Source organism: Paralichthys olivaceus, chromosome 16 (genome assembly GCF_024713975.1).
Source record: "Paralichthys olivaceus isolate ysfri-2021 chromosome 16, ASM2471397v2, whole genome shotgun sequence".
Lineage (NCBI taxonomy): Eukaryota > Metazoa > Chordata > Actinopteri > Pleuronectiformes > Paralichthyidae > Paralichthys > Paralichthys olivaceus.
Window position 1 is genome coordinate 14,359,256 of NC_091108.1, and position 142,885 is coordinate 14,502,140.

At 41.5% G+C, this 142,885-nt stretch overlaps 9 protein-coding genes and 2 long non-coding RNA genes across 18 annotated transcripts in view; 9 read left to right on the top strand and 2 right to left on the bottom strand.

Annotated features, from left to right (window-relative positions):
• The first annotated feature begins 1,195 nt into the window (after positions 1–1,195).
• crsp7 (cofactor required for Sp1 transcriptional activation, subunit 7) lies at positions 1,196–6,402 on the top strand. The gene is made up of 3 exons (XM_020111282.2): positions 1,196–1,627; positions 2,594–2,668; positions 2,760–6,402. The coding sequence occupies exons 1-3, from the start codon at positions 1,556–1,558 to the stop codon at positions 4,470–4,472; spliced, it is 1,860 nt and encodes a 619-aa protein (XP_019966841.2). The 5' UTR covers positions 1,196–1,555; the 3' UTR covers positions 4,473–6,402.
• Positions 6,403–10,098: 3,696 nt separating this feature from the next.
• cnn2 (calponin 2) lies at positions 10,099–17,596 on the top strand. Its single transcript, XM_069511886.1, has 7 exons — positions 10,099–10,549; positions 13,391–13,512; positions 13,612–13,678; positions 14,131–14,268; positions 14,382–14,498; positions 15,834–15,980; positions 16,213–17,596. Exons 1-7 carry the CDS (start codon positions 10,493–10,495, stop codon positions 16,519–16,521), a joined length of 957 nt encoding a protein of 318 aa, XP_069367987.1. The 5' UTR covers positions 10,099–10,492; the 3' UTR covers positions 16,522–17,596.
• A 1,132-nt stretch (positions 17,597–18,728) lies between these two features.
• rps15 (ribosomal protein S15) lies at positions 18,729–21,981 on the top strand. Its single transcript, XM_020099774.2, has 4 exons — positions 18,729–19,086; positions 19,480–19,565; positions 20,615–20,849; positions 21,824–21,981. Exons 1-4 carry the CDS (start codon positions 19,084–19,086, stop codon positions 21,935–21,937), a joined length of 438 nt encoding a protein of 145 aa, XP_019955333.1. The 5' UTR covers positions 18,729–19,083; the 3' UTR covers positions 21,938–21,981.
• Positions 21,982–22,491: 510 nt separating this feature from the next.
• On the top strand, positions 22,492–34,215 carry LOC109646183 (dipeptidyl peptidase 9-like). Of its 4 annotated transcripts, none has more exons than XM_020111904.2 (21): positions 22,492–22,662; positions 24,149–24,239; positions 24,364–24,602; positions 24,809–24,921; positions 25,248–25,421; positions 26,477–26,648; positions 26,976–27,086; positions 27,592–27,720; positions 27,808–27,869; positions 27,948–28,048; positions 28,280–28,457; positions 28,575–28,734; positions 28,879–28,958; positions 29,419–29,571; positions 30,006–30,141; positions 30,558–30,703; positions 30,802–30,948; positions 31,037–31,189; positions 31,620–31,762; positions 32,370–32,481; positions 33,087–34,215. In XM_020111904.2, the coding sequence occupies exons 2-21, from the start codon at positions 24,184–24,186 to the stop codon at positions 33,177–33,179; spliced, it is 2,658 nt and encodes an 885-aa protein (XP_019967463.1). In that variant the 5' UTR covers positions 22,492–22,662; positions 24,149–24,183; the 3' UTR covers positions 33,180–34,215. The 4 variants fall into 4 exon arrangements, with proteins under 4 accessions (XP_019967463.1, XP_019967478.1, XP_069367988.1 ...); XM_020111919.2 differs by having other exon boundaries at positions 22,494–22,662; positions 26,480–26,648; XM_069511887.1 differs by having other exon boundaries at positions 22,515–22,658; positions 26,480–26,648.
• Positions 34,216–35,383: 1,168 nt separating this feature from the next.
• On the top strand, positions 35,384–37,235 carry LOC109642235 (uncharacterized). The gene is made up of 3 exons (XR_002203647.2): positions 35,384–35,464; positions 35,616–35,926; positions 36,803–37,235. It is a non-coding gene; the product is annotated as an uncharacterized lncRNA (long non-coding RNA).
• A 426-nt stretch (positions 37,236–37,661) lies between these two features.
• On the bottom strand, positions 37,662–44,212 carry angptl4 (angiopoietin-like 4). The gene is made up of 7 exons (XM_020110764.2): positions 43,568–44,212; positions 42,661–42,771; positions 42,467–42,551; positions 39,811–39,924; positions 39,574–39,669; positions 39,073–39,357; positions 37,662–38,978 (listed from the first exon to the last, which is right to left on the bottom strand). Exons 1-7 carry the CDS (start codon positions 44,093–44,095, stop codon positions 38,794–38,796), a joined length of 1,404 nt encoding a protein of 467 aa, XP_019966323.2. The 5' UTR covers positions 44,096–44,212; the 3' UTR covers positions 37,662–38,793.
• On the top strand, positions 38,864–58,366 carry LOC138405191 (uncharacterized). Of its 2 annotated transcripts, none has more exons than XR_011238876.1 (3): positions 38,864–39,003; positions 45,003–45,107; positions 58,006–58,366. It is a non-coding gene; the product is annotated as an uncharacterized lncRNA (long non-coding RNA). The 2 variants fall into 2 exon arrangements; XR_011238875.1 differs by having other exon boundaries at positions 45,003–45,096.
• Positions 57,661–59,623, bottom strand: rps28 (ribosomal protein S28). 2 transcript variants are annotated; one of them, XM_020110781.2, is made up of 4 exons: positions 59,511–59,623; positions 59,177–59,224; positions 58,374–58,542; positions 57,661–57,787 (listed from the first exon to the last, which is right to left on the bottom strand). In XM_020110781.2, the coding sequence occupies exons 1-3, from the start codon at positions 59,547–59,549 to the stop codon at positions 58,420–58,422; spliced, it is 210 nt and encodes a 69-aa protein (XP_019966340.1). In that variant the 5' UTR covers positions 59,550–59,623; the 3' UTR covers positions 57,661–57,787; positions 58,374–58,419. The 2 variants fall into 2 exon arrangements, with proteins under 2 accessions (XP_019966340.1, XP_019966334.1); XM_020110775.2 differs by having other exon boundaries at positions 58,420–58,542; positions 59,511–59,619.
• Positions 59,624–60,265: 642 nt separating this feature from the next.
• On the top strand, positions 60,266–66,533 carry LOC109638082 (potassium voltage-gated channel subfamily V member 2). The gene is made up of 4 exons (XM_020100874.2): positions 60,266–61,360; positions 61,473–62,106; positions 62,644–62,769; positions 64,484–66,533. The coding sequence occupies exons 1-4, from the start codon at positions 60,822–60,824 to the stop codon at positions 64,799–64,801; spliced, it is 1,617 nt and encodes a 538-aa protein (XP_019956433.1). The 5' UTR covers positions 60,266–60,821; the 3' UTR covers positions 64,802–66,533.
• Positions 66,534–68,775: 2,242 nt separating this feature from the next.
• On the top strand, positions 68,776–69,760 carry insl3 (insulin-like 3 (Leydig cell)). Its single transcript, XM_020107278.2, has 2 exons — positions 68,776–69,044; positions 69,424–69,760. The coding sequence occupies exons 1-2, from the start codon at positions 68,852–68,854 to the stop codon at positions 69,606–69,608; spliced, it is 378 nt and encodes a 125-aa protein (XP_019962837.2). The 5' UTR covers positions 68,776–68,851; the 3' UTR covers positions 69,609–69,760.
• Positions 69,761–96,662: 26,902 nt separating this feature from the next.
• kcnn1a (potassium intermediate/small conductance calcium-activated channel, subfamily N, member 1a) overlaps positions 96,663–142,885 on the top strand; it is a 48,608-nt gene continuing 2,385 nt past the window's right edge. Inside the window, exons 1-10 of one of the 3 annotated variants that reach the window (XM_069511919.1) lie at positions 96,663–98,168; positions 117,492–117,965; positions 120,847–120,942; positions 121,965–122,383; positions 133,557–133,698; positions 134,630–134,740; positions 135,818–135,945; positions 136,399–136,498; positions 138,542–138,611; positions 140,602–140,740. In XM_069511919.1, coding sequence (XP_069368020.1) covers positions 96,870–98,168; positions 117,492–117,965; positions 120,847–120,942; positions 121,965–122,383; positions 133,557–133,698; positions 134,630–134,740; positions 135,818–135,945; positions 136,399–136,498; positions 138,542–138,580 — 2,808 coding nt within the window. In that variant the 5' untranslated portion in view covers positions 96,663–96,869 and the 3' untranslated portion in view covers positions 138,581–138,611; positions 140,602–140,740. Of the gene's footprint in view, positions 98,169–102,887; positions 103,033–117,491; positions 117,966–120,846; positions 120,943–121,964; positions 122,384–133,556; positions 133,699–134,629; positions 134,741–135,817; positions 135,946–136,398; positions 136,499–138,541; positions 138,612–140,601 lie in introns of those variants that run through there. The other 2 variants (XM_069511918.1, XM_069511920.1) reach the window with 2 other exon arrangements.

Below are 142,885 nucleotides of genomic sequence, written 5' to 3' on the forward strand. Positions count from 1 at the left end.
AACCCCCCCTGTCTGCTCTCTCAGAGGCACCCTGGTTTTCAAACTGCACAACTCCATCTGCTGGCTGAATGCTGTAATAAAATGTAAGCACTGAACCAATACATCCATTTTTATAAATATACATGTTAAAGTGGAGAGAGATGATGGCTGATGCAATAATGTGGAAAATAAATAGTTAGCCTGAGTTGATTTCAAGGAGCTTCCTCAGCTGATTTTGATTTAATGAATATTGAAATGAAATTAGAGTTTGTCATGTTTCTTATTTCTTCCACATATCTTATTTGTTTTGTCTTGTCTGGTTCTGTTTGATTTATTCCCATGTAAAGCACCTGTTAACTATTATTATTATCATTATCATTATTGTTGTCGTTAGTGTTATTATTATTTGACTCAGGCATATTATGATCCTTTTGACAGCAGATAAATCTAGAGCTGAAATATGGAGTCAATTTATCAATGACAGAGTAAATCGGCAGAAAGACAATTAACAACAATGTTGTTTTTCAATACTCAAGAGACTCAAGATTCAGGAGACTTTTTATGTATAATATTTTAGACAAAAAACACAGAAATAAGGACTACAAATATAGAATCAAATAAAGTTAAGTTAAGATTTAATATATGGAGATACATTACATATACACATATCTATCCATCCATCCATCTATCTACCTATCTATCTTTCTATCAATTCATCCATCTATCTATCTATGTATTCATCTATCCATCCATCCATCATCCATCATCCATCTATCTATCTATCTATCTATCTATCTATCCATCCATCCATCCCATCTATTCATCTATCCATCCATCTATCTTATCTATCCATCCATCCATCTATTCATCCATCTAACTATCTATATTTCCATCTATTTATCTATCTATCTATCTATCTATCCATTTATCCATCTATCTTATCTATACATCCATCCATGTAACTATCTATCTTTCCATCCATCTATCTATCTATCTATCTATCTATCTATCTATCTATCTATCTATCTATCTATCTATCTATCTATCTATCTATCCAATTATTCATCCATCTATCTATCTATCTATCTATCTATCTATCTATCTATCCATTTATTCATCCATCTATCTATCTGAATCCTGAAAACACTGGACCATGGTGATGGTATTTAAAACACAGGTATCAACATTGCCTGATGGATCGCATGCAGACAGCGGAGGGAGGAGCAGCATCATCCAGGAGTGCAGGTGAACGCCAGGGATGTTTACTTGACTACGTGCGGACGTCAAAAGCGCACACACGGTATCCCAGCATGCAGCAGGAGGCCGTTGAGAGATCCAGCAGCTGGTAGTGAGTTGCTACAGCGCCGAGCAGGCAGCAGCTAGCGGCCAACACAGCGCCGAGCATTTCCCACTTCCATGTGAGACAACCCGAGCCGTCTTACCCCACAGGCGACTGAAGAATATGCTGTTCGGGCGCCGGACGTGTCACCGCAGCGGCGTTTGAGTCCCCACTGTCACCCTGCTCTTCATTTCGGAGGATTCCTCCCTCCACCCTCCGAATCGCACCGAACGGGCAATGACAACGGTCTCAGAAACCCCGCAGCAGATGAGGGACCGGCTGCTGCAGGCCATCGACAGTCAGAGCAATGTGAGTGACACTGAAGCTAGCGGGCTAGCCAGCGAGTGTTAGCTTGTTTACCTGCACCGCAGCACAGTCGACAGGGCAGTAAAAACCTACGGCTGTCAGTAAACCCTTTTCATATTTACCAAAGCGTGTGTCGTGTCCTATGTGAGGGAGGAGACGCTGAGCTCTTCAGCTGACAGCTCGGATGCTCACTTAGCACCACGGCTGCCTTGGTTAGTCTGCCGTTAGCTGGGTTATGTAGCATGCTAGCTGCTAGCCTACCCGCAACACCGAGGCGGTTTTATGTCTTCAACGATATGAATGTGGATCATACATGTCCCCTAGGAATACTGGTTTCATTAAGATTTGTCTACGTGCTCTGTCAATTGGCCATGGTTTCTTTTTAGATTGTTTTTGTGCTAAAATGTTGTGTAGCTAGCTTAGTCTCAGCTTGAACAGCTAAAGCTACATTGTAGGAAATAGTCGGATCCTTCCTTCTCAAGTTAGTTTATTCTAGCCAGAGAAGCTAACACAGGTAAGTGTGCCGACACTCAAACGCAGATTGACTTTGTCGACAGAATAAGAATCTCACGTAGATTTAAATTCAGGTTTTTTCTCAGTTTGTAGTTTTTCTTCACATGCTACACTTCTGTTGCAGCGCTTGGAATTATGAAGGTTTTTTTGAGTTGACACACTGCCATCTTTACTTTTCAGCGTAGCAGACAGACAAGCTAGTGTTTCCCTGGCTAACTTGAAAGCTAACGTAAATGTTGCCTAATTCACATGATGCAGACACGATTCAATATATTAGGTTTAGGTGATTTGGCGTTACACTTATTTGGTTTCATCTTGTGAGGAGTGTTTTCCCAGATAAATCATTGCCATTATCAATCATTTCCACATTATTGAACCTGCCAATTAAACAATTTAGGCTAATACCGAATGTGCTGAGGTGATGTCACAATCAATCTGTGTATTTCCCTCCTGCAGATACGCAATATGGTTGTAGTATTGGAGGTGATTGCCTGTCTGGAAAAATGTCCTATCACCAAAGAAGCACTTGAGGTAAGATATTTAACCATACCTAAAATACTACTTGATGTATGAATTGTGTTGCTTGAATTCTGTCCAACTCTCACACACATTATCTATGCAGGAAACTCGCCTAGGAAAGCTGATCAACGACGTGAGGAAGAAGACCAAGGATGAAGACCTTGCGAAGCGTGCAAAGAAACTCTTAAGAAACTGGCAGAAGCTGATTGAACCTGGGCCAGCTGTGGCTGCAAGTGCCCCCGGGTCGACCAATGGCAGTTCTCATCCTTGCAGAACCGACGCCTCTCCCCCTGACATCTCGGTGTCTGGGAAGGGTGTCACTGAAGTCAAGATCAGAAATGATGTTCACAACACATACTCGCCAAAAGCAGAAAAATCAAGCCGCAAGCGCCGGGCAGAGCACAGAGACAGTGGAGTGCACTTACCAGAAAAAATCTCCAAGCTGTCTTCGTTCGAAAATTCTGTGTCACCACCGCCCACCAATGGGATTGCAGGCAGTCCAGATGCCATGCCTGAGCAGGAGGTCGTGCCATCTCCTGACCGATCGCGAATAGAGCACCTTGATAACGATAAAATCAACAGAATTCCAGTAAATGCTGTCAAGCCTCGCCCTAGCTCCCCTGGAGTGGCCAAACTACCTAGCACTTCATCTTTGATCAAGGTTGCCGTAATGCAGCAACAGGCTAGATTGGATGAAGGTGGAGGGGGCTACTATCAAGCCAAAAGTCCCCGTGGTCTCACTACCAGTCCAAGGAGCATGAAGCAAGACACAGTGACCAAGCGCTCTTCAGTATATGCACCGAAAGGAACGCCAGTCCCAAGCCCTTCCTCGAGAGACTCTCCCATGTCTTTATCCCAGCCTGTGTCCTCCCCAGCCCAAGCATCTTACGCTGACAAGCTGCCACATTCTTCACATAGGTCCTCAATGCACTGGGCCAGTTCGTCAGAAGTCTCCTCTCATTGCCCACCACAAGACACATCTGCAACACTGGAATCCCCGTCAACCTCCCCTTCCACCTCTCTCCCCCAACAGAACTCAGAACTACACAGACCGACATCTGAGGGAGCCATGGCCGCGTCTGACGACACAGACGGGTCAATGGCTCCTAACTCGGAGCATAAAAGGAGAAAGTACAGGTCTAGAGACTACTCTGTCAATTTAGATGGCCAGAAAATAGAAGACATGACTAAACCTGTACGGTTAAAAGAACGCAGACTAACTTTTGACCCTGTCACAGGTCAGATTAAACCTCTGGTACATAAAGAACCTTCTCAAACAGAGGAACCCCCCACTCCTGACCCCTCTGAGTCTAGGCAAAGAACTAAAAGCACTGTACAACAGCCCGCTCCCTTGGCCCTTGCCCCAGCCCCTGTCCTGGCCCCAATCCTGGCCCCGGCCCCAGCCCCAGGCCCCAGCCCCAATCCATTTCATCAAACAAACTGGAAGGAGCTGTCCAGAAATGATATCATCCAGTCCTACTTGAACCTTCAGAGCAATGTGCTCAACTCCTCAGGGGTCCAGGCCCCTAGTGCACACTTTTTCATGTCAGAGTATTTGAAAAGGGAAGAACAGGAGATCAAGGAGTCGAGGAAGACGCACGTTTTGCAGAAGGACATCGCAGTAGAGGCGTTACCAGGTGTGAGCCGGGAGGTGACGGACGAGGACCTGGACAGGATACACACACAGCACTGGCCAGGAGTGAATGGATGTTATGATACCATGGGCACCTGGTATGACTGGACAGAGTGCATATCATTGGACCCTCATGGCAACGAAAGCAGATTGAACATCCTGCCATATGTTTGCTTAGACTGAGGGGTTTGGAACGGATGATGACTTTTTCCACTCCCCGTTGTCTCTCCAAAGAGACAAGATACTTTGTGATTTTGTTTGTCCACTGTGAGTTTGGCAAAAGCCAGGTCTGCTAAACTCCCCCCACGCCTCTTCATCTTTCTGTGATAATCTAATTGAGATTTTGGTTGAAAAAAAAAAAAAAGAGAGAAAAGGATTAAAAGAATAGTTGAGTTTCTAATACCAAGGGCTGTTTCTGGTTTTTTTTTTCAAACTGAAAGCCACAGGTTGGTTGAGGCCCGAGCTGCAGAGTGCTGGTACTAACGCAGAAGGCAAAAAAGGGAGGGTGGCGTTATCCCACACAACCAGAAATGTTGTAATGATGTGAATTTTTAATGTTCTTAATTGTACCCCATGTTTCAGGCTCTTGGGGATGATGCTGCCCTCTTCTTTTACCTTCTAGTTTCTAATGAGGAATCACAATCTGGCATTCACTTTGAGCGAAGGCATGTTGGGGTTTAGCTGTCCTGTCCAGAGCGCCATGTTGGCGCCCAGAAGAGGTTGTTGATAGAGTTCATCTAGCACAGGTAGAGCTGAACATGTCCAGAGTGTGACGTACTGGAGCATATTTGGCAGTTACAAGAAGCTTTATGTGAGATATAAAGAGTAAATTATAAATTTCGTATCATGTATACATCTATTTATTTTTGACCAGTTCATCAAAGCAGATGTTGAAAAACCTATAGATTTCTTTTTTCTCTTCCCCTGCTTCCATCAGAATGTTGTCAGCCTAATCTTCAATGTAAAAGGGGGCCTACACATGTTTTGTTGCATTGGTTTTTCTGTCAAGTTTGGCCGATTTGGTTATTAACATTCCATAATCCACCCTTCACCCACTTCCTCTGTCTCATCACACAGCTATTATATCTCCAGGAAATCTCTCAAGAAGAAATGTATTCTGGACAAACTATTTGGTTTCCATAAAAAACAAACATTTTGAGCTTTAATACAGTGAAAACTCTCACAACACACTCATTCTCTCCCAAGTGATGCAGAATGTCATATCAGATGAGGCTGATCAATACTTGTATCCGATGTACTCAATGCTGGAACTCGCCTTGTTTCCATTCCTTTAGATTTTTGTTTGCCTTTTGAAATTCCCTCTTGATATTTTTCTAAGTTAAACAGCCTTTGTGAATGTACGGGATCGAGGCCTCTTACGCACTTGTACATCCGTTGACAACTTGTCAGTCATTTCATTGCTGACTTGATTGAAGTGTGACTCGTGACTTACGCACCCACAAGTTACAATTATGTGCTTATAGTTATTCAGACACGTTTAAACTTCTGCAAGCTGCTATCAGGAGTTTATAAAAACATCTAGGACGTTGTCTGAGGTATAATTTGTTTAGCTTCCTTAACTAAATACAGTAAACAAAATGGGAGAGAGAAAGCTGTGTGCATGAGATATTCTTGACATTCTCCACGTGACGACTAATACTTAATTTTGATTTCCCTTTATACTCATCCGTCACTACCACTTTTTTCCTCACATGATTTGAATTAAGATTGGATTTTTGTGCGGCCTCTCTGTTCATTCTTTCAGTCACTCATCCCTACCAATGTGCCTTGGTAAATGGTTAATCTGGATTTGCTTCCACATTAAACGCGCCTGTCCGCGGAGCCGGGTTTACATGCGAGACTCAAATCCCAATGATCAATATGACGCTGGTATATGCACCGTTTCTGTTGACTTTTTGTACACATTGGTCGAAGCAAGGGTGAAGCTGCAGACAATGAAAAAACTGCACAACAACACAGCTGGCAATAAAGGAAAAGTGCTACAACTGGTTGATGAGAATCTGTTTTCTGGAGTTTTGACTGGGGGCATCTTTATTTGTTCAGTGTTTAACATCTCTCAATTGTTTGAAAAATAAAATGATCTAAATCTGAAGCTCAGTCGACTGACTGGTGGCTCTTTTAAAGTGCGATCATGCTCAACAAGTCATATCGACACTGATTGTTCCTGAAAACTAAATTCTGAGCTCTGTACACTTCTGATTTATTATTTTCTTATCTGTCTCTAAAAAATGTTGCTTTAATTTGTTGTACTACACAGTTCATCCACGTGGGGGTGCACATCATCCATTAGAATCCTCAGGATGTGATGTAACGGTGGTAAGATATGAGTAATTTCAGCTCACTGGTAATTACTGGATCAGACTTTTTTATAGGCCCACAAAGAATATGAAGTCATGTATTTTTAAATTAAACGATCATACTAAACATTCAGATCATCCATTGGTGGAAGTCTGGAAATTTCCCCTCAGTAAAGACAGTCTTGTGAGTCCACAAGTGACATTTTTTATCAGCACTATCTGCCTCAACAGAGATTGTATATGAGTCTCTACATGTCTGACAGTTTGAGAGACTCAGGAGTGTCGTTAGCAGCAGCACTTCCTGCCATGACGCTGTGAGCTTATCTCATCTTATTGCAGTTGAATGAGTAATGGACGCTCCTCAGGGCGTGTTCACTCTCACTTTGAAACAGCCTTCCACTGCACACCTGTATGATGTAATTATAGTCTGTTAAAGGTAAGAAATGCATGTGTTTTCATGACCAAACAGTCAGAGGCTGAGGTGAGACACCTGGGCTCACGTCACTGTTACCGTCTGCACGATTTTACATCCCAGCATGTCTGGAGAATGATTGATAGGCAACTGTGTGTCATGAAGGGTTGAAACTCAGCACGACGCTACGTCAGGCCAAAGCGTTTCATTGATGTCTGCTGATGTTGCTATAAGAGCTGCAAATATAGTGATTATTTTCATTTTGTTTCATCCAATGACTTTTGGACTCATGGGTGAACAGATTTTTTGGGGTGGTCAAAGGTCAAAGTCACAATGGCCTCACAAAACATGTTCTGGCCTCATGAACATTATGTCTCAACTCTGCCTCTAGGGAATTTCTTCAAATTTTGACCAGTCGTCACTTGAACTCCATTAACTGATTAAATTTCAGTGGTCCAAGGTTAAAGGTCACAGTGACTTCATATTATTGTGAATGCAATATGTCAGGAACACCTGGAGAGAATGAAACTGCATCGGTTGGTGGAGACATACAATGGCAGGGCTATCATTCTAGTTCTATTCAATTCAAATATAAGCAAATACATTCTCCCAGAGCTCAATTTGATTCTTCAACTTGTTTTTTAATCAAACCATTTTATTTGTGTATTACCAAATCACAAAATTATTATCTCAAGGCACTTATGAAGTCCAGACCACACAGTATTGTAGAGAAACCCAATAGTTTCCACTATTTTTATAATCATATGTGATTAAAATCAAAAGCATCAAAACTTTTCACATTTAAAAAAAGTGAGAAATGGGAAATATTTAGCTCTTGTTTTCTTGAAGAATTATGAAAAGTTACTAAAAGTCAACAAATCAATAGGACTGTGGGGCCTTAGTGTTAGTTGGACTCTACAGCCATTCATTTTTTTATTGATTTGTTGTGAATCATTTTAGCTCTAGTTAAAATGAACAATGGCTGAAACACGAAGACGTCACAAAATGCCCTCATCTTTTTAGAGGATGATTTGCTATCAGAGGACATCCTTCCTATATTTAATTCTAATAACGCTGTGTTTGACATCCAGCTCTAGACCTCTCTGTCAGACGTTACATAACCTCAATCATGCTGTGCCTCAAAATCACACCCGTCATGAGTTCCCTGCAGAAATCAAAGTTTACTTGTTGAACAAACCAGGAGAATGCTCAGTGGAGAGGAAGCAGCTGGGACACATGTCAGATTTGCACGTTTGCCCAGTTTTCCTGACATTTCAAGAAGCTCCATGGCTTCTCTTTAACCAACAGCACCATTGTCCTTAACTAGATCACACAGCTGCCCTGGAAAAGCAGCCGGGTGTGTGTGTCACAGCGTGGATGGCTTCCTGTTGATAATGAGAATGAAAACAAATGTAGAAATACAATAAAAGATTTAGATGATTTCTCCAGATGTTCATGTTGGGAATGTTGCATTTTTATTCTTTCAGCGGTTTAATCTCCTGGCTTTTAAGTTTTAAAAAAGAAAATATATTTGATATATAACTTGAAAGTGATGAAGCAGGAACATGGTACAGACCAGTCCTGCAGTTAAAATCAATGGAGATAATGAACTAAAAGATGTTGTGACATCACATCTGTCTCCTCTCCACTGATGCCTCATGCTCAACATCTGGAACAGAAGACATCATTCTGGATGAGTTTGAGTAATCCTGACAGAACGTGTTATCTAAAACCCGCACAGCAGCCACATGACGTCACCTCAGCAGCTCATTGTGCTTCACTTTAGCTCCTCCAAACTCCTCCCCCCCCCCCCCCCCCCCCCCCAACCCGATGTGAGTCAAAGAAGTGCGACAGCTCGTCTCGTCCAGTGCACGTCTGGAATGCGGGGTGGGACCCGCCGATCACTCCCACCATTCAGGAATCTGGGAAGTTTCCTTCCATATAAGGACTTTTTGATATCTATCGCGACCTAAGGAAGCGCAGGAGAGGGGCGGAGCCTAGATCGATTCACGAAGAGCACGAGCAGAGAGGCTGCAGGAGGAGCGAGAGGAGTCAGGCCCGAGCACTTCCGCCATCGTCGGAAATCAACGTGTACTTTTATATTGTCGATGAATAGGTAGATACAATTTGATTATATATATATAAATCTAATCTGTGGCAAAAACTGTAACATGCAGAGGATTATACAAATATATAGAATATATATAAAAGGGAGGGATATATATATCTATGGAAATGTGAGGATACAATCTGACTTGTGTTTATAACTGAATGGACGGAAATGATACAATAAGAAATATAGATCAAAATGAGGTGCATGACATGCACTTGTTGGATGCTCAGTGGGAGAAGGATAAGCACAGGGTAAATTCACTTGTGAATAAATTCAGTTAGTCTAACGTATGATGCGGTTTGTAGTGTGATTCCATGTTTTATTTGTAGCTATTAGTCAACAGGTTATGCTGAACATCTTTCTGGTCTACAATGTTTTAAAATCCTTGTTCCATGTGCCCCTCCAAATACTAAAGAATCAGAATAAATGTATAACAGTAAAACAAATCAATGACAATTAGTTCAGGGGTAATTTCCTTTTGACCCCTGCTGGCTTGGTTTATATGCAAACAAAATGGAACAAAAACTTCTGGATGGATTACCATAAAACTTAATACAGTATGGGTCAGTGAAGGACTTTTTAAATTTCGGTGATGATCCAGATTTATTTTGCATGATTAGGCGTTTTTCAACATTTTATGTTGATTTCTCAGATAATTATGTCTGAATTTTGATGACAAAAATATTTAGGGGGTTGGTATCAATCCCCCAAAAATCTGGATTACGTGGATTTGAACGGTTATCCACTGGAGCGCTGGTATTTTCAGTGGCATTTTTTTGCTGGTTAAGAAAAATAGCCAGAAACCTGTAACCTTTGGTTAAGAAACAAAACCTGGCCTTCGCTGTAAGGATTGTTTTAATTGAAGTGGAGCGGAGGTATGAGGGTTACTGGGTGACCTCATAGTAATATTATAATGTAATGAACGGTCTAAATAAATGTTGACATATAAGATATCTCTCTTTATAGATGACCCACCTCTGGTAGCTATCTCCCCTATTTGCTCCAAACGAAGTAAAAACAAATAACTTTGGTGGGTTTCCTGTTGGACTTGTAATTCCCATACCCCTGGCATTGTTGACATTGCACACTTCACCTCGTTGACGTCTTGTGTTGAACGTGAAGGAGGGGTATAAAGGTGGTGGTGGGGAACTCTCAGCAGTGAACCATCTTGCCTCGTCGGGTCCTGGTCTTCGACAGAAACCGTGGGAGCGCTGTAATTGGCGGCAGTGACAGAGAAAGGAAGTATTTAGTTCTCACCGACGTTTCATTGGAAGAGAAAGTCCCAGAGAGTTTGGAGCAGATTTGATCCTCAGCTCTCATCGTCCGCTCAGTAAGAAAAACTCTCTCGACCCCTCCGACCATGTCTGGGTTCACCAAAGGTCCTGCCTACGGGCTGTCTGCGGAAGTCAAAAACAAGGTGCGTGTATTTGGTTTACTTTGGATCGATCGTGAAATAACTTAGTCGCGTTGGGGAAAAAACTTCTTCTTTTCTTCATCGGGGGTTTTTCCTGTGTCGCAGTCACCTGGCCTCCATTTTGATGTGAGCGCGCACAGGTTGAAAGGTTCAGAGAGGAAAAGATGTCAACACGGATAAAAGTTTTTCATTAGTTTCACTAACTTTTAAAACCCCCACTTAACTTTCTTTGACTAGTTGGTAAAGTTAGCGTCCACTTCAACATTCAGTTTTACACCTGGACGAGCTGGGTTTGTAATTTCCTACAGAGCAGCTTAAAAAAAAAAAAAAAAAACAGGAGCATGGGCGTTGTCCCCTTTCTTCTTGGCACAGAAGTGTCTGTCTGTCTGTCTGTGTGTGTGTGTCTGTCTGTCTGTGTGTGTCTGTGTGTGTGTGTGTGTTATCCCTGTTTGTTTCCAGCATTCTCTGCTCAGCTGCCTGTTGTGACCCGCATTAGCAGATAATGGAAGATAATTAGATTGGCATAAAACTTCCTTCCCCTCAGTCTAACATCTCCCTGTGTCCTCCACCATCTCTAACCATGGCAGGGACACTTTCCTACATTCCCCCACGATCACAGCTTTTCTTTCCACATGTCCATGCACACAAACCATGGTCCGCAGTGACCCTGGCTCTGTAGTGATGTGTGTAACTTTCTCAGCCTCGATCACCTTGTTTGTTTTGACCTGTCTGCACAGATCCACTGCACACCCGGATCCACTTAAAATACCAGGCCTGATGCTGGAGATTACTCTCCCTGACTGCCAGCTCTGTAACCTTCAGACCGTTCCCTTTAAAATAATGAGACGATTGTCTCTACCCAGGCCTGGGCAGTGAAGCAGTATCAGTAATTATGGCAGGATAATTGTCATCAGTAACATTATAACCTTGATATGTTTCGCATGCAATGTTCTTGGGGAGAACACATTATCGCAAAAGTTTATCAAGCCAAATGTATTGATAAGGCACGTATAAAAACAAGCAGAGTTGACCAAAGTGCTGAACAATAAAAGAGGAGACGATGCAAAATGCTAGAAAAGATTAAATAAAAATGTGAATTAAAAAACGACTCTAGATGAAGATGGGCGTTCTTCAGTTTTGTCTTAAATGTGTCGACAGAAGTGGATTTCAAAGTGACTGACATAGAAAATTTAAAACCACAATCTTTACTCCATACACTTTGAAAAGAAATAATGTCATTCTGACAATTGGCAACATTGTCTTGATATGAATTTATATCCAGACATATTTCAAACTTGGCTTTTCAGAGATATATTCTTAAACTCACACCTTCAGCTGATTTATTATTGTGTCGTTCCCCCCCCCCCCCATCTGCATTCCTGAGCTGTGCCCTTGTATGGGAGAGAAAGGGTCACCCCCCCACACCCCAACACCCCCACCACTCTCCCCCAAAGTCTCCACAGAACAACATGTCCCGGCCGTAAAGAAAAACGTGTCTGTTTCCTGTGTGTTACCTTGACTGTGGAGGGTGGCTGGGTGGGGCAGGGGTCTTAAAGAGATGCTTACTTGAGTGGTATTTCCTGCCACCGGTGACGTAGCTGTGAAATGCTAGGCATTTGCACTTCTCCTCAGAATCCCCCCTCCCTCCCCACTCCTCCTTTTTTTTTATCCTCCGTAAAACTCATACATGCAGACGTTTACCTGCAATAAGTGTGGACACTGAGCTTAAAGCTGCAGTATAAATCTTTTTTCTAAGTGTCCCCCCACTGCCTTATGCTCATTCATCGGTGCAACACACACACGCACTCCTGCCCCCCTCCCTCGCTGTCTCTGTCTGCTCTTTTTATCTGAGCACCGCAGAACAAATTCCTGGTGTTCAGCTTGTCTCTGTAAATTACATCTGTAGACTTCTTTGTGGGCAATTAAAACAGGCCAATATTGTTTTTTAATAAGGGGATAACCAAACGAAGGAAATGTAATTAGAAGACAGAAATTCCTTCAGACTGCAACCAGCTGTGAGTTGAGTGTGGCCGACTTCTATGGATCTAGTAGGTCAAGCTCTGCGGTTCAGTCTCTTTCACTCGAGGGAACACAGGGAGATTGTTGGCTGGTGGAGAGTTTGCACGCAGCACATTCTGACACCTGATCCTAAACAGCAGGAGAAGAAATGTCGATCTTACTGACTTTTTTTCCCCCTTCGTCTCATTTCTGCTCTCCAGGCTGAGCTGCTGTTTACGTGATCACAATCCTCCTCCTAAATGGCGTCTTTCAGAGCCAGTGTTTGGGTTTCTTGCACTTTCTTACACCTATGTCATTCAACCAAAACAGGATATAAATCAAGCTCAGACCTGAACAGTGATACCTTCACTATAGAGTCTATCTTTGTGCCATGTTTAGCCCTGTTAAACTCACCCCCCCTCACTCTTTTCAGCTACGGCCTTCCTGTGCAGAATTCTGCAGTTTACCAAACAGGATATCCTTCTGTGTGTGTTAGTGTGTGTGTGTGTGCGCGTGTGTGTTGGGTCGTGTCAGTGTCACCTTATTTATGAGGGCTGGATAAGACAAAACCCACTCTGTAGACATAGCTCACTATACTGAAACTCAGAGGTGACCATGAAACAAGATTTCTTGCAGTCATAACACTCTTCTGAGGACCAGTGTTAACGATATGTGATATATATTTAAAAAAAAAAAACTTCTGTCGTTATAGATGGAGCTTTGTTATCAACATCTTTATGTCATTTGTGCGAGTGGGAGGTCAATGTGGGCAGGAAGGAACAAAAATAAGACCTTGACAAAAAGAAAGCGTTAACTGTTTAACAAACCAGCTCTCTTTCCCACCAGATCGCTCAGAAGTATGACCTTCAGAAAGAAGAGGAGCTGAGGAGCTGGATCGAGGAGGTTACCGGCGAATCCATCGGTCCTGACTTCCAGAAAGGCCTGAAGGACGGAGTCATTCTGTGCAAGTAAGCAGAGATCATCCACTTGTTGGATAACACGAGCACCTTAATCTGCTGGTTTGATATGTACAGTGGTTTAGAGAACTTGAATCTTTTCCGTTTCAGACTTATCAACACACTTCAACCAGGCTCAGTGAAAAAGATCAACCACTCAGCGCTGAACTGGCCTCAGGTGAGTAAGAGGATGATAAATGCTTTCTAACAAAATTAAATGGTGGTTAAATCATGCTTATTGTTTCCGACTGACATCAGTTTGTGCTCTTTGGTACCACCGGTTCTCACACCGGTGATTTTTTTGACACACTATGTCATTAACAAATGGCTCTCTGTGCTGTTGTATTGTGTTTAACATGTTTTCTACCAGTTAGCATGTGAGCACGCTGAATCATGCTGGCTAATAATTGCACTTGTATGGTGGCAGTGATTCATTTGAACTGGTTTCTTCACTGAGGTGTAACCAGTCACTGCAAACACACTCCCATATTCGAGACTGCAAACTTGTTTTTACAGATTAGTGACTGGTAAAGTGATAGTTCACAAACAGAAAACAAATCCTACATCTGTCGTTAGAAATCTTTTTTTAAACAATGTTGCTGATCGTCTTCAAATTGGTGCGGTTTTAAGATGGAGAATCTGACGAACTTCATCAAAGCCATCACCGTGTACAACCTGAAGCCTCATGACCTCTTCGAATGCAACGACCTGTTTGAGTGCGGCAACATGACGCAGGTGCAGACGACGCTGCTCGCACTGGCCAGCATGGTGAGTCTTAAATATGAACGCACTTACAGTAATGTTTTCTTATCACCTGTGTGTGTGTGTGTGGTTTTACAAAGTCCACACTGACAACTGGCTCTACTTTTTTCTCTTTTAAGGCCAAGACCAAGGGCTGCAACTCACGGGTGGACATCGGGGTGAAGTACGCAGACAAGCAGGAGAGGATGTTTGATGAGGAGAAGATGAAGGCTGGACAGTGCGTCATTGGCCTGCAGGTACACATTTGTTTGCAGGCTTGTTCATGTACAGAGTCCAGATTTAGATCTGAGACTAACTCAAACCAGCAGAAACTGAAGGATGTGGACCGTAAATCTTCGGTATCACATGACTGAAGTTGATGTTGGTACAGGTACAGGTTTGACAGTTATATTCAAGGCTGCAGAAGACAAATTAATCCAGTGAGACGGAACAAACTTGTTCTTACTTTGTGAGAATTGGCATTCCACAGAAAACTGTTGTGAAACTAGAGTTTGTCATGTTCCAAATCAGGCACAGCATACTTCTCTGTGAGAGCTGCTCATTGTTCTCACAGCCTCTTAAGTTGCTCGGTTTTGTTATTGTTTCGGTCAGTGTCAGGTAGATATGAGAGGTACTTACACGCAGGAGAAAGGAGACAATACGACTCACTGTTTAAAGGCGAGGACAGGTGACTGTAACGTCAAAAGCATTTGCTTGTCTAAATTACACTGATGTTATGCAATATTTTACCACTGTTGTGTGCAAGAGCAGCCAGGGTGACAGCGGGCCTGTAAAATGTGAAAATATTTGTTTTCACGAACAAATGCTTTTAAAAAAAAGATCTTAATTTCAGATTGGATGGGTCATAATTTCATAAGTTCTGATACCTGCTGCATCACTAGTCTGCCTGTGTATAACTTAATGCACTCAACTTATGCCTTTATAGCCAGCCTGCTAGCTAGGGTTTTGCAACATGTTGAAATGCAAGTTTTTGCGATAAGTAGCTTTAGAATAAAAGTACTCATGTTCGTTGAAGCGGGTACATGCAGGTATTTGGAAACACAGGACGATTGACTCCTTTCTCACTGCTTGTTGTGTAGTAGAATTGCCTTTCTGCATTTTTTCCCCTGTTGAGTCATGTTTGACCACATGAAATGGAGAAGCTCTCTTGCGTCTTTAATTGATAGAAAGATAAAAGTCGCTGTACACAAACATTCATGTTATTTCCACGCCAGTGCCTGGTGCAGCGTCGGTGTCTAGGCAACCAAAATAAAGAACCTTGGCATCATGTTTCCATCGCTGCTGATGGGTGCTGAAAAGTAATGAATGTAGTTTGTATCTTTTCCCATTAAAGACAAGTCAGATGTTTGACCTTTTTAACCAGTGGAAGAGGGGGCTTAACAGAATGTGTTTCCATGTATACTTTCACTTTTGTTTTTTATTTCCATCGTTTGGTCTTGAATTTCATTTCAGTTGGAATTGAAAAGGTCCTGTAGTTGAGTTGTTTTATGGCTCTAGACACAGTTTGCAAGTGTTATGTTAATTAATTGTTTTAAAAAATATATTTATTGCAATGCTTTTTTGTTCTTTAGATGGGGACCAACAAGTGTGCCAGTCAGGCAGGTATGAATGCATACGGCACCAGGAGGCACTTATATAACCCTAAAAATCAAATCCAGCCGCCCATGGACAACACAACCATCAGTCTGCAAATGGGAACCAACAAGGGGGCGAGCCAGGTACATTTTCCTACCCTCTCATAAAGTCAGTATTATTGGACTGCAGTGGAAACAAGCCCCAGGGAACCACTGTTATTGTCCTCTCATCGCTGTAAACATGTATCATGTCTGGTCTTGTAGAACAAGCTTTAAACTCCTGGGTTATATACGTCAAGACTGAGCTCAGTGATATCTTCACTTCCGAAAGCTTTTACAGGAACACGTTGCTCATTTTCGTCCTGTGTCTTTACAGGCTGGGATGACGGCTCCAGGGACAAGGCGTGCCATTTATGACCAGAAGCTGGGCACAGACAAGTGTGACAACAGCACCATGTCCCTACAGATGGGCTACAGCCAGGGAGCCAGCCAGAGCGGACAGAACTTCGGGCTGGGCCGGCAGATCTATGACAAAAAGTACTGTCCTAATGCCGGAGAGGTTGCCAGTGATCAAAACGGGGCAGGCGTCGCCCAAAACTACAACCCAGAATTCCAAGACGAGGGTTACCAAGGTTACCAGGAAGAGGAGCAGGTGTACCAACCAGAGGATGGGACAGATTACTAGGAGGAAGGAGAAAGCTGAGTAAGGGAAGGTGCGATTGTATAAAGAAGGCGAGTTGTGCAACAGGACCTCGAGGCAGGTGGTTTAATTTTTATATCAACAGGATGTTGCACCTTCTTTTTGGGGTCATATCCTTTGAGTATTGTATGAAATTGTCTTCTTATCATTGTGCAAGACCAGTGTCACACATATCATGAGCTGTATTTCTGTGGGGATTTTTGTTTTGTTTTTAAAAAAAAATGTATTTAAAGTGACCACAGAAGCCAATCTTCTTGGAAGAGCTAGTTTTCTATCCCAGGGATTTTTTTATGTGCCAAAGCTGCACCAGCCCTTTGTTGCTATGGTATTTGTTAACTCATTAGTTCCAATAAGGGAGATCTCTGGGTTATTTGTTAAGGGCAATATGAAACTAAAAGTGAATTATTATTTTTAATGTTTTTTGGAAACATGTTATTTCGATCAAAACACCCATAAATGTGCTAAACTATAATAACTGTTACATCTGTAAACATCAACTTATTTGTGTAATAATGAAAATGCCCATTGATATGTACGAGCTTCTTCTTCATTCCTTCAGTATTGATCGTAGACATATGCAGTAGTACACAGCTATGGTTGTCCAGATAGACGAGGGACCAAACTATTTTTAACAAGCCAGTGCTATCATCTTATATTCCGTCTCCTTCTCTCACTCATTTCAACAGGTTTTTTTTTTTCTTTCTTTAATGGAGGAAATATTTCCTCTGTTTGCATAACCAGTCAGACTGGAGCTGAGCATGTTTCTTTTGGATTGAGGTCGATGCAGTGGGGGAGTAGATAAAATAATACTCCAGTGAAGTTTTGAACATTCCAAGCAAGAATGTCTAAAATCATTCTTGAAAATTGGTTGATTTGCAAACCAATCATGATTTATATTTGATCATTAAGATCGTTATTATTTGTGATTTGAATAACTTTGTATCGGACTTTACTTTTTCCTCTGGAATAACTTTTATGCCCGTGGAAAATAAAACCATGTTTGAACTGAGAACAATGTTGAATATGTGAATACGTTGTAATAAAATATGTGTATTCATTATCTGGTGTCAGTTTGATTTGGAGAAAAAGCACTAAGGACTGTGATGAATTTCTGTGTCCATAATGATATAGTTGATTATGGAGGAAAATTTATTTTGGGCAGTTCTGAGGCTGCACCATTTAAGTAATAATGCACACAGTTGTGTAATACTGCAGGTGTTAATCATGAAAGTGTGTGTGTGTGTGTGTGTGTGTTATGAATGGATTAAATGCGTAAGTCAAATTTCCTGTGTGTTTTAAATATACTTGGACAAAAAAGGATTCTTGCTCTTGAGGCATCAGTGTGCATTTCACTTTCGTAACTGATGGAGGTAGTTCATAAAAAGTCAGACATTTTAGTAAAGTGGTCACAAGATAAATCTAATGGGTTGTGAAATGAATAAACAGGAAAATTAAATACAAATCTGTTGCGCACGTCTGTATATTTATTATTTTTCATTGAATGAAACCATGTGAGAACTTTAGAGAGGGCTTTATTATATAATCCCCCTCAAATATATTGATGTTAATTTAAAACAAGATAAATGTAAATATGGGGAGTAAAAAGTAAAATACCCTCACCACCACATAAAATGAACAGAAGTGTTAACTAGCATCAAACTGAAATACATAAACAAGTACAAGTATCTCTAAAGTGTAAGTATAGTGCTTGGGTAATTGTTCTGTACTTTCCACTTAAAGGTACAGTGTGTAGAATTTTGTGATGTCTAGTGTTGAAATTGCATGTTGCAGCTGAACACCCCTCACCTCACCCTCTCCTTTCGAACATGAAAAAGAAACTGTGGTAGCCTTTAGTTGCTATAAAAACTCAAAAGGTGTTTAGTTTGTCCAGTCTGGACTCATGTAAAAAACACGGTGGCGTCCATAGAGAGGGTCCCCTCGATGTAAATATGAAGTATTTCAATATAAGGGACCTTTCCTGGGCTAAAGAAAACTACAATTCATACAATTTAGATGAAATGAACTAGTGAAAACATCATGAGGATAATTCTACATTAAATTTCTACCAATTGTTCCCTTTCACCTAAATCTTACACACTGGACCTTTAAGGGTCTTTGTTGCTTTAGTTTATTTCTTATATGACCCGCCCCCTTTCATATAAATAACACAACATATTGAACTTTCTTTTCACAAATCAATTTTTCATGGATCAATAGCCACCAGCATCCCAAAAATAAGTTCATCCACTCTCATTAGGTTATTTATGAATTGTCTTGAGTCATATCTGAAAAAGTGTTTCTAGTTTCCTCCTGAGGAGCAGAAGTGAGACTGAAGTGTCATCTGCAGAATCAGAAGTGGAATCCGGACACGTCGGTAGAAACATGACACTTCTCAGGAACTGCACGTAGTTTGATGTAAGAGCGCCACCTGCTGCTCACTGAGGGAGCTGACGCCGGAAGACGCCACCGGATGTTGTGTGTTAAATCCCGCGATATGAAGCCTGACGGGATTTGAGCCCGTTCTTTCCCCCCGGAACTCCAGGCAAGATGGTAGGTGTCTGACTGATCGTGAGGCTTGTAGAATAAAATCTACATGCATCTGAGCTTTAGAGCGGATAGTTAAGATGTCTGACTATGTCTCCGGACAGTTACAGACCCACTCTCACTGTTTAGTGGAAAATTGTTCCCCAAAAATATCAGATAAACATGTTTGTAGGCTCCGTGTTAGCCTGAGCTGTGGCTAAGCTAACCCGGTGGTTCTACGTAGTCTGAGCTAATGGTTCCAATCGACCCGTGTGTATAATGCTCCTCTGATATTAAACACCACCAACGCTACATTTTATTATGGTCACAGTGCGGCCACGAGCTGACTGTTAGCTCCGTGGTGTGAATGCTAACTGTGGGAGCTACATTCTGACCCAGAGCCATGTCTGTCTCTTCCAGGCGGATACCGAGATCAAGAAGAAGCGTACCTTCAGGAAGTTCACCTACAGAGGTGTGGATCTGGACCAGCTCCTGGACATGTCCTAGTGAGTGACACGATTCTGATCTGGGGTCAGCTGCAGCCACAGTGCATCCGTCGCACTGGTTACATAAAGTCAATTGTGCTGGTTTGTAGTGAGAAGCTAAAGTTGGTTTGAGTTACTTAATAAACTCAATAACAGGCAAAATGTTTTTGCAGAAATGGCCTTGTCCTTTTTCTCCATTTGTAAAACCTGTAACTCAGGTCGTGCAACTTGATAAACTCGTGAGTTTATATTATTGTAGCAGCTGAAACTGCCACAATCTTTATCTTGTAATCCTCCTTTTATTGCAACAGATTTTCATCTAGTGTGTTTCAAAGTAGATCAATCCAAATGTTTGCTGAGACTCATATAAAATATATGTTGGCCGACCTTTTAGTTGTACGTCATAAACCTTCGACAATGATGTCGTAATCCTCCGACAGTGATGTCATTATCAGCACAGAGAAAATCCCAGGATTAGTCTGTTTTTTTTCTTTTACAGATGAGCTCATTATATAGTTCTCTATATAGTAGTCACTGTTTAGTGACGTAGGGAGTAGTTGGTGATGGATGATTTCAGACACAACCCTAGTGTTTATAGAAGTTGGCACATGCTTGCTGATACAAGAATCTGCTGTCAATCCCCAAACCACTTGTCTCAGTTCAGGGGCCGCATCCTTCGGAGGCTGCATTTGAAGGTGGATTGCCTCAAAGTGACTTGACTAGTCTGTGCCTTTTCAAAGGCTCGTTTAAATATGGCTCTCAAATACTTCTTCACTTCCCCAAGTGAATGATAGATCTCCAGTGGATCAATCTGGGGCCAATCCATCAAAATTCATTGCAGACCATGGACTAAGCTAACAGGCTAGTTATCTGGGCTTACAATACAATGAGAGCAGGACAAACTAATGACACAAATGGGAAATCATCTATGACCAGATTATCAACTTGACCCACTTCTTCCTGGCCAGACTTCATTCTCAAAAAGAGACGGCCTGTTTGTCACAAGTGATTTAAATTTTGTTAAAGGCGTGTTTGGGTGTAATTGGCATCACTGTCTTCTCATCCTCTAGTGAGCAGCTGATGCAGCTGTACTGCGCCCGCCAGAGGAGGAGGCTTAACCGTGGCCTGCGTCGTAAGCAGCAGTCCCTCCTGAAGCGCCTGCGCAAGGCAAAGAAGGAGGCTCCTCCCATGGAGAAACCCGAGGTGGTGAAGACCCATCTGAGGGACATGGTCATCCTGCCTGAGATGGTCGGGTCCATGGTTGGCGTGTACAACGGCAAAACTTTCAACCAGGTTGAAATCAAGGTGAGGGTGCTGTTGGTTAGGAGGCAGCGAGAGCAAGTGTGTAACCTGGGACTCTAATGAATCAACATATCTGTTAATTGTGTTCTGAAGACGATGCGTCTTCAATTTACATTAGAGTTAAACATATAACGCACCTGTCTGCACAGAGAAACAGGCAGGCCCTGTGCATAGGGTACGTGCATTCCTACAGCAATGCTGCGGTGCAGAACAATGAGTCGGCCTTAAGCTAAAATCATTATCAAGAACTTAATAGTGATTCCCGTTCAGTTTTCATTGTGACTGGGGTCTTTATAGGAATCCAGTCTGTTCTCTTGTTTCTCAGAGCTTCAACAGTCATTTAAAATTACATTAACATTTTAGAACCATGGCTCGTGGTTGCTGAATATGACGAGGCATATAAATCTCATTCCAGACAAATGAGGCAATAACGGCTGCTGTAGAGCACTATAGAGCTGGAAAAGAACACTGAAATTAAATCACTCAAATTGATACAGATGTTATATTCGGCTAATTTTAAGTGAACCCTCTCTGTCCTTGTGTTCAGTGCGAATTATCTTACAGAATTTCTCAATCATACTATCTTAAATTCTGAGCCATCCTTTTCTCCGAAATGTCTCCACCTAAAAATATGTCAAATATCAGAGCTGCATGCACTCAAGACTGTGTAATAGAAAAGTGAATACACAATTATTTATTTAATCAATGCAGGAAGAATTAAGCTGTGTTCATAGTCATTGCCTATAGGAACATGCAGGCTAACGCATCTCATCCTGACTTCTAGTTGTAGATTCACATAATTTAAATCCTGCTTAAACTACACAGAATCACTGAAACTTGTTAAATAGACTAGTCTATTATCAGCAGCTATTAAATCACAACATGCTGTTTGATCACCACTCGTATCACAGGACTTACTGAAATGTATATTTTTTATCTCCGATTTTGATTTATTTATTTTTTTCTCCCCTCCACAGCCTGAGATGTGCGGTCACTACCTGGGCGAGTTCTCCATCACCTACAAGCCAGTCAAGCACGGTCGCCCCGGTATTGGAGCCACACACTCTTCTCGTTTCATCCCTCTGAAGTAGAATGGCTGTATTTGTATAAATAAAACAAAACTGGGTTCTCCACACAACTTGTCTGCTTTGCTTTCTTTTGCACAACGTTTCAAAATAAAAACTCACAAGGTCTTTTCAATTTCCAGTGTTGAACATGTTGAGGTGTCTTGACAGTGGGTGGCTTAATAACAATACACAGAATGAGTGGTTCTTTGTAAGGTTAAGATTTGTACTGGACAACTTGTACAATTTACATTCAGTAAATCTACCTGTGAAAATAGATTGACTTGTAGTTTACAATATCTTAAAATCCAACTTCATCATAGGATTTAATGCTTTGGCTTGACCAGAAAATAATTCAAATCGTTGCTGTGTTCGGGGAGTATCCACGTATCATAGACTGAAGATGGTCCAGTGGTTAATCTGGGTCATTGAACTAAGACGTGTGTCAGAAGTCATGAAATACAGGAGTCGATGGGGGTTTTAATTCACAATCAATGGTCATGCAGCGTCCGGCCACAGGCGGCGCAGCACTGACCGTCACTGACTCCTCATCAGAGCGGCGGTGCAGCCATGAAAACGTCCCGGAGTGCACCGTGACCATATCCAAGGTTCCTCCCTTCGCTCCGAACGCCAGTAACATTTTGTGTGGCCGCTGAGGGCCATGGATTCAACCTTTAGCAACTGTAAAATCTGTTTATTGACACCAAGCTAGTACAGCCTACACACCGGGGAAACGATCAGCGGCCAGGTCGGTAAGTGTTCTCTTTAATTTCAGTTTGTGTCACGGGGAGGGTCGCGTGAGCGTCTGGGTTTTATTCCCCATCAGCAAAGCAGAAACCGCTAGCTAGAGGCCGTGTAGCATTATCTGGCTAGGTTAGCCAGTTAGCTTCAGAGCGAAAATGACAGAAGAGAGCTGTCATGTCAAAATGCGAACAAGCTAGATTTAAACAACCCACTCGTTCACAGCTGTCATCATCGTTCAATTCGCGCCTTGTTTATTCACTGTCACATGTAACGCTGGTGTCGTTAGCATCGTTAACACCAATGGATTTGCCGGTGTTTTCCTCCAGTGTGACTGAATAGTTGCAATCGGAGAACAAAGCTCTGTTGTAGGCTAGCTAACTGTGAACATTAACGGTATCTGTAGCTTAAACTTCACCAGATTTCTTCCCCCACCCTGGAAAAAGAAAGGATTCTAGAGGCTCTCGAATAAGCAGCTGAAGCAAACGGGGCCTTTCCCTGTGTAACGTTACAAGCTGCTGTTGCAATTATTTCCATTTTAACACATTTACACGACAACACTGAAACCAATGTGAGTTCAGTGGAAATGTTTAGGGGAGTCTTCAGCAGGAGACCTTTATACTTCCTGTGGATGAGACAGATTACGAGTAGGATCTAGATTTGGGAGATCTCCATTCATAAATACTCCTCCACCAGCCCACGCCTTGTACACAGGTAGCTCAACTACTGTTTATACTGGGCTGTGTGTTGTGTGAGCGACTGTTTCTCCTACACAGACTTAAGTGTCACCCACTTTCCCAACACCAACATCAGGAATGAACTCCAGTCGTTTACAGCATATGATGTTTTCCCCCCACTGCTGTTTACACAACACTGATCCCTCAACCAGCATGGATTAGAAAGGAAGGCATGTGTGTTATCACCTGCTGCTCAGTTGTAAATATCAGTCGTTTCACACGAGAGATTAACCAGGAACTCTTTGCTGGCTCTCTGGTCTGTCGCTTCAAGTTTCTTTAAGGTTGAGACTTAATGTATGATTTGTTATTTTCTTCTTCCCCATTTTGCTTATTGTTTTGTAGTTTGAGGACTGGTTTGAATGGAAACAAAAAGTAAAACATAAAGAAGACTGGTGCATTCAAAAGTATGCTCATTCCTTTCTTAATGAATTGCTGTTCACCTATTGTCACCATGGTTAACTAATGGTTAAGACAAGATAAGTTCATCCTTTATTAATTCCAGCAAAGAAGAATGTCAAAAATAGACATCCGTAAAAGTATTAAAGTTAACATGCAACATAATCATAAGGAAATAAAAAGTATAAGTAGGAAGGAAATAATATACAGTGTAAACAGAATATATACAGTGGAATAGGATTGCATTGTATGTCACAGAGTGAGTTTATTGTTTATTGTTCTGGGGGCAGCGCTGGTTGTATTTTGCTTGTTTATTTTATATTTGGAAAATGTGAATGATTTCAGTTATGTTCTTTGTTCATAGGTTACAGACTCAGATTGAGGCACGTTGACCGGTGAATGCATAGAGTCAAGAGGGTCAGACTTTGTGACAATAAAGAGGGTATTTGGAAAAGGTACGGTACACCACCTTGGGTTCATGTTACACGTTTTACAAGTTTTCTATTAACCGAATGCATGAATGCAGGAGTGTGTGGGTGTTGGCCCCTCTTACCAGTTGTTTCCAATATCAACATCCAGCTGTGTGGCAGTGAGCATGATGGCTGTGGACGGCCTTTCGGACAGTGCGGAGGTGGTGGAGATGGAGGACGTGCCATCTCAGTTCTTTGTGGAGAAACACTCTTGGGAGGGCCTTCGTGACATTATCCACTGTAGCAGGAAGTACTCTGGCATGATCGCTAATAAGGCCCCCCATGACTTCCAATTTGTGCAGAAGAAGGATGAGAATGGACCTCATTCCCACCGGTTGTATTACCTTGGTAAGCTGATTGATGATGCTGCATAAAATCCTGTTTTTTCTTTGTTCTCCTTTAGCTTCACCTAAGTCCCATTTTTCTGCTTTAGGCAGCACAGTATGATTTCCTCATGACATTAAAACAGTCACTGTGTAGAATTCCTCCTCTTTCAGTTCAAACAAGCTTTTTATTATCTGTTGTCTGATGTTGCTTTTCTATGTACTTACTAGGAATGCCTTATGGGAGCAGAGAGAATTCATTACTCTACTCTGAAATCCCCAAGAAGATCCGTAAAGAGGCCCTCTTAGTGTTGTCCTGGAAACAAATGCTGGATCACTTCCAGGTGAATTCCTCCTCTCTTCCTGTTTGTAAAAAATAGCACAGGGTGAAGTGTCTCAGAAATGGGCGAGATAAGCAGTTAATGTTTTTGAGCAACTGAAATATGTTTTGAAGCTCAAAAGATTAAGTGGCCATTTAAGAAAGTATGAGAAGAATGCAGATACTGTACAACCATTACACAGTTATTTGATCTGTAAGGATGGGTCAGTTGAATGTCCTTTTGAACTTAGGTTCGCTGTAAATATCCTGTAAGCACTCTGAAACACATTTACCCTGCAAAAATTTAATGGTAATATTTGATATCTTCTTCTCTCATGTCGGACATTTAAGGCTACACCTCACCAGGGGGCCTACTCTCGAGAGGAGGAGTTGCTGAGGGAGCGTAAACGTTTGGGAGCATTTGGTATAACCTCCTATGACTACCATGCTCAGACGGGCCTGTTCCTCTTCCAGGCCAGCAATAGCCTCTTCTACTGTCAGGATGGAGGCAACAATGGCTTCATTGTGAGTACACTGCTGATTTTTGTTTTGATTTCCCCTTAGTTTATGAACCCCCAGATACTCAGAACAGATTTAATTCAGAGCAAGGTAAAGGTCTGCAAGCTCAAACCTCCACAGTGAACAAATTTGGTGGTACTGGTAGACAGATACATCTGTTAGTGTCTTAACCTAAATCGTTATTTGCCATTTAGGTGGAGGAAAGATATGAATTAGCATCCTCTTGGTAGAGCTGATCTATTGCTGTGATTGTCTTGATAATAGTTTGTGCCTGATTAAATCTATTGTGGTTCCAAGTTGCAAAGAGTTCATATGATTCTCAGTATAGTTTCTTGAGCGTGATTAATGTACAGTTGTTTGCTAACAAGGTGGGGCCACTGGAAAAAATACAATTATTTTCAGCGTTGAATGCACTTTTAATAAAGAAAGATGATCTTTGTTGTTGATCTATCTGCGTTCGCCTTGAAGGAAAACCTTTTGATATATTCTTGGCTTGAATCCCAAGAAGTTGTTTTTTTGGGCAATCGCAGAAGTGCGAGATAAGTTCTGTGGGAATTCATGAACCAATAGTTTAGTTAATTTTCTTGTTTATGACAGTAAAGGATCCGTAACTTGTTATTTCAGTTCATCTTACAGTATGCAGTTGGTTTGAATGTGGGGTACTGATCAGGATGTTTTAATGTGAGAGGTTCATCAAAGCACTGTGCAAAACTTGACACTTGTACATGGTGTTTGTGCCTCTCTCTCTCTCTCTTCTATTGTGTCAGCTTTATGCTGTATATTTCACTGTTTGTGAATCTTGTCCTTCAGATAAAATGAGATGAAATCAAACAAAAATAAATGTTGTGCTTATTTGACAATCTACTAAGGGAGCTGTTGGTCTCTCTTTCCCATGGTTCTGTATTACATCAAACAAAACAATAATTTCAAATCATCATTTTCGGTTGTACCTGGCGTCAGTGAACCTGTCTCCATTGAAGATGCTCTCTTCACCTATATCTTTGGATCCAATGTCCCGCTTCTGTTTCCCCCATGACTAAGATTGTGTCTTTTGGGTTTAGCAGTCTGTTCCTTTAAAGCCTGTGGAGATCAAGACCCAGTGCTCAGGGACACGTATGGACCCCAAGGTCTGCCCCGGAGACCCTGACTTCATAGCCTTCATCAACAACAACGACCTGTGGATAGCCAACATTAAGACTGGCGAGGAGAGGAGACTCACTTACTGCCACAAAGGTCTGAGTCCACTGGCTTTTATTTTAGTTATTTAAAAAGGCAATGAAATGTCATGTGTTCATCAGCTTTGCTTTGTTTGAATTGAGTACATTCTTTAATTCACTGAAGTGCATTCAGTTGCAGAACAACTTATTTAATTTGCTAGTTGATGATTATTCTTGTATCACCATTTCATTCCATATTTTAATGCAAGAAATGTATATGCCATGTATTTCAATATCAAGTTGTAATTACGCAGTATTATATAATTTATACCATTTACAATCATACCTGTAATTTCACATGGATGTAAACTTCCTTTGTCCTCATATATTTTCTATCTTTTAGGTGTGGATAATGTGAAGGAGGACCCAAAGTCTGCAGGTGTAGCAACATTCGTCATCCAGGAAGAGTTTGACCGTTTCACTGGTTACTGGTGGAGTCCCTCAGCAGTCAAAGGTCAGAACTTAGAATCTTAAGCCGTTTCTGACACCAACTCTAGAAAATGTCAGGAAAGTTGAGTCCGGACGTTTCCATTTACATATAACCCTTATCACCAAATTTACTTGCATCTCGTCGTCTTTCCAACTTGACATCTTCATCTTTAAATATCTCATCCTGAAATATTTTTATTCTTCCAGTTTTGTATCTGCTGCATGTGAAAAACGTCATCAACGCGCCCACTCGCTCGCTGTAAATTTTCCATTTTCCAGACATTTTCCTTGGGGGCTGGTAGAAAAAGTTTTAGACAATCTCTGGAGGAACTGACACACACATTTCTGTTCTTACATGCAGCCCCTCTGGAAAATGTCTGAAGTTCAGTGCATGACTGAAAGCAGTTTCAGATACACCAGTCATGCTTTCAAATAATATGACAAATTGATAGCCAATGCTAGTTCTGTGGCTGTACGTACACTGTGTCCTGTATACGCTTAAATGTATCATTTTTTTTCTCCCCTCTCAGACCCTAATGGAGGTAAAACAGTGTATCTTCTGTATGAAGAGGTGGACGAGACAGAAGTAGAGATTATTCATGTTCCATCTCCAGCTCTGGAGGAGCGGAAAGCAGACGCGTACAGATATCCTCGCACAGGTCGGTGCAGCCATGTACACTGTGCCCCGGAGCTGTGAATATTGTTTATTGACTATTTATTTAAATTCCTGGTGTCTTTATTTACAGGTAGCAAAAATCCTCAGGCTACACTTAAACTGGCAGAGATCAAGACAGACCATCAAGGAAGAGTGAGTCTTTCATTATCAGTCTTTTTATTGTCAACATGATAATCAGACGTTGCTAATGTGCGTGTGTTGTACTTACAGATTGTGAGCACACAAGATAAGGAACTGGCCGTCCCCTTCACCTCCTTGTTTCCTGGGACAGAATACATCGCCAGAGTGGGATGGACGAGTGACGGCAAATAGTGAGTGTCCCAGTCAGAACTGAGATACTGACATTCTTGAGATAAATCATGAGAAGCTATAGAACCTGATATCAGGACATTTGATGCTATGATATGAATAGTGACAAGTATAGATTCTATTCTCTTTGGCAAATTTTATTTTAATGGAGAAGATGTTTGTATTCATCATTTTAAACGAAACAGTTGTTTCCACAATCACAATTATTTGACGTTGTTTCCTCTTTCATTCAGTGGCTTGGCGGTGCTTCTTGACCGGAGTCAGAGGAAACTCCAACTGGTCCTCCTGCCTCCTGCCCTCTTCATCCCCGTCACAGATGACCCAGCTCAGAGGCAGGAGAGTCTGGAGGCAGTGCCCAGTGACACTCAGCCATACATAATCTATGAAGAGACTACAGATGTCTGGATTAATGTAGGTCTTTTCACATTCACACTTTTATGTTACTTATCTGTTCTGTTTCTACTTAACTGTTTGTTATTATTGTGTGTTTTTTCTGCTGTAAGTGTAACTGGTCTTTTTTTCCTGCAGGTTCATGATATATACTACCCCTTTGTTCAGACGACAGAAGATGAGTTCACTTTTATTTGGGTAAATGAGTCTAAAACGGGTTTCAGCCACCTGTATAAAATCACATCTCTGTTACAACCGGGCTGCTACCGCTGGACAGAGGACTACCACCACATAGAGGGTAAGAGATGAGGAGATGCCCGTGCGTTTATTTGACTTGATGTCTGTCAAACAATCATGTGGCTGTCTGTTTAACTCATCTGAACTCAGCTGTCAGGGTTTATTTCAAGGAGCGTGTTGATCCCATTATCATTTTCTTTCCCAGGAGACTTCAAATGTGCAATCAAGGAGGAGATTACATTGACCAGTGGAGAATGGGAGGTCCTGGCAAGACATGGTTCCAAGGTCAGATTAAAACCCTCTGTAGAATACCTACAATTTTCATGCCTACAAATAATACATAGGTGTGACCAGACAGTTACATATATTTGCCTCTGAATCCATCGCTTTGTTTTTTAAATGAAATGGTGTGCGTGAAATTTAAATTCTGACAGTACGTCAGACGAAGGGCTTGGCCTTAGGTGTCTTAAGTCTGCAACGGATCGACATCTGCTGACTCAGAATATTTTCCTTGATGACGTTTTTGCCAGACTTCTCCTGCAGCAACTTCCCCTCCCGCTTGTTTTCTGCTTTGTCCTAAAATTGGGCAACTAAGGAAAAAACAGTCAAGAATTTATGGTTGTTTTCTTTCGCAAGGCCTCCATATTAAAACACAATACAGAATTGAAGAAGTCAGTCGATATGAAGATGTTTCGTTGGCTCCTCCGAAGTTTTCCATAATTGTTTCTATGTTCTCTGTTCGTAGATCTGGGTGAATGAGGCGACAAAGTTGGTGTACTTCCAGGGAACTAGAGACACTCCTCTAGAGCACCACCTCTACGTGGTCAGCTATGATTCTCCTGGAGACGTAGTCAGACTAACCAAGCCTGGCTTCTCTCATAGCTGCTCTGTTAGTAAGGTAAAAAACATTCTTCAGTTTGTTCACTTTCTCATCCAGTTGTCTTAAAACACAGGGTTTCTTACATTAAGTCCTATGTGGACCTTTGTGTTGTTGCTTTTGGGCAAAAATATGTAAAATAAGCAGTGATGTATTTAAATGTATTTTTCCTAGTTTTATGTCATTGAGTAGAACTTAATTAGAGCAGTTTCTGTTTAGAGATATTGCAATTCTTGGGATTAATGTGGCTGTCAGCAGTGATCTACACTGACTGTAGCTCATGTTGGAACAAGGACACAGATCCTTGCAACATGTGGCGAAGCATTGTAAATGCATCCCGTCTTCTTGTAGAGTTTCAATTCCTTCATTGTCCTTGTTCATAGTTACACTATTTGGTCCAGGTTTTTGTACACTTATGATTTCTTTGCACCTCTCTCCCCTCTGTCACTCTGCAGAACTTTGACTTTTTTGTCAGCCACTACAGTAACGTGAGTACGCCTCCATGTGTTCACGTCTACAAACTGACCGGTTCAGAAGGTGACCCACTACACATGGTACCTGAGTTCTGGGCCAGCATGATGGAATCACCAGGTAAACAGGATGTGATGTAAATGGCCACCATATTGTGGTTTTCCCAACAGAAATACATTTCCTTGTCTATAGAGACGCAGATGGGGTCAAACAGCAACCGAGTTAGCAGGATTATGCACAAACTAATGGACAGCATTTACGATGATCGTCTGTCGGTGAAAGTTGACGTGTCACACTGCCATCGTCCAGACAATTCTGACTGTGATCAGATAATGTGCTGCTCACTGCTGTAATATTTACTGTTTATAACTTAAACTGTTTTTTTGTTTTTTTTTTTAAAACACTTACGTCACTTATCTTTACTTGGAGCTTATAATCATGTGCTATAATTTATAGTTTAGTCCAAAGTAACTAAAGTAGGAGTTGACCTAACATTTTGCTGACTTAGTGTTGACTCTGTTAATGTGTCTTTTCAGGTTGCCCAGGAGATTACAATCCACCTGAGATTTTTGACTTTCCAGGAAAGTCTGGTTTCCAACTTTATGGGATGGTTTACAAGCCTCACAATTTGCTGCCTGGAAGGAAACACCCAACTGTTCTCTTTGTGTATGGAGGCCCACAGGTACATAATTAAATCCTGATATTCCAAACAGTATGTACTGAATATTACTAAAACCTTTATTACTATTTAAAGGAAAAAAAAAATGTGTGTGTTTTCAGGTGCAGCTGGTGAACAACTCCTTCAAGGGGATGAAATACCTCCGTCTGAACACGCTAGCCTCTCTGGGCTACGCTGTGGTCGTCATTGATGGGAGAGGTTCCTGTCAGAGGGGCCTTGAATTTGAAGGAGCACTGAAAAACAAAATGGTAATGTGAGGGTCAGATAATTCAAGAAATGAATTGTCAGTAAACAGACATGAAAGTTAAATAACACAATTTACCTTTGTGTCTCCAGGGTCAGGTGGAGATCGAGGACCAGGTGGAGGGGTTGCAGTACGTGGCAGAGAAGTTTAACTTTGTGGACCTGAGCCGTGTCGCTATCCATGGCTGGTCTTACGGCGGTTTCCTCTCCCTCATGGGCCTCATCCAACGACCCAATGTCTTCAAGGTTAGGAGCCTCCTTTGAATGTTAAACGTTTCTATCAGTTCTGCTCTGGTGTCTCCTTTATGCAGGAAGAACAGTTACAACAGATGGTATTTAGGTGTAATGTACTTTAAATAAACTGAGAATGACTTTAGTATGAATTGTAATATCTGAGGTGCAGTTGCCACTTACATCCACATGGTGTCTGTGTTGGTCAATGTAACAGTATTATATACAACAGCATTACTTCAGCAAGGCTATCTGTGGATACATCCCCAATACAATAGATGTATGAATAAAATTTGCTAAAATCTTTTTCAAACTCATAATACATATTTTAATTTAACATTCACCTACAATATATACACTAAATCTAAATTGCTACCTTCCCCCTGCACTATAAAATGACACTCTTCTATACATTAACTCATAACTACATTCTGTTTGTCACCAGCTGGCTATCGCAGGCGCCCCAGTGACTGTGTGGATGGCCTACGACACTGGCTACACAGAGCGCTACATGGACGTGCCTGAGAACAACCAGCAGGGCTATGAGGAAGGATCTGTAGCCTTGCATGTGGACAAGCTGCCCAGCGAGTCAGTACACCTTTAATGAGTTTGTGTGCCTATTAGTGTGTGTTCTTAACGACAGCATGTTTCCCTTAGCTGCATAGATTTCTGTACATGTTTGATCATGACTTCGCTCCTGTTTCTTCTGCAGTTGTGCTTCATATTCTTGGAAAGTCAGTCTGATGTGTGCACTACAGTTAATTCTGTTTTACACGTAGTGAAGCTGGTCTGTCAACAAATAGTTGCATCTCAGGTTCTCCTCTTTGACCTAAAAGTGACTCATGTGCTTTGAACCTCTCGAATGTGAAAAACAACAGGTACAGATGTCCTGCAGCGGTTGATAAATTGTACCAGGGATTAAATGTTTGAGTTGGCAGGCTAAATCAAGCCTCGGTTTTTAAGGATCAAAGAGACCCTGAGGGCCTGACAAACAGCATGTTAGAGCAATGCTCCTGGACGCTAAATTCAAACTTGAGTGATGCAGCTGCAATATTTCAGATCTTTATACGTTTCTTTGGATTTGTGACAATTTTCCTTTCTTTTCAATCACGATTGAATGTGGAGTCTTACTGCATATCTTCAGCCCATCATATTGTGCATCTTTTTGTAACAGCGTAATCCTTTGTCATTACAGGCCTAATCGTTTGCTGATTCTTCACGGATTTTTAGACGAGAATGTGCACTTTTTCCACACCAATTTCCTGGTGTCACAGATAATCCGTGCTGGGAAGCCCTACCAGCTTCAGGTGAGCACCACAAACCTTATTCCCCTCACTAATACTCACTAATAGAACTCCTTCTTGTAGGTTGATGCAATTAACATACAGTAACTCTTCCACATGAACGTCTGCATTTCAGAAGCACTCCAGTAAAAGTTTTTGATGTATTGGCGTAGACCATTCTACTTTTTAAAGATAGAATATATACATACATTTTCATTTAAATGTCTCAAAACAACTAGACCAATGATATATGGTGTTTTTATTATCAGTATTGTATAACTCGTAATGGATCATCATTATACATTACCATTTGCTGTGTGATTTGGATAAAACCTGAATACATTAACTCATCCGTGAACATGATTTACACCTGAGTCATTCATCTACAATGGTGGTGAAGACAAGTCCCACAATTCCACGCGACTTCAAAAGAGACCTTTAGCATCCAAAGACACATAGTGTACGTTAATGCTTAACTACAATAATGAATCATTTTTTAGGATTATGCATTGAGAGTAACTGTTGTGGTGTGGTCTTTGCACTTGCACTTGTTTTTGAAGACATTTTTCAAAGCAGATTTTTACAGGATACACTCACACATAATTGTTCATCATGTTTCCATTTTCCAGGTCTACCCCAATGAGCGACACAGTATTCGCTGCCCTGAGTCTGGAGAGCACTACGAGATAATGCTGCTGCACTTTCTACAACAATACCTCTGAAATGAGACAACAGGGCAGAAGTGGAGTTCGGCGTCCCCTCTGCCCTCCTTTAATCCCTCTTGCCCACCTCCCCTCCTTACTCTCCCCTGACCTCTCCAACCCATCCCCGTCTCCCAACTGTTCACCCCATCATCCAGAGACTATCAGACACTGCAGCCACACACCCCTCTTTGTCTCCCATGAAGTAGTCATCTCACTTTTCCACCATACATCCCACTTTTACTCTCTCTGTCTCTCGTTCTGTTACTCACCTGCTCGGCCTGTCCCCTCCTATCCCCCCTCCTCTCCCGCCCGTGTACAGTCTGGGGTATAGTTTACGAGCACAGAGATTTGGTGTCTCACCCTGAAAGCTGAACAAAGACAAGGACGTATGGAGAAATATGTGTCAGGCTGTGTCACATTGACTCATTGCTCACTCACGTCCTCCGCAGAAAATACGTTTTTTTTTTTTGCCAAATGTTATGGTGTTGTTCTTCCCCTTGACCCACCTGTTCACTCGAGTTAGTGGTAGAAAAGAGGGTCACAGTTCACAGATATAAAATGAAATCTATAAACATATTTTCAGACATGAGCTCACACACTATATGTAAAATGCAGTTTATTTCCTACATAAACCAAGACACTCAAACACACTCACACATACAGTACATATATACGTACATACTGTACCTTGCAGTTTGTGTAATGATGAAGAAAGGAAGAAAACCGAGAGGCTTCCTCTGTCCACTTGTTTTAAGTGTGTGTAGTTTAAAATAAAATATTTTTATGGATTTTTATTCTTTTTTTTTTAATGAGTGCTGCTCATTGAACTTTTTTGCGCAGATTTCTCCCCTCACATTTCATTGCTCAAGATGTCCGCTTGCCTTCTTATCACATAATTTATATTTGCCAAAGTACCTCTTGACTCTTGATCATGCTGGTATTTCCTTTTTTTACTGCAATAAAGACAACAGGAGGGTGAGCACTGGAGTCTTACAACAGCTTTGTACCACCGGAATACAATTTGTACATGATAATGAATAAATGTATGAATCAATCACATGCTCTCTTTTACTGCAGTCCTCCTATTATCTGAGCCAAGAAGATCATGCTTCCAACCCTGTTAGTTAGTTGGTTGGTTTGTTTGCAGGACTACAGAGAAAGAAAACTTCTGAATGGATTTCCACGAAACTTGGTGGAAGGATCGGATATAGTATAAGAAAGAACCCCTGACATTTTAGTGGGGATCTAGGAATATTTTTGACACTTCACTTTTACTGTATGGTAACAAATGGGGCATGAGACCTGCAACTAACACCAGTTTGAGAAATGTAATGCGCCCTTCTCTATAAAGCTTGTTTGAATTTAAGGGGACTATTGGGCTTTGGTGACAGTAAAAATTCTCCTAATTTCTATTGTAGTGTGTTATGTGTGTGTGTTTGTTTGTCTGTTAATGAGCAGAAATTTGAAAAAAAAACATCTGGAAAGATTGCGTTGAAACTTGGTGGAAGGATGTGTTATGGATCAGAAAAGAACACTTTAAGATTTTGGTGCTTATCTGGATCAGCTAGCAGATCCAGGAGTTACTTTTTCAATTAAACATTACAAGATAAAGGGGTTTGCAACATTTTCAACGACTTCTCAGATAATCATTTATTGATCTTGATATTTATAAGTGTGTGTAATTTCGTGCAGATCAAAATAAAATGCCAGATGGAGAGAATTTCCAAGGAATAGTTCACCCAAAAATGAAAATTAACAAATGCCACTATGCCGATGGAGGGGGGCTGAAGTGTTTGAGTCCACAAAACACCTTTGGAGTTTCAGGGGTAAACAGCATTGCAGCAGAATCCAATACAAATGTAAATGGCGACTCCTTCAAATAAAAAAAAAACATAAAATGCCTCCATACTGATCTTGTCTCGTGAGGATTATAGCTGCAGTTATGGCAACAGTAGGAGGAGGAGATCAGAGGACATTAAGGCTAAAAACATGGAGTAAATGGTAAATGATGCGGTTTTGACTCAAATTTGCAGACACTGTGATGACATCACAGGAGCAGTATGGAGGCATTTTGTTTTTTTCCTATTCTTTTACACTTGAAGAAGTGGTCACTATTTACTTGAATTGTATTGGATTTGGCTGCAACACTTTTACCCCTGAAACTCCAAAAGGGTTTTGTGGACTTAAACACTTCATCCACCGCCCCATCAGCATAGTGGTGAGTGGATAATGAGTTCATTTGAATTTTTGGGTGAACCATCCCTCGAAGTGGTTTACTAAGGGATTGCTGGGCCTTGCTGGAGGTAGTTCAACATGTCCCAGGTTTTACTGCATATACTGAGGTTGCAGCACGTGCTGTTCTGTTGAATGTCTTGCATGAGACAGCCAGGCTGTCCTGCTGGAAAACACTCATCTCAAGTGTTTTCATGCATTAATATTCCACTTCATCTTCAGTAGTGTCCCTCTACTCCATGTGCTGTTCACTCAGAGCTGACCAAACTGCTGCACTGGTGAGAGCTTGTCCAACACTTCACATCTTTCACGAGTGAAGCAGCAGATGGTCCTTCTGTCCTACCCCTGTGTGGACGGTTCCCATGGTAACCTGTGGAGTGGGGGGCTCTTCACAGGTGAGTGATGCTCCGCCATGATCTGCTTGTTGCTGTGAGCAGCAGTGCTACACGTGATGGATATGATTATTATTATTATCAAGACCTGGCTCGACGCAGGAAAACGATCATTGGCTGGGAGGACTAATACTACACGTGGTAAGTATGAAGCTAGTTAGCTTAGCTTGACCTGTTTACACCCACCAAAGCTAAGCTAAGCTAACCAGCCCTCAGGCCAAAGGGAACACACTCTGCCTACCAGCACTTCTAAATCTCTCGTAAGCTTATGTGTCTCTTTTGTTTTATTTCCCAAAAACAAACTGTGAAAATAAAAGTTTGTGGAGTTTCTAGAGGTTAATTTCTGGATTATTTCATATTTAGCCACCATACAGATATTAGCTCCACAGGTTTCCAATGTTCTCATGTTTACTAGCTGATGTGCTAGCTTAATGTGGGCCCCATGCTTTAAAGACCACTTGATAAGATGTGGTACTCAGGTACAGTACAAGTCCATGTGTTGATATTTGTTATTTCTACTTCTAACTGTTCTTCTCAAGTCACTTTATACATCAGGAGACACATTGGGCTATTGTGATGTGATTTCTCACTATTTAAGTTTTTCAAATGAAACAATCAGTCCTTTATATATTGTACAGTAGCCTGCAGATTAAATGCAAAATAATTATTTGTTGCAGTCTAATATAAAATACTTCCAAATGGCTCCATCTCAACCAACTGTAGCAGTGAAATACGGGCTTGATGCTTAAATCACCAGCAATAATAAAACATCAATAAAATGCATATGGCAAAACATGAGGAGTGACCATTTTACTGCAGTACTTTCACTGGTAATATTTCAAGCACTTGGTCAAAAATATACTTACTTACAAGTAATTCAGTGTGATATTATAGGACCTGAGTACTTCTACAGCTCGTGCTTATTGTGTACATGTATCTTCTGATGATGAAGATCGGTGCAGAGCGTTTTTATCAGGAAGAAACTTCAGCTAATGCGCTTTTCGTTTTTCTCTGCAGGTATCAAGTGCTGTGTGTGATACACGCTATAGCCGACCTTGGCGGTCAGATGAGATCAAACCTCATCAGATCAGCTGTTACAGAGGTTGATCCTTAACCACTTGTCAGTGCTGTGAGGATCACTGCGGATGAAGCACATTAACTGTAAGCCCGACAAGGAGGGAGAAAGTGGTCTGCAGAAAATTCAGAGTGTCACCTTAAAGCTACTGCTACTATAACATTACAAAGCTGGTAAAAGCCTTACGATCTGCCACGTGTGGCTCAATGAAATGTGTTAGTTTAGTTCTACTCGGTGTGATTGAGCCTGAAGTCAGGTCCCAAAGAAAATCTCACCATCCAGAAATGTGGAGGATTAATACCAAACAAATTTAAAAGAGTCTTTGTCAATGATTTTTGTTGAAGCAAATGAAAATCTAAATTAAACTTGGACATTGACTGTACATTAATGAATGTGTTGAAGTGTTCACTCAGTTAGACTTTAAATGTAACCGGTTTACTATTACATTTTCTCAACACAGTTATGGTGACAAAATTGGGACACTGCAACTTGCCATTTTGGAATGATTGACTTGTATTGGATTAAAATGAAAACCTCCATCGAGGGCCAACAGTTTCCTGATATTATATCAAACTGCACCAAATTTCACACACTCAGATATCAGCTCAGTGGCTGAAGTAATAATGCATCTGAACATGGGCAAATCCACTCATATTGACTCTAGTTGTGGTTATATTTTCTCTACATGTTTATATGATGTTATTTTAGTGAAATATTTGTGATTTACTTCTTTTGTTGGGTAACTATATTATGTGAGGGTACTAATTTAAGTGGCACATAATACACAGACAAATAGCAATATTAGTTTAAATCAATTTTATTGGCTCATTTTGGCCAAACGATTGGTATTTTCTCTTAAAAAAACAATCTTACATCTGTTACACACATAGAATATAAATTACAAACAGGCAGCACCAGAAATATATATTGATTCTTCACAATAATTTAAATAAGAAAATGGGACCTCTGCAACAACAAACTCTCAAGTAACGACAAAACAGATAGTGTCACGACATATCAGGAACAGTTACAATTTCTGAAAAGACATTTCTGTGAACACTATTTACAAAAACCATGCCTCTTATCTTAAAAGTAGTCAATATGACTTGACATCACCTAAATCTCCACAGAAAAGCTTAAGACAGTGAAGAAAATGCTTAATTTGAGGCAGGATGAACAAAATGTTGTGGTACAAAAAGCTGGAATGGTTTTCAGTGCCTCGTGTTCTGCTTTCTGACGTCTTAACCCACTCTCTGCATTGTAATCCTAGTTTACAGTGATTTTATAACTTAACATATTGCTTTCAAAACACTAATCTCATCATACTTATGAGGAAAATTATGCTTCGTTTGAAAGAAGTCACCATTTGGTCCGCACCATTGGGTTTACAAGGCTCACTTAACTGGCCTGCATTTCACTCCTACGTGAATCCTCTACAAAATAAGAGCAGAGCAGACACTGTTTACTCGCTTTGAAGCCACATTCAAACTCAACAACGGTCTACACAACTTTGTTGACAAGTCGCAACATGTTGGAGATGTTCTGTGGCTCACAGCAGAGCAGACAGGCCTAGACTCGCCTGGCTGCTCTCCTGACTTTGGGGCCCATGCCAACAGATGGAGTCAAATGCAATGGTTGAATGGTAGAACAGTAGAAATGCAATTTGTCTCTTTTTTTCCATTTGGGGCTTTAGGTGCAGGGAAGGAATCTGCTTGTCTCTCAGAGAAAAGAGCAATGGAAACTCATTTTGAGTGGGTTCTCTTTGCTTCTATTTTGAGGACCTTGGATCTGGTATGTTAAGTCTTCCTCACAGGGAGACAACCAGGGAAATGGAAACCTCTATCTCATCAACCAAGCACCAAGAAAGGAAAGAACAGTCCAAAATCTACTTCTTCCCTGTCTTGACCTTTTTCTCTTTGTCTTGTTCTACTCTTTATGACTTGTTCTCAATTGCAGCGGGGGCGATCATCATCGTGCTGGACTTCAGGGGATAGTAGCGGCCTCTCCAGGTCTTCCAAAAGATGCCCTGCTTCCTCTGGTGTCGCTGCTTGGGAGGAGGACTCTGGAAGTATCTACCGTTGAGGTTGGAGCGACCACAGTTACTGAACCACCAACCACCTGTAAAGACAAAAAAGAACATCAGGTTAGATGCTGCCTTTAAACTCAAACTAATAGAGGGGTTTTATCAGTGTGATTGTCATTTACAACTCACCAGAAAGGTGCTTGGCGCAGTTGAGGTCATTTTTCTGGTCGTTGTCTCGGTCACTGGTGGAGAAGGGCAGGCCAGTGGAGGCGTCAGTCCCCAGGGAAGTCTCCAAGGTACTGAAAGTTCCGACTTCCTGAATCTGGAGCGAGTACTTTGTTTCCTCTCCACCCAGTTTGAAGGGCAGGCGGACGGATGCCAAGTCATCCCCCCAGTCAGAGAGCTTGATGTTGAGGATGTAGCCGCCATCTTTAGTAATGGTGTGGATCTTTTCAAGACCCAACCAGAACTCTCCTGGAGAAGATAAAGATAAGAAGAGAGAGTTAGAAAACTGTCCTCAGCTGAAGCACTGTCTCCTGCTTCTGTTTTTAAGTTGATCTGTGATAAGATGCTGATGTCGTGGCTCTAAACACTGTAATGCTGCGTGAACTAATCCGGCTCTGGCCAGGCCAGCAAGCACCTGGCTGGTTTAGGTAGGGAGAGTGAGGTCAAAGTGAAAAGAACATTTACCATTCAGGTTGCCAAAGCCGCTCTCATAGGCGTGCCATTGCTGGTCAAAATCCACTGAGCCGTCTTGGCGTCTTTGGATCACCGTCCATCCACCATCTAGTTAGAAATACAGAAAGAGGTTGATCAGAAAATGTCTTTTTGGTCAAAACAAACAGCTTCTTGTGCAACGTCTGGATCCTTAAAGTCTGAGCAGTCAGTGAATGTTGGCCACGCACTAAATCACAAAACGCCACGTACCGGCTGTCATCTCACAGAAGACTTTAAAGGACTCTGCGTTGATTGGCTTGATGGTGTAGACTCCGCTGGTGGTCTCTCCTCTTAGGAACAGCTCATGGCAGTCTGATGCCATCTCTGCAAGAGAAACACAGAGGGAAAAACACATTGTTAAGACAAATAGCTCTGTAGTATCACACCAAGAAGTCTAAACAGCATTATCACCTTTTCCCTGCACTGCTGGCCATGCTATTTATACATGACACATTGAACTCGTGTTTTTCTTCAGTTTCACTCCCCTGAACTCTGTACTGTTACTGTGGAACACAAAAAAAACTACTTGTTTTGTCAAACTGAGGCTATAAGTTTGCTGCAGGGTCTTTGCCAACTTTTGCATAAGACACAACAGGCTCTAGAAACATCACATTGTATCAGCTATTTGAGGTTTTATTCTGAAGTGTACTATGTTAAAGGGGCATTCAGAAATCCGAGCTTGTTTACTCTAACCAGCCTTAACAGCGTATGTAGGTCATTCATAGGGAACCTCTCAGCGGCAGGTTTCTGTCGCTGTGAGAGCGAAAGTAAAATGAGACTATCGCTGCCTGTTAGCTTATCTGTGGGTCTGGAGATATAAACGTGCAGCCGATAGAGCCTTTGACCCAGCCTTAACAACAGAGATAGTAAGTGAGAACGGCTTTCTTGTTTATAAATATGACCCTTCTCCCAGTTACAAAGCAGATTTCCCTCATTTACAGCTGCTTGCTGCTCCAGTCTATTGAGTTGAACACTACTATGCTTTTGCACCCCTTTTATAGTCCAGCCCCCCCGCTTGCCTTGGCAGTCGGCACACCTCCCTCACGTGCGCCTCAGCCAGTTAGGGATGCAGGCATGCGTGGCTGCTGCATGCACAGCAAGTGATCAAGGGGGTGGTGGGGCGGAGGGGAGCTGTTGCTGTAAAGGGGAAATCGGAGACAGCAGGAATACAAAGCAGGCGACTCCTACTGAAGCTGTCATTTGGGTCATGTGGCTCAAGACTAATAGCACCCCTCCAGTAATCCCTTTCTCATATCTCATATTTACAAAAGCAAAAAATCTAATGATTCAAATTATTTTTCTTAATTATTTGATGAATTTTCGCTGAGTTATTGTTTCCCAGCGTGTCTGTGTGATGAGCTCTCCTCTAGAGGTATGAACACTTGTGGCTGTAGCCTCGGGGGCTAGGGGCTCTCCTGAACTTTGGCACACTTCTTTTTTCCTTACAATAGGGAGAAGGAGGAGATGGGAGCTGGAGGTAAGGAGTTTGCATGAAGGGATGGGGGAGGAGAGGAGAGCAAAGGATGACTGAAATGGAGGCGGGGGATGTCTGGCTCCCTGACAGATCTAGGGGAAAGGTTGCTCATTCTTTAGGGATCTACAAATGTTTGTTTTGCACAAAGGGGTTGGATGTCTGTAAAGAGAGTGGGTGGAGGGGTCTTTAAAACAGTGACATATATCTGTACAAAGTTCACTGATAAATTTAGACCACCTTTCCTCAATCCCCGCTGTTTCCCCCTGATTTTCTTGGCTCAGCCACAAGGGCAGTAATCTGAGGAACATTGCATGCAAGATTTCTTCAAAGCCTTCCTTTGCTGTTTCCTGGCTTCCCTGTACTACCTCCTCCCCCCCGACACCAAAGAAATGATCAGTGTGAGTAATCCCATTGAGCTGTGTGACCCTGGCTGAACACTACCAGAGACTCGTGAACTTTCCCCCAGTTGAAACCTCGCCAGAGAAACTTGTTTCTTTTTCCTCATTCCTCAAATCCTGCTGATGTCAGAGCTCTGAGGTGCTATTGTGATTGGCTGACTGAACTCAACTGTTGCCTCAGCCCTGTTCACCTTTCACCCAGTTCTCATCTTTGGTCCCCAGAAACAGATACACAAGTTCAATATCACTCTGATTCACTATTATAATGTACTTATTCATCCTCCTCATCGTGTGTGAAGACTGTGCCATCCTAAAGTGAGACCAAGAAACTGTGGCTGTGTCTCAGCTCTTGCACATTTGGTTTGCGTGCAGTCTGGATGAAAGCAGTCATTGTGACCGCTTGTCCAGTCACTGTTCACTTCAGATGGGAGCAGCAGCTGTTTGGCGTGGCTGCACGCCGAGGGCATCATTTACTGCCTCTAACAATTACTGTACACCCCAGTGAGAAGGGCACAGACAAAATAGAGACTTACTCTGTCAGTGTGTATGTACCATTTGAGCTTATCCACTGCTGTTTATTCCAATGGATGTTCTTTCTCTGTGGTAGTTGAAATTAGGCTATAAAGAATGTTACGTTTCGTTGGCCTAATTTATTTTGAAACAATTTATCTTCACTTACTTTACCAGTGTAATTGTGTTAATGTTATCCTGCATTAACTGAACAATGTAATTGGGATTTTAAGAGCTTAAAGACACAGACTTGGCCTATGTGCCATAAGTCCACCAGTTGATAGTAGCCTCTTACTGGCATCATGCTGAGCAGAGGAGCGTGTCCCAAATTGATTCAATTCCTTGATTCTAATTGCCAGTGATTTAAGCTTCTTTGGGGGCCTTATACTAAACAGATGGTCTGCTACATTTGGCGTCTAATTTTGTACAGTCGACTTAAGATGGTGTCAACAGGGGATTTCGGACGCTCTCTGGCTTTACTTACCAACTGGTGAGTCGCCTTGCTCCACGATGCCACCGGGCTCTGTGTTGCTGCTCCTTGGTGAGGGTCTCTGCTTTGATTGCTGGATCTGAAAAAAAAGTCATGAATCAGTGATGAAAATAATAAAAATACGTGGCAACACTTGCTTTGATGTAGAATGGGGGCATGTTGGTTTGGTGGTTGTAACGCATGCTCACCTGACTCTGCAGGGTCCTGATGCGCACATTCTGCTTGTCAAGCTTCTCCTGTTGAAGTCTGATCCTCTCCATCAGATCATCAATGCGTCTGTTCTGAGCCTCCAGCATCAGCTGACAGAGAAAATACACACAGGTACCATTTTAAAGTATTTTACTAACTTTATTTTAACTATGCATCTGCAAAAAATCCTGGCGCAGTAGTTTGTATGAGAAAAAACAGAATTAACACGACAAACGGGCCACATGCAGGGGTTTCATTGAAAAGCCTGTAAGACAGACGTTTACATCCTTGTATGGCAAGCATTCGTCCTTTCTACCCGGCTGTGGTGTGGTTATGTAACTCCGGTAAGAGCGCGGGATTTTCCACCCCACTCTAAAGCCTTTCAGGCTACTGCTTTGTAAAGGTTGAGCTGCAAAAGCCTCTTTCAACTGTCTGTCATAAGGCCGAATATTCTGCAGGTTGTAAAAATGTGACAGCTGTGGAAACTTATTCAAATGGTCTTGTTGCTGGGCGCGTGCAGCTTCCTTTGTCTGGCAGCTTTTACTGTCTCCATACACGTACTGCACACGCATCCTCCATGCTGAGCAGGCTTGTTAACCAACCCCCCTCCACTCCACTACACCCACCACTCACTCACCATCTGTACAATTGCCTTTGAGCTGAGAGAAAAAACCTCACCAAAAGCCGACATATGCTGTACATTCATTCACTTATAAAATACTTTAGAAATTCAACAACAGTATTTACTTTAGGAGACTTTATGGTTATTTTTCATAAAAAGAATACTTTGCACATGGTGGAAAGGCTCACTTACAGCCAAACTGACTACTCTTATATTTGACATGTTTCTGCCTTCTTAACCAAATTATCATCAATACACAAAGACAGAAAAGCTTCCATTCTCACCTGGATGTTGCGAGCATCACTCTTGTTCTTGGCACCAGCATTAGTGTCAGACAGCACTGCCTCTCCCTGCAGCATGCTGTCCACCTTCTCCTCCAGCCGGCTCATCCTCTCGCTCATTGTCCTCCTCTCCTGCTGCATCTCCTCCGCCTTTTCCCTAAGCTCGGCCGTGACATTCAGCAGCTGCCCCTCTCTGTCCTCCAGCCCCCGGGCCTGAACCTTCAGGGCCTCCCCGTCCAATCGCAGTTTCTGGCTTTCCTTTCCCAGCTCGGCCACCGTGCGATTGAAGATCTTCAGCTTGGTGGAAATGTCCCTCATCTGGACTTTGGTTTTGTCAACATGCTCCTTCAGCCCCTGGCCCAGTTGCAGCAGGCCATGGGCGATGACATTAACATCATCCCACGCTGCATACTGTACACGCTTCTCCTTGGCAGCCCCGCCGGATGCTGAGCCACCTTTCTTCTCCAAAGGGAAACCTGTGGCCATGAGCACCACCAGGCAGAGAGTCAGAGTTGCCAGTGTTGTCTTCATGTCTCCTCTTGTCCTAATCTTGTCTTTGAAATGTGTGGGTTCTTGTTGCAGAGGTGTGCAGTGTCCTGCTCTTGTCTTGCTCAGTTGGATGAGTTCAGGCTCCTGTCTGAACTGCCACAGCACCACTGTTTTATAGTTTCACAGCCCTCAACTCTGAGCTGCCTGCGATTGGCCAGCCGCAGAGAGGGAGGGGTGCAGTTAATCTCAGGTTTCTGTCCCTCCTCCCACCTCCCTGTTAACTCTTCATGTTAGAGGCAGAGGAGGGACATGATATAACAAAAAGATTGACTTTCATTCCTGCACTGTGGGAGAGGGACATTATCTAAGGGAGGAAACTGAACATTTGATATCCCCACCAGTGAAACAATTCCCATTGTTGAATTAACACTATGTATATTTCTGAATAAGCGAGCAAATCCATTAATCAGCTCAAGAACATCCCAGAATTAGTTGACAATGATATCAGAACCATGATAATGCTCATAAAAATAGTCTGTGTCTGTTTTCATAGTTATTTCTATATGTTATATATTGTTATAATCTGTTATAATTCAATATTTCCTAAATCCCTAATTTCTCTGAAATATTCAATCATTGGCCTTCACAACAGTCTAATAACCTAAAAAATCTAAATTACTCTCCACTGAACAAAATACTCATTTTAAAGAATAAGAGTCTTCAAAACCCAGAGAAGCAGCTACAAACCCTAATTATCACTTATGTTAAATTACATGGAATGAATGAAGTCAGGGCTAGCACGTCAGGGAGAAGAACATTGCAGTGATTTGGCCTGAGGTGCTTGCTTCTCAGCAATGATCTGTTCTGTGAGGACTGTGAGAATTAGGGGAAAGTTCATAGCACAGAGAATGCCCTGCTCATGGAACGTGTTTTTTTTTTCTCTCACTAGACTCTGCTGGGGAGATTGCAGGCCATACGTGATCTGGGGCCACACCACAAAGAAGGCGCTGCTTTAACCCTTTCCTCTCTGCCGCCAAGACTAAGTAGGTGAAAGGTAACTGGGAGACTGCTGACAGTGCTAAGAGAATTACAGCCCTCACGTAAGGGTCTGGAATGTAACAAACATGCAGTATTCCTCCTCAAAGTCTCGGCAGAGAGGAGGTTTCCACATGGGTGACCAAAATCTGCTACGTTACAGTTAAAAATGGTAAAAAAAAGGCTTTTCTTATTGAATGTTGAGTAATGCTGAGGTCAATGCGGACAGAATCTCTTTGTTCAAATGGACAAACCTGTGTTTCGACAGAGGTGATGATTCACATCATTTCAGCTACAACAGGATTATCCCTGAATTTTTTTTATTTTAAGATTTTTTTTTACAAGGCAAAGGAAGAAGCAGGTACAAGCAGAACCATGGCAAATGGAAAAGACACTAGCTGAACCTAATGACCGATCGTCATCACTGTACAAGTGAACAATACGTGCCTTATTACATTCTTCTGACATTGGAGCACTTGGCAGAGATGTGAGGGTTTACAGTACGGATGTGAAAGATGAACTGCAGGCCTTAGTTCTTCTTGGCCTTGCGTGCCAATGTCTGCGTTTTATCAGGCATAAGGATAATTATTTCTTTATCTAAATGCAAATAAAACACCCCCCTGATGTACACATTTTGCTAAATATGAGTGTGATGGTTTAGATCAATTCCAGCTGTGCAGTCAGGAGCAGCTGTTTGTGTGAGAGCTGGATAAGGTGCATCATGTAAAGGTATAAAAAAATTACCTGAAGTTGATATGGAAAATTTTAATAGACCTCAATGTTGAGGTGTGACATATCAAATGACTCACGCTTGTTTTAGTCATGGCCTGCCAGATAATTACATCATAATGTAACAACAGTAGTGGAGGAAACATTACTGTCATACTCACTTAAAAGTAGTAATACAACATCTGTAAAAGTATAATCTTTTTCAGACTGCCATTTCATTAAATATATGATTTGGATTAAGTTAAACCTCGGCCAAAGAAAGAACCCATTTACCTTTGGTGTGGATCTGGCTCAGGGGGCAGATCCAGAAACGTTTATCAATTTCTTTGTCAGTGCAGGATTGGCCATTTTTCAACATTTTTACCATTTCCCCAGAGAATACTTCATGGATCTTGATTCAAAAAATATCAGGTTTATTTATAACTGTGTGAAATTTGGTGCAGCTCTGATTGAATCATATTGTGAGGAAGCTTAATTAGTAATAATGTACCAAATTATTCAATTGGATAAAGTACAATATAAAATATATTGTTTAACTTAAAATAAAAGTACAGTACAAGTACTTCAAAATTGTACTTAGGATAAATGTGTTTAGTTATTTTCCACCACTGAAGACCATCCGTCCTGAGACGACTGCAACCAGTTTAGACATGAAGAACTAGCAGACTAATCATCAGGTTGTCACTAGACATAATATATTAACTTCAGACCAAACGGTTTTCACAAAAATCTGTTTCATTTGTTTAATATCTGCCATGATGTACGCAGTTCGCAGGAATCAGTCTCAACCGTATCCTGTCATTTGTAATTTCAAAACCACAGAGTCATATGTTACTGATCACCAGATCCACGGCCCGCCACAGCTGCTTATTCAATTTCCCAAGATGTGCGCTCCCATCTTCAGCCGGCATGCTAACCTTTTACCCAGATTCCAAACACAGAACATCTGTAAATCCCAGTGCCGCCCCCAGACTTAGTCATGTAGGAGAGAGAGAGAGGAAGTAAAAATTAAAAAAAAACAGGTGCTGATCCTGTTAGAGCAGTAAACCTCTGGTTGCCATGGATAAACTGTGATCTGTGATCTATTTTATTAGGGGTTTTAGGTTTTTATTATTTGCTGCTTATTCTGTTTGCCAGAAATACATGAATGTCAAGCGAGAGGAAAAGGTGGATGAACAGCAGGGTCTTGTCTGATGATGCTGCTGTTTAGGTGCAGCATAATCATAAATATTATATAAAGATAACGATTCACATTTTTGATAGTGGTGTGATGAGGTATATACAGTTTGTTTGATTTTTTTGAAGTTCTATACGCTCTCTTTCTTAGTATATGATCTCTTACAGTAGTTCGTTTGCCAAAGGGGAGAGATGAAAAAGAACTGTATGACCTCACAACCCATCCTAACCCACCAACATCCCAAATGTATTACATTCAAAGAAACAGTCATTATATTATACATGTCATCTAAAAATGTGGGTATCAAGCGAAAATCAAACAATAAATCAAATAATGAGAAGAAGAGTAAACCAAAATGAAACAAGAGAGAAGGAAAAGAGAGAGAGGGGATTAAAAATGGAAAAGTGGAAAAGGAATGATTAAGAATTAGTGTAAGTGTCCAGGTGATCAGCCGGCACAGTGCTGAGACCCTGAAAGTAATATACCTAAATGGAATGCAGCCGTAATTAATGCCATTAGTTACGATTGTGCTTCTCTTGCCAAAGTAAAAGTTTCATACTCAAAATGTATTAATATCTCCACTCAAAGGAATGACATCAAATTTAGAAACAAATGACCATTGAAACTATGATTTCCTGTAAAGCATCATTTACAGTTGGCAGAGAAGTTCCATTATGTCCATGTCCTAAGGACAGACAAACCTGCCGACAGACGCACGTGTCACACCACACTCCTGCGCCGCACAGACGTGCAGGGGAAAACGTTTTCCCTGAACCCATTTTCCACATCTCATTCTGAAGAAGGCTAGGTGAAACACACTACTGCCTCCAAGTGGTGAAGAGCAAGTGCATAACGTAATTTACTCAGCCCTGACCCTCATTTATCCAGTGGGGCCCCTTTGGTGACTGTTCTACATTGTTGCCTCAGGAACTGCATGCTGAAGATGGCACAGGAAGATGTGAAAACCTGCCTTTTTTTTATTTTTAGCCGCCAGCAGTCCTGAGAGACGATGTGTGACTCTTCACCTCTGGTTTGGTTTTTGCACGAAAAGGCCTGTGCGGGCAGGGAGAGCATGCAGGAGGAGGATGTGAGAGATTTCCTGTGTGGACTGTGAAATTCTGTCCTTGAACCAAGATGGTGTCCATTTTGCATCAGCATGTATCAAGAGACTCCAGTTCCCACACAAATGTTTGACATCCCCCCTTCTACTTTTTTCTATAAATCTTTATATATCTGCATTTTATTAGCTTTTATATGATCCTGTGAACGATGAGTGTTTCTGTTTTTTTTCACTTTGGGGTCAAAAACATGACATAAGACAAGTTACATAAGACAAAAGAACACAAAACTGCTGTCCGTGTTCTCCTGTGCCATGTTTGTGCAGCTGACCATAGACTTTAATCAACACATGCACACATTTCATTTATGCATGTAGCTTACTTGCATACACACACACACACACACACACACACACACAGTTGTCTCCTCTCCACATTCCTTACATCCCCTGCTCGGCTTACACGTGCACAGACATGAGCTACATGATACAAATGAATGTGTTTTTGTTATTTCTGCTTCAGCTTGACTGGGTTGATATTTGTTTGCCATGAGATACTTCTACTTCTCAGACTGGACCTGAGGAAAGAAGTCCTGCTGAAAGACGTCCCTGAGCACATCTGTACTTCCACAAGTACATCATGCTTTTCCCCCTCAGTTCTTCCATCACTTGTGGACTAAATGAGCGTCCCAGCTGGCAGGAAGCAGAAAAGTACAGAATGTACATATATATTTGGATATTGCAAATGCATAGACCACAGCTGTGTATGCAGTCAGTTCTTAATGGTGCGGGAAATCTGCACTGGTTTACAGTATTTTTGGGGTGTGGCTCTGCTCCTGTGCACCCAACGAACAAGGGCTGTCCTTGTAAGATTGCAAACAGTATTAGACTTGATCCTTCGGCTAAATGCAGTGGCTACATTTCAGAAAGAGAAGCACATTGATGTTTAGTGTCAGGAAGTTAGGTGAAAAATTGCACCGTAGACATAAGTCATCCCTGCCTTCTATATTTGATCTTTCTTTACTTCCATATAGGAAATGCCAGAGTTTCGCAACTGCTGTAAAATGAGTTTTTCTGAGAATATATATCATGCTCCACACCATGGAAACTGATAATAAAGAAATTATGCTTAAATATCAATTTACACATTTTGGGAAACTTTGGGACATTTTCCACTCAGTGGAAATTTGCTTTCTTGTAAAGATTTAAATGATAAGATTGATTCTCAACATGTCACTATGTTCATTTTACAGTGCCCTAATGGATACACTAATGGATACATGCAGCCCTATGAGTGAGAATAGGATGGAGCGTATCCATCTGCCACAGCCAAACAAACAAAATATTTATGATGCATACATTATTTCATGAGAAATTGATGAAAATTTAAATGAATGTCCCATCGCACACATTTTGGATCTACTCCTTTAACCAAATCTGCACCAAAACTCTTCCTTAGCTCATGCCCCTTCTTGCTACCAAGTTTGATGCAGATTGGCTTATTACTTTTGGGCAATCCTGCTGAAAAATAAGTAGGTCAATGCCAACAAACAACATAGGTGAAATCATAAGCTCCCTGGCAGTTGTTACCTAACTATATCAAAAACCTGTGTTTGTTTACAAAGCTTGGTTCTGTAATATACTCTATACTCAGAAAAAGAATCCTGCTGGTGACCAAAACAACCCTAACCCTAAGGTCAAGGATGAATTCCATGCTAAATGCAGTAACTGTAAACAAGTCAAACACATTTTTACATTGTCTGGGGATTGTGCTCGAATGGGGCAGCTGTGGGTGCTGAACGAGCTCTCCAGAACACATCTCTTACAATTTGGACTCAGAGCCTCAGATGTGATGCAGTAGCTGTTTAGCCTCCCCCACGGACTTGTTAAAAAAAAGGTCTCCCCTGATGACGCATCCTAGTCCCAAAAATCAGCCCCTTGCCGATGTGCCCCTAGCTCAATTCCCATGAACTAATGAGAAACACTTGAGCACACATACTATGTTTAGCACAGAGTGGGGAGCACTTGAGGTAGCTGGGTATAAGCCACTGATCACAATGATTCCAATTTATTGCCCCATTAATTTGATCAGGAGTGGAGGTGGAAGCAGGTTGGATAGAGGAGACACTTGAAGTGAAGAGAGATTTAAATGTGAATGAGGTCTGTTTTGGGAAAGATGTGGGTGATATTGGCAGAGAGCCTCTTACTGTCGAGTGCAAAGCTGCTGGTGGTTTGGAGAAGTAAAAGGAAAAAGGGCTTGGATTTCAAAATGTTCTTCCAAATATAACAAAATCGGCCTCCTTAGCGGGATAATGTGTTGCTTCCCAACCTCATGATGATGACCAATCCCTGCAAAACTGCCCATAAATCCCATAAAATGTCTAGATTAAAAGAAAATATAATGTGTAAATATTTGAGATTTAAAGATGTTGGTCGTTAATCTCAAATCCTGAAATATATTTGAGATTGAATTGTCCCACCGAGTGCTTTGTTTGTTTTGGAGTTTTGAAGGTGAAACAGGCTCTGAATCCTATTTTTGTTTAGCATGTACAGCAATTTTAGTTTAGCTGAAATAGCTTGTGGTGGTATTTTGTGTTATTTTATTTCACTGTGGAGGTGGAGCAGGTTGCACTAACCAGAAGGGAGGTGGTTTTGATCCCAGTCTCCCCATTCTGTGTGCCAAAGTGTCATTGGGCAAGATACTGAACCCCTGATAGCTGTGCCGGCAGTGTGTGATTGATGTGTGATAAAGAAAGTGCTGCACATTAACGGTTCTTCACACTGATGTTTGTTCAAGTGTTCATTTTTCCAGTAAATCTGTAGTAAATTGATGCTATAAAAACAGGGTAAAGTCAGGTTTGACAGCTGAGACTGGCTGACACGATTCGTTGAGCTTGTGAATTGAAGGGAGAAAGTGGAGATGTCCATCTTTAAATCCGGACAATTATTCGAACTGTATCAGAAGGAACAAACCAAAACACTCATTAGAGAAATAAAAAAAATTACATCAGCTCGACCTTTAACCCAGATAATGTTGTTTACTCGTGGAATTATTGAATTTGTTATTTAAGATGATTAATATGTAGATTATATTTCACAATGATGAGAGTAACAGTTATGTAAGAAGCAGTCATGAAAGTCCTGCTGGGTACACAATGTTTCGCAACCACTTTTCTGTCACCGCTGAGCCAATGTCTGTACAACAAACTTGTTCCTCACCAGGAGATAACAGATGGCTCAGATAAACATGTGAGAGGATTATGAGAAATGGGAGCGTTTCTTGCCAAGAGGTAGACTCAACAGATACAGAACACTGATACAACATCTCTGTCAAATCAATCTTCTCATTTACCCCTCAGCAACATGAATGGACATATATTCACACATGTTGAACTGCTCCTTTAGGGCCATATCAAGGAGGAAACTGATCACACTGTTATGAGGCTTAAAGTAAATACTTATTTTATCCCTCACCTAAAACTTGTAGGCCTTATGTATCACAGCCATAAAAAAAACAGCCTAAACACATCAGGTTTGCTCTCAGTGCTGCAAAAACACTTCCTTGTTTGTGTCAGTCGAGGGGACAGAGTCCATGGAGGTTTGTTTTGACAGTGTTTACTAAAGGTCATGTGCCACAGAGAGATTCAAAACAGCCCTTTCTTAACCCTGCCCTGTCACCTCCACAACAAGCTTCATTATTATCAGCAGCCGGGTCCGTGACCCTCTGTTTCAGCCCTGTTGCTTTTTCTGTCTGTCTGTGCACCTGCCATTTGTGCTGTGACAGTGCGGTGCAGGGAAACATATTCCAAAAGTAACATGCATTGTGGGGGGGGCGGGACGGAGCCTTCGGAAAATAAATGGACGGTTTGTTTTTCTGACCTTCACACCATGAAGTCTCTCCCTTGTGCACTTTCGCTTACATAAAAGTGAATCAAAAATGTGTAAGCTGTGTTTGGTTCGTTGTTGTCGTCCTTCCAAACTGTCCTCTCCATTTCATCCTTCCTGGTCTTGTATTTACTAATCTTTTTGTTTCGGTGGTTCATCAGTGTTGCTCTTACAGATATTCAAATGTTTCTTTTTATGCTTATTCAGATATTTGTAAAATGTTAATCTTTTTTGTCACTTGAGTATCCTGGATTCAATGTTTTTCCTTGAGAACAGATAAGAGGAGTTAGAGCCCAGAGCTTTTTGCAGACAGATGAACTTGATAAGCATGTTGCGAGTGTGAGATGTGCTTTGCATGCCAAGTTTTTACTCTTTAACCGTCTCTCTCAGCCTTGTTTCGTCTCTCAATCTCTGCTCATTACTGTGAGCTGTAAAAAAGAAGCCCAATTAGACCAGCTTCACCTTTTGCAGCCTCATCTCTTGTAGTTGAAGGAAGGAAACAAGGACAGTCTGTAGAGAAGCCCGGTTTACTAAAGTTCAGTGGTCAGTAGGGCTGGAGAGTGTGAGAAAGATGGAAAGGAATCAGCAGAAGGAGAGAAAGAGAGGGACAGGGAATGTCTTCTAGTTACCTCTGGGGAGGTTGTTTTCTCTGCATCCCCTCCTTGTGTCCTTTGGGCTCCATTAGTACATTTGATGGCTGGGACCCAGGTCATAGCCGGGATCACAGTTTGTAAATCAGAGGCCTTTTCCCACCCCTGGAGGCTCCGTGACCTCCCTGCTGCACATCCTGTTAACCAGCATGGGATAAACAAAGCCCGAAGCCTCCTGCCAAGTTCCCCCAATTCCAGCGAGCCCTTTTTAAACCAACACGACGAGAGGGCTTCTCCAGTTTAAACTTGTGTCCCTGTGCGCTACATTTGTTACATGGGTCATAATTGGTGCAGAACCAAAGGTAAACTTTGTCAGACCGCTTAAGTACTGTCTTGATGTGCAATTTTGAGGTACTTAATGAGTATTTCTAATTTATGATTATTTTAATTTACTACATTTTATGTGATAGCTATTGTATATAGTGTTAAACACAGATTAAACCCATTTCATCATGCATCAGTATTAATACTTCAGTTATATAACATCATGGTATCAAATATGCAAAAGGGACAATTTTCTGCATAATGAGTACTTTGACCATTTTTTGTTTTTTGATAATAATTCTGTACTTATGAAAGGACTTTAAAAAGTATATTTATAAATATGCACTGCTCAAAGTATAACACCAAGATAGTTAAACTTCAGGGATATCAATCTGTCCATTTAGGAAGCACAAGTGATTGTGAATCAATTTCACATGTGGTGCAAATTAAAGGTCATCAACCCAGCAGCAGGACCAAGGAGGAACAGGAAGCGCACTGCCAGAGCCCGACAAAATGACCTCCAGCAGGCTACTGGTGTGCATGTTTCTGAACAAACTGTCAGAAACAGACTCCATGAAGGAGGCTTGAGGGCCCAACATCCTCTAGTGGGACCTGTGCTCACAGCCCAGCACTGTGCTGCTCGATTGGCATTTGCCAGAGAACACCAGAATTGGTAGGTCTGCCATTGGCGCCTCATTCTCTTCGCAGATGAGAGCAGGTTCACACTGAGCACATGTAACAGATGTGAAAGAGTCTGAAGAAGCTGTGGTGAATGTTATGCTGCCTGTAACGTCTTTCAGCATGACCAGTTTGCCGGTTGGTCCGTGGAGGTTCGCCCAGACTTGCATGTCATAGCCAACGGTTCCCTGACTGCTGTTAGGTACCGGGATGAAATCCTCAGAGCGATTGTCAGACCTTACGCTGGTGCAGTGGGCCCTGGGTTCCTCCTGGTGCAGGACAATGCCCAGCCTTATGTGGCTGGAGTGTGTTGGCAGCTCCTGGATGACTAAAGCGTTGATGCCATAGGCCATACACACTACTGAGTCACATTATGAGTTACCGTGTTGAAATTTGATTTTCGGTGAGGTTTTGAATCCAGCCCTCAATTGTTTGATGATTTTAGTTTCATTGTACATCAGTACAAGATTTTCAACTTGAATAATCCATTCATCAAGATCAGATTTTTTTCAGCAGTGTATATTATATTTATATAATATATATTTGTAGCTCATTATATCTGTATAGTCATATAGTTGGCCATATATATAGTCGAGCAGCAGTTATGAAGATTCTGTTTCAAGCTTCTTAGTCAATGTAAGTTATTAATTCCCTCCTCTTTTAGCTCAAATTTTTTCTCCACAAACACTTGAGGGCTCTTTAACCACTAAATGCTCTATTATGTTCACTAGCTAGTCGCTACCTGCATTTGTCTGTTGTTTTGTGTACAGTGGATTGGTTTTGTTAAATTCAGCCCTGTGCAGAAATATGTGACTCAAAACAAAGTCAGAAACTTGAAACAACAAACTGAAAGATGCTAAAAAGTTCAGAGCAGTTTGATGAGAATTATCATTGCAAGCAAACTTTGTAGTATTACTTGTCATTATTTCCGCCTTTATAGCTGCTTTGAGTAAAAGATCCAAATGCTACTCCACCATTGTTGTAATTTAAAGCTGATAGGAAACACAGAACCCATTCAAGAGCAGCTCAACTCCTGATGAAGCAACACGTTGACGACTACTTTCCCCAGCTTTCACCACTTTCGTCACTGAGAGAAGCCAAATGAACTTAAAGGTATCCTGACAGAAAACATTTAAAATCTGAACTATTTTCAGTCTCATTGTAGGTATTAGTATGATGTTGAAATTTAGAAAGCAGATTTTCAAAAAGGGTTTAAGAACATTGTTTAAAGGATTTAAACATGGACTCTGGTTAGCTGCTTTGTGAAGGGCTGTTCAGGTGCCATCAAGTGTCATCATCTTCAGTGAACTCTGGGGCAACATCATAATTTGTCTTATATTGTTGGATTGAATGAAAGTGGAGACACAACAAATATAGTCTAATTTTGGAAAGTAGCAAACGTTTCACACCAACACAGTTCCCAGATACATGTCTGTAAATACTGCCTACAGACAGACAAACAGACAGACAAGTCCACTGCTGCTGTTTTCTCCAAGCTGAGTTAGACCTTGGTGGCATGCACACAAACAGGGAGTGGCCTTGGGATAAAGAGGGAGGGAGACGGGAGGAGGGGAAATGGAGAGATGGTAAACACACCCGTAAGGTCTGGATGTGTGTGCGAAGTAGAGAAATGGAGAGGGGTGGAATGATGATAATGATAGGGAGGTGCAGGGGGTAAGATGATAGCAAGTTGTTTTGAAGCACAAGGTTGTTGTTGACTGGGAATCCTGTTGAATAACATACTAGAAATCCCCACCCTCTTTTATATTCTCTTTCTATTTTACTGTACTTTAGGTCAGCGTGAGGATAAACCGCTGCAGGTTGTTAATCGTTCTCGGTTTGTGATTGACGGTCAGATTCAGGCTGAGGGAGATGTTTTCTAATTTGCTTCAGGATGCAGTATGATGACCACAGAGTACTGGGCAGCCTTTTCATTTTTAAATGCTCACATGTGGCTCTGGAGGTACAGTGCTGGCTCCATGAACCAGATTGTATGCACTTGTTTTCTGCAAGATAGATCAGCCAGACGTTTAACCTGAAAAACAATTTTCCTTTCCTTGCTGGGTGTCAAGTGCCAGCGTGCAGCTCCACTTGGCTGCCAGGATTGAATTTGTGTCTCTGTCTGTTGAGCTTCATGTTACTGTTCGATGACTCTTTGGTTGAAATTGCAGCTAAGTTCATAAGCTGCAGCTGCTGATCCTGGTTGCTGAGTTATATGTAATATGTATACATGTATGTATTATGGTAAATAATCTGGACTGTGAGAGGAACTTGGCTTCACCTGAGTTGCTTTTGGCACAGATATGCATAAATAGTAATAGTGCCAAATGAAAGAAAAACACATTCCATTACTGCAAAGCAATCATCCTGTAGCTCCTCTAAGAAGCACTTTCAAATCATCGTGTCTTATATGGTAAAAATTGTTTTTGCTTGCATTTTCATGAGAGAGAGAAGGTGGTAACAGTACATGGGCCATGATTTACGAGGTAAATAAGGGTCAGTATTTTCCACAGCTTGATGAACTAACTAAAAATGAAGCCTCTAGGTCTAGTTAAAATGTGCTTGATTTAATCGTTTTATGTTTGATCAACTGATTTAATATTAATGTAAGGAAATGGTGCTAAACAAATATATCAAATATCTGGGCAGTGTGCTACAGCTGACAGACATCAATTTTCTCATTGTGTATTGATTTTACAGCAAAAATAAATTCCCCTCACCTCACAAGTATATCAGTTCAAAGTCTGGCGCCAAGTAGGTCAAAGTAAAAAATGTAAAATCATTAAACCTACAGTAAACATATGTGCAGCAGGCCCAGCGCCTCCAACTGACCTACTTTACTCTGAGGTCCTTCATGAGCCTCAAGCTGGAATTCATCCAAATATCTTCATGGACGCCTATCCATTTTAAATATACACACAGATCAGCCACAACATGGAGGCATGTGTCAAATCAGTGTGTTTGTTGGGGGTGATCTATAATTGTGCATTGATGAACAAATGCTCCTGGAGTGATATTTCATATTCTAGACCTTTTACATAAAGTTATTTGGGTCACATATTTACCCAGAGAGCATTTATGCAAAAGTAGAATGGGTTTTTTGATCCCCAGCATTCAAACAAACCAATGCTAAACCAGGATCAGAGGCAACCATGCATATTAAAAGTAGAATTAGGAGACTGGCTTACATAAAGACACAATCACACAATGTTCTCAAACTTATTATCCTCAACAAATATGAAACATATTTTAATTGTGTTATGTTCTTAAGGACAAACTTATTGTACCATATAGTTTGTTTTATATCATTATGGCCCAGAGCCAAAGTTTTGTGTAAAAATACTTTCCTCGTCAGAGTTTAAGAGGGGATAAGGAGTTGTGAATAGGTTTGTATGTTGTTTCTACAAATCATTCATATAATTATTTCGAAACTGTTAAGTGAGGTCTGGACAGAAAACAGTATTTCTAAAAACTTTAGAGTGGCGCTGCCCTCTGCTGGACAGAATGTAGACTGCGCAGCTTGAATCCAGTAATGTCATTTTCTTTAGATATATTCCACCACCATAAACTGTCAATTGTGTTTGTGGAAATAGAATTATGACAATGACATCAAGTAATTTAACTTGAACTCAAGACAGTGTGGCAGATTTACCATCAACTTCACCTTTAGTCCTTTAAAATTAATCCACTCTGCCTTCATTGGACTCATAACCCAAGAGTGTTTATACTGGAGATATGAGAGAAATCTAAACTATAAACAAGACGAAATTAACTCTTTCTTGATTCTTTCAAGGGAGCATAACTTGAATTACTTCATTTTACAGGCATTTTAGTTTTTCTCACAGCACCATTCTCTGGATTGTTGTTCCACTGTAATGTATGGATTTTAGTAGATCACCTACAAAATTCAATATCAGAACTATGGCATGTTCCAAAACGTCCACCTTGTTTAAGTCTCCAGTTTATTTACACATCTGTGTGCAAGGATATATATGTATACATTGACACCTACTGACAACCAAAAAACTGTCGAGCATCAGACTGTTGCAGCCCTAATAAATGTGTTGACTATTAAAGTAAAGGGGGAAAAGAAAGTTCATTTTCTATTGGAAAAACCACAGGACTGCCACACTTTCATCTTGATAACCAATTTTATTTCAAAACAATCTGAAAGAGTGAGATGTTAGCCATTGCAAGCAAAGCTGATGGCGTCTTCTACTTCACATTGCTGGATTGGCACCTCACGTCTTCGGCAAGCACTGTGAATGAAGACGAGAGTTAAGTCACAACTCATCTCAGAAATATCTAACACAACTAACTGCCTCTAAAAGATTCTGTGTAAACAAGACAATACAAAGAACATGGAAATGTGATCTATTCCAGGGATGAAATCTGATGGAAGTACCAGATTTAATATTGTGACTGAAAAGTGCTGCTCTGTTTAACTCAATCATCCATCTGTTGTTTGGTGTTTCAGGAATAACAGTCCCGTGATCAGCAAAGAGAACCACAGAGCACTATACACCAACATGGCTGAAATACACCTCAGCAATGCATCTGAGCCACAAGTGTCTATTTACATCAGTGGTGAGCAAAACCAAAGACAAATGTTAACTAAAAACACAATACAGTTCATAGGCCCCCAACAATCACATCGTTGTTGAGGCTTTAATGTAGATATTGTGTGGAAGAGCTTTTATTTCAGCTCTATGGTTAAAACAGGCCAATAGTGAAGTGTTGAAAAATCTTGCTAGGTGACCTGTGATACAATATTTTGGTCATCAGATAAAAAATTCTATTAATGAGAAAGCACATGTAGACAGACATTAATTAACTCAAACACACTTTGGTGAACAGGTCGACAGATACGGCCGGGTCCATGAGCCCTCACCTATCGCAGCCTCCTGGCCTCTCTTTCAGACTCCAGAAGTGTGAGCACATCTCCCTCTCTGACTGGGCCCTTCACGTTCCTGATGATGGAGCGGTTGCTGTCGTCCATGAACTCAACACGGACCTGCAGGTAACACACACATTACATTAAATACTGGAGTTTTGTGGGTAACCATCTGACACATGGCTATACATTGTTTTACCTTTCAGCCAAATGAAACATTCACAGCAGCATTTCTACAAGGTTTAGTAAGTTTAACATCAGATTTTGATACTGAGGTGGACTTTTAGAATTAAGTTCATGAAAACACAAACGTTTGTCATTTTGGTTAGAACTTCACAGCTTTGCACACTAACTCCCAATTATCTCGTTGATCTATCAATGCACAACCCTAAATATTAAGCGAGTGAATGAATTAGAAAATACATTAACTTTAAGGTCCAAATATAAATTTGTCTGACTTCCAGATCAAAACCAAAAAAGATATACCAGCTGTTGTTTTGTTGGAACTGCATGAACACAAAGATGTAATATAAGTTCCATCATAGCTCACTGCTGTTAAGGGCTTTTTAACAGTGAACCTACAATATAGCATTTAGAAAACATTTAAACAGGTTTAAAGCAGAGTTACTGATGACCACGTGATACTGATGTTATTCTAGGAGCTGCTCAGTTGACTCAATAAAAAGAGAAGAGCATCAGAAACACTACGTTTCATTGATAAAACGTCGCCTTTGACGCGTTAGCATTAGCATACCTGTGTACATTGTCCCTGGGAACCAGTTCTCCCGAGCACCTTGGTGACCTGAGAACAGAACATACATGTTGTGAACACCGCAGCATTAGAGATGATCGTCTGAAGTAGTGAGCACGCAGCCCTGAGCTGTGAGCAGCAGCAGGACATGGGAGCAGCACACTAGCATGGACAGGCCTCCATGATGGAGGCTCGAGAGCCGAGCTGCGGTGCGCTAATCTCAGCTTTAAACGTCACTTAGCTTCGATGTTTCGGCACCGAGTAATATATGAATACTTTATGTAGATGTCTATCCGTCTGCTTTTGTTCATTTACTCATTATTAATGGTTTTCTTACTCTGGCGAGCTTGATCGGCTGCACGCGGCTGGCGTCCATGTTGTCAGGTTAGACCGGAAAGGACGTCACGGGGTGCGGGGAGGGTCTATATCCAGAGTTAAATCTTTCAGTCTATTTAAGTTTAGTAAAAAACAATTGTATTAGATGTAAGTTTAAGCCAACACGTGGATAAAATGGGAAACCCTGTTAATTAAATTAATATATAAGCATTTTCTTAAATAAAAATATATTTTTAACATTTGACTCCGTACTTCCGTTTCCGCTAGCTTGGGAAATACCATCGACAAAATCATCAATGGGTGGAATCCTGGGCCATACCATTATTTCCAGTCTCTCTTTTTTTCGGTCTTATATTATATTGTGAATTAGTAGATTAGTAGTTGTCTTTCCATTATTTGTTTTGCTTTTATAAGTTTAATATATATATATATATATATTAAGAATAACATTAAATATATATATATATTCTTAATGTTTTCTACAATATACTTAAACTCTAGGAAAATACATTAGGCTTCACTGTATTAAAATCTGTGCATGTCTCCCATCACAGTTAGTTAACAATGGTCTTTTCTGTTTTCATTTTGTATCAGTCACATTTTTGCCAATCTGTATTTCCAATTTTCTTATCAATATTCTGTGAACTAGAATTTAACCTATACAGTAAAATGTAATGTTTCCTTATTTAGTATTATTTCATAAATAAGTTATCTTTGATTTGGCTTTACTTTATTTTGTATCAAACTTTTCATGCCATTGCAATGCTGAAAGGCTTTTGTTAGAATATAGAGAAAAGAGTGAAACCAAATATAGAATTCTGTTGATTCCGTCTTTATTTGACTGTTCAGCACATGCACAGAAGGACTGTGTAGCTGCATGGGTCTAGCTTGTGTAATCTACCTGCATCATTAGTACGTCCTTCCTGTGAGAAATCTCCTCAGCCTTGTTAGCAATACAACACAGCCATCACACCACCCCTTCCGCCTTTCCTCCTCTCCGAACGCAAAGCTTTAAATCACAACGCTAATCCTCGTGAACAGTATTTTTAACTTGCGTTTGGACTGAAAGAACAGCAATAGGATTAGAGAATCAGTGAAGAGGCTGAATCCCTAACTCATGCAGTTGATCTTCTTGCATGCTGAGAGACAAGCACGAGAGTTTTGACTTTATCTTCATTTCAACCTGCAAGCAGCACGTTTTAAAGGACAAGTGCGAATGGAGATCTTGTGGAATGCTGTTGTTGTTGTTTTTCTCTGACTTGGTCTGAACACAGAACTTTTTTCTTGGTTTGTCTTCTGAGAAACAGAGACAATGGCGAATATAAAGCCTAAGTTGAAGGTGCTGAAAAAGCGCCGCTCGAGCCTTTTTGCGACCATAAAACGGGACATGAGTTTTTCTCAAAGCATTGAAGAACAGGACTGCGAGTTCCCTTTTTCGCAGGACAGCTCGGTGAAACCATGGACGTCTATGGACAACCTTGATGCTCCTGATGAGAAAAAACCACCAAAAAAAGAACCGAAAAAAGAGGCATCGAACCCAATGATATCAAACATCGTCAACCTTAACGTGGGTGGAAGGGTGTTTCACATCCCAAAACATTTGGTCCTCCGACACCCAAAAACCAGGATTGGTGTCCTTGCCCTCTGTGATGATCCAGTCAAACGCCTGACGCTGTGTGACGATTACAATGTTCAGAACAACGAGTTCTTTTTTGACAGAGATCCCATGTTTTTCCACTACATATTCCACTTTTACTGCAGTAATGTCCTGTGGGTGATGGATAGCCTTTGTCCTGTCAACTTTGAGGAAGAGATGTCATTCTGGGGCCTGAAACTGAAGGACACTCCAAGGTATGCTGCAGATCCATAATTGAGTACTCGCTATGTGCATTGTGTAGCTTTGTCTGTTACTGTTTGTGTGTTTCAAATGTGGTTTCTAAAAATGTTTCTTAAATCTGCTCAGGTGCTGCCGTATTTTGTTTGAGGAGAAGGTGGATGACATCAGAGACCAACTGAAGGTCAACAAGGAGCTTATTGATGAGATAAAACCTCACCAGGACGATGAAGGTTACAAGGCCATGTTTCTTGGAAACTTTCGGAAGGCCCTCTGGGACTTGATGGAGAATCCCTACTCCTCGCTTTCAGCCAAAGCATTTGCTGTGTTTTCCAGCCTCTTTGTGCTTATCTCCATTGTTGCCATGACAATGAACACAGTGAAAGAACTCAGGGAGTACAAGCTCGCCGGGAGAACCTACATGGAGTGGGTGGAGATTAGTTCAATCCTATTCTTCACATCTGAATACTTTTTGCGACTATTCACCACATCCGACATCAAACGTTTCGTGAAGAGCGCCCTCAATTTTGTCGACATTGTGGCTGTCATGCCCTACTTCTTACAGCTCATGTTCGAAACGTTTGTTATAGATGCAGAGGACATGAGTGCACAGGAAGATTTGAAGGCCATGGCAAGGGTCAGTAAAGTCAGCAAGGTGCTCAAGGTTGTCAAGCTGATGCGTATCTTCCGTATCTTGAAGCTCGCCCGTCACTCCACCGGCATGAGGGCCTTTGGTTTCACCATCCGCCAGTGCTCTGAGCAGGTATGGAGGAATAGCACACAGATACATACATACAAATACACACTGTGGATAATTAACTGAGGTGACACACAAAGCAATGATTTTGTAATATTGGAAGGATGAAGTCGCAATATTACAAGAAAATGTGTTGAAATTTCACTCGGTAAAGATTTAAAACTGCAACAAATGCCCCAAAACACGACAAAAAGAATACATCTTTTGTTCCACATCTGCATGTGTTCTCTAAATAGATTTTTCTATAGTTCAGCATGTTAACTTCAGAAGATGATGACAGGCTAAAGTTTAGTTTTTAACTTGTTTCCTCTGTAACCAAAAGTCAGTTAATGCAGGTTTGGTGTTAAAATTGACAACTTGGTTGCTCAGGAACCTTTAAAGATTTATGGAACCTTTAAAAGTTAAAAAATGAAAGTATCTCGATGTTTCAATCATGTTAGAAGTTCATCTCATTTAACAGCATATTTATCAAATATATGATTTACATAATGTTAGATGCTTTTCTTTTTTTTTTTAACCATAATCTCATCTGTTTTTATCCAGGTATGCTGTCTGTTTCTGTTCATTGCGATGGGCATCTTCACCTTCTCTGCTTTGATGCACTCTGTGGAGGTGGATCAGCCTGGGACACCATTCAGCAGCATACCGGACGCCTGGTGGTGGGCTGCGGTGAGAACGATAAACTTCACGTTTGCCTCAATGCAAAATAACAGGATTGTGTTGGTATCACGGCTATGGTCAGACTATTGTCTTTTTTTTTTTTTTTTTACAAAAACACATTTTTAATGAACTAACTGGATTCAAATATTTAAATAATCAAGGTTAGTTTTTTCACTTCTTAGATTTTCTCTTAACCTTGTAATGAATTAGGTAAAATGGGATTAAGCCATGGTTGATACAACACAGTCCAATCTAATTTGCACTTAACCACATATTCATATGATGCTGGGTAACACCTGAATTGCCTCTCATGTTTTTATTACTATGAACGGACCAAGAATTGGAGGATTCAACCAGCTCTTATGACTGCTACTTAGATTCTTCCGGATCAATTAACTAGGTTATGGACTTTGCTAAGCTGTTTCGCTTGACAGTGCTGAGGAGACTGAGCAGAGGCTCATGGGGGGGGGGGGGGGTGTCAGCATGATTAAGCAGTGCAGTGGATTTCAGGTGTCAAGGATTAGGCCTACTGGGATTTGCTGCTGTCTGCCTAGTCAGACCAAGACAAGAGTGCACAGGACAGCACAGAGTCATGTCCTGTGCTATTTTTGTGGATCTACCAAGCCAGGCCTTGACGATAGAATTACATATAAAGACTCATTGTGTAATCTCCCTTTGTGAATGAATAGTTGGCTAAACTGAGTTTAATATAAGTCTCTCAAGCAGGACAAATAAGACACAGCCTGTTTTATTTGAAAGATGGACACAGGATTTTTAGAATCTAACAGTAAATGCATCAAAAACTGTATGTTCATAGTCTTTACAGATGTGAAGAACCAAGCAGTGTTCAACTGAAAAGCTTCTGTCTCGCCCTTTGTCATGTTGTAAATCACTGATCTATCACCGTCATCCGATGGCAGATCTCTTACAACAGGGTCAACATGGAAAACAAATGTGTTATCTCCCACAAAGCTAATTATTTTAAGGGGTTTCATGCTGTATGCTCACATCCTCACCACAAAGGAAACTAGAAGGACACTCAGTGAAGCACAAACCTCCGCCAATGCCGAGCAGTCCTCTCATGCAACCACATTTAAATTCACTAGATTTTCTTTTGGATCTCCACCAGATTTCACACACTCATAGATATCAGTCCCCTAAATGTCTTTTTTCCATCAAAATAAATGTTTTATTCTCTGGGAAAGCAATGAAAATATTGAAAAAAGTGTCACAATGTTAAAAAAGGGCCTGGAACATTACAGCCTGTAATCAGAAAAATGGGTTTAGTATATTTTGTTATACCTACTTAATTAAGAATAAAAGAGATGCATTTTGACATTTCTTCTGATGGTTAGAATACATTACAATTTTACAAAATTTGATCATCTTGGCCTCAGTGCTGCTATACATCATCAGCCTCTCTCTGCTTCTTTTCACCCTCATTTGAGGACATTTGTTTTTGTATTTATCTGGTGGCAGCTGTCAACTGATATGTGTCTAATCCTCTATAATACGCAGTAATGTGTCTCATTCTCGACCAGACACTGATTGCATTCGAGAGATGGAAAGTGTTGCGGTACATTCCTGGGAATTAATTTAATCTTGCTCATTCTCAACTTGCAACCCGCCGAATGATCAATGAACAAAATATTTAGATAGCAGCAGCAGCAGAGTACAGATCACTCATTCAACATGGCTCATGTTACTCTTCTTCTTCCCGCAGGTGAGCATCTCCACTGTGGGCTACGGAGATGTCGTCCCCATCTCCTATCTCGGCCGCTGTGTGGCATTTGGCTGCATCTCGTTTGGCATCATCCTCAACGGCATGCCCATCTCCATTCTCTTCAACAAGTTCTCCGACTACTACGCCAAACTGAAGGAGCAGGAATACACGTTTTCAAACACGGAGCGCACCTTCCAGCTCAGGAAACGCCTGAGGCGCAAGTTTGACAGCTGCTATGAACCCCAGCCAGACAACTCGGAGGATGAGATACACTATCGGCCCTGCGGAAGGCAAGAGATCCATGAGAGCGAGGACTGAGAGGAGCTGCAGTGTTGCATACATGCTAGCCCTAAATGGCCTTATAACCCATGGGTCTAGAAAGTGTAAGAACCCATCTGCCTCCAACCCAGAGTGTGCGTGATTTAAGATAAACAGTCTAAGCGGAGTAAATGGAGGCAGCAGCATTAAAGTTGAGATAAGCTTTAAGCCTCGACTTTACGGTCAGTTGCTGTTTGCACGCCATGGGTGATGACTCTGTCAAATGAGACATGATGCTGCCACTGGACAGCTTGTTATATGTTTCCAAGAACAGGAAGTGGCTGGGACTAATTCTGACCCAACTGAAATAGATGTTTGACATAAGGAGGTCAAGCAGTAACATTATCAAGGAAGCAATGTTGTACTGATCACTTTTAAGGAGCGAGATGCTTGTGAAGAATTATTCAAAGTGCTAGGCTTGTATAAGATATTGGCCAGTAGCTGGTGAAACATCACGTTGGACTGTGAGTTACCATCTACCACTGTTTTGAAACTAAGGAAATACAACTGTACGAACAAGGAAAATGTCTCAGATCTACATACACATGCAAAAAGTTCAATATCACCATTGCAAAGCTCCCATGTACAAAGTTTTATGTCAGACGAGTGTCATTCCTGTGTCATTTTGTTCTGTTCGGTCACTCGACTGTATCTCAGTGGGAGGAGGGATGCAGCTGTGGGCGTGTCAAGAGCATAAGTGTAATTTTGTTGTAAGGGATTACAAGGATTTGTCCTCGCGCCGCCTGCCTGTTCAGTCCGGAGCAGAAGTAGATAATGTCCAGGGCTATTTTCATCCAACGCACAAAGTGCTTACAGGACACTTTCATGAATGACGGCAGATCCATTTGTTTCAGATGTAAGCCTCTCAAGCAAGGAAATTAAGATAAGAGACGATGGGGCTTATAACTATCAATGAGCATGTGAGTGTGGCCCAATCCCTGCAGGAAGTGAGAAGTGAGCTCCATGGTGTTGGACTGTCGACGTCAGGATCAATCATGGTCTGGTCCTGGAGTCAAAACTGTCTCTGCACTGTGCTGCTGGCTGGGTTTAGCTCTATGGCTACGCACATTAAAGATTCGACATTTTACTCCTTTTTATTAAGCTTATATACAGTAGATCTGTGAGTTCCTCTACACATGTCTTCGTCTCTTATTTACATTTAAAAAACAAAGTGTAGAACAAGGCCCCTTTAAACCGGTTCCTGCTCTAGACCACAGTTCTTTAGAGACCAGACATATTTAAAGTGTTGATCAAAGACATTATTCCATCCATATGAAACATGATTAAAAGCAGTTATGTATGTTCAATGAATTTTTGTTCAAATTACCAGTACATTACAAATGCTTCCTTGTTTTCCTCCATGACTAGACTTTGTCCATTCGTGACACATTTGTCCAATTTCTCTGAGTCACTGAGTGAAATTTTGTACATGCACAAATGTAAATGTATGAAGGTGATAAAAGCTGCCATGTGCAAACAAAAGGTGTCAAAAGAAAGACATTTTATGATGTGTATTTTATTTTATAGGCAATTCTCTCTTATTTATTTTGCAGAGTTGAAATCTGTGTATTACAGTTACTGTAAATAATACTGTAAAATGTGTCATTATTCTTTCTTTATTGTGCATAAAAACACACACATACATCACAGGCTGGACATATTGAACACAGATGTTATTATGTATTGAAAAGTATACTTCTGAATTAAACCAAAATAAAATCTTCTCATCACACTCATTGTGTCATTTCCTTTTAAAAAAGACTCTGTGTGTGTATATTAACAAACACTTGTCTCATTTGTCTGATGGAGGACGCTGCCTGTCTTATAGTGTTACAGGATAAGGTAATGGGACAGATGCCAGTGGTTTAATTGTGTTGTCAGCGTCAATTAAAACTCAACAGTACTGAGAAGTTCTGTCTGTCTCATGTGACTCAGGCAGGACTGAGTGGACAGGAATAAATGCACTTAAGAAACCTCAGGGAAAGATCACACACACACACACACACACACTCACACTCACACACACATAGGAAACAGATGAAGCTCAACAATGTTACCAAAACTATTGCATTTAAAATTCTTATATTTGATTCCTAATCTTTCACTTTCTGCACTATTAACTAAAAAGATTTGAGAGCAAGACACTCCTAATGTTGTAGTATTTTTGTGTTCAGAGGAAGTTTTTGTTCTTCGACTGAGGAGAAAGTCGAAAAGCCAAATTCATGTCTGTGTAAAAAGGCTGAGCCGTTATGGCAGGACAGATGCTGTAATCTTACACATCCAGCCTGTTTCCTGAATGCCGGCATGCAGCCGAAAAATCCAACACGGGGGCGACAATATGCCAGTTGGTTTAGTTCAGTGTAAACAAGCAAGGGCGGCACAACAAGACATCTTCTTCACGGCAATACAGCAGGGTCTCTGTATGAAAGAGCCTTAAATCCCTGTAGTGCTGAGAGAAACTGTAAAGTGATAACACTCTGTGGTTCATGATTTCAACAGGCCTCGTCCACATTACAGCCATTTGATCCATTGTTTATACACAAATACTGACAAGTCCCGCTTTAACCTTTATCATCTTTAACAGAATGGTCCTGAATGCATACCTGCACCAAGGCGCAACAGTCCCCTCATGAAACCACCTTTGAATTCACTTGATTTTTTTTGAATCTGCACTAAATAATTAGTCTCAAGAGATCAAGAAAAATGTTGAAAATTGCCCACAATGTTAAAGAAGGTGCTTCCTGATCCTGAGTTCTTCCCTGACCCGTACGGTATTCATCCATTAAGTTTCATGGTAATCTGTCCTTGTAACTAACTAACAAACAAACCAACAAATGGACAGGGGTGAAAACATAACCTCTTGTCTGGGGGTAAATACACAAATAAGTCAGAGTACATGGGAACAGTCACTTTGTATTGTTCCAGAGAGCCATGGAGGATTTAGCATCTATAAATGTGTTGTCCTTGAAGTGCAAAACAAAAAATAACATTTCGGTTAAAAAAAAGGTCAAGATTACATTTCTGAAAACAAATAAACAAATCAGAAATCAATGGGTTTCCAATTTAAATTCATAGTAATTATTTTCCTGGAGTCAGACGAGTCATTAGTGTAGTTAATACAACATCTGTAAATAATATGCAGATGCACTAACTTGATTATTATGCAAATAACGAACAGCATTGATATTAACCCCCTAAATAAAATAAATAAATAACAAGAGAAGCAAGGGAGACTTTTTCACCTCGACATCCTGCTGCCAGCACACAGCAGCTGAGAGCAACAAACCAAACACTACTCAGCAGTGATATCGTCAGTAGAGGTTAAAAAGCCATGCATCGCCAGAGGAACATTTAGGACATGAAAGGGCCACCGTTTATGTTTTTCGTGGGTGTTGGGAAAATGTTCGTGTTTGGCGTGGAGTGAGCATGTGCGTGTGAAGAGTTGCATCAATATCCTTGACGTCTTCTTGCCAGACGCACTCTGTTCTGTTCGCTCCCATCCCTCAAGATGTGTCGAGATAAGGTGCAAGAGCCACTCACATTCAAGGAAAAGAGTTCACCGTAATAAGATGATTTATGACTCACGTAGATTCTGATATATGAAATAAACAAACAACCAAATCTGCATTTAGCATCTAAAGTGCTTGAAATCCTTCTTGGTTTTTCTGCTCAAGCTCAAACCTCTGTTGGGTTCCAGATGTTCTTATGAGGCTCTTATGAGTATTTCTTTGCCTCTAATGTTTTTAAACAAGCGTTAGTGACTGTAAGACCAGATTTTTACGAGGGTTTCATCCTTGAGGGGACTTCTCATCAGTCATGCTGAGCTCTGGATCAGGACATGCTTTTCCCTCGTCAAGGCCGAATACATGTCTCGGGGAACCTGCGGCCTCTGCATTTTTAAAATTGCCACGATGGGCACTGCTCATTCACTATATAAACCCCCTCGAGTTCACCTCATAAGTCACAGATCCTGTTCTCACACCACAGCTCAGCTCTCACCGGACCGTCCACAGTTCCTGACCGACTCGAGGAGCAGTGACTCGTCGTGCAATGGCTGCTGCAAAGTTTTTGTCTCTGCTGGTTGTGCTCGTGGCTGCAGTGTGTGCCGTCCACGCACAGGAGAGGATAAAGATGTGCGGGAGGGAGCTGATACGTTTGGCCGTCTCCGCCTGTGGTAACTCGCGTCTGAGGAGAGACATCCCCGACGTAGAGCTGGACCAACATCAGCCCATCACTACTCACTGTGAGTACTTTAGGTTACATTTCTCTACTTTGTTGTGGCCTCTGCATTTGAAGGATTAAGTTCACTCCAACTTGAAGATTGAAGACTATTGTAGGACACACAAACTTATTAAAATACAAAATACTTTATAGTAACAGAAGTGGAACATATTAAATTAATTAAAAGTTGACCTGTGTGCGTGCTCAGCTCAATGACAACCTTTTTAGGAATCCCCTTGGAAACATGATGATACATCTCAAGGTTTTAATCCAATGACAATAAGTTTCTGACTAATCTTTTCATTTGTCCTTGGAGTTTCACATAAAGTTTTCCAAATAAAAATGAGAAAATCCTCTGTTTCTCTCTGCTCACCACATATCTCTGCTTCTCATCTGCACAGGGAACCATGATGTGGACGCAGAGGGCGTCCACATCCCTCCAGAGTCTGATGAGAAGAGAGACGTCCCCTCCCTGGCCCCTCACTGGTTTACCCTGTCCTCTAGGATCAGACGAGTTGCTGGAAGAATATCGGACATTTGCTGCGAGAAAGGATGCAGCATGAAAGAGCTGATACAGTTCTGCTAGATTTGGTTTCCGACTTATCACACGACAAAATAGCATGATTAACTGATGTGGCCTGTGCTGCAAGTTTGTTTTTGTAATTTATTCACTCTTTATCACTGTAGAAAAAATATGTGTTGCTCTCAGACTAGACTGCAATAAAGCTTTTAATGATTATTAATGAAATCTTATCTGCTGTGATTTCTCTGCGTTTTATGTTTTTTCATCAGCGTTTGTCTGTTAGTTAGCAGCGTGGATGGATTACTGCGATACTCAGTGTGAAGAAGAACCCAGTTCATCCTGTTGCAATAGGTCACAATATTGCAATCCAATACATTCATGATAACGATCAATATTCCTGTTACTGAATGTCAACATTGATAAGTCGTTAGTGCTTACTGTGTGAATTTGTACATAATCCAATGAACTTTACAGTTTAGTGATAGGTTACATCAGTCACCTCTGGGGCCTCTAGTCCACACACACCAGGCAACACAATCACACACCAATCAACACTTGTCAATCCTGCACTAAAAGTCTAAAAATCAACACTTATTAACACTGTGTTGTTATTTCATTGTCAATTTGTATAATTAAAGCTGCAGAGAAATTAACCTTGAAACAGCAAATGGCCTAATCAAACTAAATCACATCAACAGGAACACATGGAAACACAGACACACACACACCCACACACACACACACACACACACACACACACACACACAAACTCAGAGGCATAAACTATGCTTTTAAAGACACACACTTGAATGATGGGACAGTGTGAGTGCAGTTTACAGCTCTCTGATTGCACTAAATCGAATCGAGGCCATTGGCTGAGTCGTTCAGCTCTGAAATAATCTGTGTCACCCGGCCAGTTCCTCACACTGAGGGCTGAACAATTCTCTTAATGGATAATCAAATGTGTTGCTGATTATCTTCCACTCTTTGTTGCAGATGTTCATAAATGACTCCTAATAGCAAAAGTCAATCAGCCCAGAGTGTCTGATTGGTAAATTGGTTTCATTTGGGGAGGGATGGATTGTGTTGTGCCTACGATTGGTTTTAATGTAATTGGTTTTATTAAGATGAATTTAGATCGAGTCGGACATAGAACATTCTGTTCGGATGGTTTTTAACAACCGTCTGATCATGTTTTTTAAAACAGTTGGATACGTCTGGCAAACTGAAACATGAAGCAGGTTTTACATACACTTCACATCTGTCCCTCATTCTGTTGTAACCATTCATTCTGTATAGTGGCAACCAGTAAGTGAGTACATTGATAATAATAACCATAACAATGATAATTATAATAATAAAAATCAAGTTCCGAATTTATGATGAATTAATTAAAAATAAATGCTAAAGTGCACATGCATACAATGTGGTATTGATTATATGTTTATTGCAGGGGAAATGAAACGTCCAATAAGTTAACTGCTATAGTGTCAAATAGATGAACATTCAGGGCAACATAGAAGAGGAAGACATTTCCAAATGTAAATTAATTATTGATAATGACCATTTGTTCCAAGGAAATTCCTCCTGTAGCAACAAATCCTCTATGATTTATATTAACAGCAACATTTCTTCTTTTATTAGAGACAAATTCAATCAGTTCTTCCAGGTAACTTCAAAAAATTCATTTCAAATTATGATAAAATAACACACTTGCAGAATAAATGAAATATAATATTGTTGATGATAAAAAAGAAGCTATGTACCTGCAATAGATAAAATGCAGAATTGATGCAGTGTCTCATAATGACCAGCAGAGAGTGACAGATGGTTGATTTTAAATGACACTTACTGTTCCTACCACTGAGGAGCTGCTACATCATCCTGCCAACATGAGGAGGTTTCACTGTTTCTGTACCAAGTTCAATCAGTTTTTATTTCTGCCACGTTTCTTCCCTGCCGTGATCATCACTCTCTCAAAGCTCATTACTGTAAATTGCTCAATCACCTCGACTGATCCTTTATCTCTTAATCTGACAGGAGACATTTGATCAGAGGACACTTCCAGGCCTCAGCCCATCATTATTCAGTCCCAACACCAGATGACAAGACAAGGCCTCTTTGATGGGCCTCACCTCCTTGTGCCTGTTTTGTTTCAACTGAAAAGCTGCTAAAGCGAATAATGAAAACCCAATCAGAGCTTCTATCTGTCTTTCTACCTCTTTGTGTTTAGTTCCAGTACGCAGGGAAGCAGCAGGCCAGAATGGCACCTTCGCTGAGTGCCAGCAGAGCGGCTACACGGCTTACACACACATGCAGGAACACACGTGAACAAACACTGGGAACACACACACACACACACACACACACACACATGCAGGGCAGGAGAGAGGCAGGGCGAGAGAGGAGAGTGGACTGGTGGGTGTCAATTTGCATGTAAATGAAATGGCTCTCAGAGCTTGTTTCCAACAGTAAAAGTATCAAGGCTAAAGATGCTATATTTGGTGTATGCGTGTGTGTATGGTTCATGTTGTCTTGTGTGCACTCTACAGGACAATGTACTGTGTGCATGCGTGCTGAATAAATGGTGTGCATGTGGGTGTGCAACACTGGGAAACCCATCTGAAGTCACTTCTTACTATTCGTTTTATTTTATTAACCAGTAACACATAAGTACGGAGCCCCTGAAGTCCTGAAAGATGATATTTTTTTCTTGTTCCCACAAGATAATAACTTGTGTGCGCCAAGATAAAAAATAATGATCGTCTTCTGAGACATCAGTGGCTCCGTATCAAACACAATACTTGAGAAATTAACAATTTCTTAAAAGCTACTAACGCTACTTACCATTGTCTTCAAAGCATCGGCCAGTCATACCTTTACTACGCAGATATTAACTCTGTGTGCACGACTTCTTTATCTTCTTCTCACTAGATAATTTCTTTTTATCTTGTGGGAACAAGTGTACACACAAGATAGTGACAGTGTGGCATTGTGGGCCAAATCTGGGCCTAAACAACTGAGCTCTGTGTGTTTTTGACTCTGAGAAAAGTGCTTTACAAATAAACTGTATTTACTTGCTTACCTGTTTCCTTTGTAGATTTCACTCTGTGAATGGGAATTATCTCATGTTATCAGATGTTTGGTGACAAATACCAGTGTTTGGCCATCACCTGGTGCTATTTTACAGTTCAGCCAGAGGGAGGCAGAGTGGATTGTTGCCGCACAGTTTGTTTGATCATTAATGTTCATGTAGTTTCTGTCAAGATGACATGTTTCCAATACTGATCCCTATTGATCCTCTGTAGTCTTCAACTATAAGAAAAGCCTAGAGTTGTATATTTCAATATATTTATTTTACATCATTTTTTCAAAAACAACTCCCACAGTCAGACATTCTGATTGGTTAGGTTTCACTGGACAGTCTAGATTGTCCACATAGGTGTGAGTGTGGGTGTTTCTTTTCTCTATATGTTAAATGAGTGGTATGGATGATGGATGGATGGATAACTTCTAGAATATTGATGTTGTGAGGAATCCCTCTGGCTGGTGCACCAGCTTTACAAGTGGCCAGGGTATTATCTGTTATAGGAAATCCTTAACCCTGATATCTGCTTACATTATTCAAGAGTGACTCCAGAGCCTCACATCACTAACAAATGCACACGTAATGAGCTAATTTTGATTCAAAAGAATAATGAACCCACCACAGATTGAACTCAGTCCTGAAGCTGAATTTCCGCTGCTGCCTGTTCCTTATCCATGTCTAATATCTGTCTCTTAATATATATTGTTGCATCTTTCCATCTGCACCATCTTCCACTGTGACGTGACGGCTCTGTCTTTGGCTGTGCTTCACAAGATTCGGATGTTCTGACCAGCAGTGACAGCTTCAGGAGCATTGTGTGCTCAGACACTGCTCCCAGGGGAAGAGGAAGAGGAGGACAGAAGTTCCAAAGGAGCTCTCTCTGTCTTGTCGTCTCTTCATGTGCTCTGATCTCTCATCTTCGAAGCTGCATGGCTGGAATTAGCGTCTGACTATCTTTAGCACCATGACTATTTGATTCTAAAATATCATCGACAACATATTTAATCCTATTTGTGCAGATGTCTGTATTCCAGCCATGCTGTGACTGAAAACACTTTCTAAGACAGTCATTATTGTAAAAGCATAGTATATTATCTAATAGATTAGCGGCTGCCAGGAGAAACCACAATTTATGAAGACTCTTAAAATATATTATTAGAATAAATCTCTATTATAGCCATATATAAAAGCTCTGTACTGTGTGTTTTGTGCTTAATAAAAAGGATTTGTTTGGCTACTGTGGCTCAGAGGACACAGAGATCATCACTGGACAGTATCGGACGACTTTTTACTTCATCCCTTTTCTCATCAGTGATCGTCACATTTGTTTAATTATTCGGCCATTTTACAGTTGTTTTTGTCATCATTCTGCTGCTTGTTTTGGACCTTTGGAAAGACTCACCTCTTGTTGGGGAGCTTGGGCCTGGGCCCCTTTGCTGGTCGGTTTTTTTCAGGTCTCTCTTCAGTTGCTTATGGTGCAAATCGTGATGGTGAGGTGATGTTTCCTTTATTTGTCTTTGGACTTTTAATGTATTTTTGTGAACCCTTGTGCTGGAATAATGTTGAATTAGTGGCATTTGGAATATAATCTCCTTGTGTTTTGACTTTGATTTTGTATATTCGGATTTATATCTTTGTGTGCAATTTGAGTTCATTATTTCACATTTTACTTTGAAGCTTCTTTCCTTCTGTGTCTCTCTAACTTTACTTCCTGTGCATGTCTGGTTTCCTTACCTGTGATTGTCCTCAGCTGCCTTCATGTGTCTCACCTGAGCTGAGTAACTCCTGCTTTCTTTCAGTCTCTGTGCTTTCCACTCTCCTCTGTCAGTTTGTGTATTAACTTCCCTGGATTTCCACATGCTTCAGGTTTGCTGCTTGGTTTTTGTGTGTTTCAGTTTTTTCTCTCTGAATTGCTGGTTTGTTGCTGCCTGTAGTTTCTCCACCAAGCAGTTTATGTTTGTGTCTGTGTGTCTTAGTTTGCAGGTTTATTTAACTACTTCAACAATTTCCACGAAGTTTTGTGCAGGGGTGAGACATGACCCAAGGACAATTAATAAAAATTGTTGTGTGGATCAGGATCTGGTTCAGTAAAACAGGAACAGTTCTGAGTTCACAGAGAATAATTCATTAAAAAAATCCCACATGGGGACTGACATCTATGAGTAGAGGCTATTTGGTGTAGATCCAATTAAAATCTGGAACCAGTGAATTTATTGGGGGACTGTTGGACCTTGGCCAAGGTATGTGCTCTGCTGAGTACCATTCTGCTTTAGTCTGGGACTTTTAGTTTGTCTGTTTGCATTTATTTCCACACCTATGTAATGGAAAACTTGCATATGAACTTTGCTTGAACTGTCTGGCATACGTGCAGAAGGACCTTTTACTGTTTTACCCTTAACTATCCAATGCCATGACTGTTGCTATGCACTTGGCAGATGTAACCTCAGAGTTCATGTCCTTTCTCGATGAGGATCCTCTTGTTGACTCTGCTCTTTGCAGTAGCAAACTTCTTCTTTCTTGCAGAAGCAAGAACAGACAGCTTCCAGTGTTAACCAGACTACAGGTGGCTTCGGTTTTTCATGCCATTACTCAGAAACAGTTGTCTCTTATGTTTCCTGTTTACCTGACTGTATACAACCTTCTTCTTTCCATATTCGGGGTTGTTCCACTGTGTGAAACCCTCTGCAGAGCTCTATTAAAGACCCGAAGATAATTCTGGTCTGAGAAACTCTTTATTTCACATCTCGAGATAAATTTCCGCCACACCTACCTGCTGTTTTTTCTTGCCGGAAACACAAAACATTTAATAACTTTGTATATTACATTTGTGGCATTCATAGTTTATTTTGTATTCATAGTTTCATTTTTCCTTAGGTGCAGACTGAACATAGCTGTTTTTTTTCTTAGTTACCTTCCAGCCCCATACAGTCCATCATGTGTGTCTTTATGCTTCTCTGTCCAGGGACAGAATAAAAGCACATGCATGCAAACACCACACACACACATTAACTACCACCACAACCTTGGGGCCACTGGGCTGTGGTGGAGCTGAACTAATAGAGCTGAGCTGGTAGAGGGCAGTGTGGCAGCAGCAGCTAAACCCACTGCAGGAGGGTTTTCTGCAGCCGCAGAGCTCGGAGCCTCAGAGTAGCGCAGGTAATGTGATGCTCTGTTCTGCTGCTAGCGGCCAAATCTGATGATGGCTGTGTTAAATAATCTATAGTTTGGTGCATTTATGAGACTGTTTTGTCAGATTTTCTGGATGGTTATATTAAAATGAAATATATTCTGAAAATGTTTTAATTGCACTTAACTTATACCTATATACATGTGTTCTCCTCAGCTTTTAACTTGTGTGTGTTTGAATCCAGTTATTAAACTCTATTTTGCTCCAATGAAACTTTTGATTCACTCTTTTCAAAAAGCCAAAAAAATCTAATTTAAATCAGGGCAGAGTAACCGCATTTAGTCCAAGGAGTATTTTACTTGAATTTGATAACATACAATGAACTGGCACATCCCATAATTTGTGTTCAAGGATTTGCCCTTAATCATCAGGAACAATTTAATTATTTTTATATTGGTTATTTACAAACTTTATGTTGATTCTTTTAATGATGGCTTTTTACCATTTTGTCTTCTTTAGCACCGTAACTTTGTTTTGAAAAGTGCAATATAAATCGTGTTTATTATTGAGATGAGGCAAGAAGTCACCTTGACACACCAGTTGTGAGTTTGTACCTTTAGCTTGCTCAAAGATCATGTCAATATAATATATACAACACATATTATTCTGCTCCTGCTGTTTTATATCTTCCCAATGATATAGATTCAAATCCAGATTACTTAAACTTCTGCATTTGGATTTTGATTACAGGTAAAATAGGATTTTTGCACCTTTTCTTTCTTGACCTTCTGTCAACCTGCCGTGAGTGACTCTGGTGCTCTTTTTTTTTTTATATGACGATTCCACTTTGACAAATCTTTTTCACTGTGTTTTTGCCAGAGGGTGAAAAGTTACATGACATTTCTTTCTTTTCCGATGGTTTCATTTCTCCAGCACCTCTTGCAGAGCCCCTTATGTGTGACGTCATATCTGGGATGTGATGACACTTCCCCTCTGATGCTGGCGCCCCGACTCAGCAGTTACTCATTAGAAGATTGGTTGAAAAAAATATTGTCCAGACCAAGAATGATTAATTTAATCAACCGTCAGGATTTTCCTTTCAAATTAAATCATACCTTCATTCAACTGATTTTACATAGAAAAGAAAAGAAAATGACAGGTTGCATGATTAAGGATGCAACTTTGAAGAGAGGGAGTCTGCAGGAGATGTTTCAATATGACTTCAGAAAACCCTCTGATGCTGCTCAAAATGCTACATCTGCGAGTATGCTAATCTGTCGCTTTTCTTTAATTTTTACATTCATGCATTTTATTCACCTTTTTCATCTACAATTTAAATATTTGCTCACAGTCGTGGTTCTGTCTCTTTCTGTTGACAACCTGACTATTACACACATGAAACCGAAAGCTAGTCACTATTGTATTAGAAAACAAGAGTGAATTGATAAGGTTGAAGGTTGTTTGTGTGTGAATGAAAAAGTGTTGAGGAGAAAAACGAGACGGGGCAGAGACAGCAGTGGGCAGGCCCAGAAAAAACGATTACTCCAGCTGCTCTTTCACAGCTGCTCCCAATTGCGCCGTTGCTCCTCTTTCTCTCCCTCCATCACTCCCTCCATCCTCCATCACTCCCTCCATCTCCTCCCTCCATATACTCGTGTGACTGGGCTGTTTGTAGCTGGCACTTTGGAGACGCTGCTGTGAAGATGTAGGAGAGGATTCTATTTGATGTGACGGCAAAACATTGTTAGTTAAATGATGTAGTGGAGGAATCACTGCTTTTATTGATACACCCATCACTTTCTGTTACGTGTATTACAATTTCAAAACATTGGTTTCGTATATTCAGTTTGACACTCACAATAAATATTGTAAAGTGAAATCAAACGTATTCATGGCTCATGCAAGTGTGGATGAAAATACACATGTTTGTGTAGCTATTCTTGTTAGGACACTGCACTGGCTTTCATCCAAAGTCTCATTCTTAACTTTAACCATCATCAATTCATACATTTCAACCCAACCACTATTCACATATTACCATCTCAACCATTTATGTTTTGTCTCATTAGGTTTCCATGGCTTCAGAGGACATCGCATTGTCTTGCATCATCTCTGGTTCAAAGTAAGTCAGTACATTTGCTTATCTTACCTTACCTAAACCTCTAACCCTAACATCACTATCCTCTTAAAATATAACTACACCTTAAAGTTTACAGATCTTTATGGGGACTTGAAACAAAGTTTGTTTAGAGAAATGTCCAGTCCCCAGAAAATGGGAAAATCCTCTTCCAGTCCCCCAACACACACACACACATGCATACTTACATGCAGACACACACTTGCTGCCTCCTTCAATATTCCTGTCACTGTTATCAGCCGGGTCCATCTCAGGGGGAGGCTGCTGTTAAAACATGAGCAGTCCATTCAATACACTTCACCTAATCAGGGCTAAGCTGCTTGTGTATCTTCCCGCTCTCCACCCCATCAGTGTGTGATGGAGACAGAATGAGGGTGCATGGGTTTCCTGGCAAGCTGAGGTGCATGTGTGTGTGGTCGAGAATGTCCGAGCACTTGTGTTGTTGTGCAGAACACTCTGGGCTTTGTTTGCCTCTCTCTCTCCCATTGTATGTGTGACTCAGTGGGACACCTAAGCCCAGAGGAGCAGGACAACAGCAGGAACAGTATCTTGGTACAGCGAGGCAGCTTTTTAAGAAATTGAAAAGCTGCTCCGTCACTTCCAGTAAGTGGAACCGTTAATGAATACAAGGACTTCATAGTTCAGGGTTTGGCCTCTTCTGTGGAAAATGTACCTGAACTCAAAGAAGAGGATGGTGTAAACACACTAAATGTCTGCTCCACCGAAATCAGTTAAATCAGTCTTAAGTCTCCTATTTAACATTAGAGTTGAATCTCAAAAACAGTTAAATCAGTTAACTTAACTTAAACTTAAACTTCCTTTATTGATCACACAAGGGGGAATTCTTTTTACACTTATTTTTCATTTTATACATGCAGTTTAACCCACAATCCCACACACACACACAGATGGCTCAAAGATATGCAATTTTTGGAGAGAGATGGTAGAGTGACGGGCAGCCTGTGAAAATGTACACACTGTGAAAATATGTGGCACTAGAGGCCTGGTACAGGTGGAGCAGTGGCTCCTGTTGTTACTGGTTTGTTTTGTGGTTAATGGACATGAGGAGGAGAGCGCCATAGAGCAAAGTTATGCAAAACTGAATCATGCAGTGAAATTTATATGCTTCCATGTTGGACTCTCTATTCCCTGAAAGGTCAACACTGTGAAGACGATTTGCAACTGTCAGAGGTCAATACATTCAAACTATGCAAAAGATCAACAAAATTAATTCTATGTCATGAGCGTTACAGAAGATTTCTGCTCTGGTACAAATAATAAATAATATGCATATTTGTCCATGTTTTCTAAAAGTTTACAGATATGGACGATACAGACAAAAACAAAGCAGTACCACAGGAAATCATGGGGGGGCAGTGTAGCCCATAGCGCACTTTAATGGATATATGCGGAACAACCATGCCAATGTAAAAAGTATGTGTACATAGAGGCAGTGTACATTAGCCTTTATATTTAAAACCATAGACTGTATATAATGTAAATGTATAAACATATCTTCACTTTCTCCCACTATCCAGAAAGTAGTGATGTTATGTTTTGCAGACTCTGTTTCCACATGTCACGATACAAAGTACTTTAATAAAGTCAAGATGTCTGACAACAACATTGCAGACACTGGATAGTGATCCAGTATCACAATATGTACTCGTTCTGTTTTCTGACCAGATAATCGGTTACTGCAGAGCCACCTGCAGCTCCCTCCACGAAAAAGGACGACTCTTGTTTATTTGCAACTTCCACCGCCTACATCCACCCTCAAGCATGACAGAAATACACCCCCCCCCCCTTTTCCCAACCACCACCACCACCACCTCTGGCTCATTTTTATCTCCTTTGCCCTCCCTACTCCCCCTCCTCTCCACCTGCCGCCACATTCCTCTGTGTAGGTGGACACTCTCCTCTTTCCCACTCCATCCATCTCTCTTCCACTCTTTTTTTTTGCTCCAGCTACCCTGCCATGCATAATTAAGTTTGGAGTAGAAGAATATCCCCCCGCCCACCTTCCATATTTCTCGGATTTCTCTTCCTCCGTTTTTTCTCCACATCATCCTGTCCTTCAGTCTTGCTCCTCTGAGAATAACAAAGGTATAAGCTGGCCTGGGAGCGCTGGACTTTTTCCTTTTCTCTTACTTCCCTCCCTCTTTCCTTCCTTCCTCTACCTGTTACTCTCCTCAGGCCTCCGCTGGGGCTTAGTGCCAGGCCTGTCTTGTTAAGTGATAATGTTAAAATGCTAAATCACACCACCACAGCCGCCACTGTCACCGCCTCCCTCTCTGCCTCCTTCTGCGAAGGGTCTCTGGTTTCACTTTGCGCTGTCATCCTATCCAGTCGTGCTCATCAATACACAATGCAGGAGCTCCGTCAGCCAGCGTATTTCTCTCTTAGCGTTAGACGAGGTGATGTTTGGGGCCTGACCAACGCCATGTTAATGAGTCTGAAGTATCAGACTTCCTTCTTTCCTTCAGTTTCATGTCTTTTTCATTTATTCAGCAAGTAAAAACACGGGGTCAAATTCTGATGGTCTGATCAGTTTCACTCCCACATTCTGGCTCCTCAGTGAAGCGTATTACAGGAGCAGTAAATTTGAGACGCTCTCAGAAGATCTATTCATGTGGTTTATCGCTCTTTATCACTGTGAATGTTTGTAACTCAAAGGAAAATTCTTACTGACTTAAGACACGCTGCAAATATTTTAATCACTTTTAAAATCTTGAGCTGCTGACGCACTTCTTGGATCGCTGCCACCTGCTAATGTTTTAAAGCAAATACCCTGCACTTTAATTCACTCTGTTCATTTAAAACCAGTTATATTGAAAGTATAGCTTTTGCGTTTTGTCAGTCATAATAATAAAATATAATAGGATGGACAGTGTTGGGCAGTATCCCATTACAGTAATGTAATTACTGTTTTCAGTTGCATGTGTAGTGTAAGGGATTAAGAAAATTCAGTATTTATATCACAGGTACTAATCCAGCAACGCTCCATTACTGCAACATTGTCAGGGGTCGGCTTGTTTGGTTCATTACCAGGAGATTGACATTTAAAGGTACAATATGTAACTTCTGCCACTAGGGGTCTCACAATAAAAACAATAACAAAAGACCTTGTTTGATGACATCGGTAAGCAGCATGGGATCATGGGAGTTGTTGTTTTCCTCCTTTGCAGATAAAAATCTACCTGAATGGGGCAAATTATGTTCTCGTATGAGGTAATGCATCAAAGTTGTATTCACTCTACGAAGCATATGGTAATGAATAACGAGATCCACTGTGAGGCACTAATGGAAACAGTAGAAGGAAAAAAAAACTGCAGACCCACATACTAGCTAGCGTTGTGTTTTTCTTTCTTTGTATGTTGTTCAGAGATGTATTGAAATGAAACGTCCTGTTACCTTGAATAAAATGTGGTATTTCTCTGGATTTTACAGTTTTTGGAAACATCCTAGATATTGTAAGTACACAACAAAGTAGTCGACAAAACATATTACATAGGTCAAGTTGTTTTTAGACATTTTAATGAAGTTTCAGTTTCAGCCCTGTCTGTAGGGATTTGTGTTAACTTGTCAAAATCTACTTGACTTTATCTTGTTTGATCGCAGGTTCAGTCTTCAGCCCCTAGAAACTAAGGGTGACTAGATTGCTAGCCTCTGCTGTTATATTACTTTTACACACGGTTGTCCATCTTATTAGCTAATGTATTTTCCAGCAGCTACTGTACCATTGACCCACTGGTGGCCCCATCACCAGCTTTAAGACTTTATAGGATTTAGACTGGTAATGTACCCGACTGCTCAGGCATAGCCGGCATTAGGGTTGGATATCAGTGATTCATTACATAGGCGTGATAAAGTTGTTCCGCATGTCTGGACTGTATTAAAGTATATAACATTTTTAGCAAAGACACAGTCATAATCCTGTTCTGAGGCATACAGCAAAATACGACATAATGTTATGCAAATGCAGTAAAATGTGACCATTAACTCTCCTCTACTGGAGTCTGTCCAAAGAAAACCTTAACCGGAGATCAGATAAGTGTTTATTCATGATTATGACATGTATCTAGTAGCCATTAGCACACAGAGAGGCGGTTCCTGTGTCAGACATTTCCATTGCACTAATTTGAGCCAAGCCTTGAATATAATCCAAGACCATCTGTTGGGTAGGTCCAACAATATGCTAATTGGGATGTGGCAATCATTTCTATTTACAATAGGGGGGTCTACTATGTCACAGATCGATTTACAGATGACTTGAGTCAATATAAAAAGTAGCCTGTGGTGAGCACCTACAGTACTTCTTGGTGAGGACAGTCTGTTGTCTTTAATAAGCACAAACATGTCATGCCACTGTGCTGTTTCCTGTGAGAACACAAGTTTTTAGATGCTTAGTGTTTATGTGAGCCTTAAATTCATGTTGCTGTCATTTAGAAAATGTGCTCTATATTACTGGAGACTACCTGTAAACTAAAAACATTCCCCCCTGATTTTAAAAGGAAATTAAAAGTTGAGAACAAACAATGGACCATTCAATAACAAAAGAGGAATGTCCTTGAATCTGATGCAAGGATGTTTTAATCTGAAGATAAGAACAAGCTGATGTGCTACAGCTCCCAATAGACCAAAAACTAAGCAAGAGACAGATCAAATACATAATGTAATCACAAGGGTCTTTCTGTTAGCTTAGCTTAGCAAAAATACTTGCAGGAATTTGCTTATAATAGTTATGGTGTTGCAAAGAAGAACCCAGTAAAACTACCTGTCATTTTTGCACTAATTGAAACAAAGATAATATTAATTATTGAGGCTGAAAAGTGCTGATTTTCTTCCTTTTCTGCCTTTATTGAAAGCTGGAGGTGGTTTCCTATATATAATACAGATACTAAAGTAATAATGGAGTAGTGATCAGTCCACCCTCTTCTTTCTGTGGAGGGGGAAACTGGTTAAAGTTTTCCGCCTCATGCGGGTGAATAACATGGGGCTTGCTTCATACGTTGCTGAACATGTCAGTCATATACAGTGAAACACTCTTGCAGCACGCCAGCATCAGTTACTCGCGTCCAAACCTTCCTGATCTTGATGCAAATTAAAGCAATGATGTCAACAAATCAAACTTTAACAACACTCTTAAATAAATTACACTGAGTGTGTGGATTCTGTTTCAATCCATGTTTTCCGACAGTTTTGCCACTGCGCGTTACATCTCCAGCAAGAGCTTAAGTCAGTTTCTAAAAAAAGGGCCGACTTGACGGAATGGGAACGTTGTCAAAATGACCTCAATCTTTAACTCTTCTCTTAAAGTCCCAATCAGTCGTTCTTTTGGACTATATACACTGAGCAATTTCCATATGCATCACTGAGTTCCAGAGGAAAACTAATGTACACTTTTTGTATTTCACTGGTGATCATGAAATCACATCTTTTATAGCACCTGAAAACTTTAACAAGTTTACTTTTTGAATCATTTTATATATCTGACTTCCCTTTTTTGCCTTTGGGTCACCTATTTATTTCAGTTGTATCACATAGTAGGCCTGTAAGAAATGAGCAAACCTGAGAAAGATGCCCACTGACAAATATATGCTGAGCAATTCCATATGGAATTATTCATTCCCCTGCACACAGTTGCATATGTGACGTAGAGACAGCCCAACATAAGCATGGATTCTATTTCGTAACCATGCATAAATATGTATGTACAAAATCGGACACATAGCTTTCCACCCTTCCTTGACATCCTCAAACATAACTAAAAAAAACCCTAAGCCCTGAAATCCTCCTCTTACTGCCGCAGCTTTGGAATACAATCCATCGCAGCTCATGATGAAGAACCAACAGCTGTAAAATCCAATTGGAGGTTTATGAAGATAGATGGAGAAGAACGCCTCTCTCCGCCACCCCTCTCTCTTTCTTTCTGTTATACGAACACACAAATACAGACTTGCACATGGACACATTTTCCTCTCGCTGTTACATGAAATCCAGAATTACACAGGATGCTGCTCACAACTGCGAGGGAATCTTTCGGCAGCCTCGGTTTGGTCTCAGTGGGCAGCGCTTCACTGCTGAGTGTGCAGCCTCGCTCTCCTTGGCTGGGGGAGGCCTCCTCTGTCGAGGCATTATCTGCTCCCATCTAATATTCATCAACTACTGGGAGATTGGTGACGACAAGTCGATTTGATAGGCTAACAATGCACTGAGGTCGTCTGTGTTGTTGTGTGCGCATGCATGGATGTGAGTCTACATTAACGAGGTATAAGCAGTGCACACATGGCAGGGCATGTGCTTGATGGCACCATGAATTTAATTAATCACTACAACACTAAACAAATGTATGAATAAGATAAATTATATATAATGTATAAATGACAGCTTGCAATCATTATTTAGCAAATTAAAATAAAATTGCCTTTTAAATATAAATGTTAATTTCTTGAAGCAAATTAATTTGCTAATAATTTACCACAATTTAAAAAACATTTTTTTTAATTCGTAAAGGCAAACTCAAGGGCATGTGTGTGTGTTCTATTCTACTCAAAATATCCAAACCGACAGAATATCAGGTATAGTGCTTACAAATGAAACTACGCTGCCCTTGTTATGGGTGTGTTAACTTTACTTCTCCCATCAGGGAGCACATGAACCCAATCAAAGTTACCAGGAGTCTCAAAGAAGTAAAGTTAACTGACCCACAACAAGCCCTTCTCTCAGGCTGAAAGAACACGCTCTTGAATAAAGATAGTGAAGCCAACAACATAGTAATGGCGACATGTAAAGGATCAGGATATGAACTGAAACTGAAACACTGTGGGGACCTAAATTGTCTGGTGAGCCCTTACAAATATGCAAATACATGCAAACACCATGTGGTGGGTATTATAAGGTTGATACTACTCTCTGCGACAATGCTTTTATATCACTCTTAATGACCAGTAAATGTTTTTAGAGAAGTTATATTGAAACACTAAAAAGATTGTTGCACTCTGGCACTGCTTAAAACTATTGTTTTCTTATAGGCTTTGTAGGAATGAGTGACAAACACAAAAAGTATATCATTCAACAGCAGACTTTCTCACCGCTTCCAAATATACACACACACTGCCTTCCCTATCTCGCGCCCCCTCCCTCTCTCTCTTTTTGGCATCCATCACTGTCCGCGGCAATGGACTGCGAAACAAATTTCTATCACTATACATTACAGGTTAAGAAAGGGAGCTGGGAATGTGTTATATATGCCGGGTTCGATTTTTATGTAGTGTCTGCGGGCTCGTCCATCATTGCTCAGCTAGGCACCCTCGTCCACCGGGCCCCTGACGAGATGTTGTCTTGGCACCGCTATCAATCACCCTGCACTTGCCCGAGCCCCGTGCCCGATGTGCAGGAGGGGGCATGTGTTGTAGCTGCAGGACTCCATCCCTCCTCCCAACCACGCACTCCCCTCCGCCTCCCCGCGCCTCCATGACGGCGTTGCCAACACTCACAGTCATTTGTCATCTGAGTGGTGGTGTTTAGAGCATGTGTTTTGAATCTGGGACCTTCCTCCCTGCATGACCACTATAGTACTCTGTGCTTTTAATGACAAGAGGTGATTGGGTAATTACTGTGCAGGCCACTGGGGAAACCAGGTTTAGATCCACCTGGCCCCCCCTCACCCATGCACTGATACTTGGGTTGGAGCGATTCAGAAAACATGAGGTGTTTGACTTCATATGGGATGCGTGTAAACCCCAAGTGCCTAGCATCATAAAAACCAACAGCAGATCACATTATATGGCACTATAGGTGAAAGTGGTTAAATGACGCTTTGATTTGTGGTTTCCTCGCCTGACATCATTTCAACCCACAGAGACCATGAAGCTATAACCTTTACGGCTCCACTGCCATAACCTGCGTGTTTACTCTCTCTCTCTCTACGTCTTTACTATATGATGACATACAGGGTTAAAAAGACACAGGATGCGGAGGCATGTGGCTTCGCATGGCTGATCTGGCGACTGCTGGACTAATCCTTTCTTCCTCAAAGTCAGGCGGATTATGATTTGAGGAATACTCCTTCGCCCTTCACACTGTACGGTGAAAGTCACCAACCTATCAGAGAGCTCTGGAGGTAGGGGTTGTTCAGGGGGGGCGTTGGGTGGAGGGAGGACTTAATTAGGCCAGATCATTGCCGCTCTCCCCCAGCGCCACAGCCACCCCCATCCCCAGTCCCCTCCACTGCCCCCTTTAAATCCCCTCCATTTAATGTTCTGTGAAATCATGTCCCACTCTCCCAGAGAAGTGGAAGAAATTGGAACAGTAATATTCCATGTTTTAAAGAGAGGCAGCACTATGGGGAAATTGACTGTTACATGTCACCAACACGTGACATGTCCAGGTTACATCCTGTTTCTCACACTATCAGCTGGGAGTGGCTCCAGCAACCAACGACTTTGTGTTTTAACAACGAAACACCTGGAAAAAGCAGATGCTGCACTTAGCAATAGAGATTATTTCTGTCCTCAGATTATATTTTCCCTCTACTGTTACAATTTTACACTGAGGTGGATATAATAAGTTACCTTAAAATTATTTCATTTACATGCATGGCCTTATATTTGAGAAATGGAAATAAAAGGAAATGACACTGACAGTGACTCTCCAGGGCAGCTGCTAAAAATACTCTGTAGCCATAAGGGCTTGGTGAAAAAATACCACAGAGCAAAATTTAAAATGTCACTATGTCCCTGGAAGGTTAAAACAGAGCTGCCGATAGCTGAGAGTTGTTCCACTGAAGATTGTGAACGTGATGTCAGGTTTGAACATATACAGTCTTTGGATTTGAAATAACACTGCCTCTGTATATCAGCCAATTCAAGGTGGGTTGATTCTCTGACTAATGCATCTTGTTATAAATTAAATCAAAGCTGCTCTAATTCCTAAACTATAAATGCATAATATTTGTTTGTTTCCCTCGTCTCCAATTCAAACTTTAAACATAAATGCATTGTGAATAACAAAGAGTTGTTTCTTCTGTTTTCTTTTGCCTGGCAGAGGCAAAGAGACAGCGAGGACGTCCAGCAAAATGGAGGTGGTCGCACAGAGAGCCAACTTGAAGACAGATGGATGTCAGAGAGAAACGCTGTGCACACATCCTGGACAAACATCTGGCCAGTTAAAGACAGACAGGTAAGCTGACAGACAGACAGACAGGCAGGAGGAGATCCACAGAATCCATGCAGAGGAGATGGAGGGTTGACAGACAGACTGACGGGCAGCAGGGACAGACCTGCTGCCTCTCAATGCCTCGAGGACACTTTGGCCATAAGGAGAAGCTAAAGCTAATCCCCCACTGTGTTTGGCGAGTTAGGGCCCTTCAAGAGCAGAGAGAGGGGCTGTGTGTGTGAGAGAGAGAGAGAAGAGGAAAGAGAGAGAAGTACGGCATTTTCCAGCAGCATAGATAGCATCTGTTTTTTTCATTAGGACAGCATTATCATCCAGAACATCTGAATCTACCCCAGTCCACTACACTCACGTTCCCCTCCAATCATTTCTAATACACCCTGTCTCCCTCCGTCCCCTCTTCCTCTCCTCCCAACGTCTCTCTCTCAATCACAAGCTTTTTTTTTTGCTCTTTTTTCTCTTCACTCTCCTAAACCATTAAGTCGATTTTCAATATCGTTTCAGCCATGTTTTTCTAGCATGCGTTGGCCTAAATTATCTTATCGGCGAGAACTTGATGAATCCTGGTTGAAGCGAGGGCTAAATAAAACAAGAGAGGTTGCCACTTCCCTGTGTATTAAGAGATCAGTTACCGGTAGATGAACCTACTTATAAAGCAAAGCAAGGAACTGGAAGTTGGATGTGTAAATGATGCAACGATGATGAAACAGCAGATTATTTGTTGGCCTGGTTCTAAGGTTTAATAGCACATGCACACAAAAGACAACAACATGAATTTATACTTCAGACAACAAGCAGGGAGAAGAAAACCTGCCTGCAGATGCTGAAGATTTTTAAATTAGTGGTAACCATATAAATCTTTAAATAGACTATTCTTCCAACAAGCTATAACATATTATTAAATGTTTAACTGCACATATTTTGAGAGCATTGATGCAGAATGTTAAAGAATTCATTCAGGCTTAAACAGCAATATCCCATTTGATTAGTCTAACCATTGTGCCGTCATGGGTGTGGTACGTCTGTGGCTTAAAGCTTCAAGGTGTGGCACTATCATTTTCCTAAATGTTTCTCTCATCACGTGGACCTCTGTACGTCCCCTCTGCGGCAGTTTTGTCTGCTCGTGTTTCTCTATGTAATTATACGCTTCTGAATAAGTGCCTGAGTGAATAATGCAACCAGCTGGAGGAGTCCTCTCTGACGCCTGTGTGTGTGGGTGTGTGTGTGTTTCTGGTGGTATGGTAGGCTATGCCCAGGTCTCCCCCCGCCGTGTAACCTGCAGGTGACGGGGAAACCTGCCATCAATGTGCCCGGAAACCCTCAACGCCAACATGGCAGCATGAGCTAAAAATAAATCCGTTGGTGATAAATAATAAAGCCTCTCCCCATATGCCGAGCTTCCCTCTCCTCTCCTCTTGGTTTATGTGTGTGTGTGTGTGTGTGTGTGTGTGTGTGTGTGTGTGTGTGTGTGTATGTGCGGCTAATTGTATGACTTAATTTGTAGGGTGTGTGGTACAGAAGTGTCAGTGCTGCAGGCTGTTAATGGTGTGCATGAGAGGGATTTTGAGAATTCAAAATGCCCACGACTAAAGAATATCAGATGTAATAGAATTAAAAATGTAATCCCCCAAATTTAAAAACATTTTGACTGTAGTTTTTTATATAATTTAATTTGAAAGTATTTAACTATAAAACCATATGTCGGACAAAACAACTGCAACCAAAGAGCAAAAAGAAAAAGAGAGAGAAAGACAATCACAACACAAATCCCAACAATCACATATTTAGTCCACACATCCACCAAACATGCTCCACCTCAGGATATCTTTGCATCTGAACAACTGAAATAGAATATGATTATAGTCTTTAAAATGTCAAATGAAGTATTATGATTAAACACCGTCAGGTCTACATGTCCATAGCCTGTTTAAATTCTTTTCTCAGGGAAGATTCACCCCTAACCAATAAATAGGCTAATTATATTGCTTAATTGCGACTTCATACTCATGGAAGTAAGACAAATGGCTAACAGATGTCATGTATAGGCCTGTAACAGCTATATAAAAGCTTTGAATATATACAGCAGCCTATACTATAAATCTAAATGCCATTGCAGGTTTATTATTATATGTTCTTTTTTTTCTTGAACACTCTTCCTGATCAGCATCCTCTCATTTCCCACAGTATAATTACACACTGTATAATACTGCGTGATTTCTTCTCTGCGCCGTCTTATTCATTTAAGACGTAATTTAAAAATAGTAATAATAAAAAACGATGGTAAATCAGAGAAAGCAGTACCGTCCTGTGTGGAGACAATGACACGGCGCTCCCTTTTTTCTCCCCCTGGCTGTCTGGTCACGATTCAAAGCCCCTCGCAGCGGGGATCTTTGTGTTGATGCTGCTGCAGCTCAGGTCTGCATGGGAACCCCCCCTCCCTCTCCATCCTCTCCATCCTTCTTTTTCTCCTCTCCTCCATCCCTGCTTCCTCTCCATCCCACCCACCCCTCTACCCCTGCTACTCTGTCTTCCTCCCTCCTCCTCCTGCTGCTTTCTCCTCTTCTTTCTTTCTCTCCTCCACCCACGCACGGCTCTCCACGACCAGCGGGCTAAAAATAGCATCAGGAATCCCCGCATCAATTCAGGGGGAGGAGGAGGGGAGCAGGAAGATGTGTGTGTGTGTGTGTACATGTGTGTGTACGTGTGTGGGGACGTCAGCGCACACAAGGTCATAAAACCGCCCTCCAGTGCTTTTCTTGATTTGTCACAGCTCCCATCAGCATTTTTATCCCCTTCTTCTTCTTCTTCTTCTTCTTACCATGTCAGATTTGATTTTATTCTCCCGAATTGATAAAAAGTCCAAATTGTATCGATCCCCTCTATAAATCACATTTAACACCCCCTCCTCCCTATAATTAATTTCATGACACAGAGGTGGAAATGAGATTTGACTGCAGACTCGAGGCAAAAAAAAAAAAAAAATGTAATGCAACAAAAATAGAAAAAAAAGAAAGGACTTTACATGTATAGGGTAAAGCAGGTTTTATCAGCGTACAAACAGGTGGAGGAGAGGAGAGGAAAATACTGGGGGAAAGAAAGAGGGAGCAGCCATTAGCTGTAACAATAAGCTGGAAAAATTCAGAGCGTGTATATTCCTGGTTTTTCTATACAAGAGACAGGAGGCTGCAATGACTGGGAGAGCCCCTGTTCCTGGTGAGGGACCATTGATTGTCCTGCTGTCATTTATAATCATTGTTGATGTGCCTTCTCCAAGCAGAGAGGCTGCATGTGCATCCTCCATCTGATAAAAGGTACGTCCTTTCCTTCTCTCCTCTCCCTCCTCGTCGCCTTGCCTTGCAGCTCATTCTCGGGCTGTGAAAAGATTGCATGATGAAATTGCAATTGCAGGCTCTAATATCTGTAGCTAATAACCTTTACAGCCCACTTCATTTGCATTTTCACACAGAACAGCACAAGTGCATGACTTTTTTTATTTTCAAGGGGTGTATTCTTATCTGACAGAGCTACACCTTGAGGGAACAGGAATGGATCTGTGTCTTTCTGCTGTGCAGTATAGAGGGATTTCCCTCTACATTAGATTAGTAGCTGCCATGCTGCCTGCGTACAGTATTTAAGTCCTTGTGCAAATATTGCAAAATGATCAATTTAAGCAGAAAACCCATCTAAGAGTGTGTTTTTCTTGAAATGGTTTCTAAAGGCTGTTTCATGCTGTATATGGAGTATAGAGTACAGTGCGTCTCTGCCTGTTGGTGGTGAATATAAGGGGTCAGTTGGTCATCTCCTTTGTTTGTTTGGCAGCTCTGATGATGAGACGGGGGCCGAGTCTTTGAACCTTTGCATTAGTGATGAGCTTTCTCCTCTCTTTATCTCTCATCACCATATTTTACAAACTGGGCAAACGTGGCCTCTCTTGTCAAATGCTGGTCCCATCCGCCCACACAGGTATGCACATGTGTATGAGGCACATGTTTAGAACACACACACACACATAAGCATAATGTCATAATAGTCTTGCAGGGACACACACACACACACACACACACATACACTAGACTTTGTTATAAATGAACCTTGCTCTTTCCACCCTCTTTGTCTACTTCAAATCCCCCCATCATCAACGGCTCCATTTTGTGCAGTGACATCATTGTGCTCTGTGAACTCAGGTTGATGGTCCAATGCCTCTTTCTAGGCCACGCCACAGAAAACAAGGCAGGTGTTTGTTGCTGCGTAGCAAGAAGATGTCACGTAGAATCAGAAAGCCCACAGACGCTTCTGTCAGTGCTGCATTAACACCACTGCCACACCTTCAATTGAGGTAGGAAAGAATAAGACTTGTGGTGTTTTAAAGCCAGTGAGATCATGTCTCAGATGGAGATACACAAGTGATATAAAATGAAACAAATCTTTGCTTATGCTTTGAATCTATGAGGATTGGTCTTTTTCATTGTTTCTAATGGATAATGTGTGTATATTATTTTCTTGTATTGTTGTCTTCTTGCTAAATAATTTGGTCAGTCCCAATATTTACATTCATTCACAACAACAATTACAATAAGGGTTAATACTTTACATTAGGTATAATATTGTAGTAACTTCATAGATGGTGGTGGTGTGTGTTATGGTACTTTATGTGGACTTAATGACTAATTGCCCTCTTGTTCCTCCTCTGAGGTGGATGAGAACACTTGCCACTCTGCTCCTCTCAGCTTATGACTGCATGTCAGAATTACCCAGGATGCCTCTTGAGTATCCCCCTTATTCCTTTCAATGGGATCTCATCACATCTCGTCTCGGATGTTGCCTGGCATGCTCGTGCATTACAGCTGCTGCCTCCGTGGGCCACTTTATCATTCCCTGCACCTTGGCTTTCTTTGTGGCAGTAATAGAAAACACTTCATCACAGTTGTCCGCCCTGCGCAGGTCTTTCCACTCACTTCATGGGACTTTGGGATGCAAACATGTCAGCTGATATTTAACAATGACTCCTGCCATACCTGCCTCTTCCTGAATGATGGCAGAGCTGCTTAATCATTTGAGTATTGGGAGCAAATCTAACTAATGATCTGAGCTGTCAAGGATAAATTCCATCGTTGGGCACAGGGTCCTGCTGCCGCCGCCACTGTGGCAGGCAGCCTGCGTCTCCCATATGCGCCGTCTCGAGCCTGCCCTCGGTATCATCTCACAGCCGCTGCACCCAGCGAGCCACAATCCAGCAGCCCGGGTTGAGTCACGACTCGGCTCTTATCTCTAGGATCGCAGGTTGTTTATCATGTGAGGAGCATATCAGCGTTTACACAGACCAGCCGCATCAGTCCAGCTGAATAAGTGTCACATTAGTCACTGGTCATTACACTGTATCGCGGCCTGCCGTCGCTCCCCCAGCCTCAAACTCACTCTATCCTTGAGGCATCAGTCCAGTTAGTCATAGCTGAGTGAGATGACAGCCATGACATGCTGTGAATTGACAGACTAATTCAAGATGGCTGCCTTCCCCTCCTTGGCTATCACACTGCAAGGCAAAGAAAAACAATGTAGGTTCTCACTTTGCTCTGGTTCGCCTTCAGAGCCAAGAGGAAATGTTTTTTGACAACCTCTGCTGTGTTTTTAACAACACTCTTACTCTTTTGTATCTGTGCTTGTGTTTTTCCCTCTGCTTTGTGTTTGGCCTGGAGATTCGGCAGTAAATGTTAATCTGTGCCAGTAATTTAGAGGGCAGATAAAGTCAAAGGCATCCTCACTCGCACTGTGTCCACACTAAAGTGGATACAACAAATCTTTATTTTCTCCTGGGCCTCTCGATTTTTTACCAAAAGCTTCCAAAGTGCAGATTTTCAAAACCTCTGGTTTCTGTGTATCTCTGTCCACATGTGGAAACAATGACATCCCAGATCACTTCATGCATGCCCACTGTTGTTTAGGGTAATGAGCATGTAGCAAAAACGACAGAAATGGCAGCTATATACTGGTTTCTCTACATTTGGTTAGCACTGTTAGGTTTATATAAAAGTTTACAGTTAAAGTTAGCAGCACCGCAGCACATTTCTTGCCTTCACAGGTGTTTGCAAACCCAGTATTTCTTGGACCACGTCGCTCTTCTCTGGTGATAGACGGATTGTTGACTTTATCGCCACCTACTGGCCCAGCATGATTGCTTGAGCGCTTGTTTTCTTGTCGTGTTTGTGTTCTCGTATGAAAGCACATATTTTAAACAAACAATATATTTAAAACATATCCTCAGTAGTGTAGACAAGGCGTCAGTTAGACTCTGAAGGCCTCAATATTTTAGTTTAACATAATTTCAAGATGTGAACAAACAAATAACCCTTTAATAAGCAATTGTTCAGTATTATAACACAAACAAATTTGGAGATTACGAATTGTAAAACATTTGTCTTAATAATGCCTTAAGAAAATTGTCAAATTTCTTAAGCTGAAAATTAAAACCCCTCGAGTGACAAAGCTAAAAACAGGAATAATTTAATGGGTTATTTGAGTTTTCAAAGCACCGCAATAATTAAACCCAAGTACATTTTGTTACTGACCCCAAATCACAATGTCTTAGAGGATTTAAAATCTGTTCATCATCCCCTCTTTTCATAGACCCTCAATATGGATAAGGAAAACCTAAAAACAACAGTGCATTATTCCTCTACAAGATATCATTAAGAGAAATGTTATTAACTTAGTAACTCTGGATAATGTCAACAGGACGTGGAGTTACTTGCGGGGGGGGGGGTCACTATTAATGGAGCACAAACATATATTTGAATCATGACTGGTGATCTGGTGGTTGGACATCCAGTCATGGTAAGTGAGTAGTTTGAACCCACAAAGTGTCTCTGAGCTACAACTCACAGCCCTGCTGGTTCAAGAGTGAGATTCCAAAACCTCTGAGAAGCATACAACTTAGTGTTGGACTAGATATTATATAAACACATATGACTTGTCTTCCTGTTTTAAGATAATAGGCTGATATCTGTAACTGTGTGTAATTATGTGGGGTTTTCTTCCAGGTAAAACATATTTTCTGTCGTCCTCTTCTTTTCAATGGAACTCCTTTGATCTCTTCTCTATTGGTGCACCTGCTCTTTTCAGATATGTCTCCCTCTCTGTCCTGTTGCTCACACATAGTCACACACACAGGAATGTGCACACTATCGGTTTCTCCTTCTCTTACTCACACACAGACACTCACACATCTCCCTGTGTCGCCCTGCTTGGTTTTCTCTTTCTCTGTAATTACAGGCTCCTTATCTACTTCCTATGTTACGTGCTGCAGCCGCTGGTGTCCACCATGTTTCCTCCTCTACCATTTTAATGTCACAGATCTTCCCCCAGCAGCCAACAGGGACAGAGGAACACAATATGCTTCTTTCACACGGCCGGAGTCGGCCAAGTTTGATGGCTACATGGGACACATCCAAGCGGCAATAAATTCTGCACGGTGGCAGTTTTTGCTAGAAAGAGGCTATTTGAGTGAGACCTTGCTGTTGTTATGGTGGGTGTGTTGGACGTGCAGAGTGGCATATATGGCTCATTTAGTGTTTTGGGCATTTGTGTGTGTCCAGTAGTTGTAAAGTTTGATTTAATTATTCATGTGGAAGCAGTAACATTGCTTCCCAAACCAGCAAATGAAACTCCATCTCGCCAAGGAACTCACACAGGTCACAGCGACCAATTACTTAATGAAAATGATCGGGTTTCTGATGCAGCCCTGGCTGGAGCTCTGTATACTCCCGATTCCTGCTTCGCTTCTCGTAGCTATAAAAGAGAGTGTGCATCAGCTTTCTTCCAGTGGTTAGGTAAAGTGTGCCACCGCTGCAGTCTTTAGACGCATCAAAACTCCAAAGGGCTGAGACAGCTTTAAGGAAAGGATTATTACTTATTAAGAATGGCTAATGTATGATGTAAAAGTTGGCTCCTTCTCCATCTCTATCCAATCCTGTCTCTTTGGCTCAGCCTCAACTCCTCTCTCCTGCTCTAATATGGAGTGTTTTTGTGGTTTAGGTCTAAATTTCCTCATGCACATCCCATTCTTATGGAGGTTGAAGATAAGAAGGATGTAAAAGAGTTATAGAGACTCCATGTTCATTCCCGAAATTAACTCTTAAAGGCCTGTGTTTTGCATTAAAATGAAACAAGTATCTTGCACTGAAGAAAAGACAGGTTTTGAGTTTTCTTTTAAGTGTGGATGTGCAGTTTGTATCTAATATTTCAACTATTTCTTCAGCTCAAAGAACCATTATTTCTGAAATTGATAGGCCACCATGCACTTTTCCAGTGTGCATATGGGAATGTAAGTTTGTTTTATGAACTTTTTAAAGACCATTTGCATCGTACATTTAACGACCTGGCTTTTCAAAGTGCTTTCCATAAAATATAAAAGGCATCATGACAAATTGTAAAAGCATGACAGTACAAAAAATAAGCATTTCAAAATGAAATTAAAAGAGTGATATAAATAATATAACAGTTTAAAGAACAGTGAAGTGTAGAAAATTAGTAATTATTTGATTCAGTAGAAGACAGTGGGGGGATATTCTTCAGCATTGATTCAAAAGCAGTATGAGTTGCAGCAGTTCTCTGGGACCTGGATCCTAAACGCAGCCTCTTCATGTTTAGACTCTGGGGACAGAGAAGCAGACCTGTTGACGACCCCGCGGGGTCTGCATGGAAAGCTATTTTGGCTACTAAACCATCCAGTACTTTATAAACTCAAGCCTATTATGAAATGAATAATCCTGAAAGCTGCGAGACATTTCTGACCCACGTCAGACGGACAGTTCTGCGTCCTCTGGCTACTTGACACCACAACAGAAGCTATTTTAGTTGACGTGCGTCCGGACGCGTCCGGCACCGCGGACAGCACCGGCTGAGCCCGGTCTCTCTCTCTCTCTCTCTCTCTCTCTCTCTCTCTCTGTCTGTCTCTCTCTCTCTCTCTCTCAGTCTCTATCTACAGCCGCTGTGACAGTGAAGCCTGGTGTGTTTCACCGACAGCATGCAAACACATACACACACGCACGCACACACACATACACACTGAGCCGACTGCAGGCTCTGTATGCAGCACCCATTCTAAATATTTCTGCCTGGTAATACAAAACCAGGCATATTCTGATCAATTATTAAATACCACACTGTGAGGCACGGGCTGTATATGGCATGAGGTAATCCGTATACAGCCGCGTTCATTATAATGCTCCTCTGTTGGCCAACAAGTGGAAATGTGTTTAAATACTATGTGATTATTGTTCTCTCTGGGGATTTTTAAATGCTGACACTTCATGGACATAAAAACTTAATGTAATTAGTCGGACTTGATCATAAACTCAGGATATATCCAAGCAAAGCATAATGTTTGGCAGGCCCGTGGATGTGTTTTGGGTGACGTCGCAGTAAAAGTGATTTCTGATTATGCAGGGTGGTTATGGCAACATTGACAGAGTCGATCTATCGGGTCCACAGTGGATTAAGGTGATCGACCATGTGAGGTGGATTTAAACACCTGTTTACATGCACAGTCCCGTTCTTGTTATATCCTAACCCCCTTAAATGAGTGATCGATCCGCTGCAACCTGTGCGCATAACGGCCAATGGAGCGATATTCAGTCGAAGGCGGTGTTTTGGCTGAACAGTGACGTTTTAAGGCAGGTCCTGGTCAAACCTTCCAATGATACAAGTCGGTCCTATTCTGCTGGGACCGATCGCGATGAGCGGGTGTCGGAGCTGTACACGGCAAAGGAGCAACCACAGCGAGACGCGGCGATCAGGGGGATGCGGCATCGGTGCGCGGGAGCTGTCCATCAGCACCAGACGCCCGACGAGAAGCAAGCAAGCAGCAAGAAGAGCCGAGACCCAGACGCTCCTGTTTTCAGCCTGCCGCCCCCGCCCTCTTCTCACCACCACCGAGACCGCACTCCGACCACCGCCGCTCACCGCCAGAGCCTCCAGGAGCTCCCCTGTCTGAGCCAGCCCACCCGGAGACCCGTGCACAGCGGCGACCCTCTACCTCTGGCGCGATACGACACCGCCCAGCGACCTTCACACCGAGCCAGTGAACCCAGCACCGGGCAGCCGGCGCACCTGCAGCAGGATCCCTGGGCCCCGGCCGGCTCCCAGCAGCAGCAGCAGCCGCCGCCGCAGTCGCAGGAGAAGCCGCCTGTTTTTCCGAGCTGCCACTGCAGTTTTTCCGAGCAGGAGGCGAGCATTTCACAAAACCAGCACCATCCTGTCGATCCTCTCCCACCGCAGCCCTCCCCACCTTTTCCGCCGCCTATACCGCCACCGCCGACCTCCTCCTCCTCCTCTCTGCTGTTTTCCAGAGTATCTAAAAGGGGGGATCATCTCAGAAGGAGCGCTAATAATTACTACCAACAGGCAAGCATCGTGGAACGCTGCAGGGGAGGAGGAGGAGCAGGAGGGCACCGAGACCACAGGCAGTTGTTGCAGCAGCAACAGCAGCAACAGCAACAACACAGTAATTTAAGACTCCAACAGAGGGACCCCTCCCCTGAAGGAATCCGGTCAAACTCACAGAAAGGGCGCTCTTTAAATGTATGTGAGTCAACCGAGGCTAACAGGAGAGCATTCGAGTCTCAGGACCTGCAGCAGCAGCAGATCCCACAATTACGAGCGCAGCAACAGCTACTGGTGGGGAGCAGCTTGCCTATCAACTACTGCGCCAGCGGCTCAGGAGAGCTATGTAGGACTCACCAGGCTCCACTGCTGCAGCAGCAACAGCAAGAGCAGCAGCAGCGGCAGCAGCAGCAGCAGCAGCAGCAGCAGCAACAAGGCGCACTGGGGCTCTGTCCCCAGCGTCCGCAGCAGCAGCAGCAGCAGCAGCAGCACTGTGAACAAGACCGCAATAAGTCTGGGAGGATCGGAGAGCAGGCGCAGCCACACAGCCGCGACTCCCGCGTCACCCCCCCGGTAACACAACAGGCGTACGCGGGGAACTCTTCTGCGACCGGGAGCAACAGCAGCAAAGACAGCCCCAACTACGGCTCAAGCTATCACCTGTGGCCGGAGAGCCCGCATAAAGGCGAGGAGAGGATACGCATCGACCTCCATAAGGTAGCCTGGATTTTTGCACATTTCCCCGGTGCCGTGTCTCTGTTAATTACCCCACGGTGATAAAAACAAAGTGGCCTAAACGTTTTTACTCAATGACCACGCCTGTCATGGTTTTGATTGAGCATTAGCCTGTATGTGTGTGTGTGTGTTCGTGTTCGTGCGTGTGGTATGTTTGTGTGTAGCCTGCATGTGAAGGCGGGTGTTTGGATCGTCATTGCATTCCCCCCCCCCCAAAAAAAAACCCGCACGGATGTTACTGTAACCCGGCGCGTGACATCGTCTGTTCCTCATCCAACCTGCTGTGTGTTTGGTTTGCTCACACGAGCACGCGCCATTCCGCGGTCTCGCGCACACACACCTGTTCCATGTTGCAGTTGTGGGTTTAGCTCAGTGAAAATATTCAGATGACGCTGCCTGGCAGCTGAATCCGAAAACAAAGCGAGCCCCTGTCTCCACACAGCCGAGGACGCACAGGAGGCGTTTTCCTGTTGTGTTGCTTCCAGACACCGTTTCTGACATAATGGTTGTAGCTGCACAGCATCACGCCTGTAGGTTGCCTGTCAGTGTGAGCAGCTGCTGCTCAGAACACTTCCAAACTCACTTTCTACAGCAGTGTGTTCTACTTGTAGAGCTGTAGCAGTCCAACGCCATGTCTTTCTCGTGGATTCTCATTGAACTAAAGGCCTTGTGAGGCAGTTAAAGCTATGAAGGCCTTTTAACATCATGCTCAAACAGCAAGAGGAGAGACCTGCTGATTGGACAGAGTCTACTGAGAAATTTAAAATATCTCGAGTACATCATGTCAAGCAAAGTTTGTAAAATGGATTTTATACCATCCTTGAAGAAAATGAAATCATAGGTTAAGTACAAGCGTGGTAACAAGTGGGAAAATGGTTCATTCCACCACTGAAAAAAAGCACAATGTCCAAGGACATGGTTTTTCTGTGAACCTAGCTTTTTTTTTTACCTCAAAGGACAAAGATTCCAAACTATTTCTGATGTGGATACAGATTTCAGTATAAGTAAGTGTCCGGGAGAATACGTTTATTTGGTGCAGTTGGGATCTTTACGAGAAAGGTAAACCAGTAAAAAGCTAAATCAAATGACAAGGTGTTAAAATGCATCATTGTTAACTCAAAACCTCATTAGAGGAAATTAACAACCCTTTCCCCCCAAAGACCCACCTGTCATCTCCCTGAGGAATCTTATTATCCAATCATGGCTAATCATTGGACATACAGCTGCTCATTTTGCTTTTTAAAGTCATTTTTACAAGCTTTTTAGTTTTTTCCTCCCTCTGCATATACTCGAGGTTAAGTTTTTACAGGAGAGAAAAGAACAGGAGGCATTGATGAGGGTGTAGCATCTAAATAAGTGCACCACCACACTCCCTTTTTAAAATGCTGCAGCTGTTTTCAGGGGCTGAGCTGGCACCAGTAGCAAAAGGTGGCACGTCAAACCACCTTGACATGACTGTTCTGAACTCAATTTCAGAGCATCAGCAGAACAGCGAAATAACCAAACGACTGAAGAGAAAGTAAACTTTTGTTTTATTCTTGAAGTTGCTCCATTCTTTTTCAAGCAAAAACTAACCAGACAAATCTTGAATAGTGCAGCCAGTTCATCTTAAAATAACAGCAGGATTACGAGAAAACCACCCGACAGATTTCAATGAAACAGGATTACAGTATGGGTCGGGCAAACAGGGGGCGGGTCCAGGACATTTTTAATCTCTTTTTTAAACATTGTGAGAAGTGCTTTTTGACTATTCCGCTAATTTCCTAGGTGAAGATTCATGAATCTTAATGGGAATAAATCTGACCTGTTTTGGGGACTGATCAGTGTGTTGGTGCAGCTTGATTGAATTTAAGGGGACTGGGCCTTGGTAGAGGTGTGTGCTCATTACATCATCTACTGACTCTGCCTATAGTTTCTTCTGCACATCACACAAGTTATCATCTTCACTCTGTTTAGCCTAATAAAAAAACATACACATCATCCAACAACACACCACTACAAAATGTGTGGTAAGAACATCAGGATGTAGTGACACTATTATTAATGTATACTATTTGATGAAGTAGTCATATTGCTCTAATTATAGAGTAAAACCTCATTACAAAGACTAAAATAGATCAGCAGCTGGGACTCGAACACCCTGTGGGACTGTTACGTCTTTTTAATCCACTCTGTTTATGATACTGGGAGATTTTTCTTTGTCCATTCCAAAGTGATTTGAAGGCAAAATACAATTAAAAGCTGGAAAACAATCTGAGGAGTCAACATGCAGCAGTTTACTGCGAAGCTACTGTACACATTTACTTATTACACAAGTATGACATAATCCCATTCCGGTCATGAAACAGAAAATCAAAAAAATCTTAGAAGTGCTCCCTTGACATACTCTGCCTTAAGTATCAAACCTTTTCCTCTCGCTCAGATCCGACCGCACCAAGTATTTTGATACGACTAGACATGCTTATCCATTCATGGATATTTGTGGGATCGTGGTTACATCTTATTGACTCGCCCTTAATGAGTCCGCCCCTACCCTCGCTCCCATTTGAAATCCCTTAAACAAAACACTTGTGACAGAACAAGCCTGATAAAGTGTATACGATTACAGTATCCCACAGCACGCCCTGAAACCCAATAGCCAGCCCACTGAACTGATGGCAGGTAGTACGATATTGTGTCCTGCCTCAATAACATTGTGCTTTGAAAGGTGCATCGCTGCTCCTATTGTGATAGGCTGTGTAAGTACTCTAATGCCTGCCACTTACTGCTATGGTGATATCCCCTGCAGGGACACTGTACTACATAAACATGGGTGGATTTGCTCTTGTTGAACAAGGCAGATTACTTTTTTTTAAGGATACACAGATGACGCGTTCAGCAGAAAACTGTGATTAATCAGGTAGGGTTTGTCAGATTTGATGTCATCAAGGGCCTGAAATGAACAGGGATTTTCTGAAAGTGAATAAAATACGTGCAAGGTTAAAATGTGGAGGAAACAAATGTCCCAATAACAGAAGGTGGGTTGTCTTCACTGTTGATATTTTAGTGCTACAGCTAACACCTTTATTACTGATTAATCTGTTCATTATAAACAGTTAATGCATCAACATTTTGGGAAACGTCTGTTTCTTCAATTAGTTTTTAATATTGCAGTTATAGTTGTGTCAATGTGACATTTTCAGATGGTTCATTTGTTCAAACATTCCAGTTAATAAATTCCCTATTTCAAATATTACATTTCCCAACTTTTCAAAAGCTTTAATTGGAGAATGTTTGGCATTTTTGTTGATAAATTACAACAAATTAATCAGTGATCAGAAGAGTTGACGATAAAAGTGTTCAATCAATGGAATAATTGATGAATAGCCTGTTTAAAAAGGACAACATAGCAAGCACAACACAATAACCCAGACGGTCTCAGATTGTTACTCAGTTTCGTATCCAACATTTATTTTTTATGTTTTGAATAATTTTATCATAACTTTTGATAAATCATTTAATGACTTGGCTTATAAAATGTGAGAAAACTGTCTCCCCTATTGTCTTTTGTAATTAAAAAAAAAAAAAAACCTGGATGTTTTTAAATAACTTGTTTTGTCCAATTAACACCCCAACTCTTCCACTCAAATAATCACTTTACTTTCATAAAACAAAAGAAAAACTGTCTGGAACTGGAGAATGTTTGATATTTCTGCTTAAAAAATGACTTAAATGATCAGTTAATTTCTGATGCTGTTATTTATTATAAATACAAGAAATCTTTGTGCTTTACATTCAATATTGACCAGTTAGCAGATAAACACAAGTCTATTGTTATGTACATCAAACTGAATTCTTGAACTAGTGCCAGCTTTTTCCTGCTGTCCCACCCATGTGTGTGTGTGTGTGTGTGTGTCAGACAGGTGCCAGCCCACCTTTCTGGAGAACATAAGGTTGTATGTGTCATTGCAGAATGGATGGCTTGAAAGGGGAGAATAGCTATTACAGTAAAGCCTTTTGTGCCGCTCCTGCCAAACTGCAGCCCAACACGCAAATAATCACCCTATATGATCTAACAAAGGTCAACACAGAATATATCAAAGTGCTACTTGCAACCAAGTAAGTGTCTCTGACGTTTTTCTGCAGGATTTAGGATGTTTAGTGGTCTTAGTGTGTGTGTGTGTAAAAGCTTTGCAAAGTAGAGTGTGAATGATTTTCCTCCCAGAAACATGAACGGCAACACTGATGAGTGTTTCCAGCAAAGAAAAGGCAAAGCAAACATTAGTTTGGAATATTTTCTGCTTTTCTTTCCAACGTTAAGTTTTTCTTATCACTCAGATCATTTACATCTTGTCTGAATTAAGGAAAAATACAGAGGGAATTGGGCAGCCAACTCTTTTTAAAGAAGTAGTTCGTCTTATCAGTTGTGTGTTTGTTTTGGCTCCGCAATAAGGCTGAGGTAATGTTGAACGCTGGAGCTCGGAACAATTGATGCCGACAGATCTGCCTATGGCCTTATGATTTAGTGGCAGGCTTATGCCAGGAGAACCATTATGTTGATTTAAACTTTCTATATCGGTCATCTCTCTGCTGTAGTTACAGGGCCCTGCGTTTGTTTTTCTCTCATTAGGCGTCTATGTTTCCACTGTTCGAGCCGGTGAGGGCAGCCAACACTTTGAATATAAACACACCCTGCTATACAATTAAATGTCAAACAAGGGGCAGATCCCAGCTCACAGCCTCTGTTTGAGATGGAGGAGTGGCACCGCTGTAGATCTCTGATAGTGCGCGCAATCGTATGAAGAGGGGGGTAGGTGTGAGCTGTGGGAGCCTCTTAGTTTCGGCTGCAGCTGGCAACACACAGGCAGTAAGTATGAACATGAAGCTCTTTTAATAATTGATTGCTGTTTTCCCTATTTTTTGTGCGCTGTGTTTAAGTGCAAGGCTGCGCTACGGCTCTGAAATAGATTTGTGTTACCATGTGTTGCTATGGAGAGATCAGCCTGGTATTGTTTAGCAGTCTCTCTCTGAGGTATTGGGTTTGGTCAAAGGAATCATGTGCAGAACAAGATTATCTTTTGGAATTACGATTCATTTCACACTTGCTTCTGACACACACACTCATGTACGGTATGGGCTTGCACACATGTCCACATAGCACACACACACACACACACACACACACAGTGTAGGGCAGCCCACACAAACACTGATGTTACTGTAACCGGTGTTCAAATACTGCCCCACTTAATACAGTTCATTCGCTTTGCGTTTCATTTGAGTGAGCCTGCACAAGGAGAGGTGTATTGAATTACTTGCAGTCCAGTTGAATACAAAGAGTGGAAAGAAAGAGTGTTGGGGGGGTGGGGGTTTCCTCAGTCGCCGTGAGCTGCCTCGTTGCTTACTTACTCCATGGGTAGAGTCACAGCATGGCAGATGCTTTCGCTCGGCCAGCAGTCAATGCAATTTGTAGCTTGACTGTTCGATCTCTCATGATGTTTCCCATTTTCTAATGTGTGTAGTAACTTACAATGTTTTTTAAACTTGGTACACTACTGTGCCAAGTTCCCACCATGCTTGCTTAATAAATGGCCGCAGTTCATTTATATGGTAATTCCTGCGAGACTCTAGCCAAGAGATGCCAGGCATATAATGTATCACTGCTATGCATATGCTTTATGGCTAATTAGGTTATTGATCTGAGGCTGTTCCTGCGTTAGGCCATGATCACAACATAAAAGAGTATGAGTAATGCAGCTGTAAGCAGATATTTGTCATTCATTAGAGAGCTGGGGAGATTCAGATGTAAACTGATGGCTTCATAGTGGATGTGTGTGCAGGCGTGCTTCCGTCTACACGATCCTGCAATGCCGTCTATGTGTGAGCTCACTGAGTTTGTTAAACACAGTGTTAGGTGGGAGAGCAGAGTGCATTAATGAGACGAGAGATGTGTGATTTCATCATACTTCGCTCACACAATCGACCAAGCCCTTCGCTCGCAGCCTGCCCTTGAAGATGTAGGTTTGTAAAGCGTCTCTATGCCATCGTGAAATTCCATACGGAGAGTGTTTGCTTTGTGTGTTCATGTGGATACGTGTGTGTATGTTCATGATCCGTCCCCCTGCTTGGCCTGCGTGCTCCTTCACTGGATATGCCCCCCCATTTTTTTTCTCGTATGCCCTCAGGTCAGAGTTTAACTGCTGATCCCCTGAGCTGCCATACTATTTAATTTACAGCACATGATACACAACTGTTCCCCTGTAAAACTCAATCACAGCCTCCTCTGTCCACTGATAAATATTCAGTGAAGAACAGAAAAGCCTTGGCTGATCCGCATCTAATCAGATGTATCCAGCTTTTTGCCGTTTATATAAAATGTTAGTTCTATTTGTTGACTGTATTCAAACCAAAACATGTATGTAATAATATGGAAATGAAAAAAAACCCCAACTCTAACTGTGCTTTGTTTATGTATGTGAATCTAAATGCCACTAATGGGACCCCATGATATGGCCCCTTTGCTTTTTTGCACTGAATTAAATAAGCCAACATTGCATTATCCCCATGTGTGATTTCAGATAGCATGTTGCTGTTCTGAAATCAGACTTTCAGGAGCAGCATCCTTCAGAGGATGTGGGGCAACTAGAGTGTCCCATTTTGAAGGCTCAGACAAATCTGGCTGACACATGCCTCATCCCATCCCCAAGAAACAAAGGCTCAAACAGGTTGATACGCCTCAGGCCAGCCTGTCCCAGCATTCATTGTGCTTCAGTGCTGAACCGTTTTTCAAATAGGAAATGGTGCCAGCAAGCGATGAGATGTCCGAAGCAGAAGTCTTAGGCTTCAATTCAACTAAATGATACACATGTTAAAAAATCAAGGGGCATTGAGCTAAAACTTTCTCGCTGTGTTCAACTGCAGCTCTGTTGCTAGGCGACGACCGCAAGGGCGGGACAAGCTGGTGACACTGATCACAGGAATCCTCTGTAGACCAGACTGTCTCATTTTGGTTTGGCCTTCGCGGCCTATGCGGTCCGAGAAGACTGCCTCCTTCGTGGACCCTGAACTGGGACACGATTTGTCCTGCCATGCTCTCCCTTTCAGACAGACACAGATCTGGCTCTCTGCTGCTCCCCTCCATTGCTGCCACTGCTCACACCTTTCATACAGATCGACGTGGCAGAATAAAGATGTAGCGTTCCTGCCTGGAACAGTCTGTATTAAACTGGGCTCTGCTGCAGGGATGTGGGAGTCCTCTGCTATCACCGTCCATAGTGGCTCCTCTCCAACACACAAGCTTTCCACATTGAAACAGAAGATGCGCTGAATGAAGCTGCTTTCCTTCAGCTTTGTCAGCCCCCCCCCCCCCCCCCCCCCCCCCTACTTCTTTCTCAGCTTTGTTACCTCAAGTCACCTAGCAGGAGAATATGAAACAGCCTTCACCACAGCACCGAGTCTGCTGAAGTTGCCTGCAGGCGATGTACGCTGCAGAAAAACATCTGTTCCATGGGGCATTGTTCTAGTGTGCGTGCGTTTTGCATGTGTGTTTCTGCACATATGCATGTTCATTTGTACCTGTGTTATTGTGTAAAGGGAAACGGAGTGAGCGGGTGAGTGGGAGGATCGCTTTAGCATATCATTATCATGTGGACGCCACGGTCTTCTGATGGCAGAGGCCCCATTAACTCTATTGCAGCTTCTAGTCATGTGGAAGACCCTCTCGCAGCAACTGTCGTCTTCTCCAAGAACAATTTCCTGTTTGAGCCACAGCATCTGGGCTCCGTGCTTAATTATGCATCTGCAGTTGTGTTTACAAAGAGAGCGAACGCACCTTGTGTGTTAGTGGTTGTGCATGTGTTTCCAGATCTGTACTGTTTGGTACGTGAATGGATAACAGCATCAGTTTTATAACAATAAATGAAATGCTATTTTTATTCATTGGATTTGGTTTGTGAGTGTTCACACAATGCTGACATGCTGACATTAGGAAAATGTAACGCCTGTTTTCCTCCCTCTCTCCACCTCCCTTGTGTTTCTCTCTGGTTTATGTTAGTGGTTTCTATGGTGTTTGGCTCTCTGCGTGTTGTTGTTCCTATACAGCTCCGCCAGCTTCCATTATCGGCCTCCCTCTGACTGTTAACCCCTTAATGGTCCGGCGGCCTGCGCACTTCCCCTTTTGTCACTGCCATTTTCTCTTTAACCCTTTCATGAACAAAGCTGCCTCCCATCTCTCTCCTCTCTCTTTCTTTGCGAGTCCATTTTCGATCGCTCGTTTCCGCTCCCCAGTCACCTCTTCTTCTTCTTTGTCAGACGAGAAAAAAGGCTTTTTTTAAAAGCTGAATCAATTTACATTAAAGGGCCCAAGGGGCATTAGAAAACTGCAGCACTTAATTTTATGACAAAAAAAAAAAAAAGAAGTCAGGGAGGGAAACTGTAGCTGGAGGCTGTTAGCACAATATCCAGAACTTTTATCATGTGAGCCGTAAGAGACGAGCACGAAAGACTCAGTGTAGTACAGTGTACTGTCTGTCTATGGTTCACCCACCTAAGAACATGACTACACGCAATGTCTGTTTGTGTGTACTTATATATAAGTACTTATATATAAAAATGTCCTCAGACCTTACAGAGGTCACTCTGTAAGGTTTTAGGGTTAGAATTAGGTTTAGGGTTTAGGGTTAGGCATTTAGTTGTGATAGTTAAGGGTAAGGGGCTGTCAAATACATTATGCCAATGACTGTCCTCACTAAGATAGATGTACAATAATATGTTTGTGTGTGTGTGTCTTCCCGAGGCCTCTGTGGCTGAATACAAATGTGCTGCGTTTCCAACTGGCCTCTGTTTCACTTCACCAGAGAAATATTGGGGTTCAGAGCCAGATAAGGATATTCAATTAGCCCGAGTCTATGGGAGACCGCTGCACCAGTCAGAGCGCACGGCAGCCGGGTGACATATGGTAAGGGCTCTCTGTTAGAGTGGAGCAGCAAAGAAACCTGATATCTTCTCATTTCATCTTGTCACTGTTTCAGTAATCTTCCTGTTGGAATGTCAAACACATACTGTCTGCTTCAGTAGATATCTTTTTTTTTTTCTCATAGTGAAGGTCTCGTCTTGGAAAATGAAAATGGAAGATGAGACTGAATACTTTTACAGATTAGCACAATTTGAGACATTATTATACCTTATTGGTGTTTGTATTTTCCACATAAAACTGCAAAGTGCAAAGTAACCTACTGATGTCATTCATTTGTTTTTAAAGTCGATAAATCTGCAGTAAGAAATTGCTCCAAAATGAAAACTCCCCTGATTCCCCATCACTTTCCCTTTTACTCTCCCTCCTGTCCTCCGGGATCTCCCGTTGGCTCGTGTCCTCCTCCCCTCATAAATCTAAAGCGCGACGTTTCCAAGCAACTCTCCAGTCAATCTTTACTGAGTTTGTTGCGCTATCGATCCTTCCCATGCTATAGGTTGTCCTGGGGGTGGGGGGGACTGCCTCAGCCTAAATTTACGGGGGGCTCGTTTTCAAATGACTTACAATCACCTCACAATGAAAATAGAGGTTGTCAGGTGGTGGCGTTTATTCATCGATGATGTAGCTGGTTCTCGCAGTGTTGAGTGCAGTTTGATGGGAGGGGGGGGTAAAGATTGTGGGATTGCGGTGTGGGTTATGGAGCACTTAAGGGTGATAATCTCTGTGAGGAATATGTGGCCACTCCGGTCCTGTTGGGAAGTCAAATAGCCGCCAGGGGAACAGTCACCTAATGAAGATGGTTTAGTCTTCAGGGTCCACATAGACTGAGCTGTATTTCAAGCTCCCTTGGTTTGGTGTGTTTTCAGTGTGTGTACATGTTGTATCCCTGGCCACATGCATTACTGGGTATTCTGATGAATTGGAGAAAGGGACAGAAGTATGAGGCCTTTTAGGTCATAATTCACACTTGTTCTCTCACAGGATCGTAATGTTACATAATGTTACACTGTGCTCTCCTACACACACACTTTACCCTCTTTCATCTCCAACACATCACCACACTCCTCTTGGACTCTTCCATATAAATATACATATGAGAGGATAACTGTACATGTGAGTTATAATGGATGCATGTACCTGACATTACTCTACAGTGAAGTGGCTGCAGTCTACCATAGGTACATGAGAGCGATGTTTTCTGGCCTCAACCTCCTCTCATACATCTGGTTGTGTGTGGGAATGTGTCAAGGACGGGGTCTGCCCTTTCGTGAGGGGTTTATCAGCACAGATCAGGCATCAATCAAGCAATCAGCCATAATGGGAGACTATGAAGGTGAAAGGGGCAATGCTATTGATTAGGTAAAATAAAGAGGCTACTTTAGAGTTTTGATTAGTGCAACTTTAAAATGCACTTCTGGTCCCATTTCCATAAACAATGTTAAACCTCAAGAAACAACTTTTATGGCGGAATTAGCCAATCAATATCGACACCGACAATAAAGGATCTGAGATCATTGTGCCTTTTGACCTGGAGGGGTCTTTATACATTTCCCTGACAAATAAAGTAAACAGGTTCATATTGTGTAAGTTCAGTCTAAACCTCTAAAGCCCTTACATTTCACCTTTGGAAGAAATCTTCTCATATTTTCTAATCGTATTTGTAAAATGATATTAAATAGCGAGCACACAGTAAAGCGAGAAAAAAAATATATAATTTCAAAATGACTCTTTATAGTCATTGAAATTAAACTAAAACTGTAAAATGCTTGCCATGGTTAAACCAAAAGTAACAGTGGGCTTATTATAATCTATCATGTAAAAACTGGTCCAATCCAAAAGAAATGTATTGAATTCATGAAAATATAATTTAATTTATAACTAAATGGTCATTTCTTCTTTCTTTACTTTCTTTTTTTGTGTATGTCAACACACTCACACACCTAAGACACTCTCCTCTGTTTACGTAGACTGTATTGCCTCTGCTGCAGTTATGTCATTTATGAGAGGTTGTTATACTGAGTGCAAACAAACTTAGTGGGCTGTGACTGGCTCTACTGGACATTTTACAAGTGATACATATTTGTCTGGGTAACCATCTTTCCGCTTTTTATAATACTATTGCTTCATTACAATGAATACTTATTTATTATCTAGTTATTTATTAATGGAACAAGATTATTAAAGTTTAAATCAGCTTATAGAAAGGTGTTTGCTTTTCACTGATGCAGATTTACAGTTACAGTCACTTGAAAGTGTGTTCTGGAGTTACAAGAAGCATCTTTTTCTGTGATTTCTAAGTGCACATGTATTGGTGATGGACATCAGAGACCCTGATATCAATGGGAAGTCTAATGATTTTTATCTCTTAACTAGTCCACCTAAAATCCTCTGCCTTAAGGAAACCTTACTATTATTTACACTGGTCTATATATATATATACTGTTGAGGGGGTTAATCAAATTCACATATGAAGGTCAAGGTTCAATTTGTTAACTATTTCACCAGAATCAGCCCATCCTTTATGGCCCCGATCTACAAATCAAGTTTCTAACAACCCCCTCCATTAATTTGCTGGAAATTAAAATTGCTTCTAATGAGGCAGGGGTGTCCCATAGGGAGAGTAACCCCCCTCCCCCTGTTCAGTTCTAACCCCAATCTCCCCAGGACCTAGTTTATAAGACACACGAGCACACATGCAGTAACCTTGTTGGGTCCTAATTATAATAGCATTGTGTCTCTGTTGGACGGAGTGTACTATTAATAACACAGTCCCACAGGCATGTACCTGTGTCCTTTTGCCCCACTGAGGTTTTATCTTGTTTTTGGCTACTTCTCTAATTGTAAAATAATTGAGAGGAAAAATGAGCTGGACCGAGCTTTGCTAAAAGCCAATAATCGTCTCCTCCACCACTTTTAACTACAGCTGTGTGATGACTGTATGTTAGGCACAAAAGTTCCTGCGTTAATTTATATATTTTTTTGCTTTGATAATAATCAGCAGCTGTTATATGTGGTCACACCCTCTTTTTGCTGCTGTGTTTATTTTCCAGTTGTCCCATATTTCCTCTGGTCTAGTTCTTAGCCTCAGTAAAGGTTGCAGCTTCCCTGAGGCGTCTGTCAGTGCTGAACTTAATTTTTCAAATGTTGTCACAGTTTGTTGTCTTTAATTCTCTTGCTGGTTGATGGGTTTGGTTTTCACTAGGGGTGGGTACAGTTCACATTTCACAAGTTGATGTTTTACTCTCTCAACACTGGCATTTCCTGTTATGTTGTCATTATTCTGGCTGCAGTCATTGGTAGAGTGTTACCAAGCTAATGTCAAGACAGTGAAAAAAAGCAGAACAACTTTTTATGAAGTTATCGACACCTCAGTGTTTCATCATTCATGAAAGGTTCAAATTCTTCCTCACTGTCTGCAGGTATGCTAACATTAGCCTGTGCTTGTTCTATTTCTTGCAGTTGTTGTGCGTTGCCAGGAGACCTTTGCATTTCAGATCACTAATATTGCACTGAGAGTTGGTTGCATAATTTTTTTTAGGTTTAACCACACTTGTGACTGTTTTCAGTGGTTCATTAGTCTCCTCCTTAATCTGTTCTTCAGCTTCAGTTTTCATTACTGCCTCTCTCTCAGGCACCGATATTTGGCACAGTTTAATTTATGTGAATCGGTAATGGGTAGTAGCAACATAATTTGGTTGGTACCCTTAAAAATACCGACGTTGATAACCAAACCTAGTTTTCACTCATTGAGGCCAATAGTTACAAAAACTTACACAGTACACCTCATGGATCGTCCTCAGTGTGTTTAAGCTGGCTGGTGGTGAGGGTCTTACCAGCAATGTTATTAAATATGCATCTTCTATCACAGATGTTTCATTTATTTCAGATTTCAACCCACACAGTCAAACAAAATGGTATTAGACCACGCCAGGAAAGAACGTCATCAGCTCTCTCTCTCTTAACCGAGACAATAACCTTTCTATTACCTTAACCAGGTGCTTTGAGTTATCTTAATATAACATATGAATCTTATATAAACAAATAAAACATCAACTTATTTATTAGCGACCATAAGTAAGGAGGATATTGTAAGGAGTGGAAATAAACTGACATTTTCAACTGGTAGTGATATAACAGCACTTTGCAGATTCATTGAGTACACCCATGTCATTATTGTGTTGATGGTAAAAAAAACCCCAAAAATTTAAAATAGGAACAATAGTTTCTTTGTGGAGTCAAATATTTTTTGAGTCACTACACCAATATTGACAAAGCAGCAGTGTTTTGGTTATGGTGGATTCTAAAATATAATCTAAACTAATCTCAGGGATAATCTCTGAGAACAAATATGGAAAACTTGGATAGGGTTAGGGTTAGTCCTGCTCTCTCTGTGTCCATCAATCCTTGTTCATTTCACCCAGAGCAGCCAGATCAGACAAGACAATCATGCATGTTTCTTGAACTCAAACCTGTGGAGTAAAATCCAAACCTGCTTTATAGAATGAATGTTGCTCTACAGTGCTTCCACTGCCTCTGATGACTCCCCAGTGCCTCATTTGAGGTGAAAGATATCAGGACAGTAAAATATTTTCTTTTAATTAACAATTAGTATAATCTTTATCCATAACGTTTGCAGCTGTTAAGTTCAAACTGCATCCACTCATTATGTCTCAGATGGTGTCATGATAAAACAATCAGCATTTTCCCTCCGTGCAAGAGGTTATGTTTTCATCTGCGTGTGTTAGTTAGTTAGTTAGGAGTCAGATTATCATGAAACTTGGTGGAAGTTTGTGTTGTGGGTCAGGTGAGAACCCACTAATGTTTGGTGCAGATCTGGATCAGGCAGTGGATCTAAAAACCTTTTAGGGACATAGGGTGATTTTCAACATTTTCCATAATAATAGGTAACAGATAATAGTTTATGGATCTTGATGATAGAAATCTGACACGTGCCTATGGTATTCATTTGTAGACAGTTGTCCAACCAAATATTTCATTAAATATAGTTTATTGTTAATATCCAGAACACAGAGAGATCTGATGGAGGATTTTCCTGAACATGAATGTGGGTCTGCAGCCCCTGGTTTTCCTCTGTCTTAACCAGCGCTGAGTAATGATCCACATGCTGGTCAGGGAGAGATGGAGGAGCCCTGATGCCCGCTGGCCTGTCAGAGAAACGTGACAGCGTCTAGTGTGCAGGGACAAACTGGAGAATATAGCCTGCAGCTCTCAATCACTCCAGGGGCTGACAGAGACACCCACAGGGAACTGTCCTCCCTCTCTTTCATTTATCTCTTTCACCCCCTCTATCTTTCATGTTCCCTCCATTTTTAGATCTCTGCCTTATTTTTTGTTTTTTCCCTCTCTTGTGATCCTCCTTTCACGCCTGCCTTCTCGTCCGTATCCATTCGTTCGCACATTTTGCACATGCACGTGGAACTTCCCAAGCAGTTTCTCCTTGTGCTTGTTCCGTTGTCTGTGTCAATATCCGACCAAATCCACCGACTGGCTGAGGCTCAACTTGTTCAACTAGCACACATATGCACACATCCTCCCACACACACACAATTAAAAAGACTGGCATTGACATGCTCTAACTCCCAAACACAAACACAAAGAAGTGACCACATTTGATTTTGAAAAAGCGCAGCTCCATTTTTAGGGTATATAAGCCTTCAGGACTGCGTCAGAGTATGTGCATGACTAAAGAAAGAAGGTTTTCTATTAGATTTGAGTCGGCTAGAGAGAGAGAGAGAAAGAGAAGAGCGATGCAGAGAGTTGCCGTCATTTAAACTGTTCTGCACTGAGGCTTTTCAATTTTATTATGAGGCTCCATTTCATACAACCTGGAAGCCGTGTGCCATTCAGAATGAAATTGAGCCGTTGGTCGACTGAATAGGCCGCCTGCCCCTGTGTCTCCTTGTGAGGGCATCAGGGGACAACAAGGGCAACGCTGGCCTGCCGTGACCTTCCGCCACACTGCTTTGTCGGGTTGCAGGGGAAATGCAGAAAGAGACGCTTGGGTAGCTGGCTAAGTGGGCGCAAGCATGGTAAGTGATTGAGTGCTTTGAGATTTTGGAATTGGATGCAAGGATCCTGCTACAAACTCTGTGAAAGAGAGGAGAGGAACAGGGGAGGAAAAAGTCAGACGTGCATGTTGGTGTTTTCATTCCCGGATGTCTAGACATGTCTCAGTGTTCACAAAAACCGACAGACGCACGGTTTGTCCATATTCGGGTCAGTCCTGACCTGGTTCACTGACGACTGATGGCCAGAACGCGTAACTAAAGATGAGGATGTAACAGCAGCCCTGCTCTCTCTGTGTCCATCAATCCTTGTCATTTACGTTTCTGGAGCAACACTTCCCGGGATGTTCTCCTTTTACGTCTCAAGCTCCCACTTTGTCTTGCAAATGTCACAACATGGCGACTTGACTCTGATTTATCGACATGTAATCAGTCATTGGAAACCAAATCTCATTTTTCACCTTTTAGTTTTAAACATTTTATGGGAAAATTCTCTATTAGAGACTCAAAGTATTTATATTTACTGGTGGAACTAAAAGTTACATTGCAAATAGGATACGATGCATTTGAATGTTTAAAAAATATATATATATTATTGTTCAGTTTCCAAATCGGGTGAAATGAGTCCACACAGTGTAGCCATTTTCAGAAATGAACTATGGAAAATGTTCACACAATCGGTTCAGAGTTTGTCCGGAGTTTGTCTGTTATATTTGAAGAAAGCAGCAGGAAATTCTATGAGTCAGATGCGTTCACAACAGGAAAGTGACTATTTTGTTCAGATGAGTGATGATGCAGGAGGCAGGTCAGGACAAATAAATTCTGCGGTGTTGTTTACAGCACGTTGACATTGGCATCAGCCTGTATCCCTGAAACCTTTTAAATCTCGATGTCTCTCAAAATCGACACATTCGTTGGTGTCATCTTTGTGTACGACATCTCTTTTTTATCCTGAGATACTTGTATGCTTTTTGTTTGTTCTCAGGTTTGCATACGTTGCGTCTTAAAAACGTCATCAACAAACTTACTCAATAGTGGCCAATTCTCTTGTCAGTATCCTGCTCTGTTCTCACATGGGCTCACTCAACATTATCTGGAGTTTTTACTGAGGGGCTGGGAGGATAAAATCTGGAGATCGTTGGTAACCTCTCATTCGGACATTTGTTCTTTCACACATCCCCTCCGGATAATATCAGGGGATCACATGGAGTTGAGTGCATGTCCGAAAGCAGCTTCAATGATTTGGTTGTGCAGTCTGGGGCAGGTTGATTTTATGTTTAAGAGAACCCTGTCAGTCATCTCACGTAAAATCACGGTTGCTCAGAGGTCAGAGGTCACTGTGATCTATTGATCCACTAATACAACCAATGATTTTTGGGTGTGTTGTGTTTGTTTTTGACTTGCTGTTGTCTCTTGACTGAAACTTTACTTAAAAACAGGCCAGACTCTCAAATATGCCATACAGCTTTACAGCCATGTTATGAAATGTAAACGGTAGAAAAAGCACCCCTGTCATTTGAAGGGTTAATGGTTCAGTCCTTGAGCAGGGGATTACACCCCAAATTGTTGTGTGTGAGGAAAAGATCCGAGTTTTCTCTCAAATTAATGTTATGTAATTTGAGTTGAATGGTTGTAACTCAGGGTTGTGATGAGACAATAGTAGAGCAAACAGTAAAAATACACTCATCAATACACAAAATGATATAAATAACATTTTCTGCAAACCTTTGTTTGAGGTGTTTGTCTTGGAATTCTTCTCATATTTCATAGCCCAGGAGCCACATTTGCATATCAAGCATCTCAGAATCTCTCTGAAAGTTTGACTGGGACTAAAAATACTACAGAGTTATTTACTTTGTACAGCGATGCAGGAAATTCTCTTTTCAGAGTGAATGACATGATGTTGTGACACTGAAAACCGAAGGAATAATGACATTTTGTAGTCGCTTAGTTATCACGTGGATTCAACACATTTTGAAATGACTGACAGGCTGATGTTGATCATGATGCAGGAATGAAAAGCTCACTAAAACTTTTTCAGTACATATTAAAGTAGCCTACTGGAATTAGTTTTGATGCCTTACACTAGTTGAGACTGTCTGTCAAAGTCTATGCAAATTCGTGCTTATTTATATTTTTCATATTGAGTGGTCATATTTGTGTGCTGCTCCTGATGCTGACACAATCTAATCTGTGTTAAAACTTTAAACCTTTTTAAAAGTAAAAAATATTTACTGACCGAACCTTGTTACATCTCATGTTATTCCAATAAATATAAAATTATTCAGCATATCTTTAGAACTAAAATCAAATTTGCAATATTCAACTCTCTGTGCATTTTGAACCACTATCGGCGTATCAGTAGCTTTTTCTACAGTATTTCCTGTCATTCAATTCGAAAGTTCACTCGCTGCACCGTCTTCAAAAGTGTAGAGGGGTCCTAATGGCACAGATTAAAAAGCAATTTAATACAGAAAAGGGGATTAGAAACACTATGGGCTGCACTAATCCTTAACCTTTAGTCCTGTTCTCATGGAGCCACAATATGTGCGAGACGATAGTATCACAGGACCGGAGTTAGTAAATTTCCATCAGGGCCGCCCTTCTTTATTCCCACCAGCACATTTAAAGGCATTAGGCATGCTTTGTCAAGGCTAATAAAAAGGGCCAGCAGTGCTATCACACACCCCCGACTTGTTTCGGGAAAAGCACTGTTCCATGTGAAGTTTTCATAAGCCATTATGATAATCTGCTGGAGTCTCTGAAGGACAGGGGATAGACAGGCAGATAGATGCTGCTGGGTGACTGCTCGACAGCCTTTGCATGGATGGAACATTTTCTGTGTAACCGTGACAGAAACTCCCCACTGTCTGCCAAGAAGAGCAGAAACAAAAGACTAAGGGCTCGAATGATCTGGGAGCATGGTCTATATCTTGTGACGCATGTCCATTCAGGGTGTGTCCAAGTCCACTTTTGCTTTTTTAACAGCAGAAGAAAAGGTCACTTCGCCAGGCCCCGTGATTCAAAAGGGATCTACTCAGTCTCTTAATTTATCATGGGTGTGTTTTGGGCGTAACGCATAAGTCGATACTGCTCTGTCCCTGTCTCTACAAAAGCCATGGTGATTTCCATTATATGGTGATGGTATTTTCCAGGTAGGAAGAGAGAATGCAGAAGAAAGGAGTAGATCATCTGTGTAAAAAGTTTACCAATGACATGGGCACACGTTAGTATCTTGATAAAATAACAATACAATACGGCACCACATAGGTTATTGTTGCCCAAAAGTGCAACCATGCTCTACTTCCTCAAGAGAGTGATGCACCAACCTGACCACACCTCATTTGAAGACCCATGGGGGCTCAGCTGAGCACAAGTCCATTTGCTGTTTCTACTCTGGATGGTAAAATAACAATATCCCAGTATCCACTGAATCAATGTGGAAGTGATTTACATATTTGTGATGTATTCTCTCCCATCACATTAAAATTTCTGTGTTCCTCATCTTGCCCCCAAGTTGCCCTTTACCTCAATACACTACATTTAGAGTTCTTGGTTTCCTTTGAGTTCCTAAAGAAAATGTTTTCTTTGTTTTCTCTTAATGGAGTTGGATTCTAACATTTGGTCTCTGTGGCACGCCTGATTTGAGAAGCTCTTCGTCCCCGCTCTCTTTTGGGAAGCCCTCCACTCATCTCTGCGAGGGAAAAGTGTTTCTCCGACAAGGAAACAGGGTCATGGCGACCATTAATCATTCATATCTAAATTTGTGCAGTCCAAAGATTCAATTTTCTGCACTTTGTAGGGTCTTCTATTGGTTATATGGTTTTATTTATACATCAAAGCTCATTCATTATTTATATGTTTTTGAGCCATCTACTTTTGATGCCATTTTCTTGAAGGAAAACCTCATGAACCATACTGTCCAATAAAGGAAAAACACAAGGGGAGCTCCCCACTGTTGTGGTATAACTGCAAAACTGTGACTATTTCAACATTCACTAACACAGACATAAAAACAATTCATGAGCAACCAACTCTCTGTTACCGGCGCTCAGTAGACCTTGGATATTTGGAAGTCTGAAACGAGAAGTGTTGATATTTTGGGTTGTATGCTGGCCACATGTCCTGCTGAGCTCTAAATCTGTCTGCTTTTGTAACCAAAATTGTTTTGCTAGATCCTTCCCTCTCCAGAGCCACAGAGATACAACTCCCACATCAATGCTCTATTTAAAGTCCATCAGTGTGTTTGGCTCTTCAACCTACTGACGAGTTTCTACTCCCTATTTGTTGTGATAGTATTGTACTCATCACGCTCCTCTCTGTTCACAGGCCACTACTGAGCAGAAGAAGCTGAGCCATGCTGGATCCAAGCCCTCCCTCTCTGAGAGCAGCGGCCGACTCCCTCAGATAGCCATGAACACCTGCAAGTACAATGGCGGGGTGGTGAGACCACTAGTTGGCAGCCTGGCGTCCTCGTCGCGCCGCAATCTTGCGGAGCTCGACTCGGAGACGCAGCCCTTGCAGACGCTGCACAGCTCTGGCCTGGAGGTGGTGGTGTCCAAGGGCAACGGCGGCGAAGACCCCAGCAAGGCATCCAACGAGAGCTTGGTCAGGGAGGGCAGCGGGCGTAGTGGTGGCAGGGCACCGCAAAAGAAAAATAGGGACATTGGCTACAAGCTTGGCCACAGGAGAGCGCTGTTTGAGAAGCGAAAGCGGCTCAGCGACTACGCGCTCATCTTCGGGATGTTTGGGATTGTTGTCATGGTGACAGAAACGGAACTGTCATGGGGGGTTTACACTAAGGTAGGTTGTGCATGTGCGTGATGAATGAGTGGGAGCTTTGTGTATTGTCACTGCTATTGTTAATGTTGTTAATGTTTGAGTTGCGTGGGGTTGGCAGCTGTCAGATTTATGAAGAGTGATTATTAGACTCTGACGTACATTGTCTAACAAAGTGTTGGGACTGATGCACAAATAAAATATGTGTCATGTGATCGGCATAATGAGTAATAGTCTGTATATTGGATTCATTCTCAGATTGTCTCTTTTTTAAATTTTACATGATATACGGTTAGGTAACTAGTTAAAAATGTTTAACCTCATCTCACACCAGTGTGGTTGTATCTTTATTTAAATCTATGTGTTTGTGAAGACAAATAAACAAGCACAGTTAAAGAGAAAGATCATTAGAACCAAAGATGAGAATGAAGTTCCTGATGATTTAAATTTCCTGAAAGTATCTTTTACTTTTAGTGGATCAGGGTAGAGACACGCAGCAAGGCAGTTTACACCTAAAGTCACAGTGGCCAAGTCACCACCTGTTGACCTGTTATTGTCCTTTTGTGTCAGCCACTCAGGTCACTGCTGTGTCAGGGTATTTATGGAGGAATATTGAGCTCTCAGAGCCTCTACCACGTTATTTACTTGGCTGTTTGGATTGGAGCTGACACTGCATTATTCTGCAGTTTGTGACAGGTCAGAGAAGCTGCATCTGTTTATGAGTATAAACTGAACAGGACTGCTGCTGGTTGTTGTGGTTTTAAAAGCATGAGCCTACTAATTGTGTATGATTAACTGATGACATTAAATGTGACAAGAAGAACATCACAGACACCTGACGTGTCATAGCATCATAAAGTTGCTATAGAGCTAACACAAAAGCAAAACATTATCCCTTTTTCATTTCAGTGGCTGGATGCTAACTGTGTCTATGCTGGCCATTTACTAACTTTGATGTTTTTACTATCCGCTAACTAACGGTTGATATTAGTGAACTAACTTTTGGTCCAAGCTTGTAGCTATTTCCACAAATGTTGGTGCTCAAAAGAAAGTATACAAAGGGATATATCAATTTATCAGAGCTTTTTTTAATTGATTACAGCAGCTTGTTGTTTCTGGAAAAAGTGGGAGGCCCATATCAAACCAGGGGTTGATAACAATAGACAACAATTTGTATTTGACCATTATGAATGGTCACATGGTGCCACAAGGGACCATTTTCAACTGGTGCTTTTAAGAATGCTTTAAATTCATTATCTATACCGTCAGTAATGTTGTCTGTCAGCTCTCAAATGTTGGGAACAAATTAAAGGTGTGGTGAGTTGTAGAAATGTCAGTATTGATATGTATATATGAATTCTAAGTTGGGACTAAAACATACAAACCACTGCTTTAGCTTCCACTCTCAAGAGATAGGATTTGTTCCCCCACTTGTGTCTAACAGTTGTATTTGAGTTTTTAAATGTATATTTGATTACGAGAATGTGTGTGTGTGTTGTGCGCAGTAAAGTAAATCAGTGTGGGAATCTCTAGGATGATTTATGGGGTTTTAAGAAAGTCAATAGGTTTGTCTGAGTGTTACTGAGTGGGGTTCAGTCCATTCATCACGCTGACCCCAGCTGAAATGGAAATGACCTCCTATCTCTGAGTGGCACCGTGATGGGAGGTCACATCAGACAGTTAGCATGTCACATCATGCTGCAGACACTTGAGGCTCTGCCTAGATTTTCTAAGTCCTGAAGGAGGGAGACACTTTAACTGGCGGTGAGCGCTGGGACTGAAAAATCCTTGAACCTCTGGCAGGTGGATTAATTGGTTTACTCAATGTTATTTCACCAGGGACTTCTCAAAACAATTTCAGACATTAGAATGTCTTGCGAACATGTCGCCGACCTAAGGGGCAAAGCAATCTAGTTGATAGCTAAAAATACATTCTGTAATATGGACCATCGAAGGACGGAGTAATGTTGAGCAGCTCTCACTGTCATCACACTGACAATTATGAATGATATTTCCACTTGTTGTTTCTGTCATTTGTTTGTAGCTGTTATTATAATAACAACCCTATGATCGTTAACCCGCTGCAGAGTGGCGTTTTTACATCATGGTTGTTAAATTGATTTATCAAATGGCATTTTACCAACTCAGAGGGTGGGGGGGGGGCCTGCGTAGTACAGGTTCTCATTTCCTAGATCTATGGCCCCCATGTACACACTCAAACACACACACGCACACACAAACACACACACACACACACGCTGCATTAGCACCCAGCTGGTCTATTTATCATCAGCCGCACTTACTGTGGTGGCCTCCCTGCTAATGCTAGCGTTGCCTTTTTTGCACCTACCATTAAATGGAAAGTCCCCCCGTTAGTGCCACACTTTGATTAATTGTTAGTTTGGTCAGTGGGGAACATTGTCCATGGATAATATGAGGCTACACCTGCAGCTGCATTGTTTAGTAACATCCTGACTGCACCGTTTGTGTGTAAAACCCTATTAACTGGTCTCAAATAGACGTTTAAAGTAATAAGTAGTGTGTGTGTGTGTGTGTGTGTATGCACTGTTGCATAAACATGTTCATTGTGTTGTTTGGTGATATTTATGCTGCTCCTGTTCTTTTTTTAAAGCTATACCATATGAAATGTTGAGCTACAGCAAATACCCTCAGATTTCACTTCTACCTACGTTGCTTAACTACCTGATTTCACCTTGTTGCTAAGCAGTTACCAGACACCATTGCGATCTACTGATGCTAAATATAGAAAATAGCTGAAATGCTCATTGACAATGAATAGAAGGAGATCCCTTGTATTCCCATATATAAGTACAGATTGTATGTGATGATAAAGTGTGTTCATGGTTGCTGATATTCCTTCCTCTCTTTTTTTCTCTCACTTCAGGAATCTTCATACTCATTTGCACTGAAATGCCTTATCAGCCTTTCCACTGTTATATTGCTTGGTCTTATAATAATGTACCATGCCCGGGAAATCCAGGTGAGTCTGCCACAGAAAAAAATACTTTTTATCTAATTTATTATACCAACATGATAATGATGGTAGCAATAATCATTATAATGAGGAATAACTGAGCCAAAGTGAAAATAGTTTTGTATTATTTGTATTGTGTACGGTTTGGCCATCTGTCCCATTTTTGTGAACAAGATATCTCAAGGGGGAATTTCTTCTAATTTGGTGCAACCATTCACTTGGACTCAAAGATGAACTAATTAGATTCTGATTAGTCACTGGGACCTTACACACAACGCTTTTGGTCTCAGAAACACCTTGTGGGGAATGTCTCAAATTTGGCAATTATGTTCATTTAGACTCACAGTTGAAATGATCAGATTTGAGTGGGTCAAGGTCACTGACCTCACACATGTTTTAAGCCAATTGAACATGATATCTCAAGTATTCCTGTAGATAATTTCTTCAAAATTTGACCAGTTGTCCCTTGGACCTGATTCGATTTCAGTGGTCAAAGGTCAAAGGTTGCAGTGACACATTTATGTGTATTGAAACTGCACAGGTCGGCAGAGGTTTACAACTACACAGCAGTAATTCTGGTTAATGTCACATATTATGGTACACAAATGGATCTTACACATGTGAATGCATGCTTGATTGAGTGTTTTTTTTTTGCACAAAATTACTATGTTTAATGATTAGTCACTAACAATTACTGTTGTCCACGTTCGTTCATAGTAATACATTTTCTCTTCTCATTTTATGTTTTTGTTGTTCAGTTTGGTTTGAAGTTATTCTGGATTACATCCAATATTTAGCATTTAGTGTTCTTTATCTGTTTGGTCTCAGCTGCATCAAAGTTATCACATTTTACTGCTACAAGTTATACAAAACTGAACAAGCTGACTCCCAACCCAATTTTAGCATGACCTCTGAGGACCTTGGTTAGAATTTCAAAATACCTGGCTCCCAACGAAAATCTGAATGTGGCTGTAGAGGAAATAAAAAGAAGTTCTAATGCAAGTTGTGTTTTGTTTGTCTTTTCTCAGCTGTTTATGGTCGACAATGGTGCGGATGATTGGAGGATAGCCATGACGTATGAGCGGATCTTCTTCATTGTGCTAGAGCTGCTGGTGTGTGCCATCCATCCCATACCAGGCCAGTACGTGTTCACCTGGACGGCGCGGCTGGCCTTCACCTACACGCCATCGGTGGCGGACGCTGACGTGGACATCATCCTCTCCATCCCCATGTTCCTGAGACTCTACCTGATCGGCAGGGTCATGTTACTCCACAGCAAGCTGTTCACGGACGCCTCGTCTCGCAGCATCGGCGCCCTCAACAAGATCAACTTCAACACACGCTTTGTCATGAAGACCCTCATGACCATCTGTCCAGGAACTGTCCTGCTGGTTTTCAGTATATCCTCCTGGATCATTGCTGCATGGACTGTGCGCGTCTGCGAGAGGTAAACACAGGGTTGTCAATAATGGCCGAATAATGGATGATATGGAAACACTAAATCTTGGATACACAATCACACGTTGTGGATTACTAGACACCTTTTCCTGCTTCACACTTGTCACTGTTTTGTCCTGCGTCTCAGTGTTACCTTGTTTTCTGTCACTCATCTACACTGGTGTGAAATCATCAGGATAGGTTACATGTCGATACTATACACATGTGGTACAGGAAGGCAAACACAGACGCGCCCACTTACTACTCCGCTAAGTGTTTAAAAACACCCTTATCTTCGTTTCGTTAGCTCAGCAATCGCTCCACGTCTTCCCGTTCATACGTTTCTACTGCTATTTTAGATGTCTTGTCCATAATTCATGAGTGTCTAATTGTTTGTTTGCTGAGTGGTTTGTTTTGATAATGCAGAGCAGCCCCCAGGATCCCCTAACCCGTTTTCTCCCCAAAACTGCGCATCGGGCTTCGTCTCAAGGGGGCAGCAATGATTCTCACTGAAAATGAAAGAGGCAGGGAGAAATGAAAAGCTTTTTTTTTCTTTCTCGTTTGGCATTTGCATAGGGAAATGAGACATTAATGCCAGCTTTGATGTTTTAAAGTCATTTTTGCATAGTTGGGGTGGGGAAGGGGACTTGAGTAGGGTGGGTGGAGTGGAAGATCTATACCAGCAGTTCTTGTCAGGCCTGATATGCTACTGTACATGTGCAGCACTGTGGAAGTTAAGCCTCGGCTCAGAGGAAGGCTTTGCTCTCAGTCTCTCAGCCAGGACCTTACCACAAATGCTCAGCGTCCTTCTGCAGTTCGCCTCGCCTGCTTTTACTAAGTACCTCCCCTCCCTTCCTGCGCCTCTCCTCTTTACTACCCCACTCCCCCCATGTTAACACCTGTCACTAACTTAACCGCCCTCGCACGTTCAACCCCGGATCTTTTCCAACCCTCAGTACCTCTTAACAGTTGACCAGTTGGTTTGACCCTCACTGGGGGAACCCTACCAGCTGATCTTTGACAGCAGCTCCACTGGAACACAGTGGCAGGGCAGTGAGGTGTAACAGACATCAGAAGTCTCCCTTAACTTGATATTTACATCTGTTGAAAACAACACAATGGCCGCTAACAGTTTGAATACTGGCCTCATCCATACTACTATGTTTTCGTATAAAAATGCATTAAATCTGCCGAATACGTTTTAGAGTTTTAGAGCAGCTAAACCTGGGATGCTTGGAAATGATTTCCCTGTTTTAGCTTCAGTCTGGGGCTGCGTTTTAGTCTGGATGGGCACAACCACTTGCTGATTGGGTCTTTTCAGTCACGATGTAGCCTTCACTGATTGTTCATGCTCTTATATCATGACCCCCTTTCAGAGGAAAACAATCATCACCAGCCTCGGCTACCAGTGTAGAACACAACATGGATAATCAATCACATTAAAATTAAATTCTGCTTTTTACAATATTACAACTGTTTACATGTAGGAGACAAGCTGTTATTTGAACAATTTTTGTACCCCTGCACCTGTGCATGTGAGTGGTCCTGTGATATAACTTTCAGGCATTTTATCATGGACGAGAAAAAAACAAAACTCTTAAGCAGACAGAGATTGTTTTAGTTTGAAAACGCTGTTTGAAAACGTAGTAGTACGGATGTAGCCTCAGTTGTGTCTCTGAGGTAATGGCTACACTCTTATTATTAACAACCTCCAACATGAAATAGGCTGGTGCCATGGTTTGGTCTTAAGTAACTCATTTTCTAAAACATGAACTCCACACTGGATAACTGACCACTAAGTCCATAGTATGCTGGTGTCAGTTTGGAAATCTGAATGTATACACATGATTAGACTAGAACCACAGAAATCTAGCAGAGCCGTGGTACATTTGTTTGCACACACACACACACACACACACACACACACACACACACACACACACACTTCCATGAGCAGTGCATGCTGTTATTCTTTTAGTTTCAGAAGAACAGCAGGGTGGATATGTGTTTGTGTGTGCTACTATGGATAGGTGCCAGCATGCACATGTAGGTATGTGTGCGTGCATGTGTGTGTGTGTTTGTATAATGTTTTGTTGTACTTTCTATTTCCCCACTATGCTGCTCCATAGGGATACCATGTGAGTCCTCGTTCTCTAGCCGTGGAAAAAAACAACTTACCATTTTGCACCGAGCTGGCGCCACTGCTGTCCCGAGTCGGGTTTGGAGGGTGGGGGGGTTGATTGCGGGGAGAAGGGGTGGCCCCTCTAAAACAATTAACCGTTGAGCCTTTCCAAACTCAGTATGGCAAAGGAGGATCAGGTAGGCCCTTTTCTTGGCATGAAAGCGGCACCTACCTTATGCTAAGAAAACAGGGTTTACTGACTATAGGAGATCAGCAGAGACCAACGGTGTGAGCAGCACTTTGAAGCAAGCGTCTCTTTGCTAACTGTTGTGTGTTAGGCTGCAGGGACTGGAGGAGGTGGTGGAGGAGGAAGAGGAGGAAATCTGTGCTAAAATGGAGCAGCTCCTTCAAGTCACCTTCACGTGTCTGCCAGAGGGCAATTTGTCTTTTCTAATTTTTTCTCTCCCTCTCCTTATGCAATTGTTATAGATCTATATTTTACAAAAAGTCCTTTTAGCAGCAGCTCCAAAGATTTGCTGAGGAGCAAGAGCCTTTCTGTTCTTTGTGTTCACACATTACCATCCCATTATGTGTCCCCCTTCACAAAATTAATTGAACAGTGTTGTAGTGTTTTTTCCCACAGACTTCTGTTGCTTCTCCTGCAAAGAATTTGCTCTAGAAATGGTCTCCTGTAGACAAACGAAGGTCTGAGTGTCCAAGGAGAGGACAGACGCAATGTAATGTAATCTTGGTCTGGGCTGTGTCTCAGTATCTAGCTCAGCGTGATTTTGGTCGGCAACTATATAGTATAGAGTGCTACACAGTTCAAAGCTATGGAGGTAAATGAGGGCATTGCTTTCCATTGCTGTACAGTTTCTTAAATGGAGACACTCTTGAAGAAGGAGTTTGTTGTGCACTGAAAGCAGTGTCTCCAGTTTTTGTTTACATCTATGAAGCGAATGTCCTCATCCCCCTTCATCCCCTCCTCTCGTAAACATCGAAACAGCATGAGAGTTTTAATGTTTACTTCAACCAATCTCATCATATCAAGGAAAAAATTAAAAGGTGGGGGAAAAAGAGGCGCTTGTTTCCAAAAGTGCTGTGTGTGATTTTTTTGTATCTTCTTTTAAATGCGCCGTAACACTATCACGGCTCCTGAGCCAATCGAAAGGCAGCACGATGTGAGATTGGACGAGCACGGAGTCCACCTGGAAAATGCCTAGATGGGGGGAATGAAAGACACAAGCAGGGGGACAGAGAGGGATGGAGGGGTGGAGGGAGGGAGAAGCTGGGGGAATATTTCAGTGGAGAGATTTTGGTCACTGGGTCTCTTTCCCTTCTTTATGGACACAGACCATCTTCAGAGCTAACCCACCTAGGCTAAGCTCCTTAACTTAGCTCTTTTGGTTTGGTCTGAGGCGGCTGTGGCTGAGGGGGTAAAGCATAGTCAGTGGCTCAAATCCCAATGCCGAAGTTTCCTTTGACAAGATGCTGAACCCCCCAAAAATAACTCCCCATTGATGCTAATAGTAAGTCACCTTGGATAAAATCCTCAGCTAAATGACATGTGATGTAATGTAAATGGTTTCTCCCTCAGTAACATAAGAGTCCCTCCCTCTCTCTCTTACTCCTGACTGATGGTTTGCAGATCTCTTACCCATCTAACGTGGCATGCCTTACAGTTTCTCCTCATCTTTCCCTACTACTGATTCCCTTTACCTTCTCCTTATCCATAAGAAGCCACTCAGGCCAGTACTCAGTTACACACTTGCATGCATGCCTTGCCTGCCTACTTGGTTTCTTGCTCCTTTTATCTCTTTAACTGTTATCTAATATCTCTTCCTCTCCCGCTCTAACTCTGTCACCTGAAACAAAACGCTGTTTGGAGGCGATGTGAAACTGATGTTTCTCACCTCGCTCTCTCTCCAGTGAAGACCCCATAGGCTATGCTAAAAAAGAGAGTTTTGCAGGCCTTCCATAGTCGGCTACACCTACACCCAAGGTTTGACGTCCAGATTGTATCATCGTCTAAAAACAATGCCAAACAAGAAACGACTGTCCGAACATCTAACTAGAGAAATACACAACAGGGCAACTTGAACGTTCTCACACCAACCACAGGTTTACATCAAATATTTAAGTTGATTTTACAGTTATGCTTATAACTGAAAACCAACTGATTAATTACTGAAAAGAATCTGACTGTGTTGATGTTCCTTTTAGTAAACTCACATGTATACTATGAACTGTCTGTATAGATGCACTCCGCCACTCACTGTCAAACTAAGTGCCTTCAATACCTTTTACCTCCATCTTATCTTTGAAAATGAGCTTCTCCTCAACAAAGACTAATGGATCTTATGCAAATGGTTGTGACTTCAAGGACAGGGGGATTCTCTATGGTTTGATGACTTGATCCGATAACATGACTTTAGACTATGCAGGCGTAGTATTGATTGCAGCCTATAGCAAAGTCATACACTGAGCCCACAAAGCACGTTAATGATTGTGAAAGTGATAAATGTACCAGTTGCCCCATCAGATTACATTGTAACTACTGCTGCTGAGTCCTGGCTGCCAATGGAGGCAATTTACTTGACTGATTCCAAAAGTTTTTGTAAGTACATGTATAGACTTAGGGCCTAGGTTGAAAAATATCATATTTCCCTTTTACTATATGCAAGCTGAGAATCCCCAAGATGTCACACGATGTATTGGTGGGTCTGGGGAATGGACAAATAGATCATATAAAAGAAGTCAAACTCTGGACTTATTTTATACTTTAAGTCTTAAAACACTTGGTTCCACATGTGCTTTGTTACACACTGCTAACTAAATCAGTGCTATAAAACCTTTATGCCCCAATAGTTTACCTGACGCTGTAAGGAAGTTATTGAAATGTGAAAACATTAAATAGTTAAGGCAGGTTTTAAAAGGGGCATGTTGAGGAGCCAGTTGGTAAACTAACAGGTAGCTAGCACAATCTTGTGGGCAGTAATACAGCAAACAATATAATTTGAGAATATTGGAAAAAATGAAATAAGAATGTTAGATGGACTGGCAGTGGAGGTGGAGTAGTGGTGAACCAAAATGTCACCTGAAGGTTGGATGGTTTTTAAATAAGTAAACTTGAACATACCTACTACAATGAGCACATTTTTCAAACTGACATGGGGGCTATTGCAACCTCATTTTCAGTTTAAAGACGAGCACGGGTGTCACAGGTGAGGTTTTTAGGCGTCTCCAGCCTAATTCCGTGGAAATTTCAAATAGAGTACTTGCTGTCTGATAACCTCACAGACATAACCACTCTCCAGCCTTGAAACATTGAGATTAAGGGCTTTTGTGAGTGATACTTTCTGTGTGGAGGCCTTGTAGATTAAGGGCATACACAGCAGGTCATAGAAGGGGCCTAACTGAAGGGCCCTGCTTAAATATAAAAGATGTGTCACCAAACTTTGTCAGTGGCTTGCATTAGCTATCTTTTACTTCCTTGTATCAGAGTGACTTGCAGGAAATCTCAGTAGTTACACTCCTGTGGTGTTGGTGCAGTCTTTGGATGTTCAATTAGTCAGGATTAGATTCACAAACATACACTCTACATCATTTCTTGCAGCTGAAGCCTGAGAGTTTGCCTCGCTGCCAAAACTGCAAGTCAGCAAATCAAAGCAGTTCTTAACTTGTGGATTCACTCGGTTGTTTGACAACATGTGCATTGGACGTAGCTCATTATTAAAATGCAGTCATCTTGCAATTGTCTTTTAATTGCGGAACAGCTTGTGAGACTGCTGCTCCACCATGTTTGATTTGCAGATGGGGTTGTCACTGTGACTTTGAGCACCTCAACTGATCAAGTGTGTTTTAAGAATTCATTCATTGTTTCACTCAGGCATAAAGCCAAGAGATGAGGATGGCTGCAGATACACTTTCTGTCCTCTGCATGCATATTTAAAAAGCTCTGTGATGCTGTACTTTGGCACAATGGTGCTTTGAGCTAAATGCTAATGCCGGGATGTCACCATGCCCTCAAAGACAGTGAGCGTCATCTTGTTTGAGCGTGTTCGCATGCTTATCAGGGTTAATGCTCACTCATACTGCCTTCACGTATGAAATGAGATGCATCCATTTCAAACGATGTACACATACTTCCATTTAACCTTTATGTTTGCATGGTTGTTAAGCCATATCCACTAGAGGGCAACACAGAGTTTAGTTATTGATGAGAACAAACATGCCGATGGTGGAGGACGTTGTGATAACGTACCTCATAAGAAAGAGGCAAAGCAGCTGATGTCTCTGTGACTTGGCAAAAATGGTGCGCCATTGTTGAAATTTCTTCATCATGTCTTACGATGTCTCTCTTGAACTATTAGCTACACTGCCCCCACATGATTTTTGGTGGTATTGCTCTGTTTTATTTGTATCGGACAAAATAAACGCATATTTGGACGGAAGGAATCAATTTCCATACGTATCAAATGTTGAGCAATAATTAGCCTTTAGAGTAAGCATTGGTTATGTCAAAAGTTTTGCAGGTGTTTAGACATAAATTAAAATCACAGAAAGTAGCAGGAAATCACTGGGAATTTTGACCTTATGATGGCGCTAGATGAGAAGTGTAGGCAATATAGTAATTCATCCTGAGGGGAACATTCATTTGTGTTCTAAATTGTATTGCTAGCCTTCCAGTAGTTTGGACATTTAACTTAAAATAGAAAATTTGAAGATGTGCAGGTGAGTGTCAAATTTCATGGCATTTAATTTAACAGTGTAACTGACAGCGCTGTTCCCAAACCATGCTGCCAGTGTGACTAATAACAACTTTCACACTACATTCAAATTCAAATGTAACTTTTAGATAGTACTTCTGGCTTAATTCCAACACATTTGTGGAAAATGTTCTGCAAATAAAATAACACCTATTGATTTAGCACAGTGTGACCAAGTTGTATATTCTTTTTATTTCTTGGAAACACATTACAAAATGCACATATTGTAAACTCGCCCATTGATTTTATACATGCAAAGTCCACTTTGAATGTGCTGCTGCGTGCTTGCTTGCTTTGCATATTGGCTGCGCTGTAAAAAAAACACTGTGGGGTTTGCACTTTTTTAATTAGGTCATCATCACTGTTGAATCTGCTCATGTTTACTGCAACCAACACACTCCCCGAGGAGCATCCCAACATATTTGTCCCCAAGTTGTCTCAGCCTGCGCTCAAATTCATTTATATCAACAAGACCTGCACTCATGTAAAATCTTTTAAATTTGTTACCGTGATATTGAAATGCAGGGTGAAGAGGGGAAGTGCTGTTACTCCAAGCAGGCGATAGCTGCAGAATTTTTAATGTGAGCAGCTGACCAGGGGTGGCTGTGGCTGAGGGGTAGTGTGGTTGTCCTCCAACCAAGAAGTTGGCAGTTTGATCCCCAGTCTTCCCCATCTGCATGCAAGTCTCCTTGGGAAAGATGCTGAACCAAATTGCCCCTCATACAAAAAGAGTGCTGCTAATAGGTGCACTGTATGAATGTGTGTGTGAATGGGAGAATGGAAAACTGTACTGTAAGGCGCTTTGAGTGACTAAAAAAGCCTTGTATAAACATACCATTTACCATTCAAACCATCTACCAGTGATGGAGAGCAGAAACAGAAGTCAGGATGAGGCTCTCCCAAGTTTTGATTCATCCTTTTTTTCCTACTTCTTATCAGATGTGTATTTTGGTTACACAAAACACTTACATCTGTGTGGTGCCTCGGTCAGCTCTCTTCTTAGGAGGCAGTCCGTGTCTCATTATATCCAAACTAAGGCAGAGAGTGTTTTTAGTGGTTTTACACAACAACAAGCTAAGGTTGCGTAGGCCCCTTAGTCTTTTACTTCCTCTGTTAAAGAGAGAGCTGCAAGCCCCCGCCCCTGATTTTCACAGTGAAGTGTTAAATCACTAACAAATAGTGCTATGGTGCTTTTTCTCATACAAGCATTTTTTTTACTTAAATTTTGAAAAGGATGCTCTATGTTAGAAACATTTTAACAGCCCCCTCAGTCACTTGATCATGGCACCAGGCCTGATAATAAGTATTTAAGGTGACACTTCCATCTTTAAACTAATGACTGAGAAGAACTTGGCACCTCATTGAAAAGCATTGAAGCTAGAGGCAGTTATGTTGTATTCATTGTATTAATTATCAAGTACTGCATGAACAAAGGCTATTGTAATTTGATATTAGTTTTCTATCAAATATTTCAAATGTTATTGGTGTTTTTTTTGTGTGTGTGCGCACACAGAGGGAAGTGTGTGGCACATTGGATTCATCATTACCATTCTGTGTGTTCAGAGCTTGTGTTTCAGATTGGGCTGCACGGCTGAAAAATTGACTGGCTGGGAATCGTTTATTAGTTCACATAAACAGAAAACACTTTTACCTTTTCTTAACGTGCAGGGCTGAACTCGATCATTTGAAGAGTAGAAAGAGGCAACTCGTACCTAGTTATTGTGGTTGACCTGTTAGGTTGCAGTTTTAGCCATGGACACGTTACCTTACTGGTCTTACATTGTGTAAAGTTTGCTGTGCTCCTCTGACCCACCACAGACAGAAAGTGTCAGGGCTCATTTCGGAATAAACGACATTATCATTTTATACATCACTGGATAAATAGTGTAGTTTCTGAAACATTTGACCAGGGTTGCCAGGTTTATGCTTTCACTGCAGATTGTGTGTCAGAGAATTTAACAGTGGGGGATAAAACTGTCTGTTCTGGACTCTATATACCTCTTGTCCTGGAATTGGTTGAAAGTGGTGCCAGCTCTTCTCCATGCTATTCCAAAACTTGACACAGTATATTGAGAGCCTTAAAATGCTATTGATCAGCTCCCCATTTCAGCCTCTGTCTCTGTTCCCGTATTGCTGTCTTCTGCTCTAAACCACCATAGAAAATGATTGGAATACGTGCATTCACTATTGAAATGTGTGCGTTAAAAGAATTATTGCCACATTAGAAAAATGAAAATATAATTCAAGAGAGCGCCTTCTCGTGATAACGAACAATGCCTACTGTGTCAACGTCAGGCATATTTACGGGTTAGGTTTACTACAGAGAGAAGGCCACTGTAACACTTTGTTAACTGTGCTGAAGGCTGCAGCACATCTCTGCCTGCCTCCAAGACATGACTCACTCTCTGGATACCTTGATGACAAGATGAATGAAATTAACATAGTAGTCACTTGTAATTACAATATTTAGCCAGCTGATCAAGTTGAGCCCCCCGGCAGCTATCAAAGGGCAGCTGCTGAAGTGTTGGGATGCAGGTAAAAGAGACAGGGGTGTCAAATTCAATGAGCTTCTCCCTCTGTTGATCATCCAGTCCTACCCCTCTGTTTGAGAATGAAAGCCCCGTCTGAGAAGACGTACAATCCCCCTCCACCTGGTGTTAACTGCGGAATTTGTCCGAGGTGGATCCCCCAGGTTTGCCCAGCGCTCCCCTGCTCTCAATATACTGGCTGTTGTAGCATGCAGGTTGCAGATACTTTTGATTCCTGCATGGTGTTGTACAGACTGCTTCTCTGCATGTCATTTAAGAAGCTTGAATCCCACAGACTGCACACGTTTCTTTTTGTCACTCTGAGGGAAGAGAAGTGGTCAGAGTTGTTTTTTTACCCCCGACTTTGAGCATGAAAAGGAACTCAGGAGTGGGAGTTTTAAGACCTGCAGAAGGCATGATTTTATGATATTGAATAACAATGACCTGTCTTGGAGGAGAAGAAGGAGCAGACATCGCCACAAAACCACCCACCAAGGAGTTTTTTTTCTTTCTGGTGGAAAGAGAAACTTTCATCGCCTGGCCCTGAGTGTTCCAGTCTGTACACGTGCACTAATTAGAAGTGATAGCTCCAGCCATTTTAAGTCCAAATGCTGGGTCACTGCTGGATAGTTCAAAGTTGTTAACAATTCTTGATTGGCCCAATGAGAATCCCCTTTAGACAAGCCTCAACAAAATCCCAAGAAATTACACTCCATCTTCTTTGTCTTGTCAGACGGATGTTTCTGAGATGTTGTCTCAACGTGTTTAATGAATATTTGATTCTAACTCCAAAATTAAATCTTATCTGATCTCCTCCTAGACAGCCCATTGGGAATAATCAGGCGAGTTGAATGAGGGTGGGTGGATGAGGCAGATTTGTCTCTGTGATGGATTTTTTTTTGTCATGCTGCAAAAGGTATGGGAATGTCATCATCAATCCAGCTTTGCACAGTGTGTTTTTTTTTTTTTTATGGAAATAGCTTTGCATACGCACAGCCAGCCTTTGGACTGACAATTCAAGCATGGCTGTCAAGCTATTTTCAGCAAGCAACATGTTTGAAGTGATGATTTGCATTGCCAAACCTTTTTTCCCTGTTGGGGCAGCGTAAACTCTGCAACAAATCGTGACCAATAAGCCAATTCTTAGTTGGATTTAACGCAGCGGTGTGTGCATTTGTGGATGCACTGACATAACAATTGTTGGGTTGTCACATTCAAATCAAGTCTGACCTGCGGAGCTCTTTATCCAGTCACTTACAGCGACGTGGCTCGTCTCTTTGTCATTTGAAACGTTCTCTGAAAATTCAAATTTCTTTGCTAATGTAAACAAGTGAATGTGAAACATGTGGTTCTGATCTCTCAGTTTGAAATCATTGCATCAAACTCTTTAACAGCCAGTATTTGCTTTTTATTTCCTGCCTCTCATTTTAATTTTTTTACCCATTCAACACATCTCTCCATTAAACTGTCTCACATATAAAAATGACTTAAAGGCAAATAGACATGAAGTGTAGCCTCCACTGAATGTATTATTTTCTTCAGTTTACTTCCTCAGAATGGACTTTGTTGCTTTAAAATCGGGTGTAACACCCTGCGCCATGAATTCTTCTTCCTCCACGATCTTCACTTCCTCCACCCACCACCTCTGTTTGGTTCACACAGCACCACGTCATCCTCCAGCATGCTGGCATTCACCGAAACTTGTGCAGTCTCTCTCTGACTGTGTGTCCCCCACTTCTGCTTATCTATCTATCATCACCTCAGGTATCATGACAAACAGGAAGTGACCAGTAACTTCCTGGGAGCCATGTGGCTCATCTCGATTACCTTCCTCTCCATTGGCTACGGGGACATGGTACCGCACACGTACTGTGGGAAAGGCGTGTGTCTGCTTACAGGGATTATGGTGGGTCCCTCTCCTCCTCGCTCACACAAATGCACGACATTCTCACAGGATGAAACCTCAGCTTATATGCCACTCTCTACACACACTCCATGTACACACAAAACAAGAACACAACTTTCCGTTCATTCTTTGTGTACATTTAAAGATATTCTAAATATGTGAAGATTTTAAACAGTTAGTCATGTCTTCAAGAGGATGTATTATAAATCTTCAATTTGTATTGGATGTCAATTTCATTTTTGTATCAATGCAGTAATGATAACAAATCTAAGGCGGAGTATTAGGCCCCTATTAAAGGCAGAATTCTTCATTTTGAAAAAAATGTAGTAGTATTATAAGAATAAAGTTGTAAATGAGAAGACAGTCATAATATTACAAGAATAAAGTTGTGATTTAACAAGAGACAAGTTAAAATATTACAAGAACAAAATTGAAATTTTATGAGAAAACATTTCACATCATTCACAGTTCTGGAGTTCTGGATCCAAAATCTTGAAACATTCAAATTGTTTTTGAGAAACTACAAAACCCTTTTGAATATTACTCAGATGTAACAACTATAACTTTACAGTCGACCAGGACCAAACATTTCCTCCTACACAAAAGAGTCAACTTCCTCCAAATCTGTGGTTCTCTCTTCCAAATAGACACAGTTTCTTGCTCAATAAGCCCCAGTACTTATGATAATATGCTGCTGATGAGCCAAAATATTCAGTATTTGTTATTAGTAATAACTTTACTGAAGTATAACATTTAACCATGTTCTCCATTATACCACAGGCACAAGGCAGATCCTCTGAAATTTCCCTTTAAAAAGACAAATAGCCTAAAATTATACTTTTCCCCTTTAAATAAATACTCTGTCATAAAATCACTTCCTGGCTCACACACAACATATTTCTGTGTGTTTGACCACGTCTTTGTGCAACAGGGAGCCGGTTGCACTGCGCTGGTGGTTGCAGTTGTAGCCAGGAAGCTGGAGCTGACCAAGGCCGAGAAGCACGTCCACAACTTCATGATGGACACACAACTCTGCAAACGAGTGAGTCACTGCATGTTCCTGCATTCTGAGGGAATGATATGCTACAGTTTTTATCACTACAAGGTCCTGTCACAATTGTCTGCACATGGATACTCTACGTGTTGTTATAAGTTCAACCACATTAGCCTTCTTTGTTGGTGGGTCTGAGTAGAGACCTAAAGAAGTGTAATAAACCAAGACCTCTACAGTGAGCTATACAGGAAACCCAAGATAAAAAAGAAAATCTAAAACTAAATCCACTGTAACTTTCACATGATCTGAAAGGAGATGAAAATGTTGATACAACATAAATTAAAAACCCACCTCTTTAGTCTGGCTTTTATAATTTTGTGGTTAAATATTTATATATTTTACTTATATTTTATTTGATTGTTATTATTTACATTTCTCTGTTGGTTCTACTAAACTTTTAGTGTTGATTATGTATATTTTATAATCTTACCTTATTTTCTTGATAGTATCCTATGTTTTGTCAATCAACTGTGATGCTCTTCGAATTCCATTTGATTTGTTTGAAAGGTGCTATATAAATAAATTGATTGATTGATTGAACTGTCCCGAGCCAAAATCTTCTGCTTAGAAAAGCAAGATTAATTAGAAAACCTAGTTTGAAACTCTTCAGACTCTTATCTCTGTTATCCAGTTAATTATCTTGTAATTTCTTCGACTTATTTTCGACCTATTTGAGCTCCTGACTCCTGATTTAGGGAGCTGACTTTGTACAGGGTGTCATTCCTGAAAATCTCCTATAATGATAAAAATTTACATTTATCATTATTTATATGTCCTGTATTAATACTATTATATTATATTGTCAGGACTGTTAACTCTCCCTCAGTTTAGGGTCTTCTGTCACAACTTTATACACTTTAATAACAGGTGTGTAGACTGGAATATATATAATCTACAACTCTTACTGCCTTTTTGTTTTGTTTCATTTCTCACTTTCTTTTTTAGAGTGAATATTGTCATTCATTTCCTGTTGTGTTTCATGGCATGGAATTGTTACAGCGTATGTGACCTTACAATGTCTTTGCAGTGTTAGCATTTAATCTCGTCTTCAACCCTGCCTCACAGGTAAAGAACACAGCTGCCAATGTACTCAGGGAAACATGGCTCATCTACAAACACACCAAGTTGGTCAAAAAGATAGATCACGCCAAGGTGCGGAAACACCAGCGCAAGTTTCTCCAAGCCATTCACCAGTAAGTCCTGCACTGCTTTTGTTTTCTTTCTCTGTGAATCTGATGTAACATAAACGTCGGACAGAAAAATGAGTTGTTCATCAGCAACCACCGAGGAGCATTTCTCTTAAAGAACGCAAACTACAATATGTTATTGAAAACATGTATTAAGATGTTCAGCCCATGTGACAGTCTTTAATCTTTCATGTTATTTGTGGGATGAACTATTTGATCTGTTGTTAATAGTTGTGTTTCTATTAAATGAATTAAATATTGTAGTACCTCTAAGTATTTGGTAGTAACACCTCTGGTGTTTGTTACAATCTACTCCATGATTACAATTTCTTTGATTGTTATGCCCACAATCACACATGTACATACACACACACACACTTCGATCTAGTGTAATGGTCCTCCCTCTCCCCCCTCCCCGTCCCCCTCTCCCTCCGACCCCCTCTGACCCCGTGCTTACAGTGACAAGTGTAATGGTTCCACTCGTTTCGTGAATGTTGTGAGGTTAAAACTCTGTACTGTGTTCTGTCTTTGTTTTGCTCTATCACCGCAGAGCTCAGAAGTAAGTTGAGTCTTCTATGTATCCTCCTCCTACTGTTTCCTCAACATCCTCCTACTCCTCCTCTCTCCATGTCTGCGTTTGACATGCATGAACAAAAAAAAAAAAGCGTATGTTACCACAAAAGAAAAGAAAGAAAGTTCTGGATGCTGGATTGTTTTGAGTTATTATTTAACTTCTGTTTTACTTCAGTGTTCCATTTACTCCCCTCTCCCTCCCATACCCCCTCGAACGGAATGAAACAGACACAAGCATCAACATTTTGCCACCAGTGTCAGTAGATGTTGAGGGTTGTCTGGAGAGAACGTGTGAAAGGAAAAAAAAAAAGCATCTTGCGCAGAATGAGCTTGAAGCTTTGTTGGCCTGGCCAGCGGTTCATGATCATCTACAGTGTACTGTACACATGATTAATATAGCTGCTCTGGAGGCTATATTAACCTCCATCAACAGAACTCATCCTGCACTCCTGATGGTCTTTGTGATGATGTGAACACACACACTGTAATGTACTGTAGTTCCACTGGAGTTGAAATGTCTGCTGTTCTTTTCATATTGATTTTTGCTTTATATTCCATTTCTTACATGAGATCAAACACCAAAACTTGCACGTGACATTGACGACATAGCACAAAACATTTAGGTTGTAGGTTTAAAATCACACAAATAATATTTTACACTAATAAGTGGCACTTTTAACTTTTAGCCCCAATTCCTCGACAGTTATAAGGGATAAGGGAGGCCGAACAAACACACACACACAGCTGAGACGGTTTCCCACAGCGATGGAGCCATAAGCGAGCTGTCTCACTCTGCTCTGATATACTGATTTGCACATGAATAAATGCCCTTGAATGTCATCCTGTCTCATAATTTGCCAAACAGGGAAATTCTTCCTCTCACCCACCCAGATGACGGCTGTGTGATGCCGCCGCTAAACAATGCCACATTACTCACATTCAGCGTTAGCAGTTCATACGGCGCCATAATGTATTTGATTAGAGATAAGGAGGCACAATGTTGAGGCATCGTAAAAATACTTCCAATGTGTCATTGCGCAAGTTATATGAGATGTCTATGTTGCAGTGTGTTCAACGGTGTCATTAGACGGTTTATTTCTGGCAAGCTTCATCTTTTATCTGCTGCATTAGAACACACAAACACACGCAAGCACACACACACACACACACACTCACACACAAAGGGCAGCACTCAAAGACACATTTCATTGTGCACAGTCACTCACAGTCACTGCACGCTTACTGAATGACCGGTGTGTATTTATATAAAGTCCCACCACTGAGCTGTGTGCAGCACCGACAAAGGGCATGTCATCTTTTTTCCATTTTTTAATGTCTTACTTTTGGGTGGAACGACATGCGAATGTTTTAATTTTAAACATGAATTTTGAGGTTTTCTTCTGTGGAAGCATTTTACGTTCTTGCTGGAAAAAGAAAACATGTTTTTTCATTGGAATTTGTAGTTTTTTTGGCATTATATCGAGACTTTGTTCCTCCTATTTAAAAACAGATTCTTTTTAGGTTGTAACAAGATAATCTCTTTGTATCAAGGCTGCAGTGAAAAGTAATTGCTGCTGAAAGCCTCGCACCGTTATCAGGAAAAGATCTTGTCATAAAAAGACTCATAAATTGAATCTTTTTTTTGAGTGTAGTATGCTTCCACAATTTTGCATGTTTTGGTTTTTATTGCATTGACGGAGACCATGAATGCCTCTATATATATATACATATATACTCATTATGTATATACATATAGATATGTAAATTGCATACATTTATGATGCATGCAGGCTGTCTCTTCACCATGTCATCAGTGAGAGAGCACTCCTGATAAACAATATGTCGTTCTTCCTCCTCCTTTCTTCCCTGTCGGCCTCCTCTGTCCCCTCATAACCCCAAACAACTTCTCTCTCTCTCTCTCTATGCTCCTCTCCTCTCCTCCACCCCCCCTTCACCTTATTCCGCTCTTCCTTGCCTCCTCCCTCTCAATCTATTTCCTCCTTCCCCCTCCTCCTTTTGCCTTTGTCAGACTGCGCAGTGTAAAGATGGAGCAGAGGAAACTCAATGATCAGGCCAACACCTTGGTGGACCTGGCAAAGGTAAGTCTGTCTCACCTCAAAGAATTCAACATACCATTATATCTGTCTGAATGACTGAAATCTGTGTCTTTAGCAGGTGTAATTGGTGTCACGTTGGTGTCACGTATAATCAGATGTATATTATGAAATTGTCCTGTAAACAAATGTAAGCAAAATTAAGACGTAACGGTGGAGTTAGTTCCCGTCCTGTGCATGAGCACGAATACCCTTGGAACAGTGTTGTGGTGTTTGTGGTCCAGCTTTCTTTCCATCCCAAACACAGACCAGGGATGTGTGTTTAGATGTCGGCTCCTTTAGGCAAGACTTTCTATTTTCTTTGAAGCTCAACCTGTAACTAAAGTATCACTTTAGTCCATTTTATATTCACTGTTTTCCTTCTTTGAGACCTAATTTGTCCTTTTACTTCCCCATTAAAAATTTTCAAAGGTGAATTTGAAAGTATTTGAGACCTGCATTCATATTGCTCTCTTCTTCCTCACTTTTATCACATTACTGCATTTCTTGGCAAGTTACAGTTACCAACATAAAAGTATTGGCACCACTGTGTATCACATGTATCTGTATCAAGTGGCCATACCGTTGAAGTTGCCAAATCAGAGTGCTTATGTAAATATGATCTTTAAGGTTTCGGGTATGTCAAATGTCAGTGAAAATATACATCATTATAGAAGATTTCTAGAATACTTGAAGTGTTCCATAGCGTCTCAGACTGTGTTGGTGATGAACATGGCAGGAAATTGTCTGGGCCAGATGGCAAAATGCTCAGAACACTCAAAGGGTTATGTCAAGGTGTTGTATAACTTCCACTGTGAAAATCACATGTTTACAGCTCATCGACACCAACGTTGGTTTTTATAACCAAAAGCTTTCGAATCTCTTTTTCTTGACAAATTGACATTTTTGTTGGTGTCTTCTTTGTATTTGTCTTCTCTTTTTCATACTGAGATATTTGTTTTCCTTCAATTAAGGATCCATTTCATGCTAAAAAACATCATCAAATTGCTCCCTCGCTAGCCGTGATTTTTTAAAAAAACATTTTCCTGATCTATTCTCATATGGGCTCACTCCCAATGAATACACTCATGGCTCAGCAGCTTGTGTCCGGCTGTATGGACGTCAGATGACCCACCAGCTCGGAGCGGGGGGGGGGGGGTTCAAAGGGACGTGCATGACCGCAATCTCATTTGATGTGGATGACATTTGCACTCCAGTGTGTATTTTAAAAGGTTCTAAGGCCAATTCCTTTAATGTGTGTTTACTTGCCCTTACGCTGCTTGATGGTCAGATCCATCTGTGTTCACCCTTCACTTGTTCAATGCCACTTTCTTGAGCCTTATAAAGAAGTAAACCTTTGATTTCTGTCCTATAAACATAACAATCATTTAATTTAGGATGGTATGAAAATGTTTTGCGGCTTCCATTTAACTGTACTCTCATTAAAATGCTTGTCACATTAAACTCACAATGTCGTCAAAAAGAATAGAATAGAATAGAATGTAGTACATTGTGTTTTATAATACATAAAACTGTCAAAGAATTGCATATACAGTAGTGTAGCACATATATTAACATCGAACCCACTGCATCTACAGCTTGAACAATAAATGCCTGAGTAATAAAGACACTTTTCATTACGTGAATGAGTTGTGTCAAGCAAATACATTAAGCGCTGAAGACCTTCTCTGGCTATAAATGGACCGGAGAAGCTGCTTGTTAAATCAGTGGGAAGATAAAATCTTTGCTGACTAGCTGAAACTGCTCCCCTGCACACTGCTTCCTGTCATTATTTCTTCCTCTTCAGGCTGAGTAAGTTAGATTTTTAATGTCTGCTTATGTAATCCACAATGAACTATTACATGAAAGTTTCCTGAGCATACTGTATCTTTGGTTAATTCCATTCCTTGCATCTCTCCATGTGGATATTAAGTTGTAAAACTGCTTTTCTTGTCTTGTTGTCCTCTAAGCACATTTTCTTTCTCTCCTCCATTAGACCCAGAATGTGATGTACGACCTGGTGTCAGAGCTGCAGGAGCGTAGTGAGGAGCTGGACAAGCGCATCGGCACATTGGAGGACAAGCTGGACTCGGTGACGGGCAGCCTGCAGGCGCTGCCCTGCCTCATCTCCCAAGCCATAACCCAGCAGCAGCAGGACTTCCTGGACGGCTTTGTTCACCGCTTTCGGCCCGCCTCGCTAGCCTCCGAGCGCTCTGAACGCTCAGAGAGATCCTGGACTTCCACCGCCCGCAGAAGGCGCTCGCCCTCCACAGCACCACACACCTCCTCAGATAGTGGATAACCTTGACGAATCACCTCTGAGCCCCTCTTTACCAAACCAACTTGTCACCATATTCTGTCCCATCTAAAGCCGTCCCTGTAACCGCTGGAGAGTCCATATCTGGACGAATAAAGAAACCCAAATCTTGACACCTGACCAGATCTTTGACCCTACTCAATTCCTCTCACCCATCCCCACCTATCCCTTCGCGCCTTCCTCCGCAATCAACATCAAACCCAAAATCCAATTCCTCTGTGACTGGGCCTCTCAGCGCAGGACTGGATCAGAGCTACTCCAAAAGAACAAAGAACGGCAAATGAAGACTTAAACCAAGTAAAAACACAAATGCATCCAAAAACAGAAAAAGAGAAAAAAAAATAAAAAATGACTGAAAAACCGAGATAAAGTAGAGATATGGTTTATGTTTTAGCCATTGTATGGCTGTTCAAGTTAGCTTTTTTGTAAAAGCCCTTGTATAGTTAAAAAATGACTGAGTTCAGGGTCGCTGGGGTGAGAGCTGGCTATCACACCGGAGAGTCCTTAACCATGAGGGGGGAAGTTGGTCTGTGGAGCTGAGGGCCTCGGCTCGCCTGCTGGCCCTCCCAGGCCATGGAGGACATCAGTCCACCCATCTGTCCATCTATGTGTTTGTCCGGTTAGGGGAGCCAGACAAACCATTGGATTTCCCTTTCTAAAGACAAGTGTCATGGATTCTTTCCCAAAGGTTAGGGTGGAAGTTTAGGAGAGGCTGGGAAAGCTCTGACTTCTCGTCAGTGTTTGAAAATACACTTGGGGGGGATGGGAAACTGCTACACAGAAGAGCAAAGGGGACACATATGGCATTACTACTGGGTAGGAAAAATTTACACAATTGCCAACTTCAAGGTTACAGCTTCCTTGTTCTTACCAAGGAAAAAATGAGAGCGACTATCTTTTTTAGTTACATATTGACATGTGATTTTTCAGTGCCTGAATGTATAAATAGTAGAGGGTTATTTAATTACTAATTTCAGAGCTTTTTTACGATGTTAACAGTCTGAATACAGCATTGCATTCCTTTTTCAGATACATTCCTCTCCAAAAATTGAAAGAAAATGTCTTAATGTAATGCATAGCATTGCCTCCATTACATATACACTATTTCTACTAACACCATGAGAAACAAAAAGTGTTCAGAGAGAAAGCGAAAGTGAGACAGACTGAGAGAATAGTTATGAGTGTTTGTCAGAGAACAAGTTCACTTTTAGCTCAATGCTGCAAACTCATGCACACAACAGTGAAATACAGTATATAGTAGTCTACCTTTCTTGCCACCACTAATTAGAGCTTCCTGTGGTCTTCAGTTAACGGCATGGCTTGAGGTCTGCTGGTACACACTGCCACACAGGCACATATCAGCGGATGAACTGAGGAACCATTGCTGCCCCTTTGCATGGTTCTGTGCAAAATATGGAACACTCTTTCTAGGATGGCTTGATGATTTTCATGATTTTTATTTTTATTGCTTTTACTTTTGTTTGTTGCATTTCGTTCTTTTGTCATTTTTACTACAATTTCCCTTTTTCTAAATTAAGATACCTAAGAGTTTTTTTTGAGTTGCAGAACCTAAAGAGTTGCAGTAACGTGATTCTGTAATGCATTCCCTGTTTGATATATGAGGTAAAGAAGAATCAATACGACAAAAGAATCCTGGACGGCTACAAATAAAAGTGCTGACGAAACTTTGATGGTTACATAACAGTGAATTGTTCCCTCAGCAAGTTATTAGGAAGAGTTTTGACATTTTTGGGACACATGCCTGTCCACTTTCTAGCTAAGAGAGATAGAACAGTTCTAATCTCTGAGGTAAACATGCAGCTACTGCTCACAACCCATTAGCTTAGCATAGCTGGAAAAGGGGAAGAAGCTCTGCTGTCTCTCTCCAACATTAGCACACATATTATATCTTAGCTATTTAATCTGTACAAAAACTAAGATTGTAGACTGATATAAACTGTGT

Coding starts and splice junctions, on each gene's coding strand:
- angptl4 (XM_020110764.2), bottom strand. CDS start 44,095: ATGAAGACAACACTGGCAACTCTGACTCTCTGCCTGGTGGTGCTCATG. Junction 42,552..42,660: donor TCAGGACCCTGCAGAGTCAG/GTGAGCATGCGT, acceptor CTTTTTTTTCAG/ATCCAGCAATCAAAGCAGAG. Junction 39,925..42,466: donor GCAAGGCGACTCACCAGTTG/GTAAGTAAAGCC, acceptor TTTCTCTTGCAG/AGATGGCATCAGACTGCCAT.
- LOC109638082 (XM_020100874.2), top strand. CDS start 60,822: ATGGCGAATATAAAGCCTAAGTTGAAGGTGCTGAAAAAGCGCCGCTCG. Junction 61,361..61,472: donor AAACTGAAGGACACTCCAAG/GTATGCTGCAGA, acceptor AAATCTGCTCAG/GTGCTGCCGTATTTTGTTTG. Junction 62,770..64,483: donor ACGCCTGGTGGTGGGCTGCG/GTGAGAACGATA, acceptor TTCTTCCCGCAG/GTGAGCATCTCCACTGTGGG.
- rps15 (XM_020099774.2), top strand. Junction 19,566..20,614: donor CAGCTCCTGGACATGTCCTA/GTGAGTGACACG, acceptor CTCATCCTCTAG/TGAGCAGCTGATGCAGCTGT. Junction 20,850..21,823: donor TCAACCAGGTTGAAATCAAG/GTGAGGGTGCTG, acceptor TCCCCTCCACAG/CCTGAGATGTGCGGTCACTA.
- insl3 (XM_020107278.2), top strand. CDS start 68,852: ATGGCTGCTGCAAAGTTTTTGTCTCTGCTGGTTGTGCTCGTGGCTGCA. Junction 69,045..69,423: donor TCAGCCCATCACTACTCACT/GTGAGTACTTTA, acceptor TCATCTGCACAG/GGAACCATGATGTGGACGCA.
- LOC109646183 (XM_020111904.2), top strand. CDS start 24,184: ATGCATAGAGTCAAGAGGGTCAGACTTTGTGACAATAAAGAGGGTATT. Junction 27,870..27,947: donor AGACAGACCATCAAGGAAGA/GTGAGTCTTTCA, acceptor TTGTACTTACAG/ATTGTGAGCACACAAGATAA. Junction 30,142..30,557: donor CAGCATGATGGAATCACCAG/GTAAACAGGATG, acceptor GTGTCTTTTCAG/GTTGCCCAGGAGATTACAAT.
- crsp7 (XM_020111282.2), top strand. CDS start 1,556: ATGACAACGGTCTCAGAAACCCCGCAGCAGATGAGGGACCGGCTGCTG. Junction 1,628..2,593: donor CCATCGACAGTCAGAGCAAT/GTGAGTGACACT, acceptor TCCCTCCTGCAG/ATACGCAATATGGTTGTAGT. Junction 2,669..2,759: donor TCACCAAAGAAGCACTTGAG/GTAAGATATTTA, acceptor TTATCTATGCAG/GAAACTCGCCTAGGAAAGCT.
- cnn2 (XM_069511886.1), top strand. CDS start 10,493: ATGTCTGGGTTCACCAAAGGTCCTGCCTACGGGCTGTCTGCGGAAGTC. Junction 13,513..13,611: donor GACGGAGTCATTCTGTGCAA/GTAAGCAGAGAT, acceptor TTTCCGTTTCAG/ACTTATCAACACACTTCAAC. Junction 13,679..14,130: donor CAGCGCTGAACTGGCCTCAG/GTGAGTAAGAGG, acceptor TGCGGTTTTAAG/ATGGAGAATCTGACGAACTT.
- rps28 (XM_020110781.2), bottom strand. CDS start 59,549: ATGGACGCCAGCCGCGTGCAGCCGATCAAGCTCGCCAGA. Junction 59,225..59,510: donor AGCCGATCAAGCTCGCCAGA/GTAAGAAAACCA, acceptor TTCTGTTCTCAG/GTCACCAAGGTGCTCGGGAG. Junction 58,543..59,176: donor CCCAGGGACAATGTACACAG/GTATGCTAATGC, acceptor TGTTACCTGCAG/GTCCGTGTTGAGTTCATGGA.